We start from the raw sequence: 126,975 nt of genomic DNA, 5'->3' as shown, positions 1-126,975 counted from the left end.
CCTTTTCTCAGAATTTTTGCATCATTTTGTTTTCCTGCATATAAATAAACACCAACCATTTGCAGGTGAATATAAAACCATAGACACAACAGTTTTGGGTAGCGTTACATCTCTTCTATCACTCACAGAATTGGACTATCCATCAAGGATCATGCTAGATTGTTTCACACTCAGATAATCTCATTTAGTTCAAAAGAGTCCTCACAGCAAAATATGACTTTGAAAAATCAGTCAGCAGACTGTTGTCAGGAAGTTTATCCTAGCTACCTTCTACTTCCAAGCTGATTCCAAAGTGTCCCTTGTCTCTGACAGCTGGCTGTGCATAAGAGGAAAGCAGCACGCAGAGAACGTGGCTAAAATCAGAGAGCAAGGTTAAGAGGAAAATCAGCAGGGAAAAAAAAATTAGTCTAACATCCTAGTCTTCAAAAACTCTGCTGAGTTACAGGAGGTCTATAAATGCTCTTAGAAGCTCTCTGAGAGAATAGGTCACTGAGAGGTTAGGGAGAGGAAGAAAACCTGATGAAAGATCAGCAAAATGAAGGAGGGCTGTAATTTCACCTAAAAGGACAGCTCTGAATTTGATGGAGCTGCTGGAGCAGGCACTACCACCCATCAGAACTTCTCTTCTTCCCTGTGGAGAATGAGCAGATTTGTAAAAGCTCCCCAATCTTCAAAGATTGTCTCATAATAAAGCACCACGATATCTGCAGCACAGCAAGAAAGCCAGAGGTAAGGTTGCCACAGTATCCTCCTTCTGAAATGTATGGCAGGCTTTTCACAGGAGCTTGAAACAGAAAAGGGACCAAATCACACAGATAAAAAGCAGCAGGAACTGAGTATCTCCCAGCTTTCTTTGAGGGAGGAATGCGATTAGCCATCCCTAACAAGATCATCTGGTCTGGGACTATGAAGAGTCTCAACAAAATATGTCTTGGCCTAAATCCTGCAGGGACTCTGCTGGTGGTGGGTGCTCTGAAAATCCACAGGCATTTTTCTGCTGCCCCAGAGTTCACAAGTCATAAGTGAAAAGTCATAGTGAAAGGCAAAATCACAGTCCCTACAAAATGGACACAGCCAAAACTCTCAAGTGAGGTATGCCAAAGGGCTACAACAGAAGGAGTCCTGTAATTCTTCAATACTTTAGGTTTCTAGAAAGACCATGATTATTTTATGACAGGACATAAGACTCACCAAATGCTCAGTTTACTCCTCTTTCCTGACTGCAATATGGTGGACCCTTTAGGCAGGATCCTAATGAACTACAGAAACTAATTCCATCCCTCTTTCTCTAGAAATTCACTGTACAATAAAATAAGTGGAAATTGATTTTAATTAACTCTTCTTCCCTCTCCACTATTTCTTCTTTCTCACTCTTTTCTCTCTCACTTTTTTAGAAGGCAAAAATGCAATGCAGACCCCTACGTGCTCCACACGTTCCCAGGCTGAGACCTTCAGAGCACAAACCCTCTCCCCACTGAATTTCTGTAGATGATGTGCCACACATGAGTTCTCCTTACCAGAGGAGATTTCTGACTGGACAAATTAAGCCTAATGCCTGATGTCTGTAGAAGTGCAAACAGCCAAAGACTTAACCTAGCACATAATTTTTCATATTTATCCCTTACTCTGGGTATCAATCTGCATGCAGAAACTCAGACAAGAAGTAAAGGGTTTATTTCAGGTGGATTCAGTGGTCTGTGAAAACCTTGTTCCTTACTGCCCCATGGGCCCCCAGGAGCTCCCACCATCACACAACACCTTATAACAGGCAAGAGGAAGGTAAACCTCCAGGAAGTGTGGAAACAACATGCAAGCTCAAGACAGAAGCAGTGACAATAGAAGCTAAATGAGATGAATATGGCAGTGCAAAGAGCATTTGCTTTAATCCAGGGCCACAGTTCAGAACCGCAGCACTGCCTTACGTTATTGTAGCCAGCATTAAAGAGAATCCAAATATAATTTCTTTCTGGTGAAATACTATTACTATTACACTACTAAAAAAGTTCCAACAGTACATCCCCCAGCCTCTCCATGACTCAAGGGGTCATGATACAGATGAGGGTTTATGATGAAGTCCCACACATCTACATAGGCACCATAGTTTGAAGAGGCAATTGTCTGTTCTAATAGTCCAACAAATGTTCTTCCTCTAAAGTGCAGGAAAGACACATGGTGAGAAACTTGTGTAGAACATATGGTGCTGAAATAGCAAGCTGATAGTTCTTTAACAGCTTTTGACAGTGGTAAGAGATCAATTATTGCACTATAAATATTAAAAAGTTCCTCCAGCCATTTGCTGGAATGAATGTATATTTAAAAATCAGTGTTTCCCTTTAATGGTAGCCAAGTTGCCTCTGAATCACAAAGTTATGCAGCCCCACAAAGTTAAATTAAATGATCGATTGCTGTATATTTACATCTCCAGCTGCTGAAGAACCACCCTGGTGACTGAAGCACAAACTCCTGAAGGCACTGAAGGTGCAGGCACTCTGAAAATGGCCCTTGACCTTTTGTTGAAACTGAAGTGTAAAATGGAATTGCCATTCCCTTCCTTACCCTTCCCTGCAATTGCATGAGTTTGCAACAGGAATAACCAAACAGGGTTCTGAAAAGTATTGGGGAAGACAGGTTGATTTCCCAGCTTGACTGCTGAGCCAGCTGACATGAGTATGATTTTATTCTCTGAATTTCTTGACCCATGAGATTTCTGCCTTGGACTAATATCCATGTGTATATAAATATGTGTGTGTGCATATAGAGACCCACACTACTCCAAGCATTTGTTTGAATCATGAAGAAAGCTAACAGCTCTGTTTCAACAGTTCTCTGTGCAAAGTCGCCAAGGTACCACAATGATGATATAGGTTTCCTACTCAAATCAATACTATATGTGGCATTCTTTGTGGAGATTTTATGACAGAACCACATATAATGACCCTGGGCTCAAGTTCAAAGCACAGATACAAAGCTAAAATGTCTTATTATGGTTCTGAAATAATTCATATGGATCCACTTCTATTCCTTAAGGGTGGCCTACTCCAGAAGCACACCAGCTCCTTGCTCTGAAAAGCTTCCCATCCAAGGGAAGCTATCTTCTCATGTTTTGGGTTTTAAAAAGTGCCTGCCTCTGCTGACTGCTGTAGGTAGGGCTGTTATAAACCATATCCATTATTCATACCAGTGGGATCACACAGTGATAGCAGGGAAGGTCATGGCTTTGCTGTGCATCAATGAACACTCCCATGCCATGTGAAGAGAGAAAACAGGGAGAGAAGCAGAATAACACAAAGGGTAATGAACTCTTGAGTTCCAGCACAGCACTGATGAATAGCAGAGGGGAGTTTCTGTGCTCCCAGGCCAGTGCATCACCTGCCAGGCCAAATCACTGCCCTACTTCTCACTCATTTCAACACTGCCCACATTTGACCCTCTGTGATCCAGATGCCCTGAGGGCATGGCTAGCCTTACACACAGCAAGCTATCCTATGAATAGATATTGTTTCAGGATGTTTTCTGGCTCTTTCTGTTGGTTTGGTATTTGATTTTGGTTTGGATTTTTTTAAGTAGCTGGGCAAGCATGTTCAGGAAAGTAAGGAAGTAATCTCTCTGCCTTGAACCAGTGAAAGTAAGGAAGTAATCTCTCTGCCTTGAACCAGTGGAAGTGCAGCACCTGCCTGTCAGATATTTTAGTCTCAATTGCAGGGCTACAGTTCCCAACCTTCCCTTTTGCTCCAGCTGCAATGGGCCAGACTGCACAATACAAATGGGCATAAATGGAGATTATAATGCCATGGAAACCTCTGCAGGTCATGACTCTGCAGGTCACCAGCATGGTCAAGACAATCATGAACCCACATAAATGAAAACTACTAAGTGTTCCACAACCCTTCACTCTTGAGAGAACCTAAAACGTCAGTGGAAACATGTGAATGAACAATACAAACCACGGAAGATGAACCCGAGGCTTAGATGAGATGGAATTTCAAGGAACTTTATTTCAACACAGGAAATAAAGTTTCCCAAAAGTAGAGTAGGTTTGAAAGCAATACTAATCTAATACAACTCCGAGAAATGGCACACCATGTAGACAGAAACATTCTGTAGAAAAAAAATCACCTAAAATATTCCCCATCAATGAAAATATACCTTTTTCAAATCATGTTTGATTGACTCCAAACAACCCCAAGAAAAGGTCCAGTGGTGAAACCTAGGCTGCAATGAAGTGCAAAGGTGCTTGCTCAGTGTAGACTGGCCAGAGGCACCAAGGACCATTGCAAGTCAAGGTGACACTGAGTGTGTGTGCAGAGGATGGGCCTACAGTCAGCAACCCAGGAGCCCTTATCTCAGAAAAGGGCCCTGAATGACAAACAGGCAAAGACCAGAGCCAGCAAAAGCAGCAAAGTGAGGAAACAAGGGAGGGAGGGAGGCTCAGGAGGAAATGGAGCAGGCTCAGCCAGCAGTGGCACTGCCTTGACACCTGCCTGGCTGACAGCCAGGAGCTTGCCATGGCTCACAGCACCTTGTGTGGAACAAGCACTGCATCATCAGCCCCCCAGCTACTCCTGCCTGTTTCACAGCTTGTGTCAGCAGTGCCAGTGCCGAGAAAGAGAAACACATTTTGCCCAAAAGGAGTGTGGGCCAAGGGGAGTAAATTTACAGTGACATATTTCAGCATTTACAGAATGATATCCAGTTCATAGGAAGTGTCAAAATATTTATTAGCAGTCTGATTCAAACTGACACAAAATACAATTAAAAAAAAGTTGTAAAACAACAAAACCTGCCTTTTGGCCAGCTCCAACTGATATCCCCATGTCAACACAAAAATCTAGGCACATGTTTCTTCCTTCTGTATTTCCTTGCTGCACTGCACAACTGTAAGAACAAGGAGGTAACACACCCATTACATTTCATAGGCTGATGTGGATCTGATCCCATTTTCAATCAGCAGAATTTGCAGTCAATTAGTCAAGTTATTTTCTAACATCATTGCAGGACATTCAAATGGTTGGCCTTTTTTTTTTTTTTTTTACAGCAGCTAGGCTACTTTTAGAGATTTATGTCTTGCTTTCATGCCTTACAGCACTCCTTGAAACATTAGTAATATCATTTAGGCAGGAGCAATAAAATGCCAGAACCCCTAACCACATGCAACACTGCCTGACACCAAATCAAGTTTCTCAAGTGAAATATAGATTGAAGAAAGAAGTGGTGTAAGGAGCAGAATTAAATTCATCTCAGTTATGCTCATGCCACTGATGTCAATATATTACCATCCCTACCATGCTAAACCAAGGGTATCTTCTAAAAGATACAGGGGTAGAGCCTTGAACTGGAAACAAAACTGACACAGGGGTTTGTGTCTATTTTTAACATTACATAGTGTTGTACTTTCTAACTCTGAATTACTCTTTTTTATTACAAAAAAATCCTATTCTTTCTGCTCAAAGCCATCTAAAAGATTTAATAAGACTGTAGGAAATAGAGAGAGGAGGAGTAACAGACTGATTTTAATCCTGCCATTAGTCAATGAAAAGATTGTAGATGAAAGGCTGCAGATTAGTCTTTTCAGTCTCTGTCTCCAATTCCCCGGATCTGGTGGGAGAATTAAATGTGAATTACAGCCACAGTCAAATGATCACACTAGATATTTATTTTCCAGACACTGTTGAAAAGAAACATTTATTTCAGCAGACTTTATTTCCGTGGAATCCTGAGCACCAAATTGCCCTCAAGAAAAGACCTTCTCCTCACTCAACCCAAGACATTTCATGTCATTCTGACAGGACTAAGAGCACTTAATATGATCATGCCTTGTAGCCTCTGACATGCTGTCAAAGAAGGGGAAAATACTTTAGTTCAATTGAGAATTGAATTCAGAGTATATTAAAACAAACAAGAATGAAATCAAAATGCCATCAAAAGAATGACTTGTGTGGAATCCACCCATGGGTACTGAGGGAGCTGCAGCTGAGCTGTCCTTGCCACTTTCCTTCAATTGATGCCTAAAGAGGCTACCTGGAACAGAGGCTACACAGTGTTAGAGGAATGAAGTAGGTATTTATTAAAAGGCCTTTAAAGGGTACACCTTGGGCAATGCAAGAGCCTGGCCATAGCTTTACCCAAGATGGACCTGAGCTGGGCCCAAGATGGACAGCCAGTCACAAGTTTTCCCACTTTTATAGGTTTTGGCCCATTTCCATATTGGGGATAATTGTCCAATTACAGCTCCAGGTAATGAAGTCCCACACTCCCAGATTGCTCTCCTCAATTCTCTATTTACACTTCTTGGGCCTGAAGCTGTAATGGTGTCCTTGGTTCTCCAGCTGGAAAAGGATTGTTTTGTCTAACTAAACTGTGAAGAGAACTTGCTAACACTTTATATAAGAGTCACACACTAAGGCAGTACAGAATCTGAAAAATGTAAAAGCTAAAACTCAAGGCATCACAATTACCACAATCCTGGCTAACCAAGGAGATCCCAGCTGAGTAGAGGTTGGCAAATGTTATATCCATTTCCAGGAAGGGCTGGAAAGAGGATCTGGTGAACAAAGGACCAGGGTGGTGACCATCCCAAGTGCTGGGCACTGGGGACACCCCACCTCGGATCCTGTGCTCAGCATTGGGCCCTTCACTACAAGAAAGACATTGAGGAGCTGGAGCTATCCAGAGAAGGCCAACAGAGCTGGGAAAGGGGCTGGAGCACAGATTTTTTTGAGGAGAGGCTGAAAGATCTGGCAGTATTCTGCCTGGCAAAAAGGAGACTCAGGGGGACTTGATTTCTCTGTAAAACTCCCTGACAAAAGGACACAGCCAGGCAGGGGTTGGTCTCTCTTCCCAGGTAACAAGAAATAAGACAAGAGGAAACAGCCTCAAGTTGCAAAAAGAGGAGGTTTAGATTGGATATTAGGAAAAAATCCAGCACTGAAACAGGCTGCCCAAAGCAGTGATTGAGTCACCATCCCTGGAAGTATTGAAGGGATGTGTAGATGTGGCACCTGCAGACATGGTTTAGTGGTGGGCTTGGCAGTGCTGTGCTAATGGCTGGACTTTATCATCTTAGAGATCTGTTCCTACTTAAAAAATTCAATGGTTTTCTGATTTTATAAAATGTCTAAGGGACAGAACTCAAACATTACTCAGGGTGTTTGAATGCCATTACATAAATGCCAATTTCCATCCTTCAGGACAGGCCAGCAGCAAGATATTCATATATTGTCCCTCTTGAAGATTTCTGCTTGTTCCCAAGCAGAATTTTAAGGCTTTTCCCTGTTATGCTGCCCTTGACAGCTGTCAAATAGGATCCAACTCATGCCAATAAGGCTGTCAAAAAAGACACACTGGTCAAAGCATTTTGTCCTTAGCTCACACTGCCACTTACTGCTTAGTGCTGCCCAGTTACTTGCTCTTGTAAACTCTTTTCATACTCAAATTTAAATTGCTTCATCCTCATAACATGCGCAAGTCCAGGGAGACCAGAGCTCAGTATGCCTCCAAAGAAAAACACTTATTTAGACATATATTACTTTATTGACATACAGGTTGAAAACTGCTGGTTGTTTATAGCCACAAACCTCGTGGAAATGAGGCCCTGGCCTTCCAGGAACAGTGCTTTCCAATAATGAAATGGTGACTTTATAATGCAGACTGAGGGGCTCTCTGCAGGGCTGATGAACAGACACACAGTGCACGTGAGGCCAGCCCTGGGTCCCTGACTCCAGGGGTGCATTTCAGTTTCTAGCAGGGCTCACAACTGCACCTTCTCCCCAGGCCATAACACAGGACCAAGAGCCACCTTTCTCGTGTGTCCCTGCCAATGCCCACTGCCCCACTGACCAAGTGACAATGGCCACCAGTGTTTGGTCACTGCTGGGGGCACACTGCAGGTGGGCTGTGCTGTGCCCACCCCTGCAAGGGCAGCATCTCCACACTGCAGCACATACAGGGAGCTGTGCAGGAGCAGCAACCCCTCTGTGTGATTCCCAGCACAGTTCCCACCTGATCCCACGGGCTGCCTTAGGGCCCAGCCTTCCTGCAGGCTGAGGAGCTCCCCACAGTGAGCACATTGGTGCCTGGGTCAGGGGCTGCCTATGCAGATTGCTCCCAGGCAGCTTCACTTTGAACCCACACATAGCCAGAAATTATGTTTTTCCTGCTCTGTCTGCAGAGAACATTGAAAGAGCACAGTGAGCATGCATTGCTTTTTAGAGATCATGATTGACAATGATTTATGCTTAATTAGCAAATTCCCTATGATTACTTGATAGTGCAGATTAAACCCTAATAAATGTGTTTCCTGCAGGATTAAGTGACTAACTCTATGATCTATTAGACTTGTCTCATCATTTTTCTTGGTAACCATAAAAATTTCAAAATAATTGGCAGCATCTGTGCCTGGAGTATAAAAGAAATCTATTTTTATTTGCAGAATTTTGCACAAATTAATTCCAGTCTTGTATATAAAATGCTACGCTTTGTATTATTTCTGCATTTTATTAGAAATTTTCTGAATTTTATTAGAAAAATTCAGAACAAACCCCTATAATCAGTAAAAAAATTAAACTGTTATATATTCCTCAAACATTATAACAAATCCTCTCAAACTGCAGTTTCATATTTTATTTCCTAGTTGTTTTATCTTTCTCAGTTACACATTTACGGCACATAATATATTCTATGTTATTCCTCCCCATTCCTAATACTTTTATGTGTTCATCACTACAGGGAAGTTTTAACATGCATCTTCTTTTGGTTAACATCCGTCAGAAACCCAAAAAATTAATGTCTGGTGCTGAGCAGCAGGTCCAAACTTCACAAGCCTCCATTAATATTTTGATCACTCTGGAGGAAAGGGGTATTTCAGAATCTCTCTGAATGCAAGAGGGAGGGAAATAATCACTTTGAATGAAAAATCCAAATTCACTCAACTGGTAATGAAATTGCATGGAATATTGATTCAGGGTTCTAATGAGCTCAGAATTTCAAAGCAAGCACTGAAAGGCAAACATTCCTTCCTTTTCCTTCAGAGAAATCTTCAGTAGTACCACAAAGTAAGATTTCACTTTGTTCTAAATATACAAGATTATAAGAGTTCTGAAAGCAGTCCTGCAATAACACTCTTTGCCCTCCCCTTTCTCTCTCCCTCTCCCCCTCATTTGTACACCAAAAATTTTAACATCAACTAAATTCCAAGCCAGAGAAAGCAATTTAAAGTGATTTACAGCTAAATTAATAGTTTTCTGTCTCCCTTTGGTTTTCAGAAATTATAGAATTGCCTTTTTTTTTACTAAACCAGACTACTCTGAAATTAATGTTCAGCTAAAGCTCATCCTTCATTCCTCCCAGCTATGCCAGAGACACTAATGACAATGTTAGGAGTTAGTTTTGCAGAGGATTCCAGTCACCACAGCACAGAAGGAGAGTTACAAACAGTAGAAAGGGAATTCTTCAATTTTTTTTTTTAAATCAGTTACCAGCTTTTCTTCTCCCAGCAGATGGTGGGACAGGCTGCACAAAGAAAGGAAAGGGAGAAAGGCTTTTTTGAGAGTTTTGTCTGATTAAGGATTTGCACATATGACACTGATCAGAGGAGGGTTTCCAGGTTGTAACTCACCAAAGATGAGAGGCCAAAGGCTCTCAGTGTTAATGCTGGAGAGTTCCTGGCAGCAGCAGGAGCCTGCCCTCACCTGCTCAGGAAACTGAGGATTGCTGTGGGCAGCCTGACATTCCAGAGCATCCCAGGGAGGATTGGCTGCCCTCAGAACTGAGCTGCCACTGCTGAGCAATGCTGCCAGTGGGGCAGGCAGCAATTTTGACTGTGCTGATAACCAAGCAAAGCACTTGGCTGTTCAATGCTTCCATTCTCTACCTGCAAAGCAGGGATGAAATCCACCACAAAGCATTATGGAAGCACTGGGCACACTGTCGTGCTCTTTGGGGCTCTGTATCAATCATCCATTCTCAGAAAGGATCAGCTACTGATGGGAGTGAGTGAGACCTTCCCTGATCACACACTCTGAGGTCTCAGAATGAGACCTCAGAAATGCCTTCTCAGAATATGCTAGGTCATTTAGAGCAAAGTTTAAGCTTTTGCCCCCACACCATCCTCACTCTGATGTAACAGTTCTATGTGCTACCATTTTCCCATTATTCTCTGGATAAAAAGGGCTGTCTCTTCCTTTCCACCAACTTTTTCTATAAGAACTTAACAGATTCCAGCACTCAAAAGTCCATCACTAGCCAAGTCTCTGCTACTTCCTTCTAAGAGCTGGCACTTTTGAAAAACATCTATTTGCACTCTGCCTAGCTGTAGCAGGACTATGAGGTTTCATGGTCACTAAGCAGTGTTGTGTGCCTGGTAGGCACTTTAGCTAATATTCTGTGTGCTTCAACAAAGTATTGAACTTGGAATAAAATCCAACTATTTCTTACTAGACCACTATCAACACAAAGATCATCAAGATATTGCTAAGGATGCTCTGTCCCAAATGGAACTGGGAATTTTGCTTTGGCCAATATTTGTGGCTCTGGGCTGGAGAGAGGAAAGCACTTTCTCTCCATGGCATCCTTACTGTCTGAGAAGCCTTAGAGCTGACATGCACATCTTACTCCTGCTACCTTCTGTCCCCTCCTGGTAAGTCACCATGTTTCACACTGCAGGCTTCAAAGACACTCTGGTGATGCAATGCAGTCACACCTTTACATTCAGGAAGTGTCAGGCTTGGCTCTAGCTGCCAGCATCTCCCTCTCTGCACAGCATGACACGGCTTGCACACCAGCACATGGCTCCATATGTCTATTGTTATAAATCACAGCCCTTTGTGCATCCAGGATGTCATGGGATAGGGCAGGTGAGGAGAATAAACTATTTAATATGACTTATGTCATGCACTGAAAGAGGATATTAATCATAGTAGAAGACACAGCACAGACTGGAATATAGGATTAAAAGGAACAGTTAGATTATGGTGACCCATTCCCTGCTGTTATCAGTACCTTGTCAGATCTCTCTTTGTCTGAACAAGCTCTATTTCAAGATAAACAGACCCTGGGAGGGCTGAGATATTTTTGGGGTTCATTGGCCCAAATACACCAATACAGCACAGCACTGCACAGCAAATTGACAACTATGGATGAGCCTTGTGCCTGGTAAACAGCAAGGCACCCAGCATGCTGCCAACTGCATATGCTGTCCCCATACAGATCAATATAGTCATTGGGAAAAAATACCTGCCAGATCCCTGGATGCAACATGAGTGTCAGGGTGAAAATGAAAGGGAAGCACAACCCACACAAACCATCCACAAACATCCCCCAACATGTCTGCTAATAGAGGAAAAAAGATATCTTACTTCAAGGCCTAGCATAAGTTAAACCTTGGACTACATTTTCAAGAGTTAGATATTATATGGATAAACACAGAGCTGGCTTTGTAATGTCTCTTCACTCTTTCTCACAGTCTAGCTAGCTTCAGGATGCAGCCTCAGGCTTCAACTTCACAACCAGCAACTTCCACTCTGAGTATTCTAGTAAACATTATGGTGCATGGAGCTGAGAGAAGAAAGAGGCATATGTGAGCAGAACACAGAAACCAAACAATCCTGAAAAAGCCTCAGCTTCTGTTACTTTTCAGATTTTCTTTTACTATGTTTATCTGTTATATAAAATGAAGAGTGGAGGAATAAATTTATACAAAGCCCAGGGTATGGGCTAACTGCTATTGATGATCAGCAACATCTGACTTTTGAAGTACAGTAGCTCTACCTATGAGTTCATAAAAGCCTGATGGAAAGAACACTATGTGAAACAAAACCTAAGGCATGGTGTAACAGTTGGGCACAGGAGGCAGAGCTGTGTATCTTTGCCATAGCAGGGGTTTAATTTTAACTTCTTGAACATTTCATTCTTTGTTACTGCCTTGCTTGAGAAAACCACTTTCTTCTGTTTGTCCATCTGCAATTCTGCAGAGAAAGAGAAGCTATAGGCAGCTTTTCTTTCATCACCTACTCGCATGAAACTTACTTCTCTGAATTCTCATAGCACATAAAATGTCCCTGCTGCTGCAAGATAAAATGTGTCACTGCTCCATCTGCTACTCATTTGCCGATGATTCTGTGTGGCAACATGCTGCCGAGCAGAAGATTCCAAAAAAGAAGAAACTGTGCAGCCCAACAGATCTGGTTTTGACAGAGGTACGGTTCGGCCTCATTAATCATTTCCCTGTGCTCCCTAAAGTACCTGGTGGAGTATTAAGACTGCCTCCCCAACTCAATATTTCATGGTACCATCACAGACTCCTTGGAGAACTCTTCTTTTGGGACAGGAATGTCGAAACAGAGGCAGCAGGAGATTCTCAGTGCTAAACGATTCCTTATTTCAGTATGGCTGAAATTCACAGGCACAGGTCCTTTGTTTGGGGGCAAGAAGTGATGGCAATCCAGGTACAGAATGTACTCAGCTTCCTCTGTAATGTGCTAAAGCTGTATCTGAAGGTACCCAGATTTAAGACACAGGGTAGTGAGGCATTGCCAGGTACTATGGTATGGATCCCTGCCCAGTGCCTGCCTACTAAGCAGAAATTTTACCTCTGTTTTGGAGAAACAAATTGCCCCTCAGCATTTGCCAGTGGGCAAAATTCAGGGGAGCACAGCAAGAGATGTGCAACTTCTGGCCACTCTCAGGGAGGCTGCTCACCATAAGCACAGATTGTGCAGGAGACTGGACAGAGCCAAGCACTGAGGAAAACCTTTTTAGAGGGCAGGTTGGAGAAGAAATATAAATAATGTTTCCATTCAAGTCACTCAATGGTTCCACTGTATAGAGTTGCTGCCAGACAAACAAAGGAATCTCAATTTTATCCAGAATCAGGATCACAAGCCTGTTATGCAGGGCCATAGATGGGAGTTTAGTTCTACCCTCCAGTGCATACTAATGCCATAAAGTCAGCCTCGCTGTCCTAGATCTTGTGACAGCCTCACTACACTGCTTCCAGCTCTTCTGCAGTAAAACTGTGATTTTAACAGGCTTCTCCAAACACTCCAAGGCAGCAAAACTCTTGAAGCAACTACCTGAACACTTCAAGACTCCATAAGAAGGCAAAAGATGAGGTTAACTCTGATACAGTGCACAAATCAGCACAAACAAAAAAAGCTGCAATGAAAGTCTTTATTTCTCATTACCAAGATGCAAAGGAGAGGAAATTTGGATGGCTGTAAGCAGCAATCTCCTGTTAATATTCTTTCAAGCCATCACACTCAGTCTTCCACATGGTCAGCAATTACCACACCAGCCTCACTCTCCTGTGACACTCCCCTAGGCACTCATATACCAACCACACTCCTTAAAAACTGTAAATGCTGAAAATTTTGTTGCCACTTGGTGGTTTTTTACAACAAAGGTGTATTTTGTAAAAATGAAGTCTTTCAAAAGTATGAGAAATGAAGGGTATTTATAAAAATAACCAGAATCCTTCCCCGAGGCATTCTGAATAAGACATTCCCAACTGCCTAAAGGTCCAATGTCAGCAATGTGAGGCTTGATGAAGCATTGAAAAGGCACATCTCTTTCCATAATTAAAGGGTAACTTCATTTCTGATGACTTCAGTGGAGTGACAGTGAGTACGTGATTAACTCAATATCCAGAGAGCTAAACACACTTGCATCCCCCCAGAAGAACCCAGCATTGACAAGGTGGAATAAATGCCCTGCTTTAGTTTAACAGACCTTTTAAAAACCATATGCAAAATACAGTAACATCAGCACAAATCTGAGGCCAACTGCATAGGTTACTTTTTGTACCAGGACTACTCCATTGATTTTATCAGGAGCCAGGCAAAAATTTGGGGGACATCTCGAAAGGGTTACCAGTGAACTGTTGTTTTCACTCTGAAATTTGTCACAGGCTTTTTTTGTACTCAACTGATGAACAGTCCCACCCAAGAACTTCCCCTAGAAAAGATAACTTCCATAGTAAAAGTTTCATTCTCTCTGATCTTAAAAGCCCAAAACAGTGAGAATTCATGTCCATGAAGCCTAAGAATACACATTGCCTGAGAATGCTTAGGATCATATTTACTTGCCTGCAAAAAGGGCACATTGATATCCCAACCAGATTTGGGCTCAGGAAAATTGTTTCATGGAAAATAGACCCAACCAGCTCTATGACCATGTCCTTTGAGGCCCTCCTACTTTAGAGGTTAAAAATCTGTCTCCTACTGGCAGTAATACACTCACAAACACATTGTCTTTCCCCTAAGCCTTTCAAAAAGTTCAAATTCTCACCTAGTCATCAATCAGTGCTGTAAAGGCTTTGACAATCCAAGAGAGATACTTTTGCTGCTATACTTCATAAGTTGGCTTCCATGCCTCAACCTCACTCACAAGCCTCCTTGTTCCTCATCCTCCCAAGCTGGGATACATTGATCTGCAATTCTTTCACCTTGCAGCAGCCAAGGCACCAAACTGTACATTTATCATGCTTTCTTTGCCTTGGCTACTGCTTAAACCTGCTTTCTTTTTTCCTTCCTCCCCTGTCCCTTGAGTCCTTGACCCATCCTACAGGGATTAGCTTAATAAATTTAGAGCAAGAGAATTCTCTTCTGGCATGTTTTGCTGGAGTTTCTCTTGTTCCACAAAGACCTTCCTGAAAACCTGTACTCAGTGGAAATTCCAGTCATGAGATTAAGCTTCAGCTTAAATCAACAACAGCCACTTGATTTATAACACACTCTCATCCAGAACATCACACACATTTTCAATAGGAATAGTTATAGTTTATATCTGGATTTCAGCTCCTCAAAGACCTCCACCCCACCCCTCACACATCCACATCTTCCTCCAAAAGATACTGGGCCATGTGCTAAGCTGTGCATAACACACTGAAGTCCTGGCTTTAGGGAAGCCTCAACTCACCCTCAAGGTGACCAAATCTCTGAATATCCACTCACAGCTCAGACACCTGTGTGCCTGCCCCACATGAAATGTCTAATTACTCTGTTCTCACATGTCACTAAGTCTGTCAGGCCTCACATTTTGCCCTCCGTGCCTGCAGAGGATCTCTGTTAGAGGGAAGCCCTTTCTCCTGGTGCTAGGTGAAAAGGCCACACGTGTGCTGTGACACGGACCACGGGCTCTGGGATCTGCTCAGGATGGGCTGGTACCCCTCAGGAGCCCGAGCAGCAGAGCAGGAGCAGGCAGGGGGGTCACTGGCTGCTCCCCTCGCTCCCTGCCCAGCAACCACCCATGAGCCCCTGCCAGGGGCAGGCATCAGCAGGCCCCTTCCAGGCCTGGTCTTCTTCCTCCTTCCTCACAGGCTTGTGAAGAAGTAAAATCTCAGCTGTCAGGGGCTGGCGAGAGGAGCAGGGTTTCTAGGTGAGAAGAACAGGCCAAATGCTCTCTTTCTATCACTCTCCAATGTGCCAGCTTCAAAAACCTGCTGACAGTCCTTGAGAGCTGATGACATTTTTCAAAACACTGACAAAAATAGCGAAGCACTTTCCCCCACCATTGAAAAAACTACTTCCACAAAGTCTTTCTGCTCTCCACTCTCTTTCTTTGACCACCTTCACAGATGGCTCTTATCTATCAAAGCATTTACAAAGACTCACCCTGCTCCAGAGGAAAATGTCCTGTCTTCTAGGGAGAGCTGACACCCCAGGCCCTTAAGAGATTCTAAAATTTTAAACAGCAGCTACCATACATTGTAAACTCTGTTTCTCTCCCCTTAAACAGAAAACTCTAGCAACTCACAAAACCATATTTGCTTGAGGGAGATTTTAATGTAATGATTTCCCAAAATGTAAATGAACTCTAACTAACCTCTAACTAAAACTGGGAAAACAGTTAATGCTCATTGATCTCATAATTTCAAATTAAAAATTTATTTCTGTAACCTGAGTACATACCTTGTTACATAACAAACAGTGTCCTTTGATTATGCACTAAACTGACCTAAGTGTTTTAAAGACATTTATATCTGTACCTTTTGTACTGATCTTTTAAAATTTGTAATTAAGCCTCTGTTGGAAAGGAAATGTACTAAGATATATATCCTAGAGGGGCAATACAAATACTTTACAAAACAGGGATTAATATGCCCATTATGAGTAATTAAATCACATAGGAATAACAGTAAAATGGGAAGCATTTCAGCTCTTATTGTACTTAATACTTCTGTTTTGAATATGCCTGCATCCCTGTAGAAAAAGGAAGTTGTTTTTCACCAGATTAGGGGCATGAAGAATCAAACTCTCACAAGAAAACGATGCTGTTATGACAAGTACTGTGATATGTGTGAATAATCAAGTATCACATGCAGAGTAAAACCACACAGTTCTACTAGAGATAAAAAGCCAAAGCAATTGAGATTGAAATCTTACAGAGACTAGGTCTATTTATGAAATACAGACCTTTTCTCTGAGCTCATTAGAAGTTAGTTTTGCTGTGTGTTGCTCTGATTTAGAAGAATTTCTCCTGTTTCTTATGTCATTCCATATCAAAGGAACTCTTAGACATTGCCCAGCCTGCTCCAACAAGTCTAAGAATATGCCTAAATTATTGGCAGCTCTGTTTGTCTTTAAAATAAAAGGTCACAAATAAAAGCTGTTCGTGTTGCAAGCTCACAAATCTGAATGCAACATTTCACAAATCTGAAGACAACATCATCTTCATTACAGCATGAAAACTAGTAATCTCCAACCTTTCTTTTTTCATTTCCTATGTTTTAACCATAACTTTCCATAAGAGAGTCAGCAAAAATCCTCCTAAAGCCACAGCAGGTATTACTCTTTACATACTTAGCAGTTTTTAATTATCAAAATTCTATATTCAAAAACATCTCCAGCCTTATAACTTAACCACAGTACAGATGTTATTGGACTCCTCAAAGGCAGCTTAATGTTTATATACAAATTCTGACTTTTCAATAAAATAGCCTTCTTCCTCAGAACAAACTCACAAAACACTAGTTCTCTTTTATATAAATCAAACATATTTTCAAGTTTTGTGTTAAGTAACATCAAATTAATGACTTATATGCTAGCATAACACTTAGCTGTATCCTGATCCTACACACTCGAGACTCCAATATTTCTATCCTTATGCTTGCTAGAAAATTCTCTCTCTGGTTGAACAATTTAACAAATTCCTATTATGTACATAACATAGGTAATAAAGAGGTGATAAACTCCATATGCACATTGAGGTAGTCACATATCTCATAAGCTTTTTTTGGCAATGATCAATGGAGCATTATTGTCAAGCAGAAAAAGATGTTGTAGCAAGTAATTTAGCCCAAATCCCATCATTGCTTATATCCATTGAGGAAAGATGAAGATCCATGGAGCACAAATTGTCCATAATTAAGTTGCTTACATGAGATTAGAAAACCCACATTAACACAAAGCAAGCCATGTAATCAGAAGAAAAACTACCAGCATGTCTGTTCTTGCACTGCAATGCTTTCAAAAGCAATGAAATTTATTGTTGAAATCTCAACTCATCCAAAAAAAGCTCTAACTCACCACCATCAGGGAATATTTTTTACAACTGTTCCAGCAAGATGTTACAATAGGGCCAGTCAATAAAAGCTGCTGGGAAAACAAATGTCTGAGCCTGTTCAGAAAGTTTCAGTAGCTCATTAGACATTTTCATCAATTTTGTTTGATTACTAAATATGCCACTTTTCCCCTACTGACAAACATGGCCTGTTCATGCTACCAATCTGCACTGGGCAATGTTGTCATTATATTGCAAAGATTCCATATTGTTGTTTGCTCATTGTGAGAGTTTCATACCTCCTTGATGTTTCTCATAAGCAGCTCCTCTAAGCACTGACTCTCCCCTGACTCCAGTTCCCCCTCACCCAGCCACCCCACTCTTCTATAGCACTCTTCTTCTCTTTGGTTACAGCTGTGGCCTGGTAAAGTCAGGCTTGCTCTTAGTCTTTAATAATTAGCCCAGCTGCAACTCCTTAGGGGTAAGATTACTTTCTATGCTACCTGTATTTTCTTATATTCTATCCCCCTACAGGGCAAGACACTCCTACCTCCACACAAATGTACAGCAAAGGAAGCTGGAGAAAATACTCACAGCCCCAGTAGTAATTTAGAGGGGTTAGCCTGGCACAGAGGCACGGTGGTTGTGCACCCAGTTTTCTCATAGCCCCTGTTTTTCTACTTTACTTTGCCTCACATCACTAAGCATTAAACACCGTCCTTGAATAAACACTTCTCATGCAGGATCAAAGCCAAATGGTCTGACTTTGTATGCTAGGGTTTTATATTATTTTCCTCATTACTCCTCATTTCAGTATGACTTTTGTCTTTTTCTTACTGCTCTTGGATCTGTATGGTCCCTGTGTGATGCTACAGCAGCCAGGAATGATCTGTTTGCTCACACTCCAGCTCTTAACTTTGGGAAAGTCAGATCCATTTGCTGCATGGGCCAAACACTGTGTTTATGAAGTCTACATTTAAAAAATTTATGGAAATCCCATTACATGGGATAGATCAGAGTAGTGCAACATATTCTGTGCCAAATGTTCACAGACCAAAGAACAAGCTCATATTGGCCTAAATCTTGTCTCACTGAAAGCCAAGATATCCACATCCATCCTGAGCATATGACAGTCTGGATCTGCCTAGTGAGGAACAGCTCAGAAATGAGTCTATGAATTCAAGTCTTTTGTCCTGTCATAGTCAGGCATATTCAGGCATTGTATTTCTCTCTGTACAAACAAGCCCTTCCTTTTTCACACAGAAGGTTGAAAGGGACCTTTTCTATGCTGGGTATCTCAGTCTATCTGACTAAAGCAGAATCTCAGGGTTCAGATAAGCAAGAATCTTCTGCACTGGCTCTTTCTTTCCAGTCATTTCTTAATTTATGATGTGAACAACACAGAGTTTTCATTGTTCACACTATTTTTTCCTTCAAAATTGCAAGTATCAATGAAAGCTGCAACAAAAGAAAGGAAGTTTCCACTAAATTCTGAATCCAATTTTTAGCCCATTCTATATCCTACCAAAACATAGTGTAAGAAAATAACTGGAAAATGTTACATGCTCTCTGCTGAGAAAATCTCAGAAAATTCTTCCTAACAGCACATTTTTATGTAGCAGATAGATTTATCTTGCCTTGCCTGTGAGTGTGCAAGCACCATAACTTCTCCCAGCCCATTAAGACACAAGGTAGGAAATCAGAGAAAGGCAGGAGAGAGCTCTGAGTGGCTACCTTCTTCATACCTCTTGTCAAAGTCTTTAAACCCTGTGTTACACCACAGATAAACTGTTCAAGGCTGCTAATACAGGCTCTAATGCATGGGCTTGGGCAGTTGGGTTAAGGCTGTGGCAGAGCTAAGGGTGTATCCAGACCACTAGTGCACATTAAAACTGCAACACCTGAATTCTCACTAGAATTTACCTTGGGCTAACAGTGTCAACCTTGAGTTTTCCTCAAAACAGCAAAGCTGTGAGGACTAGTACCCTCATCAAGGCAGGTCACAACGATGTTTCAGGGAAGGAAGTACTTAGAAAGGGAAAATTAGAGAGCAGCTGCTCCTTTAAATGTAAGACATGGAATCAAGACTACTGCAACCATGGCTGAGGAAGCAATACTAGAGGGGGCAGTGATCCCACCTCCTGTGTGTACCTCCAGCCAAGAACCCTATTGCTATGCTAGGATGGTGGGCCAGAGCACCCTGTGCTCCTCACAGCTCTTTGATCCTCACTGCCTAGGGACAGAGCAGCCTCTGCTCCTCCTGGGAACAGAGCCTAAAATCCTCTGTGCATAACTGGGACAGGGAGAGCTCACTTGTTTTCTGCAGGCAAAGAGGAGAACCAGGCTGGTGCTGGCCCTACTCTCACCAGCTACCTTACATGTATAAATAGTCACATCCCAGAAAGATGCCCATAATTGCTGAGTCTGGATAGCAGCTAATTTAAGTCCATAGCAGAGCTTTTAAAACAGAAATTCTTTGTCAGCACAGCCCTTCCTTGCTGGAAGGTAACATCTCTTTCACCTGAAACAAAGACTTACATAATTCTGTCTCTCTGGTGACACTAATGAGTAGCTGCTCTGGGGAAAGCTCACTCAGATCCCTCTAAATGATTTCCTTTAAGCTGTCATAGCTGCTGGCTGCACCACAGCTCCATACTATGGAAATAAGGCCTCCAGGGTAGCACATTCGCTGTTTGCTTTGTTTCTTTTATCTGTTTCCCCTCTCCTAAGTCCTTACCTTTATTCTCTAAACTTAGACCTACCACAGGTCAGGGCATGAAGCGTCAGATGAGCCTTAAATGTGAATTCATTCTCTTCCTCCCACATAACCCTCACCTGCCATCACCTCCCCCAATACCTTTCACTCTGCCTTCTCAATCCTTTACTCACACTTTGGTCTTTTACAGGTTTAGGGTTCTACTTTGAAATGTGACATGAAACCTTGCATAGGATTCTATGCTCATTGTCTTTGAGTGACTCCAGATCAGAGTTCAGTTCAGAAGAGGAGTGGGGGCAAGAGAACCAGATGCAGCAAAGTTTCTGGCAGCTCAGGAGTTTGGCTGCCATTCTCCCTTCCTCAAAGTGTTCTGCAGATTGAAGCGAGCATTTTGAACAGGAAGGTACCACTGTTCTCAGCCTTGTTCACAGGAACAGCAGGGCCAAAATCCAATCCAAAATGAGGGCATTGCTAAAGCCCTCAGACCTGATTCCATAGGCACAGGGAACAGATGCAAATAGCAGTATTCATCAAAGTCATCATGCTGTAAATTCACTGGACCTAAACCTTCTGTTTCACCCAGTGATTCTCTAATCCTAAAACTCATCCTAACCACATCTGTCTTCTTCCCTTTCAGAGATGTTACCAAACCCAGTGGTGCTGTTAGAAGCTCTATAGACAAACTGCTCTCTGGTTTCCATATCTGATACCTACCACTACCTCAGCCTCCTTTCTCTCCTCTTCCTTTATCTCTTGCATGTCATCTTCCATCAGTGGAAGCCACTGTTTTCACAGTACTGCCCACCCCACTGTCTTCCAAGTCATTAAACAAAGCTGTGGGAAAGCAGCAAATGTACAAAGTTTTCATGGATCTTCATGGGAAAATTTTGCTCTTTTTCTTTTTGAGTAATGTCAAAACTTGAACCAGGCATTTTTGCAATGCTAAGGGGTCAGTGGGACATTCTGAACATGAGATCATGACTCCATATCTTCATAATGCTAAGATATGAAGATATGTTCCAAGCCACAGAGAACTGAACAAATTGCATGAAAATAAGACTGTCAGGGCAGACAGAGAAAAGTGGCTTACAGGCTCTGTGGTGTGCAAGGACTGTTTTGGGCTCAGTGTTAAGTACAGGATTCACTGTGAGCTTTCCTTGGGCATATTGGGAAAGACAATATAGACTGATACAAAGCTATAAAAAAGTTCTAGAGGCATATGGACACTAAAACATCAGATGCTGATGACTGGCAAGTTTAAAGCCTATCAGCTGTGAACAAATGAGAGGAAAAGCAAAGGGGTAAAATAAATAAAAGAAAATGTAAGATAGTCAGACAAATGAAGAAAAAAAAATCAAGTCCAGAAGGCACATGGGGTGCTAGTAGTGAAGCAGCCAGAATGGCTCAGAGGGACACAGCAGCCAGGGAAATTCATCGAGATGGCAAAATGACGTTTTCTAAAACAAGATAAATTAATTATTTGCCTCAGCGCCCCAGAAGGAGAAAAGAAGCTGACAGAAAATGACATGTCATATAATTCTCAGGGTGACAAGGAGGGGAACTAGCAGAGATGCAAGGGTTGAGGCACTTATATCCCTGCGGTGCTTCTTGGCTGCCCAGGGCAAAGCCTTCAGTGGATGAATACAGAGAACATACCAATGGCAGGCCAGCTGTGCTCTGTGATGGGGAAAGGCTCTGTCTGATCATTTTCATAAAGCTGAAGAAGATTTCTAGGTCTGACTCTCCTTTGCCACAGCCCTTATATCTTCATTTCTGCCTGCATAAAATGACTGTGAAATTCTTCCAAAGAAGAATTCTCCTTTTTCCTCAGTGGTAGTTCAACATTCCCAGTTCACAGGTATAAATGTTTAGACAGGGTGCCAAGAAAAACATCAGATATTAACATATACTGCTATTTACAAAAAAAAAAAAAAAAAACAGGTCAGAAGCCTCGTCCAAAGTCATGTGAAATTAACAGTGGAGAGTTTTGACCTTTCACAAGCAAGATGCAGCCCCCTGTGCTCTTGTTGTTTTTCTGCACAGTGAAGGTATTGCTGACTTCCTGACCCTGAATGGACCTCAGTATAAGACAGAGGACTTACATAAGTATAACCAGTTTACAAGAGCTAGAACTGGGGTGAAAACTCATTTGGATTAATAGATGGACATGTCAACTCATGAATGCAAAATTCTTTGTCGCACTTTTCCAGATTTTAAGAACTACAATAGTGATCAAAACTTGAGATAAAGACCATTAAAACAAGACCAGATACACATTTGGCATTATTGTTGATTAACTTTCCATAAGCATAGAAAGTCTTTTAGCTACTATGACACGTATGCATGAAAAGATTACATGGTGTAATATTGTTTAGGATCATTAAAAGTGGCCTTACAGGCAAGCCTTATCAACAGTTGTTTAACCACACAAGGAGATAAATTTTGAAGAAGAGATAACACACTTGCAGTAAACTAGGAAAATTGCAGTAAACTTGGAAACTAATCCCAAAATTGTCTGTTCCTCAGCACGAGTCTGACCAATTCATTTTTCAGCTGTACATTCTCTGCCTCCAGCATTCAAAACAACATTTCACAATATTATCATCACACACAATGCAGGCAAGCAGCTACACAAAGATAGATGAACTTAAGGTCAGGAAAAACAGATAAGGTGGGAAATACCATTAATATATTTAAGTAAAAGAGCCTTAAATGAGGCTGCTTGAATTGCCTCTTTTCAGATGTCAGTGAGCTGGATGATCGTGGCAATTGTTTACTTCAGATGCTCTAAAAAAGGTAATCAAAAAAGAAGAGAGATAATTCAATTTCATTTGTTTTTATGATGTTTTTCCACTGCCTCAGCCACAAGATGGAGCTGGAAGGGAATACTGGGACTAGGATTTGTCAGTGTGTGTTTTTAGAGAGTTATTTCACCGCAAAGCAACTGTTAGTGCAGTTAGAACACCAACTGGAGTGGATAGAATAATTGACAAAATAACAGGTTACACATGGATCCTGTTTCTTTTTGCCTTTTTACTGGGAAGTTGTGGCAAAAAGCACCTCACTTAATGCCTGCATTTAGGAGCATCCTGCAGTATTCTACATCAAGGGCCAGAGAACAAAGAGGCATTGATCAACTCCTCTCCGAAGCACAACCTGTCCTTTACATATTGCCATTCTAAAATTATTGATTGGCCCAGGTTCTGACTGAATTTCTATTCTTTGTCCAAAATTCAGTCTTCTTACTCTTTGTGAACAAGAGACACCTCCCTTCCCTGGACAGTGACATCTTGGTACCATCTGCAGTAGACAGGAGCGTACAAAGCTTTGTTGATCTCGTAGGATGTTCTGCACCCTAACATCTCTTTGCAGTAGAATTTAAATTTCTTATTTCCCAACATCTTGTAAAACAACAATAACTTCTGTAAGATTCCAGTATTATGGCCCATCTCATTCTTGTACATTCTTCATCCTTGAATGATCCTTTTGTATTGGAATGATTTACAGTATCTATTAAGCAGTTTAAGTGTTGTTTATTTTTCCTAACCTTACCCTGGAGTAATCTTTTTTTAGAGATTTCTATACCTTCCTCTACATGCAAACTTTTGATACACACTGGAGTCAGTACATTCGCCTCTGGTGTAAATGCAGACCTGAAATGTGAATGATCCAGATAAGCACTTTCTGTTACCTCTGAGTCTGAGATTTTGGAGCCTGTGCCTGCACTTTGCAGGTTTTTTCCTATCCTCCAAGCCATAGGGGCCAATTTTTCTTCATTGTACTAAAATGATTCTCCCTTTGTTTATTGCTGACCAGAACTGTTCAAAACTTACACTGTTCTTATCCCACTTCATGTTTCACCTTTTCCCCATTCTCGTCCCCATCCCAGCTGTGTGTTAGTGTCTGGGGTTAAACCACTGCAACCTGTATAAGAGCTATATATAACCTGTTAAGTTTTATGTAGAATTCACCTCTAGATTCTACTAAACCATTTATTTTTGCCTTTTTCCTCTTTGGACTTTCCATAGAAACTAAGTACAGCATAGTTTTCATAAAGACTGAACAACAAGAAATTTAGATAAGGAAGGACACAGCAGCTCCCTTCTTGCCCTGTGTCATTTGCTTTTAGGTTTTTTCTTAGTTATTACACTATTTGATGCCCAAAACAAGATAATTTCAGCTGCTTTCCTGGAACGCTGCAGCAAAGTTTTCAGACACGATTAAAACAAAGATTTTGTGATCCTGTGATCACAAAAAGCAGGCGGGCAGCAGCAGCGATGGCGTTTTTAAAGCTGCCAGAACATAAACCCACAGGGGGAGCACCGAGAGCTGGGGAGCCCCGGGGGCTCGATGGGAGCCGGGCTGGGCAGCAGCGACCGCGCGGCTCCGGCGCTCGCAGCGGCCGGCGGCGACACCGCGCGGTGCCCAGCGCAAGCGACAGCGCCGGGACAGCACCGGGACAGGGACACCGGGACGGGGACACCGGGACGGGGACACCGGGACAGGGACACCGGGACGGGGACACTGCGGACACCGGCCGGGACACCGAGACGGGGACACCGGGACAGGGACACCGGGACGGGGACACCGAGACGGGGACACCGAGACGGGGACACCGGGACGGGGACACCGAGACGGGGACACCGAGACAGGGACACAGAGACAGGGACACAGAGACAGGGACACCGCAGCCACCGGCCCCTCAAAGGCAGCGGGCAGGGCTCGGGCTGTCCTTGCTCCCCATCGCCAGCGAACAGCGCAGGGACAGGTCGCACAATGGGACTCAGTCACAGAATGATTGGGGTTGAAGGGATCTCAGAGATGGGCAGGGACTCCTGGCACAAGGGGAGAAGAGAGAAGGCAAAAGAAGCTGGAGTGCAGGCTCTGGATTAATGAGCTAGCTGCTCAAATCCTGTGTAGCTGTGTTAAGGAAAATATGCACTGAAAAGTCAAGGCCATCCTGAAAATAAAAGAGGAGAACTGCTGGAGTCTAAATCCAATTGCTGAACTTCAAAGCAAGGGAATTTTCATCCTGTTTTAAGTGAAAAGTTCAATAGACCCAATCCATTCACTTCCATAAACCAACCATGGATTAAACCACCTCAGTGCTGGATAAAGCTGGCTTCTAATGGACTGTTGATCACACATCAACTGTCCCCTACCTTTGAACCCACTCTAAACACCTAATGCTGCACTGAAGCCCACACCAATGAATCTCAGAGAGTAAATCAAAATGAGACCATTTAAACACATCGATTTTTATCAGCCAGAAGCTCACCAAAATTTCTTCAGTGACACTTAGAAATCTTCATTATCCCATCAGGGGCTGCAAAAAAGTGCAATAGCATATAATTCCCCGGACACTGAGGCATGTGCCAGCACTCAAACAGGGAGCACTTAGTTCTTTTTAGGGTCCCTACACTATTTTCTGCAAGGCAAGGACCAGCCCTATCCTGGCCTGGCTGCTGCCCTGTGCATATCTACTGAGGAAGCATCAGCGAACAAGGATAATACACCTCATTTTCAGTGACCTCTCCCTGGAGGAAGGAGCTCTCAGTCTCCTCTACTATATATCCTGGGCAGGGCTGGCTGTCAGGAAGTATTTTTACTTTGAGGTGGTTAAGTTTATGCCACATAAATCTCCATGGTCTCTCAGCTGGCAAAGGATGGCAGGCAGCTACGAGTCTCTGCCAAGCATCTGGAGTGGAGGAAAAGGCTCAGTAGAGGCAGCCAGGCTGCAGATCCACTGCACCCACCTGGGCTGCAAGATGAGCACGCAGAGGTTTGTGTCAGCCAGAACAAGTCATGTCTTTCAAGATGTTCCCTGTAGATAGACAAGAGTAGAGGTTGTTCCAGCCCTCTGCCACCTCATCCATCCACCTCCTGCACACAAGCACAGCCAATTTTCCCCCTGTCCCGGTGAGTTGATAGGACAGGGCAGCTGAGCCACCATCTCAAGCCACTGTGGCAATCTGTCAGCATCAGTACAACCAGGTCTGAACAATCACTGGTTTTGTGCTGGTTTGCTTCCCTCCCAGACATCATTCCAAGTCAGAGGAATGAGTATATTAAATTCCCTTTTAAAACAGCTTTCCGTGCATGTATTCATTCATCTTACAGAATAAAGTTGCCTCTATGACTCTTGCACCCATCTTATAAGTTGGCCCAAATATTGCAAGCTTCAAGAACATAAGCCCTTGATCATGGAAAACCCAAATGGCTTTTCAGAAAAATTAATTTTCTTGTGTATTCCAGCAGAAAGTTTTCACATAACTAAACTTATTTGATGGATGTTGCCAAAACCATCAGCCTTTTCACAATGAAGGTTGCTTCTAGAAATAGGTAAATGTCCTTCACCCAAGAGCTGGGACCACAGCTTCAACAGAATACACAGACCTTTCCTGCACCTACTAACTGCTGAAGCATTTCCTGGGCACAACAGACTCCAGCAGTGCCAAAGAAATAAGGTCACTGAAGAAAGAGAATCTCAGAACAGTAATGGGTACTACCAGCAGCCAGCTTTACTACAGGGGTAAAATGACACCTTCTTGAGAGAATCTCTCTAATTCCACCAAGTCTGGGATGAGTTTTAATTCAGAATAAGGGAACAATGCTTGCTAAACCATCACAGCATTGAAATTAACATAGTTACTCCTGCATTCAGATTTTCAGAACCAGAACAATAAGCAGTGTCTTATTTGGAGAGAATTTCGAAAGGGGCAGGTAATTTTATTTTGTGCCTGTCCCTCTGTTGTTATCTGGCCCTCATGTCTCAGCACTACTTTTGCATTCATCAGCAAGGCCAGTTAAAAATTGCCTGAACTGCTGTTTGACCAAGTGCTTATCTGCACAACTGCACAGCCCATACCATCAGTTAGGAAAAACAATTTTCCCTGGCTACTCGAGACAGCCTAATTACCTAATCTGACAGGTTATTAATGGTCCAAGTCAACAAAAAGTATAATGGATGCTGATAAGCACGAGCTGCCTGAACATTTGGCACGTACAACCCAGCCAGAAATCTTTGCTGTGAAAGGCTGCCATTGGCCACAGGACTGAACTGTCTGATTTCTCAGGGTTTCATTTAACAGGTCTATCAACATGATAAAGAGACAAACTAGCAAGTTTAATCCATTAATGAGGACTGTGAATCAGCCGAACAGTATAAAAGATATTTATGTAGAAGGTTAATGTAAAAATAAATCTCTGCTTCATTTCTCAATAATTGTAACACCCTCACCTCCATCCTAGGAAGGAGAGCAGCACATGTCCGTGTTCACCAGGAAATGGGCAGCAAGAATTATAACAGAGCCCTTGTTTAAAGCACTGTCAGCACTCCCATAACTCACCACAAGTGCTGCACTATTTCATGGGTCTGTTTTAAAGACCCAATTACTAGACTCACATGATCCCATCAGAAGCTCAGGTTTTCATTTTAAAGAGGAAAAAAAAGATATATTACTTGCAGGTACTGGGAGCACTGGACAAAGGTGTTTCCTGAACAGCTCAAAGACAGAAAGTGTTGAAACAGGAGCTCATGACACCAGTCATTTATTTTAACCTAAGGGTTCTACAGGCCACTCTTTTAATCATTTGGCTCCTTCCCCCTGAGGTGTAAATGCCTGGGGATAGCATCAGTGAGGCATTTAGGGATGAAAAGAAAGAAACTGATTTGTCCCTTAGACTTCAAATTGTAGTTAGCACATTCCAAATCTGATAGGAGCTGGAACAACTGCACCACAATGGCAAACAGCAGCTCACACCTCGAACACCCAAGAGATAGATTTTTCATAGAAACTATTTAAATTCAGTCTGGCTCACTTACTTTTTTTTAATTAAGTAGAACATCTTTTATTGTGTTTTGTTGTCCAATTCCCTGTGAGAGCTTTCATCCACTTCTTTACATAAGTGTCCATCTTCTACTGTTCATACAATGAAAGGGCTTAAGGGGGCAATGAATACCCCAGAAGATCTCATGTATGTTTTGAAATGTGTCCCATCGTTAAACAAAACTCCATACCACTGAAATATTTATTTCTGTATCTCTGCAAATCCCCAGGTTCATGACAGCTGCACCTTGGAAAAGTATGAGACACCTACACATTTTAACGTGCTCTGGATGATGCTCCTAAGTGACTTTTAAAATCAAGATACTTCAGGTGTTCCCCATTTACAACAGCTTGTACTCCCTGAAATTAAGTCTCAGTGGCTCACTCAATACTTGCATTGCTTAGAGTACTTTAGGGCTTCTAATCCAGATAAGGTAAATATTGATTTCTTTGCATGGTTTTTCCTCAACCCAGCAGTAAAACTACAAATATCTGTACAAATATACATAAGAATTCTGAGGCAAACTCAGATTCTTTAAATCACAGCAAAGAGAAATGGAAAGCAATTTTGCTCAGAACTGTTGAGTGAGTCACGCCAAAAACAGAATCTTTCATTAATGTTAAAATTTTTCACCATTATTGCAGTTTAACACCAGACAGCAACTAAGCACCACACAGCCACCCAGTGGAATGTGTAAAAGAGAAAGTAAATGTGAGAATAGAATACCCTGTTGAGAAAAAGACAGTTTCATAGGAAAGCAAAAGTTGTACACACAAGCAAATCAAAACAAGGATCTCATTTCCCACTTTGCCAAGGCATGCAGATTCTCAGCATCCCCAGGACAGCAGGGCTGCATTACATGTACAGTGACTGGGGAAGGCAAACACCATCACTCCAAATGCCCCCCTTCCTCCTTCTCTCCCAGATTTCCATGCTGAGGATGAGGCCCCATGGTCTGGGACATCCCTGGGGTCAGTTGGGATCAGCTGTCCTGGCTGTGTCCCCTCCCAGCTCCTTGTGCAGCCCCAGCCTCTCGCTGCTGGGGTGGGCTGAGGGGCAGAGAAGGCTCAGCTCAGGGTAAACCCTGCTCAGCAGTAACAAAAACACCTCTGAGTTATCAGCACTGCATCCAGCACAAATCCAAACCACAGCCCCACACCAGCTACTGTAGAGAAAATTAACTCCACCCCACCTTCTCAAAATCCCACTATATCTAACCAACAGCAATGGCTCATACTGTCCACAAGACTATTGGTGATACTGGATGATATTGGAGGCTGAAGACATTTAATGGATACAGTTATGGTTAACAGAGAAGGGAAGTCATTATATAACCTGCAGAATATTATTAGCCTGTTTAGCAGTGATACCATTGTTCCTTGAAACTATTATTGGGCCAAACCCACGGTCATTCTGTGGTGTTGGTTCTGTATCATTGAGCCAGACCTGTTTCTCTTTTCCTGTAACTGTGTAAGACCACTAACATCTTTAACAACTACATAACCACTTACCTCTCTGATATTCCTCACTTGTCTCTCAGTAACTTGAAGACCAGACTTTGCACCCGTTCACAGCTGCAGGGTACCTGGGGGTGCTGGAGCTCTGGGCACTCCCACATGTGTGTGTGCAGTAACACTGCAGCCCATGGCAAAGACATAAAGCTAAATAGTGAAGTCCCCTTCAAACCAGGCTCCTCACCCTGCAGATGACTTTGCATAATGCTTCACTACAAAGTTTAAAAAAATTCTTCCCTGAGGAAGAATATTTCCAGAAATATTTCCAGAAAAACACATTGTCACAAGTGGCATTATGGAGTCCAAGAAAACACAGCATCTTTACAGAGTCAGAGCAAACTGCAGTAATCTGGGGTGTAGTAATCTCTGTTGCTATTCCTCTTCTCATCTCTAGAGTGCACATAATTTCCACCTATGAGATCAGTATCTTTGCACACCTAATGTAAATGTTGCATAAAATCTAGGGCCAAGCAGGCTAATGGATCACAAAATGAATGCATTTTCTGCTATTGGATCACAAACCTGAAGAAAAAGTAAGGGAAAGGGGAAAATACACCAAATACACCAAAGTAGTAGAAAGGGGAAGATACACCAAATGGCACAAAGGCCTGCAGGAAGTGACATAAAACTTAACTAATGTGAGGTAAATATTCCTAAGCTGTTCTTTCATGTGTATATGTAAAAATCAATCAACAGAGCATATACCTAACTGTATTTCACAATTCTGAATTCCCTCACTATTGGAAAGCTATGATAAAATCCAGCATTTAGCCTTGCTTTAGAAAGTTATTTGCTTCAGGTCTGTCTTTTGACCTAAGAAAACCTTTTACTTTCACACCACTTCGGGTCACATCAGAAATCTGACTTTATTCTGTCACAAGATGCTAAGTAAAACGAACACATTCCACTTCCCTCGCTGTCACAGGCAGTTTTTCCCCAAACTTTCTTCCCATTTCTACATGTGCCACAAGAGGGAGCGCAGAGCTCACCTTCCTGAAGCTCTGCCAAAGAAAAGGTAAACTGCTCGATGTAGTCACAAAGTGTGACCCGAGTCAGGCTACAAGTTGAGTGGTTTTGTACAGCACATTTTACAATTGTAAATGGGTAAACATCAGCTGTGTTTATTCTAAACATTATTCTAAACATTATTCTAAACAGACCCAGCTTTCCCAGAGATAATTTAGTAGCAAAGAGACCATTCCAATTTGATACATGAATAAATGATGCATAGAGAAGTGGTGATTTGTTGTCAAGGGCCAGAAAAGGAAGAAGGAATGTGGTCCTCCAAGTCTAGTGCAACATTCATAGTCAACCCCTAAAAAAAGCAATTTGAAAAAAAAGTAATTTTCACTCTAGGAATATGCAAACATGATAGAGGACTGACACCCCTCAGAAACAGTAAAATATGAACCCTTAAACAGAGATAAAAAATGGGGTTTTAGCCTATTATCTATCACTTTCTAAGAAAAAACAAATTAATACTTCATCCTTTTTACTTATTCTTGGTCTTCTGGGACCCTAGGTGCTACCTGTTTTTTGCTCCATAAATGTGGAGTCTAGAAACTTTGAGATGTTAAAACATACTTTTTTTTTTACCTTTTAGAAGAGAGGAGAGCCTCATTTAATTGTGACTCCAAAGGGATGGCTTTAGCAGATCCAGTAAATATTAATTTATCATAACTGCTAGAGGTACCTGTGCACCAAGGAGCTCTTCACTTTTTACCTGAAGGGTTTGAGAAATAGTGCACTACAGCAGTTGCTGGGAGAACACTCAGTGCAGTATGTTTGGGTCATTCCAGGTATCTTGCAACACTTTGATGTCACTTCAACAGGAACCTCTTACATGCCAGCCTTTCAAGAACTATCTATATCTATCTATCTATCTATCTATCTATCTATCTATCTATCTATCTATCTATCTATCACCTATCTGTCTATCTGTTATCTATCTATCTATCTATCACCTATCTATCTGTTATCTATCTATCTATCTATCTGTCTATCTCTCATCTATCTCTCTCCTTCAAAAATCAACTATATAAAGGGAAGACTGAGGCTCTCCATTTATTTGTCTGCATAAAATCAAAGGTCTGCAGAGAGTGAAGGAAGAGATCTGCAAGTGAGATTTCCAAGAGATTTGGATGGAGACACAAGAGAGGGACATCTGCTCCAGGCAGGTTGGTCAGAATGAGCACAGTGACAGCAGTGTCTGCCATCTCAACACAATGCCTTCTCCATAGTCAGCAACATTCCAATTCTTATCTTATTCTTCTTTCAACTAATATTTTATTGGTGCTTTTGAATATGCAGCACAGAAAGGGAAGCTGAATTGCCATGTACTGCACACACATCCTTTTCCAAGCAGTCACGTATGCCTAATCAGCAAAAAGCACTTACATTATTTTCACAAGTTATTAACTGAAATGGGAAACCAGCTTACTGTGATTCCATTACAAAAGAGTTACTGCACTCTGGTGCAGCTGGTATAATAAGTATCAATTGGCTTGAGAGAAACCAACTAAGGCTGTACCACAACATTCAGTCTTGCATTTCCCCAGTATTTACAGGATTGCCACACACAACCTAGATCTAATCCCATAAAATGAAAGAGAGGTGCTGATCTTCAAGTTTATGCAGATCTTCAGGCCTCTGTGTAAAACAGAAACAGAATGAGAAAACAGTTGTGTTAATAAGAATATGAACAATCCAAAGAGGTATACTGGCATTAAAGGTTTTCAGCACTTTTCATCTGCTTCCTTGGACATCAACCACAGTCAATGCAGAGCTCTCATCAGAATCACTTCTGCTTTATGCAAGTCTTGCACTTAATTCTCAAGTTGGCAGTTATTTTCCTTCTACAAGCCAATAAAGATCCATGCTGAGCTATCAAACCAACTCCTTGGACACACTCAATGTTGTTCATGGATTTGGTTTGTATGGAAGACAGAAGTAACAAAAGTTAGTCACTCCTGGCTCCTGGGAGATCCCATTGGAATTCCTGGGCATGCTTTCCAAGATGCAGGGGCTTCTCTTTGACTGTAGACACATGTGCAACTGTAACACATTTGTAAGTATAAAACAAACTTATCACTGGCTGTTTCACATCCAGGACATTCCTTATGAAGTTCTGACAGTTTCTTTAGTCAGAGGAAATTAGATCGCTCAAATCTCGTTTCCTGGAGTTCACAGCATTTGGTCCATAGGATGCATAGAATCATTGTTTTTCCCAACACAAATGAGTCCCTAGGCCTTTGAACACAATTAAGGTTGAATGTGGCAGCCTGAGCTTTAGAACTTAGGATCAGGATATGAATAGGGCAATAAACTAGGAAATGTCAAGAAAACACCATGTTAAAAAAAAAACCCACCTTCTGTAAATGTTACCAGAGTAATCTTTCACACAAGCACCTTACTTTTTCAAGAGTTAGCATCACAAAGTGCTGTCCCAAACGTTCTCATAGAGAATGCCACAGGAATAGTTTCACAAAGGTATTGCTCCAGGCCAAACCAAATGGTAGTGAAAGGAGTGAAGTCAAGGTCTGAGTCAAAGATGAGCCCTGCAGCAGAACAGAGAGACAGCAAGGTGTTCTGTCAGTACAAAGATAGAAGCACTAAAGCAGTCACACAGCCCCAGTGAGGTGAAAGGAGAGAAGGAAAAAACTGAAAAAAAAATGCCTGTGGGCTGTAATGCCAGGAGTAACCAAAAGATTTTTGAAAGGTCACAGAGTTAGGAAGCTTTTCTGCACTGACAGCCTCTATGTCTTCAGCTAGAATGTAAACTAATCCAGACTTGATATGAAGACAAACAACACAGAACTCCATCACTCTTTTTTCAAAACTTAGATATAAACATACAGATTTTTAAATCTTGGCCTTATTTCTAATCTAAATTTTTTTGGCTTCAGCTTTCAGCCTCTAGTTTTAGGTTTGGGGTTAGGTTAAATTCTTAACCCTTTCATGCTGCACTCTCTGTAAGACTCTAGAAAGTAGTATTTCATTCTCATCCCCCAAAATCAAGATCTCATTTTGTCATTTTGTCATCTCATTTATGACTGTCTCTATCAGTACACTACAGTAAGATCACTAAACTGCTGGAAGTCTCCCTGTGCAGGAAATCGTTTCCAGGCCTCCTGTTGAGGAACCATTGCTGTAACAGCACCGACAGCATCATTACAGCAGGAGTGGAATTAGAGATCTCCAGGAGAAAAGACTCAGTCTTGCATGGGTTTGTGCACTTTCCCTTCACCTGCTGGCACACGGTACTTTGCAAGGTCAGCCTTAAAAAGCTGAATTCAACAAGTGTAAGGTCATGAGGAGCAATAAAGGTGAACACTAGTGACTCCCTCACTCCTGGGTCTCAGCCGGCTCCCTCAGCCCTCACTGCAGACCCATCCTCACCTCTCGAGGAGCAATAAAGGTGAACACTTGTGACTCTTCTCCCTCACTCCTGGGTCTCAGCCGGCTCCCTCAGCCCTCACTGCGGACCCATCCTCACCTCTCGAGGAGCCGGGCTCGGCTCTCCCGCACCGCGGCGGGCACCGGCACAACTTCCCTGCAGCCGCTCCGAGCCCCCGAACGAGGCTTCCAAAAGTTACCGCCGGCCTGCGGGAGCGGAGGGAGCGGGAGGTACGGCCCCAGGGCAGTGAACGTCTCAGTGCCCGCCCGGGGGAGGTGGCCCGGCTCCTGCGCGGCGAGCGGGGCACGGCGCGTCCCACCCCCGGCCTTGACGCCACGCGTTAATGAAATGCTAATGCCGGGGCGCGGAGCCGGGCGCTGCCCGCGCCCATAAAACGCGGCGCGGCGCGGGGGCCCTGCCCGCAGCCATGCAGAGCGCGGCCCCCGCCGCCCCGCCGGCCCTGCACCTCCTCACCTCCTACTTCATCGACAGCATCCTGGGCCGGGGCCCCGCCGCGGGCCGGCACGGTGAGGGGCGGCGGGGAGGGTGGCACGGTGAGAGGTGGCCCGGCGAGGGGCGGCGGGGTCGCTGCACGCCCGCCCGCCCCGGTAACTCCGCGGTTGTCTCTCTCAGGCGCGGAACGCGCGGAGACGCCGCGGCCCGGCCGAGCGCGCAGCCCCGCGGAGGAGCCGCAGGCGGAGGAGCGCGAGGAGCGCCCGCCCGGCTCCGAGGCACCGGGCCCGGTGAAGAGGAAGCAGCGGCGGTACCGCACCACATTCAGCACGTTCCAGCTGGAGGAGCTGGAGCGCGCCTTCTGCAAGTCCCACTACCCCGACGTGTTCACCAGGTAGCGGCGGGAGGGGCGGGCCTGGCCGCGCCGGGGCGGCGGGCGAGCTCCGGCTCTAACTGAGTGCTCTTCCCGCAGAGAGGAGCTGGCCCTGCGCCTTGACTTGACGGAAGCCCGGGTGCAGGTGAGTGCCGGAGGGGACGAGGGGCAGGAGAGGGTTGAACACAGCGCGTTTTCCTTCTGGTTCCGCCGGGCGAGAGCGGAACAGCGGCGGCGCCGGGCGCGCGTCCTGTCCGCGGCCGGTGGTGCTGAAGGGAGGGAGGACGAGCCCTGGCGGGGAAGCGGCGGCTCAGGGACATTCCCCGGTTGTGCTTCTCTCCCGCTTGTGCTGACGCCCTCATGGGTCGAAAGGCAGGAATAAAAAAGCATAAATTAAGTTGTTTACAGAAAATGAGGGGTTCTGTGGGGCATTCAAAGTTATTTACTGAGGCTGCAGAGTTAACACCCTTCTCTTGATCTAACTTAGCTCAATAAAATTAAAAACGCTTCTAAATGACTGGTTAAAACAAATGAAAGATGAATTTGACATTCATAAATGACAGTAAGGTCCAGGAGAATTTTCTGCCCAGCTGGGCTGTGATTGCAGCAATGCCTGTAGAACTTCAGCATGCTTAGACAGACACTAATCCCTTGTAGGCTGCAGTTTGCTTAAACTACAAACTACTCTGAGTAACTTTTCCTGACTCTATGCACTCCTGCTTAACAATATCTCTTAAAAACGCTTTCCTTTATATTCATCTCTTGATAAACTAGAAATCTCCTTTTTATACAGAAATTATAGCCTAAAAAAATATTTCAAAAGGTGTGAAGGCTTTCAAGTATTTATAAGCTGCAAATGACAATTGTACTAAATTTGGCTTGTGCTGTAGATCAGATATTGACTGTTCCAGCACAACTCTGGGTATGTGCCTACTTGTGAAAGACTGAGAATTGGTGCAGCTGCTCAGTGTGACAGTCCTGCTTACTGCTGCATAGCTTTGATACTGTTAATGCCAGATCCTTGTTTGTATACTTTGTCATTACTCCAGTCACTGGATCTGCGATGGTTCACACCACAGTTACAGTTTGTAAAACTGTAACTTTTTTAGCTTTTTAATATGCACCATCTTCAAAAAAGGCATTAGAAGTATGAATGATACTTTATTATTGACTCAAAGAATACCTAGATGAGCTTTTCAGCTCCCTTTTGTGGACTTGGGGGAAATTATGTACCCTCCACTCTTCCTAACACCAACAATAACTAAAACCTCCAGTCACTGACATGCCCCTGTCTCTGACAATTGCATGTGGCATCTAACAGAGAAAAAGACATGGGTGAAAAGTTGTTACTTTAACTGTTACTGTCAAATTCCCTTTATGGGGTACATACTCTTTAGACCTTGTGAAGGAATGGTGCAATGGGATATGGCAAAGAGGAACTCATCTCCTCTTAACTCATCTAGGAAAAAAAAAAGATAAAACAAAACAAAACAAAAACATTTGTGTTTGATGTAGCCAAAAAAGAATTAACAAGAAAATTAACAAGAGTTGATGCATCCCCAGGGGATGGAAGGAGCAGCAAAGAGTTGTTCCTGGTATGTCTTTACCTCCTGAGTCTGTTAGGTCATAACACAAGTGTCCTGAGCATGTAGCATGGAGTCAGCACAGTTGTTTAGTGTGAGCTTGCAGTGCACAGAGCCAAGCCCCAGTTCCTGTCCTGTGGGAAACTGGGCTCAGCCTGGAGGGAAGGGGATGGGTAGGAATAACAGTGATGTACTGTACTTAAACTACCATAATTACCAAATACTTGACCATGCTCACAGTTGCCCTGCAATGCATCCCGTGTGAAATGAAGACTTGCAACCCTCTCCCATGGTACCTGGCTAAATCGGCTGACATGGAAAGTGGCATCTCTTTACTTAGTCAAGTGTAAACTCAAGAAATTAATCTTACCCAATGTAGTCAGAACATTTCTTCACCTCAGTGTGTTTTACAAATGGAGCTTTGCTTCTCTAGGGAGAAATCAGCTGAAATGGGTACCAGCCACTGCATTGCTCCTCCTTTTGAGTCTTACATGAAAATGAACAAATAAGAAAAATAATTGCATGAATATATGCTCATTCCATCATCATTTCAAAGAGATCTCCCTCATCCAACACCCCCCTTATTTACTTTTATAGAATAAGGGAGAATTCCTTCCCAAATTCCTTCCCAATAAGACTCCTCACTTTGGGAAAGATGCAGTCAGAGAGTCTGCAAAGCCTTTTCATAACCTGGAGCCACGTTGGGATTGCTCTTCAATAGCATTTGCATCTGTCGTTGCTACTCATGTTTCTCATTATTCATATTGTTAGGATGGGAAGAAAATAAGAAAAAGTTAAAGGAATCTTTTATCTTGTTTAACATGAGGGGTAAAAGGTTTCATGGGTATTTCATTGCCATAAACTGCATCAGTTTTAAAACATTGGCTTATAGATATAATTGATCAAGAAATCCTTGTCATATTTTCTCATTACAATCCTCTTATTCATTTACAGCAGAAACATGATACAGTTATGCACATCTATGTATCTTTCTAGCATCATTAGGTATTACATCAATTAAATAGGATACATTTTTACAGAAAATTGCAGCAAGAAAGCAATCAAATTTTACCTGCTCACATTTTCCTTTGTAAAAGACATGAATCTCTTGTCAGATATGCATGATGCTACTAATTGCAAATATAATCCGGGTAATATTTAGCATGCAATCCAAAACTTAATGATTTAAAACTCATTCTTGTGTATTAAGTAATACTTTTTTCTAGAGTATTTTGCCATTGATATTACAGTCATAAAAATCTTAAGACTGGTATAGCAATTTCTGTTATGGTTTGTCACTTCAGCAGTGTCTGAAAATAGAATAAAGGCAAGGCTTTTATTGGAAGTAAAGGAAAACTGCTTAACAAATGGTTCAAGATGACTAATCTGAATGTTAAGGACTATAATGTGTGCAGTAAATTTTGAAAGCTGTTTGTCATGTCAGTCTAAGGTATGAGGTATTGGTCTACTCCTCTTACCACTTGAACTGATGGGTTTGTACCAATAAGGAGTGGAAAGTCAGCTTTTTTTCTAACCATAATTATTAGATATCTATGCTGGTATTTCCTCCCAGTTTGAGAAATACGAAATCTGAGAGACAATTAAATTTTGGAGTTAAGCCCAAATTACCTGTAACATTAAAAAAAAAATTTTGTAGTCAAAGTGCATGTCTGAACAATCAAATGGATTTGCTTTAGGATGGAGAAAGCAGAAAAGCAGACATTTAATTTTGTGTTAGGCTTCTTTATGAAGAACAGATTGAAGAACAGTGCTACCATTTAGTAAGGACATGAACACCCTTGCAGCCTTTATCCTTTTTAGGAAAGGCTGAATCTGCAAATCTCAGTGTGAGACAGTTATTGCCTTTTCAACTGGATATTTTTCATAGAAAACACTAAAGCCTTTGAGTTGGTAGTCTTCTCCTGTGAGATCTTAGGTAAGCTCCACTTACAAATATTTGGGATTACTGGTTAACAGGGATTTAAATTAATCTGATCCCAGTAATTTAGTTTTCCTTACCAGACCCCTATGTTGGACTAATACTGATGGAGTATCTAGTCATGCCATGCAGGCATAGCTGCCTGGTATTTCTTAGGTTCAGATATCCCTTTGTAAGACATCTGACTATTGAAAGCTGATGGTTGCTGGAGGAAAAACCAAAGAATGAGTCTTGCCACTCAAGAATTTCAAGTATCAACTTCAAAATTTTGATGTTCTGATTTTCTGTTGAGTGCACCTCCCTCTGCCAACTGCCTGTGAGCGAGACAGTTCTGTGTTACACACTCAACCTGAGGGGTGTAAATGCCTCTGCCAGAACAGCAGCTTTCCAGTGTAAATATACTGCCTGCAATGGAAGGACTGGCACAGTATTTCTTCAGATGGATCCTGAGAACGCAGAGCAAGTGCTTTGAAAGAGTCAATTGTGTCTCTGTCAATTGACAGAGAGAAACAACATCAGGCTCAGGACAGCAAGGCTGGGGTGTGCTGCAGCCTTGTTTGGGGATCAGCACCCCAGTGTGTGCAGGGCTTTTCTCCCAAACACAATTCATGACATTCAAGCATCTGAAGGTAAGTTACACTGCTGGAAATGGTCATAGGGCATGGCTGAGGTAAAGCAAGCTGGTTTTTAACCTCAAAAACCTGGTTTTTTAAATAATGTAGATGCTATTTAAAACTTTTGCAAAACAACTTTTGTACTGTATTATAATTGCCACCTCTTGAATGGCTTTGTTGAAATTTAACTTTCAATAAATAGGTTATGAAAGGAAGAATGATCATTTTTAATAATTGCTCTTGCATTTCAGTTTAACATATGACAATGGCTTTAAAACCTTCGTGACTCTTCAGTCAAAGAGTAGTCAAATTTACAGTATTGAAAAGTGATTTATTTTGTAATAAACCCACTAAGGCCTTTATGAAAAGATCTTTTCTATTAAAGAAGTGGGGTTTGCTTAAACAGTAATTATTTTGCCATATCAATATGTGCTGTAGTATCTGGTAAGACAAACTGCAGAGTAAGTTCAGCTAATGCCTTTATAATTTCTTGTTCAAGGTCTGGTTCCAAAACAGAAGGGCAAAGTGGAGGAAACGTGAAAAAAATGAAATTCTGGGGACTGTTCCAGGAATCTCCTTAACGCACCCTCTTGGTCTGTTTTTGGATGTTCCACTGAGCCATTCTCCCCTCCTAGATCACACATGGAGGTCAATGCCTCTTTCAACACTGGCTGTGCCGTCCATGTCCCCAGCTTTTAGTCCTTCAGCCTTAGGGCCATTTGGCCTCAGCAGTCTTACCTGGACTTCTCTCTTCAGAAATCCTATATTAAATCCACATTTTGGAAGGTATAGAATAATTTTCTTTTTTTCCTAAATCTCAAAACTGTTAAAAATGCTGCTTTTATATTATTTTGCTACTCACACGTTCTCAATAAACTTACTAAAATGGGTTAGTTCCTGTGTAGGATCACTTGATTAGGAACAGCTAGATTTGGGTTTAGGTCATGCTAATAAAATCTTAATAGGTAATTGCTTTTTGAAGACAAATTGTGCATACTTACTGCAATTTTGGTCTCACTGAACTCTAGCCTTCATACAGACTGCTGAGACCTGTGTGGCCACAGCTCCATCCTTCTCTCTCACTCTCTCTCAAGTATAAATATATTATATATAAAATACATAAATACATTATATATTATATGTAAGTATATATATATATATATATATAAATAAAAGACAGCATCCTTGCTGAAATTAGAGCTTGTATCTTAGTACTACATTAACAGACAAACAAATGCTTTTCACATGAAATCAATTGATCTGAACAAATTGTCTGCATAAACAGCTATATAAATTGGCCTTTTTATGAGATGGTTTATTGCTTTCACAGAACAGGCTGATCTACAGCATCCAACGTTTGTTTAGAAAGGATTTAGTATGAGGGGTTCAGCAAATGGTTGCTGGTTTAGATATCTGCATGCCATGTATAAACATGTCTTGCCTATTTTATTTAAAAGTGCTTTGGTTTTTTATTTAGGGTGGGATTTTCTGCTTGGGTTTTTTTTGGGTTTTTTGTGGGTTTTTTTAAGGGCAAGACACTATACTGCAAAATGAAGCTAAAAATGTACATTTGGAAAAAATTGGAAATTTTGGAACTTTTTTCTCTAATACTTTGTTGGGGGGAAAATGCAATTCAGTATTTGTTCTCCAAAACAATTCTTAATTTGGGTAATATTGACTTCTTTCAAATACAGGTTTCTCAATGCTTTAAATCCTCTCGTGACAACAGCTTCAGTACTAATGAAAGCTCCTGGACCCCCGTCAGACCCTGTTCTCACTGCCTTCACTGATCCAGCAGCAGTTGAAAGGAAAACGTCAAACATTGCAGCACTAAGACTCAAAGCGAAAGAACATTCAGCACAAATCCCTCAATTAAACCTCATCTCCAGTCTTACAAACACTAACAAAGAACTTTGTTAGGAGCTCTCCCACAGACTACAGCCACGGAGGGGAAAGTGAATGCCTTCTCCAATAAGTAGCTCTCATTAGAGAGACACATTTAAAAAAAGAAAACACACACACACACAGAGCTGTATTTCCTGCAGCTTCAGTAACAGACTGAAAGGAAATAAACCTGCTAAATATTGTTTTCCTTCATTACAACATGAAATCAGCTAGTAAATTAGTTTGTATAATTTCTTGCACTGCAGAAACAGAAGCAGGAACTATCTCATCTGTGTAAATCAGGCTAGCATGTATCTGAAGCTTTGAAATCACCGAACTCACCAGAAGCTAGTCCAAAGGCTCAAAATTCTTTGTAGGAATAACCACTTTTCTAAGCGATTCTTAACTTCTCAGGAGGAACTCTTATATGCAGTACTTGAGAATCAGTACACAGTTATTAACTTGGAGACCATGCTTCATGTTGAAGTGCAAATGCCAGTGAAATATTGCATTCTAGACAGACTTAGCAGGAACAAGATGGGGACTATTTTCAGTATGGGCTTTTGATTCAGAATTAGGTTTGTGTAAAGAGTACCTTGTTTCAAATTTTAAAAAAGTTTGCTTTATCAGGGTGTCAATGTCTTAACTAAGAAAGTTTAACCTCTGTACATGAACTGTATTCTGTGAAAGTAGGTTAGCAGTGTGCAGTAAATTGTCTGTAGGTCTCTGTGTATGTATATATATGTCAATCAGTAACTTATAGCTGTAAATATGAGGTTGCTGAATACTTTTAGCAAGATTTCTGGCACACCTTACCAGACCAGTAAGTTAACAGATTACTTGTATATTTTGAGACATTTCATGCCTTGAGTAGTTTCAGAATGTAAATGAGTACTCAATGTGTTCAATTCTTCCTTGGACCAATGCTGAAATGAGTGAAAACAGAGGCCTTACTGAGCAGGAGTCTGCACTCCATCACAATCCTGGACTCCATTACAGGTCATTTTAAAATCTTTGCTGAACTTCCCCATCCAGGACATGGGACTGAGAACAACTTTCCACAGGTCTGATGCTTTAGTGTAAAGTGAGGATATGTAGCATCCTCCTGGTGCTGTAGTGAAAAGCAAGGACAGGTCATCATATGCTCCTTTGGCAGCTCACTCGCCTACCTCACAGGGCTGTTGTGAGGACTCATTAAACAAACACACTGTGCAAATGGGAGAGTGATACAAGTGCTAATATTTGCTTCACAGCAACAAAAGAAAGGCCAACAATTGGCTGCACATGGAGATCACCTTTTCCACACCAGAAGCAGAGGTCCAAGCAAAATCTGTTCCTGCGGTTGATGGGACAGCATGGAACTCCTGCACTGATGCTGCCTGTTTTCTCAAAACTGTCCTCAAACACATTTACACTGAAAATATTTTGTGTATTTCAGAACTTCTTTCTCAAGGCAGCTCTAGGCCTACTCTTAAGACTACACAGTTGAGTTTTCAGCTAGAGTTTGAGGTGCAGAGCTCCAGCTACATCGCTGCTGCTTCTGGCGACTGCACCAAGCTTGTACTTAGCTCCAGGACAGAGAAGGAAGTTTGCTGGGTCAAAGACAAATACTCATCACTTTCCACTAGAGGGGAAGTATTTCTGTTGGGTTCATAGACCTCACTGGGAGCACAGGCAGGAGGAGATGGTGGTATCTCAGCTGTTGGGAAAAGCCAGCTCCCTGATGGAGTTACAGCAGGGCTGTACTGTGTGTCAAGCAGCAGGAGACTGCGGAAGTGAAGCAAGCAGGACCTCTCACACAAAGTTTAAGTGTGTTTCTCCCACAAGAGCTATTTGCTTCCACCAGTCCACTCTCATGGCCCAGGCTGCCAACTGGCAGCACAACACTCAAGTGTTGAGTTTGTTCCAAATAAACCTTTTAAGTAGGTTAAAGCCTTGAAAACTGTCATTACACAACTCCTGTTCTGTACAAGCTTCTGTGGTATCGTTCCTTGCCACAAGTGTCTCTCTCTTGCAATGCAGAGGTTCTGCAGAAAAGGAGACTCACTGTTTCATTTAAAGTATCAGAAACTGTCCTGCCTTTGCCATAAGTCATTAAGAAAAGAACTCTGCAATAATAATAAAACCTGGGTATTTTTGCCCAACTTATATTAATGGACAAGTTACCAGAAGCAGCATGTGAAAAATAAGAGCTGAAGGCTGATGTAATACATTGCATGAAATACTAGGTCCTGTGTTATCAACAAAATCTTCATCACTGACCACGGGGCTTATCTCACTCAGATATGGGGGAATCAAAATCACAAGCTAAATTTCAGCAGTTACATCAGAGATAACATTTATCTATCAACAAAGCTTTTCCAATAGTTATGGTTAGAAATAATTTCATGGACAGCAATTAAACACACAGAGGCAAGTAACTTCACTCATGTGCCAGAGCTGGGAGCTGCTACCTCCACCCAGCACACTGAGCCACTTCGGCACCAGCATGGGAACTGCAGGCTTGGACAGCAGGGCTGGCTCCCAAGCCTTGCCAGTCTGGGTGCTGCTCTGTCCTCATTCTCCTTACAAGAGGGCACGCTTCTCCAAGACATCCTCCTCTGCTGCTGAGAGCACAGCCTGCTGGGTGCCACTCCCTGCCAGCTCTGAACTCTTCCCAGTGCCACACTGGGGCCAGGACTGTCTCCTTTGGTGTACACTCCTGCGTGGCTCTGCAGCTCCAAGCTACTGTGCCCAATTTGACAGATGGCAGAACAGCAAAGGTAAGTGCATTGCCTGTTCTGTTCCTGGTTAAGGAAGAGCTGTCAGCCCTGTGCCATCTGGGCAGAAACCACTGTCGGCAATCATCAGCAGTTCCCAATGGGTACAGCTAGAGAACACAGCTTCCTGATGTTTCATCTGGGTTTACATTGAAATGAAGAGTTTTTCTTTAAGGTGATTTCATTTTTTCTGCTTTAACGAGTCCTTCCAAGAAACGTCCATCCTTCCATGTGACTTGAAATCCAGCTGTGAGAGCTAATGGTATTATGAAAATAAATATGCAGGGAAACACTTGAAATCAGCTTAGGAACCACAGAGTGCTCATAACCAAAACTCAGAAAGTTTTATGTGTTAATTATTACTACCTTAAAATGAAATATCACACCAAGGGAAGAAGGCTTATTTATTCAATTTGTTTAAATTTTAAATAAAGAGGCTTAATTACCAGTTTCTATGGATATAGTACTAAAATTACATTTCAAAAAATTTTGAGAGCTATTAATTGAAAAACCTTCCGCCTAGTGTCATAGTTGCACACAGGGTCAACTATTTGCTATTAATCCAGCAGGGACATTTGCTCTCCTAGTCTTTCTCAGGGCAATGGGGTCTGCAGCCTCCCATATCCTGAAAAGTCAGCCATTTTACAGAGTGTGTCTCACACTAAACATAGCAATTATTTCCTGACATTTTATCTTGACTTGTGCAATAAATTATTTAGTCCTAATTTAGGCAAAGCGTGCACCGACCTGGACTGAGACTGCAGGATATGTGCCTATGCCTCTCTTCTGAATAAAGAAAGGTTGCAGCCTAAATCTTCTCTGGGTGACATCAAGATTGTTTCCTGGCATAGATTTCAACTCAAGCAGACCTGAAGCCCTGGTTGTTTTATTGGGTTTATCTGATTTTCCTGAAAGCAAAAACATATGGGAGGATTTCCAAAGCCACAGATAAATTTGAATACAATCCTACCCCAGCCATCTTCTACAACTACTGAGGAAAAAACTTTTCAAATTAAACCTCTTGACTTTCCCCTCCACATCACATTTTGAGGTGATTTGCTGGAAGATCCTGCAAACATATTAGTATCTCTTCAGAAAACATTGATAAATATTTCTATTGGAGGACTCACATTTGGCTAAATTGTCAATTTTTTTCAGTTTGTTTTCTGGTTCAAGTTCAGTTCTGGTGCCATAGGATGTTGGATAAATTTCCGTATTTCCAGTGACATTATATCATCAGAACCTTGCCTACAAAGAGTGAATGATTTTGTTGGGGCAAAAAAAAAAAGGAGAATAATAGGCCAGGTGTTTGAAGAAAAGACAAAGAAACAAGCACAGTAGGGTGTTCTGACTCACAAATCTGTATTGAGAAAGAAGTATTCATGAAGAAAATTAATTTAAGAAGTATGTAGTTCAGGTTTTGAGCCCATAAGTTCCTTTCAAAAACAGATTAGTGATTAAAAACTTTTTTAGTCTAGCAATCTCTTAAACAATTAGCACAGTAATTGGAAAGGGACTACAAATTCAAATCTAGATGGACATAAAAGACTTTCCCCATAGAGCTTTGCCTTGGTTTTGTGGGTAACTGGCATGCACCTGCCTTTACCATCAGTGGGACTGAAATACTGAAAAAGTGCTCTGAATAGGGATACAAATGCCCCAAACAGTAATGCCATACAAATTACTTAATTAATGTAAAGTAGAAGTAATTGTATTGATTATGAATGTGTGAGTGACTCCTTTATTTCAGGTTATATGAGATGTAAGCCACCAGCTTTCAATGGGGTCCTTGCTGCAAATTTGCCATCCATAGAGTGGGATGTTACTTTTTTCCTTAGCTTGAGCAATAAGTACAATGCACTGCCATTTGGAAACAGAGATCTGCTGAATTTAAGCTAAACCAGGTAAATAAGGATTTCTCTCCTCCAGCCAGGTAGTAGTTTTGCTCTGCTTGTTCATCCTGTGAAAGATGAAAGATGCCTGAAATCAAAGGAAAGGGGACATAAGGGAGAAACATCCCCAAACTTCAGGTGTTTTTCCTCAAAGTAGAACCTTTTTTTTCCCCTTTTTGATATTATTGTCATAAAACACCATGGATCACCAGATAAAACCTACACTGCCAAAAGAAGAGAAAAAGCAAGGAGGGAGGAAGAGATTGTGCACAGTGTCCCTAGCAATATAATTACCTAACAGCAAAAGTCTGACCTATGGCTTCCCAGGAAGCCGTATGAGTGCACATGTGGGGAGTGCCTGTGATAATACACACACACCTGTACTTCACTTACTGCAGCTGCACTGCCAGCCCAAAAGACACAAAAGGCAGCTAAGGACAGGGCATTTCCATAGACCTTATAGTCCAGCAGTTCTACACATGGATTCTTCAGAAATGGAGCTAGTGGGTTGTGTCACAGCCTGCCCTGATTTTGGATATCCCTCCTGCCCCATCCAGGCCTGAGAACAGGGCTGTCCTTGCTGCAGGTGGAGGAGCCACAGCACAAGGCAGCTCAGGCATGACTTCACAGCAGCTGCTTCTCTTCTCAACCTCTGGTCAAACTGTCCTTACCAATTAACTACTGAGTTTACCAAAAAATGGGAGGAAAACCTGGAAAGAACATCATATTCTCTATTAACTTCCTTTGTTGGCTGCAGCAATGTTTCCTATACTTCACCTGGAGAATTGCTCTGTCCTGGCTGGTGGGAAGCCACTGGAAGATTGGGATGATCTTGCAAAGTCACACTGGTTGAGTAACAAAACTTTTACATTAAAAATATAACTGAATGGAGGATTGCTGGTTTGGTTTGATTGGGTTGTTGGTGGGTTTCTTTATTTTATAAAAACTACCTTATCAGAAATGACCTGCAGAAAAACTAGGACAAAATATCTGATGTTACAGATAAAAACTTCAGCCTTTGGTCTGAGCAGCATAGTGACATTATTGTGAACTAAAGCAGAAGCAAACAAGACAGCTTGAATTACAGTTTCATCTGGTTCAAAAGGGTTGCTAGTGAAATGTATTTAAGGGATCTGCTAAAGAAAAGAATACATTGCATTTTGTAAGTACCCAGTCACAGCTAGAGATTTTGACAAAAGTTGACTTTCACACGCAATTAAACACAATAATTTCAGTTTTCTAGTTTCATAGAAGCTGATCCACAGACTGCCCTATCTCCAGGGTTATTTTGTACTGATAAAAAATCACGGGATTAATGTTTGTGAAAGAAGACAAGAAAGGACAGCATTATTATAGCCTTATTTTCTATATATCCCAAAGTGAATATAGGAAAAGAAGTGAAGCAGGCTAAAATGTTAATGTATGAGAAGAGCCTGGAGCCACTCTCATCAGTAAGTTATCAGAACACCTCAGTCTTACCTCTGTTTGTGCTCTCTCAAACTGAACTAGTAGAGAAGTTGCTGACAGCAGCAATAAAGTTTGCAGGTGATGTTTGGCACTGTGTACATTCAGCTTCTTTGTACAGAGCTGAGCAAAGAGAAAGCAAAGCAGTGAGGGGGCTATGTTTGGAGAACACAGGAGCAAATGGGAGAGATTCTTACTTGCTTCCCAGCTCAACAGCAGGGTTTCTGCTTTGGGACTGTGGTGAGCTCTAAGCTCAGCCCTGGCTGTAAAACAAATAACCTTCCCCAAGCAGGGTGGATGGCAAGTACTAAGGACTGCCAAGACACAGCCTTGAAGACAAAAAAAAAGCAGCACCAAGCATTACTGGAGCATTCACAAAATTGTCAGTTTAAAAAGAACCCAATCTGCATTTCAATTTCTCATCCTGAGTCTAAGAGAAGGCAGCAGAGAACCTCATTTATTATTTCTAGCACAGGCATGGCCATTACTATTGACTCTTAGAGAATATGAAGGTGCCATTTCAAATCTTTTCAAAACTAACTGTTAAGACAAAAATGCATGGCTATGCTTGTGTCAAATATTTGAAATTATCCACAGCCTTAACACTGAAGTGTTCAGCAATTTTGATTGTGGGATACCACTTGGGTAAGAGAAATAAAATGCAGGGAAGGCCATTCAAAAACCCCAGTCTGTTTCTTAGACATGCATATCTAGGGAAAACATACCTGACGGTGAAAGAAATTTTGATGATTGTAGCAAATCAAAAAGTACCCTCAAAATCCCCACTGTTACTACTTAAAAACCAGTTATTCACACCCTGCTTTTGATTAGGTGGTCTCTGTTCACTGTTCTATCTTCCTGGCATCCACTCCAGTGCTTCTTACAGAATCTTCCTCTACATTAGGAATGACTTAAAAGAAAGATCTACTTCTAGACTGAAAAGCAAAAAAAATGAACACGGAAACACCTAGCTCCATGCATACAGGGCAACAAAGGCCTCAGCAGCCTGTGGAATGAGAGCCATACATCACCTGAATTAGAGCTAAACCAGCTCAATGAGAAGATCTAACCAGGCTGAACTGAGATTTTCTGGTCCCACTGATGTATACTGTGAACAGCACAGGGTTTAGAGATGTTAAAAATTTCTGCCATACTTTTAGTAGCCAGAAAGTTGGGGGTTTAAGTGGTATTTTCCCCAAAATTTAGAAATTACTTTTTGCTTTAAATAGCTTTTTCCCCCAGAATTGGCCTTGTGCCAGGAAGCTAAGCCATGTTAAACACCCCAGAATATTACCCTTCACTTCCAGAGCTTGCCAGTGTTATTTTGAGGGTCTGCTCTTTTGTGTAAGACCATTATTAATCAGTTAATATGCCTTGCAAAACTCATTTTTAAACGTTATTTTCATAAACACAACTCAATTGAAATCATGGCTGCACGATAACAATAAAACAAACCTACAAAATTACAGTCTTAGATAATTCCTGCATTATCTACAGGGGAGAACGATGAGGATTGTAATGTCAGGATATTGTTGTTTGTCTCCCTTTAAAATTTAGAAGGTGTTACATACAGACTTTGCAGTTTGGCAGCTATACAGCAAAACAGACAGAAAATATTCTGTTCTCTGCTACTATTTCAATATGGAAAGGTCTCATACACAATGCAACGGATTCACAGCAGGTCTTTAGAAAATATTGTACCTTTAGTACCTTTGAGTAAACAGGCAACTTTGGAAGGAGAGAAATGAATACAACAAGCAATCCAAACAAATTTTGAAATAATTTCACGAATGGTTTCCCTTTCAGAAGGATAAAAACTCTGTCTACTCTCTAAAACACTCAACTGATGGCTTACTTATTAGACAAAAATTAGTGTCCATTCAACCATGAAAAAGACAAGCCATTATATGCTATAAGGGAGATCAAACTGACATCAGCTACTGTACATCTTGACACTTACTACATAATCAAAGTAAACTTTGCTGTATGTGTCTGATCTAATGTACCTGTCAGTTATCACTGTCTCTGCTCAGATGAGTTCGTGTGTCACCTATATATGTGGGACAAAACAAATAAATAAATTGCAGTGTTATCTCTTCAAGCTGCTCACACAGTAAGGGGAAAGTACTTAGTATTCCGTAATGGAGTTAGGAGTAATTTACTGAGAGATAATTTCTTTTGGACCTAAAATCTCCTACCTCCTGTCGAGCAGACAAATAGAACTATCTTACAGGAAATGGGGCATGATAATACTGCTCTTTAAATAGAACTAACAAAATGGAAATACAATAGGCATTACAAAATATATAGCTAACAGTTACCAAAACCTTTGATGTTTTTATAGCTATTTACTACAAGAGATTCTATTAGCTGCTCCAGCCCATTTTAATATGAGGAAAGTTTACCATGTGTTTTTTAAAACACTTTAAAAAAAAAGTTAAGCCTATAAAGTAGTACTCTCAGGTATTTGGAGAAACTGAGCAGAAGGAGGGAAAGCCACTTGGTTGATGAAACAACAAAGATTTGGCAATCAGCTCCTGTAGTGGATAAGAAAAATCTTATGGAATAAGGGCCTTATAGGCCTCTGATCACTTCTGTTCCTTTCTGTCACTTTTGGTCATCAAGAACAACTCTGGGAAAGGTTTGTCCTATCGTTAACAGGGCAGTAGAAAACAAGTTACATACCCTAGAAAACAAGTTGTTGTGTTGGTTTAACAGAGGCAGCCTCTGAGAGAAGCTGCTCAAAGCTTTTGCCATGTCCTGCAGAGCCAATCCCTGATGGCTCTGAAGATGGACATGCTGCTGGCCCAACTAGAGAAGTTGGTCACACCTCTGTGAGGACAAATTTAAGAGAGGAAAAAATCACACCCAGCTCTTTTGAGGGGTGGGGAGGGACCAGGGCCATTCCACAGCATGGTGAGCAGTTCCCCGGTACGGAGCACAAACAAAATCAACCTTTCAGTGCTGCAAAACCCTATAAGAACTTTCCAATTGATAGAACTTGAGAACAAAAGAACCTATAGACAACAATTTTCTCCTGAGTCAGAGAAAAGGAAAAGGTGAGGACACATGAGGAGAACAAAATGGCAACACTAAGGTTGGTGAAAGGAAGGAGGGGAGGAGGTGCTCCAAACGTTGGAGCTGAGATTGTTCTGCAAGCTGTGGTGAGGATATAACACAACAAACTGTCCCTGTGATCCATGAAGTCCATGGGGGGATGCAGAGACCCACTCTCAGCCCATGAGTAAAGCTGCTCACATTGGAGTGGGTGCATGCTGAAAAGCTGTAATCTAGGGGGAAACTCTTAACAGAGAAAGAAGACCCCTGCTTCCAGAGCTAGAGAAAGAGAGCTCTTGATTCCAAACTAGAGCAGCTTACCCTTGAAAGACTACACCCATGAACTAAAATGACCCACACCATGGCAGTTTTGGGAGGACTGTTTGCCCATGGGAGAGACTCATGGTTCTCACCTCTCTTGGCTTTTCTCTTTTGCCTTGGGCCTGGTGATACCTCTCTAAAATTAAAATATAAATTATCCAGGAATAAAATTGTTCCTGTAACAGAACGTGAAATGACTGCAGCTACCCAAACCCAGCTTTGCTCTGCATCCTAGGGTCAAGTTGAATCTCCAGCCACCAAGAATGCTGCTTTATAACAAATTTTTCAGGGCATTCTGTGCTGAGCTTTTTTCCAGAGCATCTCTTTTGATCCTTTGGCTGGTGTCACTTCCCTCTCAGGGAACTTTTTCAGTACAACAAAATATTTATCAATGCTGAATGCTCTGTGAAGTAGAAGTGGGAAGATTCTCTTCAGTGGAAGATATTTAAAATATTTCACTTTCCAAGTAGCTCTGTGAATACAGGGAAGAAATGCATAACTTAAACACAAGGAGTTACTGACCCAGAAGTGATTAGCATTAGTGTAAAGCTTTCAGACCCTTTTTCATCTTATTGATTCTAAGCAGAATAAATCCGTAAATGATAATAGGGCTCAATTTAAATTACCTACAGCAAGTGCTGCTTTTCAGCTCTCATCAGACAATCATGCTGTTCAATCAGCTCCATTCTGTATGTACAAAGCAAATTAATGTGTATAAAACAGTCGTAACTCAGGCCAGTTTTCAACAAAAGAATCTTTTATGTAGCACACAACTGCCTTTTATTGACATGCTTTTAATTGAACTTCTAATGCTATATCCATATTCCACCTAATTATAGCAGAAAATTCATATATATTTTAAAATACTGACCATACCTTTTCCTTTGTGAAGTTCCCAGATACTTTACCAGGGTAGGGGATGATATTCTCAGTTAAGCTCAGATTTGTTCAGAAACCCTGAAAGGGTGCACAAAGGCAATTCTGAGCCTATGGCAGCCAAGCAATGTCTCAAGGACAATTACACTGGTGCACTGAATCAGCAAGGCCAGCTCCTCACTCCTTGAATCCAGCCTGTAAATGTGCCTCCAAAAACCAGGGAGAGAGCATTGCACAAGAGGCATTGATAGAGAAGCCTCCAGTCTGCAAGAATTCTTTCTTAAGCAATTTGTTTCTGTTTCAAAAGGCATCTTTTGTGTGTCTCACTTTCTTGTGTTGCTGAGTTTACCAGGGAACAGGCAGAGAGGACACCACTTCTTTAAAGGAAGAAATCCTGTGACAACAGAAGCAGCAATGGAAGGAAAAAGAGAATTAAAGGTGGACTCTGGAAAATACTTCTGGGTCAATCCAAGACATTTGGCCTGTGGAATTATCTTTGAGAGGGCAGCAGTGCCAGTGGTGGGGGAGATAACTTGAATTTGTCTCTGCCATTTCAAGCAGATGGCTTAGAGAGAGTTAGTGAGGGATTCTATAGAGATGAAGGAGGACAGAGGACAGGCCTTTTATTTCCATTTCAACATCACCAAGTCCAGACCTTGCTGTGGGTAGGAAAAATCCTGTTGTCAACTTCCACAGCCTTTGCAATAAGGCGTCAAGCTAAGACAACAGCACATATTCTTCTTTAAGAACCATGCATGCCATACCATGGTTACCAGCAGCAAAGAGCAAATAAACCCAAGGCTAAAATCAACTAAACTGTTGACATTGATTTTAACATGGGTAGAACTCCACCTCAAGGATGTACATTGCAATTACTCAATTTTATTGCCAAGCTCTTCTGACAGGTCTGATCTGCGTTGACACTACACACAGGACTCCCATTTAATATTTTGCTTTAAACATTTTTCTATTAACCAGTCATCTCAAATAGAGATTAAGGTGGAGGACATGAGTGCAGCCACCCTTAGGTGCACACAGATGCAGCAAGCAGCTAGGAACACCACACAGAAGTCCACAGAAGAACACAAATACTCCTCCTGATCAATAGGTACAAAAGAAACCTGTAGTGTAAATTATTCAGCTACACTTCCCACCACATAAACACACTTGCCTGGCATTCAGATGAGCAGGTGGAGCATGGCAGCCAGTGCTCCCACTCAGGGCAGCAGCTCCACAGGAGTGACCTTCTCTTCCTCTTTCTTCACTTCTCCTTTCTTGAGGAGTTTGTCAAGCGCTGCAATTAAAAGTCTGTGAGCACTTGTGGAGTCAAAGTAAATAGATGTTTAATCTCTCTGGGGAAATATTTAAGAAGTGTACCCAGATGTATTTACTGAAGATTTCACTAATTCAAATAAATCAAGTTAAAATTACAGACTAGACTGGCTATTGTCAGTTTTCTGAAAACCTTTCAATTCAAAAAAGCAAATGGAAATGGTAAGTTCATTTGTCCTTAGCTTTTTGACTGGGAGCAGAGCTGACATTGATGTGGTGAAAGACATTAGTATTTAACTACTTGAAGAAATTCACATTACCACAGTGTCCTTTTAAATTGCTGTACTTATGTTCGCCACATAAGTTGCTATTAGCAACTCTAAAAAAACAAAAAAAACCAACGCTTATATTACAGTCCTGAACATATCAAAGGTTTATTGTTCTATGTTCTTTGGAGCTTTCTTCACTCAATATTTGAAATAGAATTAAAATGCTATCCCTGGAAAAGAACTATTTCTCCTAAAGTGTATAATTCACTGTAAAAACAGACATTATAAACTAATGTAGCTGACAAGTAATCTCCAAGTTTTATATCATAAAGTAAAACAAGTCCTTGTGAGAACATTGACTTGCCCCTTAAGCTTGACTTTCCAGATTTTAAGCTAAATAAAAGCATGTTGGTAAAATCCTTATATTGAAGGGATTTTGATTTCTCTAAAGCATGTGATAATTCTTGTTTGCCTTCCAACACTTTTTTTATTTACATATCACTTTTCCAAATTTATAGTACCATGAAGTTCATGAGGAGTAGAGTTTAGATGTTATATATTTAAAGTTGAAGCAAACATTTTATCTAGGACATATCAAACCCTTTGAGAGAATCTGCCTTAAATATTTAAGTAATGATTTTCTAGGAATAAGGCAGGCCACTCAATGTTAAAACAAAATAATTATTTTAATGTCTGCTTTACTAAATAAAAAATGTGTCTAACATTCAGATTTGGAGGACTGAGCTTTCCACTCAGGTAAAAATCATTCTATTGAAATAGCAAACAAAATCCTTGTTTCTGAAAACACACAGCATTAACAAAAAAGAGTAACAACATGGCTCAAATTAAAAAAAAAACCAACATGCCAGTAGATTCTCATTTACCATACTTTTACACAAAAAGGAGGATCAAGAGGATCAAATTAACACTCAAATGAAGAAAACAGGTCCAATCTGGTAGCAGTGTAGTACTAAAGAAGAAGCAAAATCATTAAAGGAGCAAAATTATTAAGTCAGGAAGAATGTTGGAAGGTCCTGCTTCCCTTTTGACATGTGTCAGAATCCAGATTAGCTCTAAACATTGTGTTTTCCTCTCTGAGAACTGGGCAGTAACACGTCTAGGACCTGTAGGAATGAACACAGGTTCATTCACAGAATCAACTTCCTTTGGTACAGAAGCAGCTTTGCTGCTCTATGCATACTTAGATACAAGCATCTAACCTGTTTAAATAATACAAGATAAACAAAGGCTTCAGAGAATGGAATTCTTTCACTGTTACTATGAAATGTCTCTCACTGGCAATTTATATCTAAAAATATAATTAGTCTCAAAATTTCCCTCTATGAAGTTTGGAGCTTAGTGCCTTGCAGCAGTAGAGTCCCATGTTCCATTATGCTCCATTATCAATAATATTCTTTATGGTAATTTAGTCAGGGGGACACAGCTCATTAACTAACCAGGGGAAGGAACAAGACAAGAGTGACAAGAAGAGGAACCTCAATGGCAGAAAATTGTTCACATCATGTGCATTCAGCATGAGAGTTTATCAGTTTGGAAGATACACTTTCCCCGTCAGTGCCAAACCACTTCACCAAAGAAATGTAGTTAAATATGTCTTCAGGAATGGGCTAAAATACTGCTGAAGTGGGGCTTTCAGGTCTCACTTTAAAGTAAGACTTTAAAATCTATTCTGTGGAGTTAAAGAGGGACCAAAACTCCTTTTTCTCTTACACAAATACTCTTACCAAGACCACCTCTAAAAATACTTTTTTAAAAAATTATAGCTGGGCTCAGATTCTTCTCAATTCTTACTTTTTTTTGGCAGGACTGCTCAAGTTAATTTTTGTTGTCTCAGCAGAACAGATCCTAGATTTCCATGCTTTTCTAGTTGCAAAAAATGCTGTTTTCCTCTGGAACAGAAGATCTAGATTTAGTTCAGTCACTAAATTAATTTTTCTAATGCATTCCAGGTCTCTGGAGACAGGTGGTTCGGGATGGAGAAATAAATATAGCTGTTTCTCCATGGAGCATTCTGTTGCCTCAGGTTTCCAAATCCAAATTAAGTAGTTAATGATTTATGTATACACTGAGCATTAGCATCTTTGTGCCACGTTAGTCATCAGATCACAAGTGGCTCTAAAGAGGCTTCAGTCAAACAAATGAATATTGGGTTGAATGATTCAGATCACTCCATGCAAACAGTTCCAGCATGTTCACATCGATCACCACGAAACAGCACAGAGGCAGCAGGCTCACTTGTAAAGGTGAGGGAAAAAACCAACGCTCTCATGGGAGCATCAACAAGCCCCTGGTTCCACTTTAAATTCAGATCTTATCACACAGATATGCCCTTCTCCAGATGTATTTTCCAAGCTTGCAAGCATTCACTGTAGGTAGTGGTTTTATTAAAGCTTCACCGATGCCACTATGAAATTGCAGGACCGTGTCTCTTCCTTTAAAGATAACTTTCAGCTTCCATGGTCACAAGAAACCCTGAAGCTGCAAATGCATAACCAGAGACCAGCTATATTTATGCATACATGCAAGTATAAATGACTTTTTTTTAACCTAATTCCTAGTGCAGAGATTTAACTTGGACTTTTTAGACACTGAGTAGGCAATACAGGGCAGGTGTGAATTCTTCATTCTCACCAAAGCTTCTGGTTGTACATTTTCCTCTTTAAACCAAAGTTTCCTCTGAGGGTGTTGGGTTTTGATACTCACAGTGAATCATTTTATCACCTTTGCATTGTCCTCACTGACAAGACCAACCCTCAGGAATCTCTGACTCAGGAAACCAGGGTGGAGGAATGTTGGAAGGAAGACTTTCCCTTGGTCAAGAAAGACTGGGTTGGAGAACACCTATGCAAACCTGACATCCACAAATCCACGGGCCCTGAGCATTCTAGTAATGAGCAGGGTTTACTCTGCAACAAGGAAAGCAAAATTGTCTCAAAACCAGAGTTAACTTGTAGGGGTGGCCTTAAAAAGAAAAATTCAGAGACAACTTCAATAATACCAGTTTTCAAGGTTAAATTAGTTTTGTGTTACAGATTCAAGATAATTACTGCAAATGGTTTGGCCTGACCAAGTAGAATAATTACATTTCAAGGAAAGGAGCAGTTGTAAAATTTTTGTTTGTTTGTTTATACTCTGCTTTAGATAAAGTGACATCAGAAGTCCTTTAACAAAAGTACTCCTCAGCTGTATTCCCAGTCCCACATTGACAACAAGGCAATTCTCTGAATGTAGAGAAGATAAATTGTGCTAATGCCACTAAGCAAACATGACATTTTTGTTGTACTGTGATCATAGATGAGTCACCAAGTAAAATGATTAATCACAAATCCATGTTACTAGGCTCATTTAGAGATGATTCTCCCTTCACAAAGCAGGTAGAAGCTCTAAATTTATAGGCTAATGCGTTTATTCTAGCTGTAGCAGTCTCATTATTGGTCTTAAGCATCAGAGTCTGCAGGAAATTTGTGTGCAATTAAGCTAAAGTGATGACCTCCTTATACACATTTTGGCACTTTTTTATCTGACAGTCTGTTGTGCAAATATATAAATGAATTGAAGCATTACATAGAAATTACAGCTAATGCAATACTAAGAAAAATAGACATATCCCCAAACTTTAATACATATGCCAGTAAGGTATCTCGACCATAAATTACACTCATTTTATCAGTCTACAAATGGGTTTATCAGTCCACAAATGGGTTTGTGCTAAGATTTCAGACTGCTTCATTTTTGCTTGGCTAACATTTGTAACTTCTACAAACAGTTTTATGACCGAAATTGTTTCAGGAGGAAGTGCATGCATTTGTGGAACAGCATGTTTATAAGTCAAACACACATTGTGAATTCTTTCTATTTGGTAAATAAACTCACCTTATTTAAAAATTAAGCAGAAAAAAAATTCTTTCCAACTTCATAAAGGCTTGCTAGCACCATGGTGCTTTTTCCCTCACCTTGAGTTTAATAAAATTAAATACTCACATAAACTCATGTATTTTTTTATCTGCCTACCAAATTAGCCAATACAAATTGTCACTGAAGTGATCATTTCCATGTACCAAGAGCAAAAGGTTGTACCAGTCCTAGACATGATAGGCCCTGGTCCTCTGAACTACCCTAGAGAGGGACTATTCCAAAGCAGAGCTGGCTGAATATCAAATGTGCTTTAAAGAACATGAAATAAATACGTGACAATCTGATGAACTTTAATGTTCAATTATACTTGCAGCAGGGAGTAATTAGTTGAATATAATAAAAATACTCCTGAGTGTGTGGTGAAAGTCACTTAATACCATAATCTCAAGATTTTAGACCCTCCTAACACACAATGGTTTTGCTTTGTTCAGTAACAAAGAGATGGGATACAGAGGTGGTCTGTGTTCTAGAAGAGCAGAGAGGAGCTGCCAAGTGGAATCACCCAGAAGTTGTGAGATCCTAAGCAAAAAGAATTTGCAGTAACTGCTAAGCAGCTGACACTGCTCTTGCCAGAAAGTACCAGCCAGGTAGTGAACACACCACTGTGCTTGGCTTTGGAACAAGAGGAAGAACAAAATCTCTGGACATGCACAAACCTGCCCTGCATGAGGAGCATTTATTGCTCAAAGCATAAGCCCATCATCACAGTTCTTACAGTCCTCCAGTGCTCCTCAAGATCATAACTGCTGCACTGCCTCTTTAAATACATCTGCAACACAGGAGCCATGAAACCTACAAAATTATCTAAACTATGTTTAGATGTTGTCCACACCTGAAAATTGACCAGCTATTAAAGTGAACTAATTTCTTCCTTTGCTCCTACTAGGCACAATGGAAAGTAAAACAAAATCCTGTGACTAACTATTTATTTCTACACTGAACAAAGAAAGCAAGGACTAAATCAACTTTTAAATGACTAAGAAAGGAAACAAATACCATGAAATGAGAATTACCTAAATAACAAGGATGGTCTGTAATTAATTAAAACTATTTCAGCAATTCCTGCAATAAACTGCCATGTTGTACTCACAGCTTACTGTTCTCAGGAGGTGTAGACAGGAACTAGGTGTCAAGAAAAACAAGCTATGTAGATATAAACAGCTATCTGCCACATTTTAAATCTCTTTACTCTGTGATTATGATTTATAACTTTATTCCCTCCTTTCAAGATTATTTGAGAACACATCTTCCCTAAGGGAAATATCCTACAGTTGAAGACTTTGAATCTGCTACTGTTTTATGACAGCTAAAGACACAATAGAGGATGGCTGTGCAATCACACAGAAGTGCTCAAAGCCCTCCTAGTTCTGCACAGAACTGTTAAAAGCTTGACTTCCAAGAATGAACCCAAGATACCAGGGAGAACTCCTCACATGTTCTCTGCAGTTATAAGTGTTAGTAAGCTTTTTGAAAGGTAGCAATAACTGTCAGATGAGCAAAGAGAGGAAAAGAAACACTACAGAAAAGCTCCCTTTGAAGCAGTACTTTACTTTGCTCCAAAGGAAGCCCAATTCAGAGGTTATTTTAAAAAAATAAAGTTAGTCAAGGTACATCTTTTCTGCAGTGCCTCCCAGGGACTGACAGCTATGTACTTTATGAGACTCAGCACATCACAAGCTGGCTGCTTGTTTTCTATCATCACCTAATATTTTCAACTGCAAAATGCTCAGCCCCCAGTGAGGAAGTCTGAACTCAAAACAGAAATCAGGGAATTTAAACAGCAAAGCAGTGCATACATAACACTAAACAGGAGTGTATTTCCACCTTTCACTTGCAATAAGCAAGATCAGACAAGAATTAGCAATCATCCTGAATAGAAAAAGCTAACTTTTCCCTTAGTCACTGGAAATGTTGCTGTAAAACTGACCCTTTACAGACAGCTCCCTACTCCAAAAACAGCATAAGAGGAGAAGCAAACATCTTTCACCAGGATGTAACAGAAAATAAAGGAAAGCATTTGTAGCAAAGCAACGCTGGCAGCTGTAGTTTAAAATCCAGTAAATGACCATGGTGCTCCCCCTGGTGACAACAGACGGGCCGAGGTACCTGCGGTGAGAATCAGCCACTGCAATAAATCCTCCTGCTTCGAAAAACTTAGCAGCAATTCTACTCCCACTGAAGTAGGATCAGAAAGACTCTCATGAATTATCATGCTTTAGCTTCAGGAATGTGTTCTACATTATCAGAAATAGGTTCTAACACCAGTGATGCTGCCAGGTGTAAGTCACTGCAGCATGAAGGAAAGAGCATGAAATGAGATTTCAGAACAGAAATGTGGATTTGGATTTATATTTATATTTGATTTCAACACTAGAGAAACGATTTGCAATGGATGAATGTTCCAGAAGGAGGTGAAAAAAGGAAGTTTTCTACCCAGTAGGTCACAGGATCTTTAGGAACACATACAAAGGATCTCAGGAAACCAAAGTGTAACTAGTTTTGCACAGGAAAATGTTTGGGTGAAGTCTACAGTTCAGGCCAGTATAGTAGAATGGGTTGAGGATGGCAAGCCCATAGCCAATACTCCTGGCAATTAGGTAAAGCAAACTTTTCAATTGGTTTTGCCAGTGTGGAAATCACTCAGCTTGTGCCTTGTTTGGCCATCAAATGAAACCTTCGCAATGCAGTGAAACTGGTTACACTTGAGAGAGAAATGAAGAAATGCTTAAGGATGGCTGATAAGAGATTCATAACACCATTGGCTGTGCCCATGTAACCCTGGTGACAGGCAGGGTTTGCCAGGAGATCAGACCCAGCTGGTACCTGATAATGAACTGCTGCAACAGGACAGACTGGGAAGGTTCTGGCAGTCAGAGTGTGAGCATCAGCTTCCCTGCAGCCCCTGGGTGCTGTCCAAGGAAACATCAGCCCTCACTATGAGCCAACATCCCAGTGGGTCAAGGTCCTTGGAAACATTTCAATTTGGTTTTTGTTGCAAAACATTCCACACTGTCACTCACCTTTGGGTGAAAACAGAAAAAGCACACAAGCAGACTGCTCAGGTGGAGGCACAGCACCACCAGAGCAAGAGCTTCCACAGTCCTGTTCACAACAAGTAAAGATCTCTCACAGTTTGACAAGACTTGCTGTGATATGCAGCACTTTCACCCTGTCCTTCCATCCCCTGACATCTACAGAAACTGGGATATCAACACTTGGTCAGTTTTAACTTCTGTCAGTGTTTAATGAGAATCAACTCCCAGAAGTGTTTGATGAGCCATAGCCAAGACAAAGAAGGCAGTTTTAGATCCCTGAGCTGCTGCAGGAAACTTTCTGCACGCTGAGGAATACATCCCTATGCCAGCTATCCTCTTCTCAGGTTTTCAGGATTTTTTTACTGGACACCAAAGGGAAAAAGGAGGTTTTGCAATACTTCACTTCAAACTTCAGTATTGCAGAAGGCAAATTTTGTTCAGGGACACGACTTCTACAAGCTGGCAAGTGTCCTCACTCTTGCCTGCTCAAAGACTGCCATGCTCTTGCTGGTGCTGAGCATAGACATAAAAAATACCTCAGGAACAGGAATCAAAACAAAAGACAGACAGCTTTAAGTACATGACCTTGGGTTATACAATTCACAACAATTAATTGCTTGCATATGAAACCATTCTTGTCAGATTTTGCAGTTAACAAACCCCTTTAGCTAAGGGGGGACCAGTTTGCTTTCTGCCATCAAGAACAATTAAGATATGCCACTTTATTGTTATTTTATGCCTGTGCAGTGACAGAAAATTTGTATTTTCTGCCTGTGAAGAGTGACTTCACAGGCCCTGTACATGAATCCCCCTCCTCTGAAGAAGACACCACATCATTTCATACGAATATCTTTGCTATATCATTAATTTTAATTCCAACCTGTACTTCAATATGCACATAACTATTTTCAAATACAATGAAAACTTAAATTCAACAGCATCAGAGCTTTCAGTAAATCCTTCACAACTTCAGAAAAATCTCTATAAACATTGTGTAAAGTAGATACAGAATGTACAGAGAATGGTTTTCTATACAAAAGTGCATTTTAGCAATACAATTAGAAGAGAACCTGGGAAAAAAAACCCTCAATTTAAGCAATACCATATACTCTAATCTATACCCTCCTCTCTCCCCCCCACAAAAAGAAAGAAAAAAAAATCAACCCTCCCACCTTCCCCTTGCTTTGGTTATTAACTATATTCAAGGCTTCCACATTACAATTTTATTTTTTTTACACTGGACTATTTATTTGTAATTTGGAAATGTTTTAAAGTTAGCCAGATGAGAGAGAATGCAAATATGATTCATCAGAGTTAACAGTCAAAATAGACAAACTTTGAATATTACATAGATTTGCTCTTGATTGATTAATAAACTAATCTTTGCAATCCTTAAATGGACAACTGCTGACTTTTCTGTGCCCTAGAATTGCAAGATCAGTAAGCTTAAGAAAATTAAACCAATAAATCTAACATTTGCCATGAAAATCTGGCTTATATGAATGAACTTTAAAAGCTCCCAAAACAGTCAGGTTTATTAATATTTATAAACCAATGCATCAACTGATTTCAAAGTTGAAGGAGTGTTAGGAGAAAAGAAATGGCTTCAGGCCATTCAGCATAGATAAACAGTAAATATTACCATTTTTATTTTTCTGTGTTGTATATGCACTCTGATGTAAATGCATGTAAGTAAGTTCAAGCAGGTTGGTTGGTTTGTTTTCTTACCAGAGAATGATCTTCACAGGTTTCAAACCACAATATAAGAACTAAAATTTGAGCCCAGGAAAGTCTTGTAAAGAATTTTCCTGCTCTTCTGAGTAAGCACCTCATACTGAGCACATTGTAACCATCTTTTTATCAGCTTCCCAGATTAAAAAAAAAATAGGTATTTTAACAAAAGATGACATTAGATACACAGAAATCAGCCAAGTTTGTCAGGCAGCTTTCTTCCTCATATTTAAAATCATATTAGAAAATAATGTTCTCTCTTGTTTACAGTCCTATTGCAATCAGACTTTCAGTGCTCCTTCTAAGCCTTTTTAGAGAAAAAGTTACCATGGAAGCAAACTGTTATCATTACAGAGTGTAAATTGTTTACATCCACACTGCAGTGGGTACAAAATTCCTACAGACACAGTTTTAGTACCATGAAGCCATGTAACTATGAGCTTTTTCCTGTGTGTCTCTGTATTGCTTTTAAGCTTGACATTTTTTCTCTATTAATAAAAAACAGGGTTTTGATTTATTTTTTAAGGAAAAAAAACTCAGTAAGGATGCATTATTTTAACAGTCTGTTACTATTCTTCATCAGAACCCAGTAGTTACACCTATAGCCACAAAGGCCATAACCTGTATCAGCAAGATCAGATTTCACTGACATTGCAACTGTTTGACTACTACCACAGGTATTTCACAGAAATTAATAGATTTAGATTGGAAAAGTCCTTTTAGGATCATCAACCCTAAATCTAACACTGCCAAGCCCACCACTAAACCATGGTCTAAGTGCCACATTTACATGTCTTTTAAAACCACCATGGACAGAGTCTTCCTGAGTAAATGTTGAGCATGCTGCAGGGAAAAACATGAATCTGACAAAAAACCTTCCCCCACCACAAAATGAGTGTGCCACTGCAACTACAGAGGATGAGAAAGCAAAAGGAAAAAAACCTCAGATGTGTAGAAGTATATGAGAACTGAATGCCACAGTCACTTCAGGCCTGATTCTCTGAGATCAGGGAGAGACAACATTGTATCTCTGAGTACTTGGCAAAGAACATTCAGGGTAAGCAAGATGTTATTCTGCATTCTTACCAGAACATTCAGAGTTTTGTATTCTTTGTATTCTTATGAGCATCCTGGATCTATGAGATCACAGAGCTATAAATTATTGGCATGGAATTCCTGGAAATCCACTCTCTTCTATCATTTTAACTGTCAAACACATGACTGAAGTACCTGCTGGAGACAACACAGCACAATCAGCTATTCTGGCACCCAGGACCTTTTTGTCCAATGTAACAGATGAGCAACTGGACCCATCTAATCACTTAGAATAATTTATACTTACATGCTCACACTATGATGGAAATACTATCCTCCCTCATTTCAGGATCTCTGGAAGCTAGGAGACAGGTGGCCAGAATGAACTGTACCCCATCAAAATGATGGGGTCTTCTCTCAATAAAACCCTGAGGCATTTTAAACTCTGAATAACTGCTGAAACAGAATAAAGTGAACACACTTTCATGCTCCACCACACTGAGATATTGCACCTTCCTTACAATTCACTTCAGAGTTTTAATTCTCTACAGTACAAAGTGTGCATTTTTCTTCAGAAAAAAAAATTCAATCACATTTCAAAGTCACTGCAGAAAATAAAGGTTGTACTGAAATGTGAGTGTACATATGGTGAAGTATTTCATGATGAATTCATCCATTACCATGGAAGAGTTTAACAACCACACCTTGAAATTAGCCAAATTGATAGCAATTGAATTTTATCTTCTGTACAAGATATTTGAAAGAAGCTCCAGATTTAAGTCAATCGAAATTCTCAGTAAAGTGTATACTGTTAAGAAGTTTTCAGTATTGATTATACAGGAGGGAGGCATCAATCAGCAACAGCACAGTACAAGCAAATACTGACAGGTGACAGACACTTGTGGATATTGGACAGAGAACTGGCCATATGGGACAGCTAACTTGAGCTTAAAATGACATTACCTGGCTTTTAGTCAGTCAGTGGCCAAGCCTGGGGACCTGCTGTAGAGCAGCACTAAGTTCAAACATATTAGTTTGACTATTTATTACCCCATTATTTACCCCATTTATTTCTGAGCAGAACTCTTTCAGAGGCCATTGTTCAGATAATTTACTGGTCAGTTTATTTTGAGGCTAAAAGGAATGCCACTTCTGAAAGAAAAATATTTCAGCTGTCAGGGCTAGCAAGTCTGTGCAGGGCATGGAACATTAATGTCAGTAGTCCTAAAGCTGACCATGCATTCTGCAGGGTTGGGCTACATCCTGCAATTACAGACACCTGTGGCCACACTAAACTGTCAAACTCCTTAATTCAAGAGCAAAATTAAAGTAATGAAACATCAACATTATAAAAAATTATTTCCTAAACTCAGAACTCAAAATACTTTTATACACTTTTCAATTTCACATTAAAATTTAGAACTATCATTTTTATGTCTGCCATGGGGGAAGGAGTTCTATAAAAGTAGTTCCAAGATAAAAACTAAAATCAGCTTAAAGATTGTCAGAATTGAGAAAAAGGTTGAAACTACTACTGTTTCCCTACCTGAAAGCCACAATTTTACCTAATTTTCTTATCATGAGAAATTTCAAAAGCTGATAGACAACAAAAGGAGAATTCTGATACATGTCATGGTGTAACGACCCACACAGAAGACAACCTCAGCTAAACATACAATTTAAAAAGTACAGCTGCATTAATTAAGTTCTCCTGTCAACAATATGAATCAAATATATTTAGATATGCTTCTAGGGAAGAAAACCTCTGAAGTTGTGTGTCATTTGTTTGCACCTCTGTTTCCAGTAGTGTTTTTAGCTATTTTATGTAGTGTCCTAGACAACTTAATTGCAGGTTAGTGTATTTTCAATGTATAAATGTGTTTTTATTGGAATCTTTTCAAAGAAATACTAGAGATGTTCTGGTGAACCATTAGTAATAATCGTAAGATACTGAGCAACAAAATAACCTTCTGAAGACTAAGTCTGCAATTATTTTGAGGGGTTTTTTAATTTTTAGTTGGTTGCTAAGAACTACATTATTAGGCAGTATTTGTATTACAGATTCTCTGGATTAGAAGTCCTGTTTTCTGTTTTCTGTGTAGTTTAATTTAAATCACAACTTTTAGAAAAGTATCAACAGTACTTTGCTTTTGTACAAACCAAGAGCAAGGCTGAAGAAAGCCCCACAGAGCAAAAGATTTTTCCTCATGCTAAACAATCTTCCTAATAATGGAAAAGGAGGACAGAAAAAGTCAAGTGTAATACTAACTCAAAGCTGGAAAAAAACTAAAAAAGCTGAAGCATAGTAATGCATGCTTTGTGTCATCCAAAATACCCCTAGACTTACGTGCAAGTAAGTTAGCATGTTAGCCAAGTTCAAATTTCCTTAAAATCACATCTATTCAGCAGCTTTTCAGAAGACAGGTAAGTTTCTGAATTCTTGGTTGCAAAATTAGTCTCAAAAAGCTGAAGTTACTCAATACTTAGACCTTCTTAGCAGAATTACACTTGAGAAAAGATCTGGTTTGTATTGTTAATACTAATCAAAATTTGGTCAAGAAATATATGTAAACAATAAGGATAATACATTTAAGGCTTAGAAAGAACACTGATAAATTCACCCCTGTCACATTAAAACATCCACATCTCCTTCATGGTCCTCCTCAGTCACTTTTAAAGACAGCACTTCTTCATTAAGAAATAATCCACTCAGTCTTTCCTTACGAGCCTGTCTTTGCTCTTTCAGCTGTCTCTTCCGTAAGGCCTTTTGCTGGAGTTTCCGTTGCTTGGAACGTTTCTGTCAAAATACAGACGAGACAAAACATAAGATTTTGTTCTGTAAATTATAAAAAACACCTCTAAAGCTGGAAAATATAAATTAACCTCTAAAACAACATCTGCTCTGAAAAATAACAAATACGAATTCTCAGCGGTGGTGTAAACATTCATCCAAAATCATACCTAATATTAAAATATTAAGACCATTTATCACAACTGAATTCTGAGGCACAACATTAACCTGTGATGTTGCATAGTCAAGTCTTCAATTGAAAGAATCTTTATTGCTGGAGAAATTTTACAGTCTTACATTAACAAACCCAAGATGCCGAAGAGCAAGAAAGAACTGCTCCTCTCCTTCACACTTGAAATTTAAATTATGGGAACAGAAGGAGTGCCACAGTTCTGCTTTAAATGAGACATGCTTCAGAGGGTCCCTTCTCACCAAGGAATCTCATGAGACATGCTCAAAAGATAAAGAACATTAAAAAAGCCTGATGAAACTTCTAGTTGAGAAAAAAACCATCACGGGTGTCTCTACTGTCCAGAAATCATGCCTAGATTACAGTGATCATTCTTAAACAGTTTTTTCCTTAAGTTAGATACATAAGCCCTTATTCAAGCCCATTCAACTTATCCTAAACAAAAGGAATTAGAATATCTACCACATACAAACACCAGGCTTTTGGTTAGAAGTGATGGGAAGAGCACAAGTTTAAACTCCTTATGATCATTGGCTTAGACAGACAACTCAGTTACTCTGCTCCTTCAGGACAAACATCCCAGGTAAGATCCCATGAGCAAGCTTCAGGAGTTAAGACAGCTTAATTAACACAGCCACACATAACTAGAAACTTTACTTTGGAATCCCGGATTCTCTCTGCAGCACTTGTGGACAAATTGCTGTCACTGTGCGCCCGACTCATGTTGGCACTGGAGTTGGAGGCGGAGTTGGCAACGCTGGAGCCGCTGCTGCTGGCTGAGCTGACCATGCTGGCACTGCTGCTGCTGCCACTGGCACCACTCACACCACTGGTACTTGCACAGCTGTAGCTGCTCCTTTTCCAGCTCTCCCTTGCAGACCGCTGGCGAGGTCCGTGCTCCTTGATATAGTTTCTCACCTTTAGAACAGAGGCAGCAAAATTACTGTAGTTTGATTAATGCTGCACTGAGATACTGCTTTTCATGGAAAAAAACACAGTCTAATAATGATGAAGTTATTGGGTCAGTTCAGTTAGGCTTTTAAAACATTTTCTTGTGGCTGCTTAAATCACAAGCAGTCTGGAGTCACCCAGAGAACTTAACTATGTGAACATTTGTGACATTTCACTATGGAAGGAAGAAAAATATGTAGCAAGGGCTGGGGGATTCTTTTCTCTCCTGCCTGTCAGGTTTGTGACTATGTAACAATAAATTATTATTTTAACAACAAAAAGGAATATCAGTCAAGTTCAACTGAATTAAGGTATTTACTTAATGTATCAAACCCCTTTATTTTGCCAGGTATACTCAAACCAAAGAGTGTAAATAAAGAAGCACTTTTCTGCTTTAAGATGACACAAAATGTTTGAAATATGAAACCAACCAAGCCCATAAAAGCAGTGAATATTTTCTATTTTCAACTTTATCTTCATCATTATCAGTGCAACACAGAGGAGTTCAGCTTGTATGGACATTGCATCTCTTCCCAACACCACATCTCAATAACTCAATGACTGAGAAAAGAGTAGAATGTATCTACTCTATCAGCCAGTCACCCTTCTTGGTTATAATTTGCATCTTCTAGCATTTTTAAAATGCATTATTCTCTATCCCTTTCTACATGAAACTTATGGTCTTCCCTAATGAATTCCAGTCTTTTGGGGTCTTAAATGCTAATTTACATACAGTGAGCAAATGAAGACTCTCAGCTGGCTGATGGTCATGAAGTGGAGTACAGTGCCATAACCAACACCAGGTCCACAACATGACCCATTACACACTCACCAGCTCTGGCTTAACACACAATGAGAATATACAACCAGTCTTATGTCAAGGTTTAATACATACAAATATGCTTTTGAACTCTATTTTCTGTCACTGACAGTATTGTACTCTAGTGTCTCTCTCTACATCTAATGATTATGCATAAAAATTGATCACAAGTCCTTAAGATTTTGCAATATATAACCAGATGCTGAAACCTTGAAGTCAAATGTACAAACCTTAACTCACCTGTTTCAGTTTTTCATCTGTGAGACAATTCAATTCAATAATGAATTCACTATCTGTAGGTGAGATCTGAGCAGTAGGATCAATAATTTTAATAATATCAAGTTGCTCTCGAAGGCCCATCTCTGTACTGACTTTGCGACTCAAATATTCAATATATTCAACCTAGGACCCAAAGAAAGGCAGGTCATTTTGAGGTATTACTAATTCTAAATGAGAAACAGAAAACAGAACTGACAGAATAAAACATGCTCAAATATCATGGTTCTAGCCTTAAAAACTTAGGGTGAAAACTTGGGTATCCTTAAAAACTTGGGGTGAAAACTTGAGTAGGCATTAAACTGCTATACTATACATCAGTTTTATTGAAATAAGTTATAATTGTGTAAATTGAAGTATTCTATTTTAAAGTATTTTTGGATCTAGAGGAGGCATTAAACTGCCTCCTCTAGATCCAAAGGATGAGGTTTAGTTTTAAGAATCAAATAGTACTGCACAGGTCTGCATTTACACCTACAGCAAACAGGATGGGCTTTAAGTTGTGTCTTTTAATTGGAAGTTCTTCTGTACATTGCAGTTCTCACATAGGAAAAAAGTCACCTGTTCATCATTTGTCATTGCACTCCATGGAAGCTCATCAAGATTCCTGTGCTTGTTTTTCTTTTTGGGAAGCAGACAGGGAGAGCTTGGAATACTTGGTATAACATCAGAGAGCACATCACTCCCACTTGCAATGTCGCTGCCAGGCAACTTGTAACATGCAAAAGGAAGAACAAAGCTTTAGAATAGAGTAGGCAGATTGTAAATTATTCTAACACTATTAACAATTCAAAACATACCATCAAATTAGCAAAGCATTGATTATCTCTGTACTTTAACAAACTCTTTCTAATTACTCATAAACCTGCAATACTCCCTTGAATCTTCCCGTAAACAGCAAGTGCAGCAAACTCAATTCACACTATTCTGTACTCATCAATCCTCTTTAAAAATTTTTGTTTAAGAAAACACAGACTGAAGTTGCATTTCAACTATTTCCCTTTTCCATCAGTGGAAACTGTCCATTACAATCTAAACCTAAATCTAAACTTCCCATTTTGGAGCATAAGTCTGGTTTAAGGAATAATTTTAACGTAGGTCTGTAATTCCTACCAAACTCCATAATTACACAAGAAAATGCAATTTAAATCACTGTCATTTGCCTGGAAGCAACTGAGAACTTCAGCTAGCTTCATTTATACAACTGATATGTGATTTCTGAATGCACTTCCAATTAAAGTGGGACAGCTGGATTACTTGGGCTCAGATTCTGTCAGATAACACCATAAAGAGCTATAAAAAAGCCTTCCCAAAATCCTACAAATCTAATCAAGTAAGTCTCTTAAGAAAAGTTTGTTTTAAAAAACAAAGAGGAATAAAAAAGCTGGTTACCAATCAAACATACTGTCAGCTAGCTAAGACATAGGAAATGGCTTCTTATCAAAACAATTGCCAAGTGTATCAGGCAATCAAAATCTCACAATTCAATAAAGCTCTGAATCTTTGGGATCCAACCTGAGCTGTTCCTACAGACTGCATTATACACACACACTTGTAACTTCAGTGCTATAAAATACATTGTTGAGACCAGCAGCTGGACTAAGACAGTCGGAAATTCAAAGCTGATCTCAGTACACGTCTCAAGTTCACTTGCATCTTCTGGAACAGGATTTGAACTTTCCTGAAATCAGTTTTCAGTTCCTGTACTGTCCTTACAAGACTCTCTACATGCTCTGACTAAGCTTTATGACAAAATTTTCAAGTATTCCCCAAAAAACTCTGAAGGCCTATGCTGCCTATTTCAAAGTCATGTATACTGATGATATATCAGTATATATTCACAGCTGATTTAGGTCTTTAATACAAAAGGTCAGTTTAGGTCTATAATACATTAAAAATGCATATCACATTTGAAAATCTGCTGACAGGGAAGACTATCACAAATTAGAAATACCCAGCAAGGACTGTATCCAGCACAGACTTGGGAAAAGGATGTGATTCACCTTCCCATTCTGGTGAGACAAAATGAGCTCTGTACTCTTACTGGGGTAGAAAAAATACTATAGAAATAAGCTATGGCAAGAGTTTGTACACTTTACCTAGAAAGTATCAGTAGGACCAGACATCTATAACCAGATTTCATTAGCAGGGCAGATCTTCAGTACAAAGGGTCTAAGCTCATGGCTACAAGAAACACACACTGGTCTCTAAAACCAAACGACCATAATATGTAAGCAACTTTCTTTGGAGAGCTGACCTTCAGTCTCCCCTCCTGATTAAGGAGGTTGGAATAAAATGAAACAAAATATTTTTTCTATCATTCAAGATTCAGATATGCACTCCTATGTTCAGTAGTTACAAGGAAACAAGTGCTGAGGTCACTTGGTTTGTTCAGAAGAGGAGACTGAGGGGAGACTTCATAGCTGCCTACAGCTTCTCAAGAGGGGAAGAGGAGAGGGAGGCAGCAATCTCTCCTCTCTGGTGACCAGTGACAGAACACAAGGGAACATCAGGATGCCAGGTCAGGGGAAGTTAAAGTTAGGTATCAGGAAAAGATTCTTCCCCCAGAGGCTGCTGGGGAAGTGGAACAGTGGAACAGGCTCCCCAGCCTGACTGAGTTCAAGGAATGTTTAGGCAACACTCTCAGACACAGGGTGTAACTTCTGGGCTTGTCCTGTGCAGGACCAGGAGCTGGACTTCAGTGATCCCTGTGGGTCCCTTTCAACTCAGGATATTCTATTCCATCACTTTTCAACTACAGCTAAATCCAGTATGCAATAGTCTACACAAAATTTTACATTTCCAGTGGAACCAGTTTACCTGCCACTCAAACTCACTGTCTGACCAATCCCAGTAAGTGCTGATAGAAGAGGAGACATCACTGCAGACACTGCCCTCAGGGAACAGATCAAAAGAGGTGAACTCCTGGTCATCCAGCAGAGAGTAGCAATCATCCTGATCCCCCACGGACACGGATGAGAACAGCTCCTCGCTGCACTCCGAGCTGGCCACGCTCGTCCCACAAGATGTCAAGTTCCACCTGCAAAACAGGACAACACAATTAGAGAGCAGCAAACCTTGGCATCATGTGTCCTCAGAAATTCCTTTAAGCCTAAAACTATCTCCAATTTGCTAGTCAGTGATACTATACATCAGTACACGATACATTTTATTGAAATAAGTTATAACTGCATAAATTGAAGTATTCTATTTTTAAGTATTTTTAAAAGTACATCAACAACACCAAAGGGAACACAGTGTTACAAATATCAAGGCAAAAGTCCATATACAGTTAGTATAATTACACCTTTATTTTCATATATTGTCAATTTCTACCCCAGAACTATGACTCCTGTAGGATGGAAATTGACCCTTTTTTGCTGCTAGTCGGGTTTTTAAAACACACTGGTCTAAAAAAAAATTTCCATGTATTGGGATATTTAAACTTCCATATAAACTGGAAAAAACAGAAGTAAGTAATTAATCAATTTGACTTCAGGACAAATTGAAGTCAAGAAGAAATTCCAGGTTGATAGTCCCCCACAAAATTAAGGCTTACTAAGGAAACACATTATGGACCTATTGTTCACAACTCTGAATGGCAAAACCATCAGATCAGACATGGCACAGTGCAGGATGGGGAAGTGACCTGTGTGAAAATGATACCATGCCAAAATAAACACTTTTTTGCCTCATTACAAAGCTAGTTGAAGTTGTTGCTAAAGGAAAGCTGTTGAGAACTCAATTTTCACAGAACAGATTTTTTACTCTAATGTGAGTAAGCCAGAATGTACCAAGCTCATGAAATCAGTCTCCATATCTGGAACTTATTTTACATATTGGAGAAAAGTAGGTCGAGACAAATATGAGTCAGCACAGCACTGCAATATGGCCAAAACAATTTGAAAAGGGGTTCTAAAATGCACCACACAAACCCACACAATCAACTCCTGTTCCATCAGCCTGTCCACTTCAGCCTGGCTAACTAGAAAACACTCTTCTATCCAACTGAGAAATCATATCACCAGAAAGGCTGGTCCTCAATCTCATTAAACTGCATACCAGGCTGGCTAAATATGTTTGTGATGGATTCACTCCCACACCTACTTGGCAGATGTGAATTTATCCAATGTTAAAGACATTTCCAAAACTTTCCTCGTAGCAGATTCAGGAGTTCTTGCCCTGCCTCCCTTTCTGCATCCCCCATAGATGTGCAAAGCCTTGCTGGTACAGACTCTTGTGGGCAAGGCAATCCATGGGCAATGAGCAGAACAAGACTGTGGTGACACAGCACAGTACTCAACATGAATACGGTTTCAGAATCCATGAAATAATAATGAAATGAGAGATAGAGTGGACAAAGTTCCCAGACATATCAAAAGTATGAGGTACAGGGGCTCTAGCACCAACAAACTACACAGATACTCCAGGTGCAGGCAGCCAGCCTCACCTTCTCATGGCTGGGGGGCTGCTGTGCTCCCTGGGGTGAACTGCATTAATGACAAAGGGGAACTGCATTAAATTACTCCTAACTTCAAAGAACAGAAAGCCTTATGTGAACACCACGGACTGAGCTGCACATCTGCAATGGCTTAATCAGTGCAAGACAGGGCATGTCCTTTTCCAGAGAAGTCAAACAACCCCTCAAGATGCCTGGGTTACAAACCTGGGCTTGGAGAAAGAGCAAACCTGAGCAACACACTTGGGAAGGCAACACAGAGAAATGTACAAAATTAATTAAATGCAAATTTGGTGACTATCACACATTTATTTACAGATATTATAAGAATATATCTTACTGCTCATGTCTTATGACTCAAGAACTATACTATGAGAGTGCATCATGTTTGATCAAGACTCTTCATGCTGAATCATTTAAGAATGTATAATTAAAAGTTTGCCCTTGTGAATGACACTTTTAAAGTGCAATTTTCATGACTTGATACAAATTCAGTCTTCATAATTGTGTCACAGAAATACTAATAACCCATAAAAGAATCTTGCAAGACTGGAACAGAAATGTTGGAGATACATATGTTGGAGACTAAAATCTCATAGAGTATTCTCAAAGAAAGCTATTGCTATATTCAAGCTTAATACTACATATTAGTAGAATTGGGTTCTTAGGAAAGCAGGACTGTGATTTTGATTTTATGAACACAACTGGAATTTCTTTGCAGAGCTGTACTAGCACTTCTACAAATTACAGGCAGAATAATTTGCCCTTAATTATTTGCATGGGGTGGAAATGTTTCTGCAGGAGTCAGTGGAGTCACCACGCCGCCTAACTCATTCTGAATCTTTAAAGGTCTGGCTGGTCTGACCATGCAAGTCTTATAAACACACCATTCTGTAGCTGCCTACAGCCTTCAAAAATTCAAAATCTCGAAAATTAAGAAACTCAGACTGAGGGTAGGAGCATCCTGATTCAAGTGGATGGTGTCCCTGCCAGGGCAGGGGAGTTGGAGCTACATGACCTTTAGGGTCCCTTCCAACCATTCTGTGATTCTATGAAAAAGCACATCTTACAAAACCCACCCAGCTCACACTGTCAACCGTAACGTGATGAGCCGAAGCCAGGGAAGGGTAACCCGGCAGGGCGTGGGGAGGACACGGGGGGCACCTGCAGCCCGGCCGTGCCCGGCCCGCCCCGGGCAGGAGCAGGGGAAGGATGCGCGGCCCTGTCAGGGGCGGCCCCGACCCCGCCGCGACCCCCGCACCCGTCCCCGGCCCTCAGCATCACCCGGCCCGGCCGCCCCGAGGCGCCGAGCGGACCTGTTGGAGTGGAAGCGGTGCAGAGGGTCGGTGCGGTGGCAGGAGGAGAGCTGGCAGCCGAAATCGCTGACGTCCAGGCAGCCCTCCTCGCTCAGGCTCAAGCTGCCGCCCCGCGGCGGGTGCTGGTGCGAGAGCAGCGGGCACGGCTCCTCGGGGGTCAGGAACTTCTCGTACGGCTCCTCGGTCATGGCGGCGGGCGCGGGGGCGGCGGGAGCGCCTCAGGCGGCGGCGGGAGCGCCTCGGGCACACGGCGTCGGCGGCGCCGCCATCAGCGGCCGGTCCCGGGACGCGCCGCGCTGTCGCGGCCGCTGCTTCCGGCGCCGCGCCCCCACAGCGCCCCCTGCCGCGGGGAGGGCGCGCGGCGGACGGGAGGTGCGGCCATGGCGGCCGGCGCGGCGCAGGGGCTCGGCGAGGGCGGCGGCGGCGGCCGCGGGTTCCTGGGCCCGCGAGTGCCGGCCGAGGTGGAGGCCATGGCCAGGGGCGTGCAGGACGTGGGCAAGGAGACCTTCCGGCGGCTCCTCAAAGGTAGGGCCCGTGCGGGGCCCGCTGGGCGCCGCCCCGGCGCGGAGGGGCCGCGCTGCCCCCGCTCAGGGACGCGCGGGGTTCCAGGCGGAGCCCGTGGGCAGCAGCCGCGTTCCCCGAGGAAGCCGTGGATCCTCTCGGGAAGGCAAGGACAGCTCTTAGAGAGCTTCCAAAGGATACCCAAAAGTGTGGTGAAAGGCCATAGCGGGGAAACCGTGCGGACTGAGGTCAATTGGTCTGCTCGGTCTGGAGGGGGCTGAAGGGAGACCTCAAAGCCGGCTACAGCCTCCTCTCGAGAGGCTGCGGACAGACGGACACTGATGCCCGCTCTGGTGACCAGTGACAGGACACGAGGGAACAACATAATGCTGTGTCAGGGCACTTCAGGTTACTATAAGGAAAAGATTCTTTCCCTGGCAGGTGTTGGGCACAGGAACGGGCTCCCCAGGAAAGTGGTCACAGCCTGACAGACTTCAGGGGGTGTTGGGACAATTCTCTCAGGCACATGGTGGGATTCTTGGGGTATCCTGTGCACGGCTGAGCTGGACTCAATGATCCTTCTGGGTCCATTACAACTCAGAACATTCTGTGATTTTGTGACAACTGGAGGGCTGCAGCTGCAAGGCTGCAGCTTCCTGGAGCACTTCCCTTTGCTTTTCCCAACAGGAAGCTAGAGCTGAGCTTTAAATAAAATGAGGGGCTTGATTCATTGTATTCCACAATTCTGTGAAATAATGAGGAACGGAGTTCTGCAGCTGTGGATGTCAAAGTCAGCTGAGTCCTGTTAAAGTCATTCTTCTCCCATCCCTGTGTCCCAGAGCCAGCAGCCCAGTCACTGTCAGGTTGTGTGTGGCAGTCAGAGACCCCTGGGCATCTACAGAATGTCCAGGAGACAGTACAGCAACCCCAAGGTGCAGGTGTCCTGTTGAGGTTGAGGCTGTAAGATTTGCAATGACTGATTTCATTTTTGTCTGTGAGGTTTCTCCCTCTAGTGAGAATTTTCTCAAGACACCTTTGACCATCAAAATCAAGAGTTACACACTTGAGTAAATTATGGTATGTAAAACAATCATGGAATAATGGGAAGAGTTGATTAGTGGAGTGAAAGCACAGCTTGCTGGAGGGTAGCTGCTGCCCAGCATGGTGTGACCCTGACATGTTCTCTCAGCTAACATCTTGTCCAGGATTTCCTTTTTTATTTTTAGGACTCAAAACATCTGGTAGCTGGTTTGTCTCTGAAAGTGTTGCTGCACAGTAGCAGAAACAAGCAATGTATTCAGGGGCTCCTTGTAATACTTGAAATTATAAAGCTGTGTACAGGCAGAGGCATTTGGGACAGAAGTACGTACACATGTTAAACTACATTTGCTGTCTAGTGCAGGAACATAGAGACTGAAAAGCCTTTTCAGTGCCAGGAAGCCTGACTGTATGGGTTTTATTTTGGTGTAAGCTATCACCTGCTTTCAGGTGTGCAATAAATGCTTCCTACCATAGCAGGGGCAGACAGTCCTTCCAAACCAAGTGCCTGGAGCCAGGGCAGTGACCCCAGTGCAGGTCCCCCTGCAGTGGGTGGGCACAGCTTCCCTCTGCTTATGCAGAGCTGGCACAAATCTCCCATTGCTGTCTGCTCTTGCTGGCCTGTGACTCACAGTTTGCAGGGCTGCAGTTTTTCCTGTGAAGGTTTTGTAATCTTTGAAGATGTGATGGATTTCAACACCGTTTATTTACATCGTTCTTGCACTTGCACCAGGTTTGTTTTTTGAGGCTGTTGCTGTTACTCTATTGCTAAACAAAGACTAATGTAAAAAATGAGATGCAGTTTCATGTAGCTGGTCAGTTCACTATGTAAAAACTGCATGTAACAGTATCTGAAGATTATCCAGCCAGTGGTGTTGCAGGCTCTGCTACACTGTCTCAATGATTGATTTAATTTTTGTCTGTGAGGCTTCTCCCTGTGATGAGTTTTCTTTGACCATCAAAGTCAAGAGCTACACAGTTGAGTAAATCAAGAATCTTGCTTTGCTTTCTTATTCACAGTCACTGTTAATGCATTGGAAGGAAAAGACTGCAGGGAATCTGTCAGGCTGATTGCAGAAAGTGCTAACCTCTCAGAAGAGCAACTTGCTTTCCTCATTTCTGGCATGTACACCCTCCTCCGAGAAGCATTGAGACTCCCCTTATCAACTTTCAAACAAGAAGTAAGTTCTGGGAGTACTTGGAACCTTGATAAGGTAAAAGCTGCATCAGACACAAGTCACCATCTAAATCTCATTTGCCTAGGTGGGAAAATGCACATAAAAATTGTTCTCCAAGTTTAGGTTGTTGGAAGAAACTGTTAAAAATCTGGAACTTATTATTTCACTTGTTGAGTAGATTTAGAGTGAGCTTTTTGAAAAATATTTAAGCTTTAGGAAAAAGATTCCTGTATCTATTTCTTCTTCAGCATCTTGTTCACTGTGCATGTTTGTTTTCACTCATAAATTAAAACCGCCAAAGAAATCATAGCAAAATGTTATTTCACAGGCATCAACACTCTCTCTTACTGGGTGTTCACACATACCACTCATTTTTGCCCATGTTTTCAATTTCTCATATTTGTTTGCCTCCTTTGTTCACATTTCTTCCATAGAGGAAGGAAGGTATTAAGGCCAGAACAATATAGTGGAATTTGGAAGAAAGTGCAGTTTCCATTTATGCTGTGGATGTTTGGTGTGAATATGCACACACCCACCATGTTCCCAATTCCTATCCCTTCTTCATGGCTATTTTCTTAATTTTTCATGTTCCCTTACCTTACAATTTTCTTTTCTCATTTTTATGTGAGTGAGCCACTTCAGGGTTCCCAGTACCTGTTGTTTAAGATACAGCTTCATATTTACCCAGGCATACTGGGAAAGCTTCCATATTGCAGGAAATGTAGTGGAAGTCTGCTTTTAATATTCAAACCTTATCTTCTGCCATTTCCCTTTTCTTGTCATAGTTTAAACAAGTTACTGCAAAATGTATTTGAGAATAAGGGCATATAGTCACTCTAAAAGAAAAATGTTTCTGAATAGTTACATAAAAAAAGTGGCAGAGGTGTTGTTTTGAGAAATAAAGGCTTCCAAGATATTTAGGTCTTTAAATCACAACTTGATTGAACACTTCTGAAAATTCTCTTCAAAATATTACCAGTCATTTAAAAACTACTGGCACTGAAGTCTAAAATTTTTGGGGAGAGATACCAAATAAGTAACCACTATTGTGTCAGTAGGTAAGAAATTATCATTTAAGGCTATATCATGTAAAATTTCATCTTCCTTGTCTTTTCAGGTTTTTAAAGAAGACCTGAAGGAGCTCAGGTATGCCTGTATACACCAGTTCATTTAATGTTTGTTTTTTCATGGCTTTTATGTAACTGCTTCCCCAAATTAACTTTTTTACACAAAAAAAGTTAGTATAAAAATTACCTGTATATAACTCTTAATGCATCTGTTGCCAAACGTCTTGTAGAGCCAGAGGAAAAAAACAGGTGTTGTGTAAGACTTGATTTAGCACTGAGCATGAGCAGTTTTATTTCACCTGCTGGGGAGAATGGTCTGATTTATTCTGTAATGTAGGTTATGCAAATATGAGTGACCTTCTCTCTGCCATCCCCATCTTGCCCTGCTATATTTTTTTAAGTGTTTGGTAAGACAGTGGTAGCATTTCAGAAGCTAAGAACTGCCCTACTTCTTTCCTTCTTTGAAAGGTCAATGATATAACGTTCATGAAACCCGACCACCATGTTCAGCTTTGATTTCTCGTGCCCATTACCCAAGAAATCATGACCTTTGTTACAGCCTTTGACAAAATCTATATCAGTCTTCCATAAGTATATCTGAAGGGATCATATCCTAAAAGCTAGAGGTCAGATGCTAGTAATATTTATAGGTTTTCCCTTATTTCTATATTCAGTAGCAATGAGAGAATAACAGCAGTTGATGTTTTCTTCTGTAGTGAAACCACTGCACCAAGGCTTAATTATTTTAAAACACGATTTTTGCACTTTTCTTTAACATTCTGATTGCTACCTGGGAGAAAGATGTTTCTAATTCTGTCTTTTTTCATCCTTATTTGTCCATTAGCCTGTAAAATAATGGCTTCTCCTCATAAGCAGTTAAATCATAAGCACAATTTACTTTATGAGCAACTTCAGGCAAGCTAAAACTGCAGCTATAATTGGGGTGTAATCAATGAAAGGTGGCATTTGGGCCATAGTGAAAGGTGCCTTGCAAGTTGATACAGTTTTGTCTGTGGCTCAGTGCTGGAGTTTGGCCTGCCTTTTGTCTTGAGTGCTCACATGCCAGCTGCTGCCTCTGCCACATCATGGAGTTCACACCCAGGTTAAAGTAGGTCAGTAAGAAACTGATGAATTGCTTTTGGCCCGGTGGGAGCTGGTGTCTTTTGAGATGCACACAGAATGTGCCAAGCTTGATTATGGAATAATGAAGAATACGAAAGCTCCGTGCCAAATTCTCTGGGGCTGGGTGAATATTCCTCTTCTGAGCAGTGGAGAAAGTTGGTATAAGAGTGTCAGAAGGCACTGTCTGGGCTGGCTGTGTCACAAGTGCAGACTCCCAGGTCCTTGTCATTTGACCACGCTTCAATGACTTATGCTTTTGTAGTTGTGTTCGGGAGTTTTTTTCTCACTTAATGGTTTATTCATACATTTTACTCAGATACTTTCCAGTCTTGATGACCTTTTTTATATCTTTTATATCTTGGTACATCTTTTTATCTTATTGTTCTGGTTAATAGGGCTGATCTAGCAGCAATAGTTAGGTAACTGCATTTGTGCTGCTTGCAGACTTGAGTGTTTTATGTGCTGCTAGTTGCTGCTATGCTCCATTATTCTCACAGTATTGGGACTCTTCTTAACTTCTACCTCTGACATATAACTCTGCCCATATAATATCCTGTAATTCTCAATTTTCTGGTGATGTACCTGATCTTGGCTTCTAGTTTTAATGAAGAGAGAGACTGGAGTACATGCCCAATTCTGATTAACTACATCAATATTACTAGTTTAAAAGAGTTGCAATTCCCTATTTCTCAGCCTGAGTGGTTGAGCCAGTGGGAATAAATTCACACTAAATTGTGGGTGCGTTTTTTTTCCTCTCCTCACAGATTATTTAATAACTTTATGACTCAGGCGAATAACATGGGATTGAGACATCTTCACGCATTTCTTGCCCTTTGAGTCCCTTCCTCAGAATGTTCCAATGACAAGTGATTGCTATCTGTAGTTCAGGCTGAACTGTGCCATGTTCTATCTTATCTGTGTCATGTCTGACTGGCCTCAAGTGTGCTGAGGAGCCAGGAACAGAATTTTCAGTGAGATCATTGACTGCACAGCAAAAATAATTTAAACTCAAAGGTGGTGTTAATGTTTCTGTTTTAGTAATGCTCTTGAGTCAATCAAGTGTTGTGGTAGGTGTCATCATAATCATATTACAGCCCTGTCTCCAGCTATTCCACTACATAGTCAGGGTATCCAGTCAGTGTCAGGATGGGCTAAATGATACACTTGCACAAAAGTGTGAGTAATGTTTGCAGAAATAGTCTTGTCTCTTCTGAAAGTCAGACTCTTGCAGCCAAAAACCACTGTTCTAGTGCTTGCTAAAATGAATTTCTTTTTATCCAAGCACTATTTTAAAATGTGGTTTAACCCCACTTCTCCCCTTCTGAATTCGAGCTGTAGGAACTGCTGTTTCATCACCCCACTGTGTGAGTTGATGAGTTGTTTTTTCTCTGGTCATTAGACACTGTAAGCTCTTTAGGACATATAACTTCCTTGTTTGCTTTGATTTTTCTTTGATGCACTGCTGTGTGCCTCAAGCCACAGGTGAGTAATGTCTCTGGGCACTGATTCATGGTGAGTGCTGGATTTAACTGTGGCAGCAGCTGTAGTGACTTCTCCCACTTGTCCAACCTGCCTCTCTGTAGGAGGTTACTGTCCCTGTGGCAAAGGCAGCTAGTGGATAGTGTTTGCTCTGTGGTCTTTGCAATTCACAGCCTGATCTATTGAACTGAAAATCAACAGAAGCTTGTTTGTAAGGCAACAAGGAGTGGAGAGATGTAGGGTAGATGGAGTGTGTTAGTCTCTTCAACCAGTCCCCAAGTATGCTCCTTTTGTAAGTAGGGCCTCTGAAAGTTGAGAGGCAATTCCTTCTGTGTTCATTACACTTGAGGTGAAAGGGAAATGAAACATATAAGTTTGGGATTTTTGAAAGCATGCATTGCTCGCCTGCCTTCTGCACTTGTCAGAGCCATCAGTAAAATTTTTCTTGACTTTACTGAGAGAAGTTAAGCCAATACTGGGTTCTTTTGAAATACACCATTGCCATACAAGGTAGGATGGGCAGATGTAGCAGTTTTTAGGGTTCTTGATATATAAACATAGGTTTTGGGAGTCATTTCTTTTGAGAGTCCTGACTGAATCGATACTGAAGTGCTTACATAAGAGCTGGCAATTTGAAGCGATGGAAGATGGAAAATGTTGACACATCTTTTGTGTTCTGTAATAGATTGAGGGTTTTTTCAGGTAAGGCCGTATAACTATGGTTACAAAAAATCCCTAACTGTTTTGTCTTGCTCTTCTGTTTCAGAATACCAGAAGATTTCATTGTGGACTTTTCCAGTGTAGTCTTTGGTAACAGGTTAGTGTCTTCATTGTGCAGACAGCAGGACTGCACAGAGCTCTGCTGACACAAATCCTTGGTGTATTGAAGGAACAGCAATATTTTCCAAATTAATGAGAACAAGACTTGTCCCATTAGTTTGATTCAGCACAGTATGATGTCCATCATGCATGGCAATACATGCTTTAAGTAGCTTTCTTGCCACTTCTCAGTTTTTCTGTGTTCATCAGTTTTTATAATGTTCTATAGACTGTGAGGTTGATCAATACCCACAGATGAAAAATGCAGCACAGAATTACTCATTTTTGCCATCATTATCATTGCAAGTTATAGCAGAGGAGGCAGGCTACATAAGCCCTCTACCTGCTCTGGTTCATGGCAGCTTTCTCAGATAGCATTTCTCAAGTCTTAATGTACAGTTCAGTTGGGAATTCACTCTGAGTGACTTGATGACAACACATGAGATATCAAGTGCTCTGCCTGCTGTAATTCACTTTTTAAGCAACATTCCTCAGTAACTCTAGAGTAAGTAATAAATTGAGAGCTTTTTGAACAGCCTGTCTCTTTTGTCACTTCTTGGGATTCCCTTTTTCTAGAAGTTTCTCTGCTCAACCACGTTTAGCCAATTCTACATCTAGAAATTAAAAATCTTGAACATTTTGAATATGCAAACTTGTACAGGGCGAGGAGTTGGACTCAGATGATCATTGTGGGCCAACTTTCCTTCTTGAAATCTGAGGTCACTCAGCATGTGACATCACTAACCCAATGCTGCTCCAGATGCTCTGCATGGAATCCCAATAATCATAGTTGTGGTTTTGCAGTTACCCTCAAGGGTCTGAGTGCTGCTACCAAAGCTAAAAATATTTTCCATTTCTTTGATTAAGATCTTGGCTTACAGATAAAGGTTCTTGGAGTAAAAATAAATTCAGTCATCTCATCTTTTCTTTGCTCTTCTGTTTGAATTATAGGTGTTAAGAATGCAAAATTCATGGTTGCAAAGTGGAAATACTGCTTGCAGTAGGGAAGGAAGATAAATTTAGATGTAATTTGAAGCATGCATGATTGTCTGTTTTCTACTGTGAAATCACGATGCTGGAAAATTTAGCTTTTTCTCATTTTGAAAGCTGTGATTATCCAGTGTAATCTTGCTCTGTGTTTTGAGACCAGAGAAGAACACCTCAGGTTTGATTTTTAGACAGATCTGCTTCTACAATCTTAAATGTAACACTGAATCATACATATGCTTATTGAGTTGTAAATATACATGTTTGTGATGGTAAGAGGTGCATTAGCATGTGATCAAAAATTCAGTAATTCAGTATGAGCAAGATAACCCAGAAAAATCCATTTTTAATACTTTTCCGGGCATCTTATCTTATTTTGGGAGTTCTTTTCACTAAACAACAGCTCTGAAGTATTTGGCATTTGTATTTGTGTCCCCACAGTTCCACCAAGCTATGTAGACTGAAATAAAAACTTGCCACATCAAATAACTACATGAAATTAAAACTGTCTTTTCAGGGAAAGAATAACACTAACTTCACCCTCTCTGAATGTTTATAATAAATGCACTGGGTTTTTTTCTAATGGTGTACCTTTAGTTTCTACCAGGAGGGTGCATTCTGTGTTGTCAGCATTTCACACATACAAGTTTGTTCAGCCTTCCAGCTCAGTGGCCTGCTAGGCATGTCTTGTTATGTGCATAGGGAACCATCCAGAACTTGTCTCTAGTTTTGGTACTGGTAGATCAGCTGCTGCTCCAAGTTCTCTAATCTTTCATTTTCGAGTTGCATCCTTTAGCAGGTGATGTTCTTGTCACCAGGTGTATCATCCTTTCCACCACAGCTTGTATGGTCTCTAGGATGGTCTCTACTTGATCCATGGTCTTTTGCTTGTTCTGACTTCTGTCTTCTGCACAATGTGCTGACAGTATATTGCAGCTGCTGGCACAGAGTGTTTACAAAATGTAATTATAGACTATAGGTTTTAGATACAAGATTCATTGAGTATTTTCTGCTCTATTTTGCTATTCCTCTCAGAAATCAATGGCTTGATTAGCAGCCTGTAATTTCTGAATGTATGTTGGCCACTATGCACATTCTGTCATCTTTACAGGATTCTTGCAGTTCCCATTGTGGTCTTGTCCAAGCTGGGAAGGTCCTGACAGAAGCTTAAACTAACCTATAGAAGCTGTGACTCTTCCTAGGAGAATGGTACAGAAGTGCAGTCCTGACCAGAAATAAGACTTTGTGTTTGACCACAGAAATGCCATCTCTCCACAGTATTCAAAGCTTCCCTTCTGTTTGGGAGGTCACCATTTCTGATCTTTCCCACCACTGCTAAGTAGAATATCTTTCTGTTTTTAAAACTCCTTTCTTCCCCCAGGGTGCTGGTGCTGCACTGAATGGACTGACTTCCATTGATGGGAGTTCACATGTCTTAAGGAAACGGTAGCAGTGTGGCTATTTTTAGGGAGTCTCCAACTTAAGCAATACTCTGGCAGCAGCTCTCCACTGAGGGAAAGGCCTCTTCTTACTGTTTAATCCTGCTAATGACTGTTCTGGACTCCAGCTCCTCATGGCTGCCCCCAGCTGTGGTGACCTACTTCCTATCCAGGAGTTGACAATGAGTAAGAGCCAGCTGATCTACTTTTTTTGCTCATTTCTTTACCATGCTATTAGGAATGTGTCTCAGTTCTGACACCACCCAACCTCCCCTCACCAAAGAGATAAATTCTTTCTTATATCACCTTTGCAAAATGCAGGACACTTGGAGGATCTCAGCCTGTGAGTCCCTGTACTCATTAATCTTTCTGGCCAATTTCTAAAGGCCCAGCTAACTTGCACACAAGAATCTCAGTAGTGATGTGAAACTGCCATTCCTACAGTGCTTGATTTGTTCAGAGAGGATTGCTTTCTGATGCAAAGTCTGTAATTAGATTATGTCTAGCACCATGGATAAAGGATGTAATGTTTCTTATCCTGCCCTTAGTGGAAGTACTGGAGTAGTCTTGAAATGCACAGTAAATAAATTCCAGGGGCATGGGATGCTTAGAGAGAAAAAAAAAGAGTAACACAAAGTCCAGAATCCACCTCCTGAATGGACCAGCACAGTGACCTCATTCTGAAGTTATTTCTGCACGTATATCTAAGAGTGAATGGTTATTATGTATTTGTATCAGTTTTGCCATTTAGTTATCCAGAACTTAGCATGTCATTAAAATTCTGAAAGTTGTCAACCATCTGAAGTTTAATTGCTGTTAACTGTATTCCCACACAGAAATAAACTAGGACTTGATCAACCTGATTCTTCCTGCAATATGAGCAACAAATGAAATGCTTGGCTTCTTACACATTAGGCTAGGCAAAAATCTTGAAGGCTGAGATGGGGTTGGCACTGAACATTATGTAAGGAACTTAAAGTTTGTAAATTATGTTGGATCAACAAGAACCACTGTGGGGTTTTTTAAGTATGCTTCAAAATACACTCAATACACTAATATAATATTTTAAAATATTGCTGCTTGCCAATAGTAGATGGTTTTTGCTGAGGAAGAACAGTGACCTTATGCAACTGTTTTGCCTAAGTCATCTGTCTTGTCTCTGCTTGCTTGTTCCTGTTGGATTTGCATGAAGGTAAGGATATGTTTGCAGGTCCCTTTCTATGCCTCACAGTTGCATATAATTGAAGTAATAGGTATGCCAGCCACCACAATGATTCTTAGTAATCTTTATAGTGACATCAGTTTACTAAAATTATACAGTCACTTGGTCTCTTTTTTCAACACGGACCATAGTTAAGCATCAAAAAAGGGGATAATCTGAGCACAACTGTCTTAAATCCACAAAAACTCTGCTTATTCAGACCTCCTTAAGTGAGGACAGATGTAGGAGAGAAACAAATTCTGGACAGGTTTGTACAGAGGAATTCTATTTTCTCTTTGGATTGTTGCTTCTTTTATGGATTTACATTGCAATCTCTTATTTCTGATTGACTCTTCAGGCGTCCCCCTTCCGAAGGCACAGCTCTGGTACAAAGAAGTCGGCTGCCAAGTATCCAGGACTTCAAGTGGAGAGTGGATGTAGCTATATCCACAAGGTACAAAAGACAATCACGCACATCCCTGGAATTACCTAAGATTAAACTGATTTCTTGTGCTGCTTAAACATTTTAATGGGGGTCAAAACGTGCCTTGCTATTAGGAGTTGGTAGGTAGCCTTAAATAGTAAGATACAGGTGGAATTTTCTGAACAGTGTAGAAGTCAGTGTATGTAGACTTTACTGCTGGTAACATTTCACTCAAAGTTTGAGTATCTTATTTTAAAATTTAACAGAGCTGATACAAATCCACAGGTCCTGGTGATGATGGCATAAATTAGTCAGACTGAGCCTCAAGCAGCTAAGCAAGCTCTTAGTTTTACTGGAACAGGGGAGAGTATTCATCTATTCAACTTCTCAAGCAGACCATCATTTTTTGCACATGTTAAATGAATTTCCACTTCTCGTACTCTGCTTCTACAAAGAGCAGTTTCAGGCCAGCACCTTTACACTGCCATAGTTATGTAACTGGTCACTGAACTACCTCCCAGTTTCTTTCACAGCAGGAGTAAAAGCCTTTGAGATCATCCTGCCTGTGCCTGCAGTGAACATCTTCTTACCATCTGCCACAACAGAGGCATGTGGGGGATGGATCTTTGGCTAGACCCAGAAGGAAACAGAAACCTGTTATCTGTGCTGTTTGCTCTCTGTCTAGTCCTAACCAGGACAGACCAAGCTGAAAGAAATTAGATGATCCGGTCTTTGTTAGTAGTGTAATTTGTTAGTGTGAGTAACTTCATGTTGTGTGTCTGAATACCTGCATCTGGGAGAGAGTGCTGTCTCTTTGCTGCCAGGGAGGCCCATGGTTGATCAGGATTGTCTTCCTGAAATCAAGAAAAAAGGCTCCTAAGAGAAAATTGGGATGGCCACAAGCTACTAGTTCAGGTGACTTTCTGATGAGCAGTGCTGTAAGCACCACACACGTATCACTCTGTAGAAAAAGAATCTATACTGACATGAGAGCAAAATGTCCAGGTAAACATTCTCAGGCACAGTGCTTGCAAGCTGAAAGCAAATCCTCTGATTTGTTTTCCAAATTACACAGGAGGAGCAATACATTACCGGTTTTTGTTTTCCTTCCTTTTAATTTTGTTTTCAGTTAATCTTCCCCCCGGGATTTCTTGTTTATCATCCAGCAACAGCCTCTGCAGGGAGGTATGGCAGCTTTGGGCTGTAGTGCCTGTCTGTACCTGAGCAGGCTTTGGCAGTGTCAGTTGATGGAAGCTGCACAAGAATGACTCACTTCCCTTCTTTGGGTCATCAAATAAAATAACACACAAATTTAGGATGAAGCCTGGAAGAGGCTGATTCCCCAAATGAGGTGGAAGTTGAACGTATGAAAGGATGGAAATGATTAATGCAGCATGGTAAACTGCATAAGAAAACTGTGCATTATTATTAGCAGTACTTGGTCAGCTCTTATCCCTATCATAGTTCCACTAAACCAATTATGTAAAAATGAAAATGCTCCTAAACTTGCAGTTACTAAACTATTAACTAAATGTTAAGTCCCAATACTGAGGTAAATTCGACAGAGCTGTTGTGTTCATGAGTTTCCAGCCAGACTCTGTGACTGAAATTACTCATGTTCTGTGTAAAGCCTACATGAACATCTAAAATTGTTAAAGTGGAATGCTGTACTCATCACAGTGCTGATCTGTACTGCTGTAATCCTAATGATGTAAATAATTTCAGTTCACTGGCCCGTGCACTCCAGCCATCCATTCTGATGATGATGAAGCTTTCAGATGGGACAGCTCATCGCTTTGAAGTAAGTCTGATTGCCATAATAAATAGTAAGGAAACCACTTCTAGTTTTATTTAGAAAGTTGAATTATTACTTAAAATACTAAAGCTTTTGTAAATGGTGTGTTACCATTGGTTGGTTTGCTTTGGAATCCTTCATGTTCAGTGTAGCCACCTAAAGTATTTAATGAAATACCAATCAAAATCATTTCATACCTTGTTCCTGCACATGTTCTACTGAACTGCAATTTATTAGAAGAATATTAATTACTGGAAAGCACTATTACATAATGTCTGGTTTGATTAAAAGTTATGGGGTTGTTATGAACTGTAACCTTCAGACCTGATGTTGTCTCTTGAGGGCAGAAAAATTACTGGGATAGTTTATATAAGGTATGATACACTTGTAAACCTTCTGCATTTGGCAGAGAATGATAACATTCTTTTCTGTGGCAGAGGTAGTTTTATTCTTTTTCTTCAGAACTGTTCTGGCTGCCAGAAAGTAAAAAAAATACCCTCTTTGCTTGTTACAGGATTAGTCAGTGGCAGTATTTATGACAGTGTACCTAAAGGCTTGCCAGAAGATGGCATAAACTCTTCCATAATTTTAACCTTTGAGAAGGAATGCTATTTGTTCTATAAATAGCATGGTGGTGCGTACAGGAATTCAATGCACAGCAGGCATTGTTACATTTGAACTCTGTACAGATTTTGGCTTCAGTTCTCTCATTAGTAGCAGTCTGGAAGAAGCACCAAAGCCCTGTGGGTTGAAAGAGGTGGACTGATTTTACTGTTGGATTGTTTTGCAATAAAGCATCTGTAGAGAAGGGCATAAATTCTGTGCTACATTGCAAACTGTTGAGGGTGTCACTTCACAGAAGATCAAATTTACCCCTCTGGACTGTCCAGCTCAGAGCATCCTATACACTCTTTTGAGGACTTCCATGGAACTTAAATGATGCCATGGACTTCAGGTTAACCCTTTACAAAAGGGTAAGTTTCACTTGTGAGGATAAAATCTAGTTTATTCCCACTTTAGTTCCTGGCATATCATGTCCAGTGTTGGTCTTGGTGCCATTTTTTCTGACTGTTTTGGTTTGATTTTAGGGTTTGTTTTTTGTGGGTTTTTTCCTCAATGTGGAAGACCTTTAGTTATTCTGCAGTGGAGATGTGTTTGTCCAGCACATGCAGGAGTGCAGATATCTGATAACAAACAGTGTGCTTCTCTTAGAATCAGCTCTTTACTGTTGCTGCCTCTTGGATGTGAATGCCAAGGGTGTGACTTCAGACAGGATTTCTAGATCTGATGAGAGGTCTTCCCACAGTTAGCTCTTTGGAATAAACTTGTGTTTTGGTTAGAGTAAGTAAGTTTATGCAAGTAAACATAGTCCTCAGATGTTCAGTTTTCCTTTATTTGAACACATTCAGAATGTCATGCTACCTAACAGGGCTTATGTAAGATGGTAAGTCCAGAAAATAATTCTGTTGTGAACAGTTTTAAAATGTGTAGAGCACAGGGAGAAGTTACACTCTTTGGTCTCCATTTGGTATTTTAATCACAGTGTGGCTTCTGACTGAAGTTGTTTTTTTTAAGCAGTGGGAATTGCAGCATTTTGAGTCTTGTTGCATATATGTCAAAAGTGAAAAGGACATGGTGCCTTTTTATGCATTTCTGATATATGTGGAAAATGCAAATCAGGTGTTGGATTCCTCTCATATAATTGGCATCTGTGCCAGAGTGGGCAGGAGGATGACAAGGTGCTCTGCCAAAAGAACTGCTGTCTTCAGTGCAGTCAGGGGAGTAAATTCAGCAGTGCTGTGCAGACTGTGTGGGACCAGCCAGACTGCACTGGGCACTCGTGTGAGCATGTGTTTGTGCACTGCACCTGTGTCACCAGGCTGTGTCACCAGGCTGTGTCACCAGGCTGTGTCACCAGGCTGTGCCTGCACTTGGCTGGGGGTCTCTTTCTTCATAGATAAATTTCCATCCACTGGGCTTCTCAGGCCTGAAATGGGAAAGGAGATCCCGTGAGTCTCCTGCACAGTTGAAAATGCTTTGTGTGTTTAACCCTAAATCTTTTGCCTTCCACACATTGTGGAAGTGCCATTTGCTCTTGAGGTTGTTGCCAAGTGTCTGGCCTCGAGTCTCAATTCCTTTGTCTTGCAAGTTTGGACAAGCAGAATATCTTGAATTTGTTGCTTGAGAATTCTGTAGTCTCCACGACCTTCCAGATGTCTTTCCTTCCAGTCCATGACTTTTATATCACCCAAGCAGCTCTCAATTTACATCCTTGAGTATTTCTTTTCTCTCATCAGGCGTACAGAAAATGTACAATCTAGGTGTTATTTCTGGTTTTTTCCCACTCTCCTTTTCCATGTGGATTTAGTTGAATTACCTGAATTTTATTAACCTTAAATCCTTTGTCTTAAGTCTGGAAAAAATTAAGTATTTTAAGAGAAATTTGCCTTACACTGCAGAATGTCCCATATCCATAGGCATGCCGTAGTCAAGTTCCAGAGATGTCTTGTGTTTTCTAACCTGAGCATTCTGTTTCAGGTGCCAGTTGCAAAGTTTCAAGAACTGAGATACAATGTTGCCCTTATACTGAAGGAAATGAATGATTTGGAGAAGAGGAGCATACTGAAGATCCAAGACTGAGCACTTTTAAATTGGGAGGTTTTGGAAGAGATCTGAAACCCTCAGCATGTTTGGTGAATGCAAAACAGGGGACCATCACCACTTTGCCTCTATGAACTTCAATGTGGCATTTATGATGTCTGCTGTAAATATTTTTTTTCAACTCAAGAGTTTAAAGCACAAGCTCTTTTTGTAAGACTTAGGAAAAACAAAACATTTATCTATTAAAAAGTATAACGCTCTCTGTGAACATTTTTGCATGATTCATCGAAACATTTTTTAAATAACCATCTTAATAGATGTTAGAGTCATTTATTTCTGATTATGATTCGTAATTCTGGGTTTTTTTGAAAGTTTGCTACCGGAAGCCCTATCAATGTGTATGTATCATAAGAAAGCTCTGCAATATTTCAAATAAAAAATAAAATAACAAACCCACTCCTGCCTTCCAGTATGACAAATGTGATCTTGAGTTTTTGATTAAAATTGTTGCCTCATTTCTTACTAAGTGACTATGGTTTTGCTATGGATAATTTGGAAGATATTAGCCTTTGCTAAAGGCTAATTTGGAAGAAAATTGGAAGACTGGATCAAGAAAGAAGTATCATCTGGGCTTCCAGGACTAATTCCATGGAATTACAGCAGTGGAAAGGTGAAATCTGTTACTTTATCTGGTAGATCAGAATGGGCTAAATAGCTGTAATCTCCTAGTTTTGTGACTGGAGATGCCTGCCTCTTGTTTCATGTGATGCCTGTATGTTTGATTCCATGGAATCGGCTGCCATGATTAGGCAGAAACCCCTGGCCTTGCAGTGGTGGTGAGCAGCAGGAGGCAGTGATCTTGTAACCCACCCCAGCTCATCAGTCCTGCAGGCCAGACCCCAGGATGAAGAGGCTGCCTACAGCTGGGATGGAAGTCACAGGAATGAGGATATCCAAGCCCCCAGGCTGAGCAAGCAGTTCAGCACAGGCTGAAGTTTCCTGAGCTGCTCAGGCAGTTGGACTGGATGGTCATTGTAGGTCCCTCCATTTGTACTGGAATAGTCTGCTCTGAGTTACTCCTTTGGTGAATTTACCTTGGAAGGATTCCCTTAATGTGAAACATGTTTCGAGTCTCATTTAAATGCTGTGGGACCACATGTATGTCCCTAAGAGCTTTGCCAAAAAATTTTGCTGATTAATTCCTCACTCCTTGCCTGAATGAATTTTCCCCAGCAGCAAAGACAGGGAGGCTGTGGCTCTGGAACTCAGTTTGTCAGAAGTCAGATGTACTTTAGAAAGCACATGCCACTGCTGCTGTTAAGCACTGGCTTATTCCAGCTAATTGCAGGGTTTCTATCACAGTAATACCACCCATATTTGTCTCTTTCATGTTTTGTGGTTGTAGAACTTGCCTTTATCTTCCTCACTCCCTGCAGAAAATTACTGAAATTAAAATTGTGGGTTAAGGAGGCCTTTTACACTCCCACAGATGTTTGTGTAGGAAAGGATGACTTGCCTTTTGGATTTAAAAAATCACAACAAGCATAGTAAGACTTATTTGTCATACTTCTAAAGAGACTTCTTTGACAGCAGTCCATACCAATCTAAAGATAGCTGAATAGCTGTGGTCCAGAAAGCTTTTAAAACCTGTGCAAGAATGTGTCCTGTAGTTTCAAATAAACCATCAGCAGGATTTCAAATTGTTCAGAAGCTTCCTGTTCCATTTGCTTTGTAGTGGAGCATCAATAACTTCCAGCTTTGATCCATACTGCATCTTAGTCTGTTAACTTCCAAGTGGACTGCAGACTGCATTAATTCATCTGTGAATCTTGTTCATCTTCCTTGTATCTTAGCACAGGCTGTGAAACAAAACATACATCTTTGTGTTCCTTCTTACAACGTTTCCCTTCTGGCTGCTTAGACTTGCATTGTTTCAAACTGAAAATGTTTCTCAGCTGAGCCTAAGTGAAGTCATTTCAGACAAAGGGAGTTCTGCTGCATGGAGGTAAAATGACCTGTTGCTAAAGGCATTTGCACAGTCATTTCTTACTGCTCAGAGCAGAGGAATCCATGAACACCTTCTAGAATATATTCATTTGGTGGTTCTGCAACAGCAATTGCTCATGTTCTCCAGAACTGGAAAGACTTCTTGGCCGGATTTGTCATGTTCTCTGGACCACTTAATCTTGAATTTGTCTTGCTACACATTAAGAAGCAGTTTACTGTAATTGGAGGGTTACCATGCTGATGGGTGCTTGAAAACTTGGGGTGTTCAGTCCTCTGAACTTAAGAATTAATTTGGCCTTTCCTCCTGAGAGATTAGTAAAGCAGGAGTTGTCACCAAAATGGCTAGTGGGAGTGCATAGCAGATAGTTCCTCAGTTTTGCTAAAATAAGAGTCTTCAAAACATTGTTAGGTTTTTCAGAATTCAATAATGAATTACTTGTTAAATATTTGTTCAATGCTGAAATATTTTCTTTCTTCACAACTGAAATACCCTGGAATTTGAATTTCATTGAATTTCTGGCTGTAGCCCTTTCATTCCAATGCAGAACAAAAGTAACCTTCTAAGAATCTGGGTATGTCTGAACAGAAATTATTTTATCTCAGTCACTCCAGGTTTGGTTATGCTTCAAGGGCACTGAATCCCCCTTTCAGTGTCAAGCAGTGAGAGACACAGCCTGAGTGGGATGCTTGCTTTGTCAGTCCTGAGGTCTTGTCAAGCTGATCACCAGCCAGTCATCAATTAGGCAGGCAGGGGTTTGTGTGGGAAGGGCACTGGGGTTTTTTCTTATTCCACAGTTCATGGACCAGTAAGTAACAAGAACCTTTTGCAGGCTCTGTTGGTATTTTTCCTTGAGAAACAACACCCTGTGATAGCATTGCTCTCTCTATTGGTGCCTTGCATTTATTTAAACTGGATCATGTATTTGTGTCTTAATTGTAGTGATTCTCTAACCATGACATCTGAACATTAACTTCTCTATTAAGCCTTTTCTTTAATTTTCTTTATAGAGGACAGAAAATTTTTTCTTTTAAGATTAATTAATTTTAAACAGATTTAAAGTAAAACTTGGACTTGATAGTTTCTCAATGTAAATCATATGTGTATGATAGCAAGGATGTCCAGTACATGAAGGAGCAGTCACAATAGGCAGAATACAAAATAAGAGGTAAAGATAGTTAAAGATAGTTGCCAAAAGTCATTCAGAGGTTCAGTGGCAAAATAACACAGAAGAACACACACATCTTCTCCTCTTGTTCCCTATGCATATGTTAGTGCAGCTTCCTGACATAATGGTCAGGCTTCCTGCCTGGTATTTTTTTTGAAATTGCCTCAACTGCATGGGCCATTAGTCAAAATCTGTTCTTGCTATGGATTATTACAGCACGTGCAGAGCATATGGAAATAAAAACTCATCTGTATTTGTGATGTGACTTTTCACATCCCTTCTTCCTCTAGAGAAGGAGCTCAGTCAGTGTGACTGGTGGTTTGGAATTTCACACTTGAGTTAGTTGTGTTTGAGAGGGGGGCAATGCAGGTTTATTGGTGGCTTTTGTGGACTCAAAGCTTGATGCAGTTTATGGATTCAGAAGAAGGCTGAAGAATGTAGTCATGCTCTCATGCTGCTTGTTATGCCAGCCATTAACTGCTGGAAGAAGATCAGTATTGTGCTCATTGTCATTAAAAGGAAGAAATTAAACCTCCCTTTGCAGAGAAATCATACAAGGGAGATGTGCTTTTGCAGAGTGAGTCACCTCCTCACTTTAACTTTTTCTGTTTAAGTAAAGGATAAATCCATTCTTGATCTCATGAACAATGCAGGTAGGCAGGAGGGTGCTTTTTTGCCTCTTTCTTTTTTTTCTTTTGCCTTCTAATCAAGTACACCTCATGACCTACTGCTGCTCCAAGTCCATGAATATATGTATGAATGTATGAAAACTCTATGCTTTCAGGATGTGTTATATAAAAACACCCCAGCATATCTAGATTATGTATGATCAATTCACACAGCTGTTTTTGCTAAAAAAGTCTCTGCAGAGCCAGGCCTGATATCAGAGTCAAATATTTAGTAGTTGTTTGACTTCTAGTGAACAGCAAATTAGTATCTTGGCTTTAAAGTATTTTGCTGTTAGTGACTGTACGGCTCACTCCGTACCTGTCACACCCCACCAAGTACTAACATTTACCAAACACCACACATACCAGGAACTAGGAGAGGCACAGCCAGCTGCTTTCTCCCCTGAAAAAGAGGGTCACAGAGTTGTTGCCCATGGGCCATCTGTCATAAGGTCATAACTATTTGCAGGCTTGGGATAAAGCTCTGTGTTCTGAACCCTCCTTAGCACACAGCTCCCACCACGGGGAGTAGCTCATAAGCACAGCTGCTCTTTTCCCTTGAAATGTTTCAGCCATGTCCTGCTGGTAGAAGAGAATTCCCAGAAGTGCATTTCCCAGTGCCTTTCTGAGACTCCTTTCAGTCCAGAGTGCTCAGACTGCCAGCCAGCCCTGCAGCTGCTTTCATACATTGAGAATAGGAACTGTGGAAGCTCCTTGCAGAGCACAAATGCTGATTGCATTTCCTATGATGAATCTATTCCCCTTCCCTAGCTTGAATTCATGTTTCTGCTAGAAACCCTCCCTTTCTACCATGACTTATCTCTTTAAGTGTCTGCTATGTAACTATGTAAATACTGGTGGCATTTCTCTGATAGAGATTGTCACTGCATTGCTACTGGTAACCAGTGGTTATGTCACTTTCCCTCGCTTGAATAGGCTTTGACTCATAGTGGTTTTCAGGACAATGGTTATAAAATAACACACTGAGGGGTTGCCGAGACTATAGTTTTGCAATAGAGACAACTGCTGACCTCAAGGCTCCAAGAAAGCATTTTTCTTCTTTTTCTTAAGGGTTTTGTTCTTTAATAGCATGAGATTTTCTTGCATGGAAGTTTGGAAAACAAGAAGTCTATGTTAGCAAGCTGGAGCCTGGAGGGAAAACCCCACACTCCTGAGCACAAATGCTCATTCTTTCTAACTCTTCTGAAGCACTGCTTAACTGAAATTTTCAGTGCTTCAGTTGTCCCACTTTTCTTTGGTTTGCTTACTGGCAGCCTGTGCCATACTTTGGATTATTGTCTGATTTAAATGATGGCAGAAAGAAGTACTGAAACCAGTGCTTATTCAATTCTGTTTCTAATTAAAGGACTTGCTTGAGAGCAGCAGTTAGATGTTAAACTTTTTCCTTTTTTTAAGATTCAAGAACCCTAGAGAAAAGGACTAAAATTTTGGCAGATGCAAAATATCCTTACATCACAAGAATCAAAAGACAATTGAAGGGTCTGATGGCTGGCTTCTCTTCTCAGGTACAGATCTGATTTTCTGTATAAGCATAATGTTGCCCACACATGGACACAAACATCACAGAATTAGTGTGTATCATTAAAAGTTAAATCCAGATTTTTAGCAGCTTTAAACTAATTTTTCTTTTTAAATCTAAGGTAATCTGAATTTTGTCAAGTATCCTCCCTAAACAAGGTCTTGCAAAACTCAGGTTGCCTCTCCTTTCTTTCATCTTTTCTCTGGTCCATCCAAGCTCCACAGGCAGGGCTTGTCCCTTAATACCTGCTTAGCTCACGTAGTCTAAACTGGGGAGTCCAGACACTTCTGCAAGTAAGAAAATGGAAATTAATTCCTTCAGCCCCTCTCTTGAGCTTCGTGAGGAGGCTGATTATATCAGTAATAGGATATCATCAGAAATTTCAAATTCTGCAGTGGATTTTAAGACAGTGTGAAAAGCGCTCTATATTTTTAGAGCGTATGTATACATAACACGGGCATTTCTGGTAACTGTAAATATGCATAAAGCTGCAAACAAAAAGCATTACACAACTTCTTTTAGAACAGCTTCTTTTCTGTAGTAGCACAGGTGATTTTCTCCCTAGACTACATTTAGCACAGACAGTTACACAACTAGTGCAACTGTCTCATCCAACAAGAATTGGTGGGAACATGCAGATTGAAACGGTCAACAGAGCTGCTCTTAAATAAAACAAAGATACATCACAAGGCATGTGCTTCCTCTTCGAGAATCTGGCACGGACAGGTAGAGCTGTGCAACATGCCACACTGCAAAACTAAATAAACACAACAATGCTTTCCTTAGTTGTTCTAAAACCAGAAGTACCTGACATTAAAATAGCTTCACTACTCCGTAGATTCCCTTAAAGAGAATGATTAACTGTGTAGCTACAAAGCTTCGCGATTCCAACTCCAGCAGGAAACGGCATTCTCGCTTTTCAAAATCACTGCGAGCCGATGCTTCTTTCGCATTACCGGAGGTACCAAAACACCGGACCCTGGAGCGTGTCTCACCGGGGCGCCGGTGCAGACCGGCGGGTCAAGCCCAACTCCGCGCCCGGTGTGCCGGGTGGGCAGCGCTCCCCAGCCGGGCGCCCCTGCTCTCCGCACGGCCCAGACCCCGCCGGGACGGGCTGTCCGAGGGGGCGGAGGAGCCTTCCCGGGGGGGCTGCGAACCCCGGGCCCGGCGCGGGGCGGCCCCTCCCGGTGCGGGCCGGGCCCGGCGCGTTACAAAACCGCCTGGTTTTGTAACAACCTGCGGGCGCGGCCCAATGAGCGCCGCCGCCGCCGTCACGTGCCCGGGTTTATATAAGCGGCGGCGGCGGCGCGGGGCGCTCCCGGCGCGGGGCGGCAGCAGCAGCACCATGGCCCGGCGGGGCCGCGCCGCGCCCGCGCCTCACGGCGTCCCGCGCCGCCCGCCGCGCTAGAGGAGCCGCCGCCATGGGCTCGCACCTGCCGCCGCGTCCCGAGCCCCAGCTGGTGCTGCAGCTGGCGGCCGGCGCTCTGCAGGCGCAGAACTTGGAGGCGGCCGGCGGCGGCCTGGGGCCCGAGTGGCAGGTGCTGCTCGGGCGGGCGGACGCGCTGGCCTTCGGCGGGCGGCTGCACGAGGCGCTGCCGCTGTACCAGCTGGCGTCCCGCCACCAGCAGCTGCGCGCCGAGCAACTGGAGAAGCTGGTGGAGTGCCTGGCGCAGAGCGTCCGGATCAAAGAGGGACTGCCCGCCGCCGGGCAGCCCGCGGCACCCCGCGAGTGGGACGTCTTCAGGTGCCGCAAATGCCAGGGCTTCCTCTTCGAGCCCGTTTCCTTGCCTTGCGGACACACGTTCTGCAAAAAGTGCCTGGAGAGGGACCGGGCGCCCGAGTCCCGCTGCGTCCTGTGCAAGGAGGCGGGCGGCGCGGCGGCCGGGCAGCTCCTGCGGGTCAATGTCATCCTCAGCAACCTGCTGACCAAGTGGTTCCCCTGCCAAGTGAAGGCTTCGCAGCTCCGGCACGAAGGGAACCTCCTCTACAAGGAGAAGAAGCTCCAAGCCGCCCTGCAGAAGTACAATGAAGCGGTTAGCCTAGGTAAGGGCTCCCTCTCCTATCCCTCGCTGGTCCCCGCACCGGGGTAGGGATAACTTTCCACCGGCCGGGGCTCGCTGGCGGCCTCTCCGGCGCCTCTCGCTCCACCAAGCCCAGGGCTCGGCCGGGGATACCCCGGTGTGCGGGAGCGTGCCGGGGACGCACTCCCGCTCCCCGGGCCGGGTCCTGGGGCGGGTGTCCGGAGGGGAGCCCCAGGGAGGGGTCTCGGCTCTTCGGCCCGCGGTGAAACTGGGTCAGGAGAGCAGCGGTTGCGTAAGCCCGAGCTGCGGTCCGGCGGGGCTCCCCCCGGCCGGCGCCGTTGTGTAACCGGCGGAGCCGGGCGGGAGCGGAGCGCCGCGCCCTGGGCATCCCGCCGCGCCCCGGGAAGGGCTCCGGGCGCGGGATCCCCGCCGAGCACCCCCGGGCGCGGAGCAGCCGCTCGCAGCCCAGGCAGCGCCGGGGATGCGCGTCCGGGCCGCGGGCGTGTCCCGCACCCCCGGCCCGCCCGGCCCCGCGCTCCCGCCCCAGCGCCGGGAAGCGCCTGCGGGGCTGCGCAGGGAGAACTTTGGATGCGGTCCTTTTCATGCAGGCTTTCCTGAGAAAAAGTGACTCACGCTGCAAGTACTAAGTAGAAGTTAAAGGCAAGGTACTATAGGGAAGCGTTTCACTGAAATGAAAATGTTCCCAGCAAAAGTGCCCAGCCTTCCCCCAGCACAGGCTGTGTCCCGATGCTGCAGTGGGTGTAACTCGGTGATCGTTGTAACCCTACCTGATTCTTCATGCTGTACCTTCTTTTTCTGTGTTTTGAGCTCTGGCATGAAAAGAATTTATCACTTAAAAACTTTGATGCTACCAATTTTGAAACTCCTCCCTACAGTATGACAGCATCCCTCCTGCTGTTTTAAGTGTCTCCTGTGTGTCTCTACCAACCATCTGATCCTCAGTCAGTGCTGGTAATTTATTGTGTGAGTGTCTCAGCATTTATTTATGCAATGTTCTCTGTAGTTATATAAGACATAGCTGGCATTTTGTCTGGAGTTACCCAAAGAGGTTTCCAGATTTAATTTAGTACATGGATGTTTTGTGTGTTTGTGCAACTTGGAAGCACCAATATGTGTTTTTAAAAAAAAAATTAAAATTAAGGAATAAAGCTTATGTAACTAATTTCTTTTTACCTAATCAACCACTTTTTCTATTTCCTACAGCTCCAAATGACCACTTATTATATAGCAACCGGTCCCAGATTAACTCCACTTTGAAAGCTTGTGAAGATGCATTGCACGATGCAGAAACAGCGTGCAGGCTCCAGCCATACTGGTTGAAAGTAAGTTCTGACTCCAGTTGTACTTTTTTAAAACCTTGATAGTGCCCTGATAGAAAACAGTTGGAATGGTTAGACAGTGGAATCTGAGGGAGGCTTTAAGTCCCTGTAACTTTTGGACTCCTGCAATTTGCAGACATTTAACCAAAATATTCTTGAGCTTCCTGGGGTGAAGAAAGAGAGTGCTAGTCCTGGAGAATGAGCCATGGCTCTTAACCTTGACTTGGATGAATATCAATTTTGTGTACTCTCTAAAAATTGAATGCTAAGAACAAAATGACTATTTTAGAAGAGGGATGTAGGGAGGTAGATGTTTCCAGTATCAGTTGGGCTCAGGTGCTGTGAGAATCATACTTGCATGAGTGGGAGAATATCCTGTTTATGCTTGTAGTTTTCAGGACTCTTGTGTTTAGGCTCCCAGGCAATAGTGGTGTCTAGGTGTAAGGCATGGTTATAGTGACTTTTCCTGTCTAACTTTTCCTTCTTCAGAAAGATCTTTTGTACTTTCACTGTGGTTTTATTGCATATCCTCTTGACAAAAGCTGCAGCTGTGGATGTGTTTCCTTGCAGGGTCACCTAAGGAAAGGACAAGCATTAGCTAATCTGGGGAAAACAGAAGAAGCTTTAAGGGAGTTTCTATTCTGCCTTGCTCTAGATAGTGGGAACAAGACAGCCAAGTCTGAGGCACAAAAGGTGAGTTCCCTAAATCATCTAGATCTGCACAATTGTTTTCAGGAGCCTCTTATAAAGGAGGATACAATTTTTTTTCTTTTTCCCTCTCTCATTACTCTAGAGAGCTGGATGGAGATACAAATCCAGACTGTTGTTCACATTTGAGTCATGTATTGCTGATCTGAAGATAGGAAGGTAGCAAGAAAATATAATCAGCAGCCATTCAGTGGATACAGTTACAGTGCTAGCATCAAAAAATTTGAAGGAAAACTGAATTGTTAATAATTGCCACCCACAGACTATTGTGATTCTCAAATTTCTAATTGATTCCTAGCTTGGCAATCTATTCCCAATGCTGGAGTGCAGAAGAGGGGGAGTTGCTATTGAATGATGAATCAGGCCAGTGACTGGCAGAGCACAACACGCAGCACTCATCAAACTCCACTTGGGAGCAGCAGCTTTCTTCCTACTGCCAGTCATGCTGCCCCAGTGTCAGTGTGTGCAGGAGGTGTGGAAGAGGAAGCAGTCAACAAAGGAAGAGCGGTTTTAAAAATAGTTTTTTAGGGTTGCTAATAATTAATGCTAAATAAGCAAAAAAAATGGATCTGCAGTGAGGCTTTTTTCAGATGCAATTTACAATGTGTGGGAAGTCCTAGATGGCTTTTTTGAATACTGCTGTTTTGCCCACCCCTCAAATCTCTGGTATCCTGTAAATCAGTATTTTGACATCTGAAATTTTTTGTTGTTGTTGTCATAGTTAAAAGGCTCAGTGTTGCAATGATTATTTAGGGCAATAAAAATATAATAGTTTTATTTTCCTTTATGGTGGTGTATTTATGCCATTCTCAATCACTGGTGGGACGGGAACATTAAGGTTTCTATGTTCTGTAGCACATAAGGCTTTCTAAGCACAGTAGAATTCTTACAGTAAAACTTTACTCACAAAGGTAACAGACCTCAATGGTTGTAGTGAAATTAAATTTCTCTCATTTTATATATGGTTGAGATTTCAGCCTCTGAGGGTTTTTTTGTCACTGATGTTTGAGGGTTTTGTTTGCTTTTTTCCCCAGGGCTTCCATGCAGTCTTTCATTGTCATTATGTCATGATTTGTGCTCACAGTCATGCTGGAAGACTTTCTGTGCACTAGAGCAAAAAGACCAGAAACAAACAGATATGTTTCTAAATTCTGACTCCAAATAGCCATTTCCAAGACATTTAATTTCTGAGCAGTGGGGCTCTGAGAAAAACTAGGCTTCTTATGACTGAAAGAATTACTTGCACTCATCAGACACAGAGTTCATCCATGATGCAATATTTTACTGGGTCATTTCCAAGGCTGGTCACATAACAGTGACATACTGCATGTTACCAAATTCTTTGGGTGCAGTTGTGATGTTCTGCCTGTATTAACTGTCTGCCTGTGTTAGTTTGGACACAGTGTGATCCTGTGAAATCCTTTTTGGCTTTAAATAGAAATCTCAGCTGTCATGTGGCTTCCTCAGGCATCAGCAGGATCACCTCAGTAGTATGTTGAAATTAGTTTTTGAAGTGTGAATCTTATATTCATGTCTGTTTCTTTGCTTAAATATTCATCTGATAATCTATGCCATACAAGAGGCTTCAAGCTGCTACTTGAAACAGATTCACTTATTTTCTTATAGAAAATTAAAAAATGGTATTTTTCTACTGCCTACCTTTTTTGTATTCTGACATAAGTGAATTAAAAATAGCCACAGTTTACAATATCAGACACATTTACCCAACTGATCTTGGATTAAGCCTGTGAGATGAGTGCTTTCTGTACTAGTAAACTCCACTGAAAGATGATGTGCAGCAAAAAAAAAAAACAAACAAAAGCAATGACCCAAAAGCATTTAAGAAAGATATTAACAATTTCTGGTGAGCCCTGAACTGCAGGACAAAGAGGACAGAGGCATGTGTGTGTCACATCACAGAGAATGATTAGTGACTCTGTGGGCTTGTTTAACTCTGAAAATGTTCCTTGCTGTCTGTTTGGCCTGTATTGCATTAACATTAACAAAAGCTCTTGCACTCTTTGTTCCTACCCTCGTTTAAAGGACTCTTTAAATGGTTTTAACAAAATCCTGGGTGCTTCTTTCAGCTGTTCCCTTACTTGCTTTTTCATTTAGAGGTTGCAGGGAAGGAACTAAGCAGTGAAGTGTTCTGTTTTATATCACAGCTTCTACTTAGTTTGTTTTCACTGATCCCGGGAAATGCTCAGGAACACTTACCCGATATCCTGCAGCTGTTGTCACATCACTCTAGATTAAAGGGGAATCTCCTAAATTCAGTGGGATCTGGAGGCACCAGCCATAACCTACAAAGGTTGCTCAAGGTAAAGATCAAGTCTGATGTGTGGTTCTTAATTTGTTGTGTGTTTTGTGTTCACATTGGGAAGCCTTCTCTCCTTTTTGCCTCTGGGAGATAGGAGGATACATTTTCTCAAATTTTTACTGAGCTTCAGAACATACAAAACAGTGTTAACTTACTGAAGTCTCCTTATTTGACTTTTTTTTTAATAGAAGTCCTCTGTTCTGATACATTTTATGTCAGAATTAAGTGGGTTCTACTCCTGTAATTGTCTTTAGGTCTTCCAAGTAGTTGGTAGTGGAAAGGAGCCTCTGTAGATTGGATTTAGATATTCTCAAATGCTGTGAAATGCTAAAATCTAGAGCTTCAACTTGAGCTATAGCTGGTGATGCCAGTAATCAATTCATTCTATACTCTGTACAATGCTTACAGGTTATTGTAGGGCTACATAAGATATGTTAGCTACTTCATAACTTCGGTTTTGCAGCTGCAGTTTTGTAAATGGCTGCAGAAGTTTACATTCATAGGTTTGTAAGGATCACTTCTGCTTCACTGAGACCTGAACTTTGGGATGGGGTTTGCATATATTGTATATTCAGGAGAAAACTTGGCTAGTCCTTACAGACCGAGGTGGAGGTTTTGAGCTGCCTTGTTGAGACTGATACGAAACAATCAGTGGCCCCATGGAAAGGCTGTTGGGATATTCTGACAAGAAACCCTTTTGCATGACTTTGACAAAACCATTCAAGGGACAGTTCACTCATCTTCCTGCATGTTACACATCACAATCCAGTGTCTGGTTTTGGGTCCATCCAGGGAGGTGATGTTACAAAGCTGACAGGTGATGTCAGTGCAGGGGCTGCTCACAGGATGTCCTGTGACCATAGCAGATAAACCCTGAATGCTTTATCCTCTGAGAAAGGAATCTGGCTTACAAGAGGAAGCTCTGGACATTTTCTCTTTTATAAGTTTTGTGTGTTTTTACTGCTTCCTTAAAATGAACTGAATTATTTTGGTTTTTCTGTTGGTTGATACCATCACTGTGCTGTAAACAATATGCATTTTCCCATAGGTTCAGTGATAACAATATATTTAACATGAGATCTAGCCACATTTCTGCCTGAATCCAGTTTCACAACCTTTGAGCTTTAAAGCCACACAAAAGGGCTGAAAACCCTTAATGGTGGGGAGGGGAAATCAAGTTTATTGGTTTCTTGCTTTTTGGGGTTTTATTTTTTTAAATTAGGATTAGCAATTCTCAAACTCTTGCTTCTTGACCTACAAAGTCCTTCCTGGTGATCTATAATATTAAAGATTTTTGACAGGTTGAGTTTTTTCCTTACCAGGTTGTTGGAAGATTGGTCTAATGTTAGTCCTCTCTTCACACAGGTCAATGTGGAACAGAAAAAGGGTTTTTCCATTCAAGAGGAACCAAATGTAACTACTTCTGGTTGTTTGAGGAAACCTATACAAATTACAGAGAGCAAAAAGGACTGCTCAGAGGAGGAGAATAAATTCACCTCCATGCCAGAGTCTACTTTTCTCCTCTCTGAGAAATGCAGCCTCCTAAAAAGGAAGTGCTGCTCAGAGGAGGTGAGAAATGCTGAGGTGCCCTGCAAGCTGATGAAGAAAGGTATGCTTAATTACAGGACAGGTTCCATGGCAGGCCACCCATGGAATCTTTTCTTCTGTAAGATTCAGACAAAGAGGGACCAAATTCCACTTTGCCTTTTATCTTTTTTTTTTTGTCTAATCAAGGGATGCATGTTGTGAAAGCTTTACTGTGTGCAGAGAGAAAAAAAGTCTAAATAGGGGCAAAGAAGGTTGGGTCATGTGCTTTCCTCAGCAGAGCCCAGAGTCTTTTAAAGAACATCAGTGTTGCACATGGTCTGAGCACTTTCTATAATAATTCTAAAAGTTTTAAAGTACAAACTCTATTTGTTCTTGGTATCTGGCCTTGTTTTCATGCTGTGGGATGGATTTACAATGGTATGAGAGAAGAGTTTGTCTCACTTTAGACTTTCAGCACTAACAGAATGTTTTGACTTTGATTGCCAATGCAAGGCCAGATTGATCCCTCTGTAAGTGGCTATAATGTGACCAAAATTAAGGGGAGATGTGCTGATTTGTGCCAAGGCTTTTGAATTTGAAGCTTTGATTAGAAATTACTGTAATGATGCTTCATGGTTCAGTAAGTTGCAAGTATATACAACACACATTTAAATATCAGGTGCTGGTGTAAATACATGAGATGGCATTGTGCTTGCATGGTTCTGTTCAACTGCTTTTTTTTTTTCTTATTGATAGACATAGTTGATATTAGGGAAAATAGTACTGGACAACATATTCCATTTGAAGTTGTGGATCCATCAGATTTGGACTGCTCCTTGTGTATGAGGTGTGTTCTTTTCTCACAGATATCTATAGCTTTCCAGCTGTATCTTCCTCTCTTTTATGACCTAGAGATTTTTCTAGCTTGCTTACTTATTTTTGCCTGTGACATGAAATTAGCTTTGACTGTGATTGTTACTCCAGTGATGCATTTCTAGACCTTTGGTTCTGAGCACTGTTGATGAGTGGGCACTCTTTGATCTTCTGTGGGCTGGTGATTGCTTTGGAAAGGGCACACAGTCACGTGGGGCTTAAGCATGTTAGAGAAGGTGTCTGAAAGATTTGCTCTCACCTCTGACAGAGTGCACAAACCCACAGTTGTCACCTGGGAATTTGTGGAGCTGTTTGTCAGAAAAGCATAAAATACCTAAAGAGACCACATCCAGTGAATATTCTGAGTTTGCATGTGAAATGCTGTGTTGCTGCTATTGCAATAGGAGGATCCTGTGAGTTAGCAAGAGTGTGCTTTAACTCTTGCTTTAGAGATGTGTTCCTCACTTTACTGAGGCAGGCACTCCATTTGCTTGAAGATTTCTTCTTCCAGTAGAGAAAATTGTTGTTAATAAAGCAGCAGTTATTCCTGGGAACAGCAGTGGCTTAGTAAATCAAGTAGGAGTTGTCAACTGCACCTATTTTACTACTTGTTTTGTACAAAACATTTTCACTTTGGCAAATACATTGGGGGGGGGGGGTTTAGTGACTTAGAAATATTGGGAAGGTATTTCACTTGCTGCAGTGGGCGTTGCTTAGGTTGTTTGTTTTTTTTAATTATCCAGATTTATCTATAATTGGGGTTGGTTTTGCACAATATTTCAAAATTCTTAAATAGCAGATAGCCTCTTTAGGGATGTACTTCTGAAGGCTTGTGTTTTGAGAAATTTGGATTTTGTTGTTTGTATGCAGAGGAGGAGGCTTCAATTTGTTTTAGACAAACTGAAAGCTTTGAGGACCAACTGCTGTATTGTCTGATTTGCTTCTGCTTGGAATAAATCAGATCTGCCCCCTCTCCCTCTGCCTGTCTACAGCTGAAATATGTTCCAAAAGTTTGTGCAGCTGTCAAAACACTCAATAGTGCAAAGAGCAAAACTTTCCTCTAACAGAAAGCCACACAATTGGTCTTAGATGGTTTGGTGATTCTGCTTGTTTATCATTGTGTCCACAAAACATTTTTCAGATGTTATAAATAAAATTAATTAATCCTACTTTCTCATCCCCTATGTTAAATCAGAAACAGCCAGACTACAATACATTTGTGAAGGAATTAGCCCAAGGATTACTGTTTCCCTTATAGAATAGAGGATGGATAGGTGCTGTGCCTGGAATTGTAGTCCCAAATGCAGACTTTGCCTTCAGAAGGGTGTGGGCTTGGTAACATCACTGCACAAGGAGGGCTTGTGCTCAGGAAAGCTCTCCTAAGATCTTTCTGGTTATTTATGCAGACCCATTGTAATTACTTCCTGCCATGTTCTTCAGAAGCCTTTTGGGGTTTTGGTTCCTGAGTGCTTTGGTCTAATTACCCAGTAACCTACTGACCTGCTCACAATTAACTGCAGGAGCTGTTATTAACCTGTTTGTCTGATGGAGTGGCAAAAATGTTATTGATCTACCTTTGCTCCAGCAGCAAGCAGAAAATACAGAGTAGTCAAAGCAAGGTACTAGTGAGAAAAGGAGTGTTATTCCACAGCATCTTAGTTTCTGTGTTCCAGTAGCTCAAAATAATGTCATGACAAGTCGTGGTGTGTAGTATTTCTTTCTGCAAGTCGTGGAGCTTGTCCAGGTCCTCTTAGAGTTGTTAGGAAAAGCTGCTGCTGGCTTTTGTGAGAGCTAGGGCAGGCTCAGGAATCTTAAGAGGAGCATTTTCTCTTTATGCTGTGTTTCAGATGAAGTCAGTCCCAAATAATTACATATGCAATGCAGTGCTTACTGGAACACTGGGGTAGAATTCAGTGTTTCACATGGTTTAAGAGGTTTCTGTTCATGAAACAGTTAACAAGTGTTTTCAATTATACCATCAAGTTGCAATAAGATAGGTGTGGCATTTTAGATACTATTTCATATGTTCCATTGCTTAAATGTCAATGTTTTTAGTAACTAATGACATTTAATGAGCTCTCTATAGCAGTCTTGTTAAAAGCCAGTTGCATTCTTAAATACACTCATCTTGTCAAAGATGCTGATAAATGTGAGTTTATGTATTTTAATCTCCACATGTTTAACAGAACATAGTGTACTGTTTTGATAAACTAATACTTTTAAGAAAAATTATTAATTCACTTAAATTATAATGAGGCTAGTATTTAAGACCTTAAAATGTTCAGAGAGTATGTTATAAAATATAGTATATTCCAGACAATTTAGTATCTAGATTTGAATTGTTTCTATTTAAAAAAAAAACTTATGTGTTATTTACATCTCCTTAAGGTCTTTATTGACAAGGAAACATGACTTTGCAGCATTGCATAATCATAATAAGGAAAAAGTCTTTATATGAAAATAAGTGTCATAGAGGTCCTTGAAATGGGTAAAGAATAGGTACCATGATACTTTGAATACCTGCCCTTATATATTTAAATATTCTTCCAGATAAAATATGAACCTCCTGTCACTCATTTCCAGAAAAGCAGTCCCTTGAAGGTTAAAAACTCTATTAAAAAAAAATACCCATTAGAGCTGGCAATAATAGAATCATGCCAAGTCCTAGTTTATTGTAATTACTCATGTGGGCTATTACTGCAAATAGGTATTTTGTGCTTAGCTCCACACATATACAAGTAATCACAAAATTTCAGTAATAGTTGTGGAAGTATTGCTCAATTTCATTAGTGAAGTCAGATAGTCCAACTTCTGGGTCTGTTTATTGCTCACACAGAGGAAAATTAAAAGCTGCCTTGTTGGAAGTTCATGACAATATTGTCCCTCACATTTACTGAAGTCAGAGTTCATGGGCTGCCTTTCATGTTGGGTGGCAATAACAAAGTCTGTAGGCTGAATAAATACAAAAGTTGGTTGAAGAAATTAAAAGCAAGAAGAGACTTTGTCCCTGTAGTAGTCAGTAGTTAAGTTAGTAAATAAATTCAGCTATTTTTAGTAGCAACTTTTTTCTTTTGCTTTAGTACACGATATTGTTGTCTTTTTGTTCTTGGATTTTCCAATCTAGGCTCTTCTATGAACCTGTCACTACACCTTGTGGACACACCTTCTGTCTCAAATGTCTGGAGAGATGCCTGGATCACAACCCAAAATGTCCCCTGTGCAAGGAAGGGCTCTCAGAGGTAATACTTGGATTTTTTCAGCATAAGTTCAAGTGCTACTGGTAGGAACCACTTCACCTTCAGACAGCCTTGATATTTCCCAACACAAAAGAAATATTACATAACTCAGGAAGAATGTGAATTTTAAAATGCTCCTGTGAGTTGCCAAGCATGGGTAGTCTCTGTTCAAACCTTAGGACCAGGCCTGTACTTAGAAAATCTGTAGGTGATTTTTGCTTTCCAGATTTCCTAAGTGAATGTCTGTAACACAGGAAATAGTTAAAAAAACAACTCTTCAGTGGCAAGTTTGACAGATGATAGAATCACAGACATCAGAAAATGGGGTGATGTCCTTTGCACAGGCACCAAACACTGTGAAGTGCTGGATGTTCTAACTGCTTGTGTGTGTTCTTACTGCAGTGTTTGGCTATGAGGAAATATTGTAAAACAGTGCTAATGGAGGAGCTAATAGCCAGATATCTTCCAGAAGAACTCACTGAAAGGAGAAAGATTTATGAAGAGGAAATAGCAGAGCTTTCCAAGTACGTAATCCATTTATGTAAAATCCCATCTCTAATTCTGCTGCTGTTGGCTGGGAGTGGCTCTGGCTGCTGTGGAACATGAGCTGAGATGCTGATAGAGCTTCTTTCTCTGTACCATGTGATTTCAGAGAACAGGGTCCAGGGGAAACTGTGCTTGAGTGAGCATAATAACTAGAACTGTGCTAAAGAATAAAGAGAAGTAGAAGAAAGAGAATAAAGAGAAGTAGTAGAAGTCACTTTATAAACAAAGTACAAAGCAATGTGTCTCTTTCAGTGGACCTCTGTGAAAGGCACAGAGTGAGAAGCAGTCTGACAAGATGGGGTTTGGAATGTACTGGATAGGGAAGAAATGGGATTAAGGAAAATAAAGAAAATGAAAGCAATAATAGAGATCCAATAATACTTTCACAAACAAATCCAGAAAGCTTAATGAACAAACTGTCTGCTATTAAGTGGTATATAATTTTCTAGAGTATTTAGTCAGTTAAAGGGAAAATAGTTTTAGCTTTTACTATTCCATTAAGAATGAAATTAAGCTTTTACCAATAATTTTAGCTTTCGTTATTCCATTAAGAATTTTATGCTAAAGATGCTATAATTTCTATTTAAAGATGTCACAATTTTAAAGCATATGAGCCTTATGAGTCAGTAGTTTGGTAAAACGTCATACCTGATTTGTCCTTTCTTTCTCACAGCCTAAATAAGAATGTTCCCATATTTGTGTGCACCATGGCCTATCCCACAGTGCCCTGTCCTTTGCATATCTTCGAGCCCTGCTACCGGCTGATGATCCGCAGGTGCATGGAGACAGGCACCAGACAGTTTGGGATGTGCATCAGCGACCCTGTCAAGGGGTGAGTGAACAGCTTGGACCATCTGAGGCACCTTCTTAGTCTGGAGCCAGTGGAGAGGAGCAGAAAGGTCCATGGCTGTAATATCTGTGGCAGCTTTCCAGTAAAGTTTCTTCCTGATCATGCAGGTTAAAGACATTGAGGAGGCAGAAGTTTCTCTTGAGCACTTGGATTCTGACTAATATGATGGTCTGTTCTCTCAAAACACTCAGAACTGAATGTGTGTCACATGTGACTGAGCTGCAGACCTTCTGTAATACATAAAAAGCAAGTGTATTTTTCTCCTGCTTTTAAATCTGTTTTGGCACAAGAAATCAAAATGGCAGCAAGGTGTGTCCTTGGGCTAAATTTCCTTAAATTATAGGATATGTTTGTATCCTTTATATATTTATAGTGGTGGCTGCAGAGCTATAACATGACCTTCATAAGGACTGGCTGAGCATTTACATTGAGCCATTTATGGTCAGTCTTAGGTAATTTGACTTCAATGTTTGACTCTATTTAGCTTTTCTTCCTTCTTTTTATGCTGTAAACTTAGTGGGTATGTATAGTCTGTGAAAAATATGATTTGCAGAAAATACTCACCTGCAAAGTAAAATATGCTGAAATAGTGCAAACACTTTTTTCTTCATAGATTTCCTTGTCCTTTCATAATGCTAATATTCTGAATTGCACTTGTCCTTCTGTACAAACTGACTGAACATATTAGGATTATGAAGAAAGTTTGCTTCTGATCTGTGTATCTTTCTGTTTCATAAGATGTTTCCTGTATTCCAAAACATCCAGTTAGCATTAATCAGATTAGACAGTCTGAATCTTCCTGATAGTTTTGCAAACAATTGTGGAATAATTTGAACTAGAGCAGGTCAGTGCTATGAACAATAGAAATGAGCTGACATTGGTAAATACCTTTGTGGCAGGGACTGGCTGCATGGCAGCTCTGTGGAACTCAGGGTGGAGAGAATAAGATTTGTTTACTTGCTTTTGTTCTGATTTCAATAGGTTTGCAGATTATGGCTGCATTCTGGAGATAAGAAATGTTGAATTCTTTGCTGATGGTCGCTCTGTTGTAGACAGCATTGGCAAGAGGAGATTTAAGGTGATCCAGCACAGCCAGCGTGATGGATATAATACAGCAGATATTGAGTACATTGAGGATCAAAAGGTAAGTTCAGAAATATTTCATTTAAACTGTATTATGTGTGAATTATGTGAAATTCTAAGCAAGTATGTTTTTAGGGAGTTCTTTTTTTTTTTTTGTAGACGTTTCTAATAAAACAAACTTGTGGTATTTAATAACTGCTCATGGTTAAGGTGGGACACATATTAGTCAGCACAAGCATGCACACACACTGCCCAAGTACTGAAGAGTGTTTCCTGGAGGTATTTATCAGAGGACCAGACTAAGGGAATCCAGTCTGAGCTCGTACTGCTCTTCTGGACAGAATAACTGCAGTTTATAAGAGGGTGGAGGGGGAGCCCTGCACCGTTTGTATGGAAGCCAATTTTAAAATCCCTATTCAGGTAGGAAACAGCAGGATTGGGTGCACCATAACCTTCAAAATCGCTTGCATTAATTCTTTAGAGATTTTGGTATGTAATGGGAAGATAAACTGTCTACTCTGAGGTTCGACTGTTTTTTTGTTTTTTTTTAAAGCTTTGCACAATCTTTTTTTCCTGTTTTTGTGCACTATTTGTGTAAAGGTTTCTTCATATGAAAATCCAGAAACTGCAAATTCTACAAATAGATATTTTTGGTTTAGAATACAGGCAAAGTGAAGAATTTGGTTAGTGGAGGGTCATCAGAAGGGGAAACACCAAATGAACTCTCACTATTTATTCCAGAACTCTTTTGGCATGTTTTTTTTTCTTTTTCTTTCCTTTACCCAACCCTGAAAATCCTATGCCTTCCCCAGCATGCAGCCTGAACTAACAGTAACCTTCCCCCTCTCATTTCTTATTCCAGGTGCAAGGACAGGAGTATGCTGCATTACTTGTTCTCCATGACTCTGTCTATGATCAGGCCTATACGTGGTTTAACTCCCTCAAGCAAGCACTCAAAAGTCGAATTCTCAGTCATTTTGGTCCAATGCCAGCTAAGGATCCTGACCCACAGGTATCCACAATCAGTGGCTTATGTAACTTTTAGGGACAGAAATAGCAGGGATATCCGATAAGCTGGCAGGCATTGTGTTTTAAGATGAAAATATGAATACTCTGCATTTACCCCACGTAAGCTGAGCCTCTAAATTCTGTTGCCACACACCAGTGGTAGCACAGTTGCAAAGAAAAAGTTTGTATTTAATGTTGATAACTGAGGCTATTTATCTCACTGCATTAATCCCAGGAGACTGAGCTGCCTTTTTGCCTGCTCTACTTCCCCAGTTAAATGACTGAGAGTAAATAGGCGACTGGAAACTTCTACTTTTGATAAAAGACTGCAAATGGTGGGGTCCTAAAATAACAGAATATAACAACAAGAGCTAAATATCATAAAGTGTCATAAAGTATGGAGAAGGAATCCCAAGGATCTGGGTCAGTAATAACATGGGAAGAAAACAGATTTTTAAAAATCCAGAAGGCCTATAAATTGTTCCTAGCAATAGAAATGCATCCAATCTTAACATTCTATTTTTAGGAAAGGTGCCACTTGTTTGTAACCTGTTTCAGGCCAGCCAGTAATGACCAGCCATTAGGCTGGCAATGAAATAATCCACTTGCTGCGTTGCTATCGACAACCGCGTTTCAGAGTTAAATCCTCAAAACCAGCCCCTGACTTCTAATTTATATTTTTCCCCCTGACTGCAGGCAAACCCCAATGGGCCAGCCTGGTGCTGGTGGGTCCTGGCTGTGCTGCCCCTGGAGAACAGAGCCCAGCTGCCCTTCCTGGCCATGCAGTCGCTGCGGGAGCGCCTGAGCGGCATCCGCCGCGTGCTGACCTTCATGGCGCGCGCCCGGGCGCGGTGACGCCGGCGCTGGAGCTGGGCAGCTCCCACTGCCCCTGTCACTCCAGTAACTGCAATAATGTCTTACAGATCTGAGTGTGTCAGGATGCTTCAAGCCCTGAGCTTCAAAGAGAATGACTTATAAAGAGCAGGGGATGTTTATGGATACTTCAATAGTTTCCGTTCGGAGCTGAGACAAGTATTCAATCGCTGCACTGCTAAATTCATAACAAATGTGATAGAACAAAAAGTGATCTTGTTTGCCATAAACCTTTTAAAAATCTTAAGGGTTTTTTTAATTTATTTTATTTTTATTTTTTAGTGGATAAAGGATAAACTGTGCAGTTTAATGTGAAGCAGAAATAATAAGGTTAATGCGTTATTTCAGTGAACTGCAAAGTCTTTTATTCAAATGGTTCAGGTTTTATATAGCATTGTGTAAAATAATGTTCACAACTTCTGTTTGATAATTTATTTTTGCACTATGATTTTTTTGTTTCAAAATGTATATTATTTATGTGTTCATTCACTAAAGGAAAGTGAGCTGCTCTATTTATAGTGTTTTTACCCTGTATTTATGACTGGGGACAAAAATGATGATTCTTGCAGTGCACAAGCAACTGCTTTGATAATTTTTCAGTTATTTGTGTTCAAATACTTTGAATGTTTTTCTACTCATCCCCAGTTCTGCTGTAGCTTAAGAATGCCCCCAAAACATCCTGCCTTGAAGTCTTCAAATACACAGATTGTCCAAGTTAATTCAAGCACAGCTGTTGAAGGTTCATCCTATGCTTGTGGAGAGGTTCCTGATGCAACCAAACAGTCAAGCACCTGCTTAAGCATGTGTTTATGTGCTTGGTAAATTCAAGTACTGATGGTTGATGTCAGTGGGAATTGACCATAGTGTTGACAGAAGGATCTAACCCCTAATATTTCACAGAACAGAATAACTTGAAGTTGAATTTATATCTGAACTCTTTCTTGCAAAAATGGACAATGGCTACAAACAACTGCGAAGAAAGAGCTGCAATATATGGAAAGTGTCTTATCCTAGAGAAAACTGGAAGTACTGGTGTCATTTCATTGTAGGCTAATACCTAGATTTTTTTTTTTCCATCAACTCTTATTGCTGTTAAAAGATGAGTTTTATTTCTTTTAAATGTTTGGTGGGGTTTGGCTTTGGAGTGTGTGTATGGGAGGGGGAGGGGGGAGTTATTTTGAACTGTAGGACTCAGAGGGTAGTTTGTGTCACATAAGAAGGAATATGTTGTAATAAATGCTATTTATTTCACCCCAATCTTCAGGTTTCTGTTAGCTTCAAATCTCTACCCAGCCATTGCTTTTCTCTTAAGAGATTGGGTAGTGTTGCTAATAATAGTTATCTCCCAAGGAAGGCAAGTGAATTTTAGCATGATTACTTCTAGCTATAAAGCAGGTAAAAATAGGGCAGAAATGAGAACAGGAAGTATCTTGGTTTTGATTTTTTTTTTTTTTAATCAACAGTTCATGTACTTGTTTTGCTGCTTGTATTGCTTACAGTGTACCACTTTCTGGGACTGCTCTTACTTCCATCTGATTTTTACTTTCACTGATTTCAATGTGAGCAAAACTGGGCCTTTATTCTAAGCTACTGTTTTCCTTTTCAGTGGCAAAAACTAGAATGAAGTGAGAATGTTATGGAATGCTATAAATTTCTTTGGGGTTTTTTTATGCAGGATAGCACTCTGCCATTTCATGCCTTTATGAAAAAAATGCAGTAGGATTTAATGGAACTTTTCTGCACGTTTTTCCATTATCTCATCAGAAATATTTGTTAGTTAAAATTAGTTTCCATAAAGCTACCTTTGTTCCCCTTTTGTTAAATTCTGTAGAACTTTTTTATAAGGGTACCAAAGAAACTAATGGAAGACAAACATGTTTCACCCTTGTGGTGCACATGGAATCTGTGTCCTGTTTGCATTGAGCTACTTTGGAAATGCTGTAACTTCCTTCCATACTGCTGGGTTGCTGCACTTCCTCCATGAGTGGTATTTGGCATACTCTAAACAATGTAGAAAAACACCTACATCTTCTGAACAGTACCAAGTGATGGTGGCTGACACCTGCTATGGCAATTTGTGTTCATAAGTCAACAAAGTGATTTCTATTTGTTTGGAAGTGAAGCTGCATTAAATGCAATTCTTCCACAAATCCTTATGTACTATTGCACAGCATAAGTGTCTCATATTGCTCCCACAGGAAAAAAAGCTTCCACTTTTCTTACTTTTATCTGTGAGAAAAGGAGCTTAAATACCTAATTTAAACTGTTTTCTCACTGATGTAATTATTTTTTTTATCCTGCATGCTGTGTCTTCTACATACTCATTCTGCCTATTTTGTTGTTTTAGAAAAGATGTCATGGAAAGAATCCTTGATTTTAAAGATGAATATTGTCTTTTCTGTTACCCTTGAGTAAAGCTGCCAGAATTTCCAAGCAGAGACTTGTGTCCATGCCCTGCATCGTGAGCACCCAGTGCATTTGTTGCAGCCTGGAAACACTGGACCTACTGCATGTAATGCAAACAGGTGATCTGCATGCACAACAAATCAAAATTCCATCTGTACAGGTACAGTAGCATTCTTGCTGGGGCTGCTCTATGGCCACACATCCTGGATTAATGGCTAAAGTCTGAAAATTCCATCAGAAATGAAAACCAATACTGAGAAAGATATATGCTAATGAACACAAACCTGTCCAGGAAAAACTAGTCAAGGAGTACCCTTAGCCTTCATTGTGTTGAGATGGTAAAGTTTCAGTAATGATGCTTAAAACAAAAAAAAATCTAGGTTTGCCACACTACCACTGATTTTTTCAGTTGCATAAATAAGTACAAGGATGTAAATGCAACATTTATCACAGGCATGAATAAACAGCTGAACAGATTTAAAAATACCTTCAGTTTAATTATAGAAAGAGCATTGATCAGATAAAATACTAATTGGGGGAATATTTTATTTAAGCTGCTCACATTTTTCTAGACACCAAACCCAGTTTTATAACCAGTCCTGCTCATCTGCTAAAAACAAAAAACCCAACAAACCAAATCATGATTCCAATTTGTATTTCCTGTGTGGTCAGAAGTATTGATTAATTGTTGTGGGAGCATAGGCTGCTTAGACAGTAGTTCAGTAGTTTTAATAATGAAATGATAAAATGGTGTGATAGGCCTTTATGCTAAGTCTTGAGTGACATTCTGGTGTTAGCTGTAAAAGTTCCTCTTGCTGTTTTTCTGTAATTAATTTGAGTGCTGCTATCTTCCATGACAATGTAGCAATAAGAGATACCAGCTGTCAGACCTGTGGCTCGCCGTCCTTCTGTCCTGCACCACTGCTCACTGACAGAACACCTCAACCATGGATTTATTAATCCAAAGATTGTTTTAATCTTAAAAAAAAAAATAGTGGATCTGGATGTAGCAGGTTAATCTGTGCTGTAGAGAAAGAGCTTCATAGAGTTGAGTTCTGGTTTAGATGGTCTTTCACAGAATCAGAATCCCAGGTTGAAAGGGACCTCAAGGATCAGCTGGTCCAACTTTTCTTGGCAAAAGCATGGTCTAGACAAGGTGGCCCAGCAGGCAATCCAGCCAAATCTTACAGGTGCCCAATGTTGGGAAATCCAACTCTTGCCTGGGAAGATTACTTCAGTGGCTGATTGTTCTCATTGTGAAAATTTTTCTTTTTAATGATTTCTACTTGGTGCTGAAGTTTTACTGGTGTTTAAATCAATGACAGGGGTTGTATTTAAATGTAATGTTTAGGAATGGAGAACATGTTCACAAACACTTATTTAAAAAAGAAAGTGAAAATTATCTATAGGGGTTTTGTGCATAAAAACCCTATGGACCTATATGCACTTAGGGTAGTGCTCCCCATTTCCCCCAAGTCCTACATCAGATGAACACAATCCCTCTTTTCAACCCCTGCTTAGTTCTCATTTAATTCACAACTGAAACTGTAACTAGTGCAGCATGTAGTTTAGGAGCTGGGGTTTATTTCCAAAGCCCAGCAAATCACTGGAAGTCTTATGGCAATAGCAAAATGGTAGTTTGAGCAAAGTCACTCTCTTGAAACACTTTGCTAAATAAATATTGTCTGAAAGAAGAAAGAAACTAATCTGCTTAGACAGGATTAAAATGGTGGATAATAAAAACCTGAACTATTACATTGACTTACTCATCCAGGTATCATGTGAAGTGCTTACTGATGTTTGATTTTCATAAGGTCTAAAGTAACCCTCACATAGAAGTGCCTGTATTCTGTTATTGCCATTCTTGAGCTTTTTAATAGTCATAGCCATATATTTTATAAATATAAAACATATGCAGCTTTTAATCTTTACATTCAGTTTGCAGAACAAAGGTTTACAGAGCAGAAGTGTAGCAAAACCAATGTAATAGCTTCTATAATTCCCTGATAAGGAACAGGAGAAGTACAAAAATGAGGAGCAAAAGACTATCTGTGTAAGATGTCTTAATTTGGAACCATATACTTGTCCAATTTAATTCCATCAAGCTATGTGGTTACAAGAGTGCCAGAAATATATCTATCAAGCCATTTTAAATAAAATGTTTTGTGGACTTGTATATTCCATTTGTTTGTAAAACATCCTTTTGTGCACTGTAATGAACTTGAAATGAAACTTAAGTTATACTCTCATATCACTGGACAGAATACTGTTCAGCTACCTCTACATAAGTTTGAAGTAATTTGTTTTTTTCCAGATTTGTTTGCATTGTCATAAAAAATATATTTTAAAAAATCATAGTCCAAAGAACCTGTATGTGTTTGTAGATGTACTTATAACTATGTTGTACCAACAGTCTGTGTGGAGAGTTGTTTCCTAATTAAAATTTTTGTCTTCTTTACTCTTTGGCTTGCATAACAACTACAGAGGCAAACAAATATTACAGGGGAGCTGCTTTTTGCAGGTCTTTTAGATAAAGGAACAAAGAACAACTCCTCTATCCTGCAGTCACACTACAACACTTGAAGTCAAGAAGCCAAACCATAGAAATTAAGTTGTTCAAACCTCAAATGTTGTAAAACATGACAGCATGTGCTGCTGGTTTTTGGGGGGGTTTTGGGCTTGGTTTATTCCCCCTCCTCTCTTCCTTTGTTGCTGTGGTAAAGTGAAAAGGCCTGGCTTACTGCACCACCCTGCACTTCTGTGGGCTTTTATTCCTCTGCTGCTTTACTATTTGCTTTACAGGTTGCTGTGATTTAAACCTATGACCAGGATCCCTTTTCATGTCTCAGGCAGGAGTGCATCCCAGCCACATTTAAGCTGTGTCTATGTGGTGATGAAAGGGCTATTTTCAATGATGACCACTTCAGAAGTTCCATCAAACTCCACAGAGAAAGCTAAAGAACACCTTCATTCATAAATTCAATACTAAGAGTTTATTCTACAAAAAATATGAAGATTGGAAAATTTTTTGCAAGTTACATATGTATAGACTGCTTCCTTTGCCTTGTCATTTGAGCAGGTTGGAGCATGCTTGTGACTTGCTGCCTAAGCCCCAGCCACTGCTGGGGTCAGAGGTTGCCTTGCTGGCCTCTTATGTAAGCTTGTTCAGGCTCTGCATCTACTTTAGAATCCAGGGCACAGGCTAAGCCTACAACTCAGTATGTCAAGGTCTCTATTATCTATAACAAAATATATTTGTGTCTGATCAGAGGAAGTTTTGGTTGAAGTGCATTTTCATCAGGAAATAGTAAATAATCCAAACTGGACCTTTTCTTGGGAACATGTTGATTTAAACTATTCAGTCATAACTTTAGTTTTAAAAGCTTTAAGAGTGGTTATGAAAAAGAGGGGTTTAGATGCAATATGAAACAGAATTTAACCCAAATATAGGATAGCAAAATATTTCCCAACTACTTTCTCACTATGTCCTCGTTTTATAACTGTACCTACACAGATTGATTCAAATGGTATTTGAAATATGCTAAAGTCATCCACACTTACATAATGCTTCATATTAAAATGATCATTAGCAATTTTGGATGATTTCTATCCTGTGAAGCAGTTAAAGGAAAGCCACTGCCTCCAGTCAGCCTTTGCTCCCCAGTTCCCTGACACAGGACTCTGTGCTGACTTTGCTGTGCATGGGATCAGGACCCTGTGCCATGCTGGCCAAAGGGACATGGGACTGGCTGTGACCTGCCCCAGCTTCAAAATGTTGTCAGTAACATGTTTTTATTCTGTAAATGAGATGCCACAAAATCCTGGAGCATCTCTTAATGCGCCGTTGTTCTCTGTGTGACTGGGTGAAAGGTACAATGGCAACAGTTTTATCTTCAAAAGAGGTGCTGATTTCTTAATTTCAACAATTCTTTAGCCTCTACTGTAGGATCCATAGATTGCCTGGTCTTTGCTCCATACTACTCACAACCAAGGATGAGGTAAGGAATGCCATCTCTCAGCCTCTTGGCCACATGTACAGATGAAAGACTAGAAACTGCTTTACTAAACTATTTAGGGCTAGGATGGGTTTTTAAAGGTCTTCCTGATTTTCAAACAGGCTTTTATCATCAGTCACTAATATCAAGCTCTCTAAAACCTACACAACAAAAGAACTCGTTACATCATGCTTACTAGACAAGAGTAATTTTATATTTTAACTACACAGATAACTTGTATATTGATACCAAGAATTGATATACAGAGGCTACTAGAAAACTGATGGAAAGAACAAGCTTTGCTATGAAGACCAGCCTTCAGCTGACTCATACTAAATACTTTACTTCTCAGGACAGGATGATTTTCAAGTTGCTAAAGCCCAAAAATCACTGGCTGGAAGAATCTATATAATGGAAGTATGCACATGCTGTCAATACCTGTTTTATGCTGGTGTAACATCTTTTGTTTCAGTAGATCTGCTCTTGATTTATAATTCCATATAAATGAAAGTAGAATTAAGCTATTTATGTAAGGGACTTTATATAACTGACTTATGCTGTATTATGTGATGGCAAAAAAACCAAGCACATGTCTCTTTTGTGTTTTCTATGAGCTACAGAAAGATTTTGTGAAAGTAATGCTAGCAATAAACAGTTTTCTCTTTGAGACATTAGAAATTCATTCTCATCCACAGGGAGGTTTTATCATGAGTAGAATACAGGGTAATAGATGATACGATAATGTGGAAGGATTTTAGCAAGTCTGCAGACAGTCTAGAAAATGTGAAAGCTGCACATCACAATTTAGACTGCAAATCAGTTCAACAAAGCAATTGTTATTCAGGCTCTTCCTTGGATGAGTCAATGATTTGTACTGTGACTATTAGTACTGAATGTACCATCTAAAATTCATTTTGAAAGATTACTGAAGCATTAATGATTTTAAAATTGGTTCTACAAGTATTTTTTTTATCAATGAGAAGTCCAAACACTATCAAGGCTAAAGAGCATAACACAGGGATTTTCAACATAGCAGAATTAGGGTTTTTTTCACGTGCTTTTACATTGTTTTTACTCCTTAGTGAACAATGACTATATAATATTTAGGAAATCAGGGTCAGTAGAGTAAATGCTTCTGTAGCAATGTGGCAGACACACCTTTCATAACTCATAAAGTCACTACTGGAAAGGCACAACTGGGTCACAGAAGTGCATGGTGGGATGCTGCTTTCCAGTTATGCAACCAGGGTAACTAAAGGTTAGAGCAAGTACTTGAATAACGAGCTTTTTGCCAGAAAGAGTGGAACAGAAAAACAGTGTTTTTAAATGCTGGCTTCTGAGCAGCAGCCGCCTAACGTGTCTCGTTAGGAGTCATCACACCGAAATAGAACCGGATGCGTCAGAACTTTGAAGAATGGCAGCTCAACATCCCAAAAGAAAAATACATCTGCTTGTGTTCCAAAAGCAGATTCTACCGGTTCTCTCTTTCCCACAGATGATACTAGAGACATTTGCAGCATGCTGCTCCACTTTTTCTCCTGGCTCACTGTAACTGGCTTTATCACTCATCTTTTTACTTTCTCCATCATCCAGCAACATTTCCTACTTTAAGGAATTCCACAGTTTGCCCCGTTCTCTTTCCTCCTTCTATGCATATGTTGCTGGATTACTTCTAATAAACATAATTAGCACAGAATTCTTACCCAACTTCTGACAGAGGAAAGAAGAGAGGAAGGAAATTGTATTTCCACACTACGATTTTCCAAGGTTTGGAAAGCTAGGACCATAGCCCAAGGGCACAAATTATAACATAACCAGCAGCTAACTCCCATCAGGTTCAGGGATATTAGTTACAAAAACCAAAGGCCATTGCAAAGAGACTAAAGAAAACGGTGGTCTTTTAATCACAATTACATGTCCTGTTCCAGCTGCACACCAGATAAATATATTAATCAAAATGACCTCATTTTAGGCATGCGTAGCAGTGTGTTATGTAACCATGTTAAGTATGCTATTTTATTTTCCTCCCGCCAAGGAGAAATGGTATTTGTCTCACAAGAGTTCCAAATAAGTCTGGTTATAAAGTGATGGAGAAAAGAACAGGAAGGAGAGACAAAAGTGAGAGCATTAATAAGCAAAATGACTCATTTCCCAAGTGCAGAGGTGATGTTACACTCCACTTCTATCTCACGACTCTGTAGGAAACTAATGTTGTCATCAGCAGTCTCAGCATTCCTAGCATGCCCAGTATTTCTCAGGATGGGAAAAACAGATGTGTGACAAGGATGGACACTACACCTTTTGGGACCTCATTGGTTCACAGCATTCCTGATTTGTTTTCAAAGCTGCTTTTGAAGGCTGCCTCCACAAACAAGGATTTTGCAGAATCCCCATCAGTCCTTATGTTGCTCGCTTCTTTAGTGAAAAGTGACATTCAATTAATTCTTTTCTAGTGCTACTAATAATGCTTAAACAAGCTCAGAAGCACCCTTAAAAGTAGAATACATCCCCCCACACACAACAAGGCTGAGGCTTGTCTAGATTCATACTGCACTACAGAAAAAAGGACCAAGAGGCGTACATTTTTGCAATATAAGATCACTCAGCCAGAGAACTCTGATAAGTGCTGAAAATGTGAAAAACAAATGGCAGGGTATGCATTTCCCATTTGCTCAATACACACACATAAAAGAAACACTGTGTAGGCTTCACTGCAGCATACCAGTGCGTCCAAAACTCAAAGGTTAGTTACATAAATGATAAGGCGTGGGCTTAAATGCTTCATTCAGCTTGTTAATTACTTGCTTTGTGGCCTGAGCCAATGTTCTGAAGCAGGTTCATCCAATATTGTGCTGCTTCCTCTGAATTTTCATTTACTGTGTTAAGCTGAAGTGCTGGGAACAATTTGTTGCAATACCTAGGAAGAGTCTGTTTTCTTTTCAAGCAATTCACAGAACAAACTTACTCAGACTAATCCACAGATGCTCTTTAAATGTCCTTGCTATTTCAGAAAATTATGAAATTTAATTCTTTGAGTATTCTTCTTAAACAAGGGAACTGCTGGCTGCATAAATATGCATGTGTTATTGGCGTATGTTCGAGGGCTCCTTTTTTGTGTTCTTTTCAATCTACAGATCCAATGTGGGGAAATGAATGGCAATGTGTTAGAAAACTCTCAAAATGCTTATTATGTCTCTGGCAGAATATGAGAAGTTACATTTTAATAGCAGAGGGTAATATTTCCACCTTCATTTCAGCTAACTGGGACACCTTGTTGGTAGGGCTCTTTAATGCCATGGTTATGAGCAAGACCTCATTACTGAGCAGAACATCCCCAGCTGGACAAACCAACAATCTATTTCCTGAGATGTGCAGGCAGAAATTGGAGTTTAGAATTCCTTACCTCTGTGGAAATAAATCATACTGTGTTGGGAGAAAACTGTAGTTTTACCTCAAGATCTCTCCTGAAGATTGCACCTGGGAAACCTGAGATTTACATCTAACAGAATTCGTTTTAAAATTAAAACTTCCTAACCTGCTTTGTTTTCAGCAGTGTATACTTGCAGACAGCTTGATTTGCAACTCAGACATGGGCTAAGAAGCCTATGGAGACCTTGAATTTAACAGCTACAATAATGTGGAAGCAAATTGAACACAAACATCTCAGAAGTTCTTGACTACCTGCATTTTAAAAATTAAAAAACATCCTTCAAACATCACCTTTCTATTTCTACATGAAGCCTCCATCTTTTCTTTCTTTGGTAGGGATGTCACTTAGAGATTTCTGAGTCACAAATGCAGATTAGCATTTGGATTTGAATTACATGTCAAAAAAGGAGGCTGAGTGATACAGAAACCTCATCCAGTCCATTATATGGACCAACTGCAAAACACAGATCACAGCTGCAAATCTGGGCTGAAGCTCTCTGGCTGTATGGACTGCTGAGGGAAAGGTGATGACATTATCATGTTGCCACCCTATGTAAAACCTTCTTTCTGTATCACTCTCCAGACTCTTCAGGAGAATTACTTCTGAAGTTGCTCATTCCTTTTGTTTCTTCATTTCATATTATTTTCCCTTCTTCTACTGGCTTGCTGTACTTTGCACATTTCCTTATTTCCTGCCCATGGGTCATATCACATAATTTCATCAATATTTTACCAGAATTACTTCCTACTGGAATCAGTACAGATTTCTGCTTAAAAATTGATGGTGCAATATGGCCCCAAGTTTCTGCACTTGTTCCTCTTGAGGTACAATCCCTCCATGCCTTAATGCCTTCATTCTTCACATTGTTCAGAATAGCAGAATAGTCTTAACTGTAATTAAGCTATCAAACAAATAACATTTCTAAGTTAGAACATGTATAAAAATGCCTTTTCCATTAGCAAGTGAGACTCAGCCACACTATTTAGCTGATTTCACTACACTGATCACTTTTGTCTTCAGGCTAAACATTGTTTCTTCAAACTGAAGATGAAAACTACAATTAAATATAGGCCACAGATGTTCAGAATGCAGAGGACAAAAATATAGGTTTCATAACTCAGCAGTTATGCAACCAGTTGCTTTTCACATATCAAAATGAACATTTAATTTTATGATCTTATTTACCCTTAATCTAAACACAAATAAACCTGTAAGGAGTCCTTGAAATGGTGAGACTTAAAGGAAGATATTTCTGATCTATTTTAACCTTTGATAATAATTTCCTCAAGATGTTCATTATTTTCTGATTTAACTTCAGGTCCCTAAATATTCAGACATACAGTTCTCCATTGCATTAATGAGACACCTAAATAACTTTGAGGATTTCAGCCTTAATTTTGTCACTTCTCTGCCAAAGGCTAGACTGTTTTAAAATGATGTCTATTATATATAGATGCTATTTAACTTACCTTCTGCATTTTACTTAAAGTATCTACCCTGATATTCAAAGTCCTCTCTGGGACTGGCTGCGTGACACCCTGCAGCAGTGAAACCTTCATCTAGTAGGGCACAGTCACACATGCAAGAGACAAATTTTTTATAGCAGCTGAATCTAGACTATGGAATTTAATCCTTTAGCAGATAAAAAATGATCAGGGGAATAAGCACTTTCTGTACTTACATAAAAATCCCTTTTTCCAACTTAGCTTCCCTCTAGTAAATCACACATATTAATTCCCTCACAGAGAAATAAAGCAGCAAACAAAACATGCTTGGTAAGTGGAGACAATGTAAAAATGAGAGAATGTTCTTCTTACAAATATTTGTACTTTTAGCCTGGCTTTCTACAGAACTTCACTTACAATATGGTCCTGCATGTTCATCATCTCTGAGAAGTTTTGAACAAGACTTTTAACCAATTTTTTTTGTATTTCTACCACCTCTTTTCAAATTTCAGCCTGCCAGCCAATCCCCCAACATGCAGGTGCACACAGAGAGAACTTGGTGAACTTCCAGGTGGCTCTGGACTATCTGCAAGGAGGGGTGGAGAATACAAGGGACAGGGAAAAATGTGGTGGGAAATACAGAAGAGAAGATACACAACTCTGTATGAGAGAAAACTTCTGCAGTGTCAGTATTCACAGAATTAACTTCTTAATTATTCAGAAGACACTTGAATATTTTAGCAGTATGAGCATAGTTCCCAGAATGAGAAATGCAAACCTAGCCTTGCCAGGTATTTCACAAGTTTTTAAACTAAGGCCATAAAGCATTATCTTAATGATAATAACAACCGAAAGCAGAATAGGGAGACAGAAGGTTGGCCCAGAGTCAATTAAGGCACTCATTCCCACAACAAGTCATGTTTTGTAATCAACAAGATAGGCTTTGTAGATATGTCAATCTGTATTTTTCACTAGTGTGCATATACAGAGCTAGTAAGCTTTTATTTTTAAGCCAAAGAAGTTCAGTTCAGACACAACCCAGAGCCTCACAATGCCATTTTTGCAGCATAATTGCACTCTGAAGAATGCAAATCAGACAAACTAAGAGTCTAAGATTTCTTAGAATAAAATCCATGTAAACATCTAGAAGAGCTCTTGACCCTTTTGCAATGTCTGAAGAACTGGAAAGCTACACAAACAAAACACTTAATAAATCTGAATTACAGCTGCTGGTAAAAAACCCTAATATGTTTGTCTGTTCATTCTGGGTCCCCAGAGCCTTGCAGAGGCAGAATCAGCTGTTCCCAACCCCTGAAGAAAACCTCCATGAATCTTTTCTAGGAATCTGACACGGGTCGGTTGGGTCTGTCAGGTTCAGCCAAGCTGCCTGAGTTGAGTCAAGAATAGAGTTTTCCTGGTAATTTGGAGAGAGACAGACAGAGAGATGGTTGTTTTAAAGACCCTATAATAGCCAGTCTGAATCTGGCAGGCCAGTTCCTCTCCACAGCACAAAGCAAGCTTCTCACAGTTTCTAAATGAAGCACAAAGTCCTTAATGCAGTTACTAAATGAGAAGTGGCATCTCAGTGGGCTGCCTCAGTGGATTAATTTTAAATGCATAATTCAATATAGACCCACATAAACCTTTATGAATAGAAATAGAGGTTATATAAGCATGTTCTTACAGCATATATTGCAAATTTAAAGGCCAGTTTGAGTATAAATCAACTCTATCTTTTATTAATATTTTCACCTTCCCATTGGTTCATTTCTCTAGCAAATGTGCTAATCAGATTACTTCCTCACTCATACATTGAGATGCCTAAAATAAAAACAGCATTTCATTGCCAGAGAGCAACTTTTTCCCTCAATCCTTTAAGAAAAGTTTACACTGGGTTTATTCTGTGGAGGCAGTTTGCATCAGTGGTAGTTCAGCAAAGGCACTGAAGGTGAAACCACCATTTCCCATTGGTCAAAGCCAACCATCCACAAGTCCTGCAGGTCTCTCAAAGCCTTGTCTCACCAGAACATAAAAGATGCTGGACAAGCTTCCACAGCAAACCAGTGCTAGAAGGCAAATTTGCAGAATATATTCCATGAAATGGGTATCAGGCAAGAGTGAAGTGGGATATCCTGTAGAAAACAGGCAAAAGCTCCACGTCTACTCCCTGCCTCCTTTGGAGCCAAAACACACACACTCTTCTGGGAAACCAGAATGGAAACCTGCTTCCTATTTTCAGCCCTTCCTAGCTAGAGAAAATTTGCCTGCATTAGACACAGGCACTTCACTGCTTCTGTGACAATAAATGGTCCCAGGTCATTCAGTTTAGCTCTCATTTCTGTGCTTTAAGCACACAGCTGTTAACTCATCAAAGACTTCAGAAAGCAATAATAAACTAAGACCTACCACAAAACTATTTTTCATGCTGTAGATAGACTGTTTCCCATAAACTGATTTCTTTCAATGCACATCACTGCACTACAAAGAATAAAGGGGAAAAAAAGGTTGGTTTGATGATTCCAGAAATACAAAGACAGTCATCTTTTTAGCCAGGGATTAATACTGCCTTCAAGCAAGGTAAATCCCTAGCCCAAAGAATGTCATTTTAGCAAAACTGATTAGCAGCCTCACCAGTTAAAAAATATGTCCAAAGCATTAATATAATTTATTATTAAGCATAATCAGATTAATTAGAGTCAGAACGTCAGGCTTGGGCTATTAGTAGAAATATTTATGATTATGTGTTGATAGTAGCAGCTATTCTGCTATTAGGCTGTATATTAATAGAGTGACTCCAAAATTAACACTGTTTATAAGAACAAGAAAATTCTATGGGTTTAAAAACAAAGGCAATCCTCCAAATATCTCCACGCTTTGAGAGAGTTCAGATCCAAACTCAGACCAGAGCAGCATCTCTGCATTACAGTTCCACCACACACAGAACCAAAACCTCAACTCAGCTGTGGTCAGGCTGTGAAATCTCCCACCTTGGGCAGTGATAGACAAACAAATGACATTCACCCAATTCCTGTCAACTCCAGTGATTTTGGTGAAGTTGCAAAGGAGGCTGCTGCTGTATGTAAGCTTGAGGAAGTCAAAGAAGCCAACAAAACAGCATTTCCAGAAAGAGACTAGAACTGTTAATTACGAGTCAAGTTCTGAAAGGGCTACGTAGGAAACACAGATATGTATTCAACCATTTTTATACTGTAGGCTATCAGGCAGTCTTAATTTGGGGCAATTTTCCCCAATTTCAACACAGTTCTGGCATAGCTAAGAGGAGGCTTGACCTCAAGTTGTTTACTGGGATTTATTTTTGAGCAATGCAGAAACAGAAAGGCCCAATTATAATCTTATTTAGACCAAACTAATTCCATTGGCTTTAGCAGATTTGTTCCTGTCTGACTGAGCTGTTCCTCAGATCTAAAAGAAAGCCCCAAGTGCCACTTAACACCGAAATCCTTGTTGATATTTTACATTTCTTTGGAAAATTGCATAAAGAATGTTGCTGTTTAGGTCACTCCCTAAAATAAAAAACCTTTACTGCAGTACTGTGGGTACAGGCCCATACTGTTAATAAAAACAAATGCAAAAATCTAAGAAAAGTATGAGTTCTGTCAGGGAAATTGTCGGGTTTTTTGCTGCTCAGTCAATACAGAAGAGTGTGCACACACTTCTGAACCTGCCATTATTGAACAGAGCGACAAGGCTGACGAGCAGCTGGTCCGAGCAGAGGAATCGGCTGCTCCGGCAGCTCCGGCTGCGCTGCCCTCGCACGGCAAAAGCCAAGAGAAAGTAACTTTGAGGGCTGGGTCATTATGCAACGGGCTCGGTTACATCAGCACGGCCGGGGAAACTCTGCGGGAGAGGCAATAAAATAAACGGGGCCGGGCGGGGCGTCTGAGGAGCGCCCGCGGGGAGAGAGCCGCAGGACCGGGGCAGAACGGGGGAGAACGGGGGAGAACGGGGCAGAACGGGACAGAGAGGGGCAGAGAGGGGCTGAGAGGGGCAGAGAGGGGCAGAGCGGCCCCCGAGAGCCCCGGCTGAGGCTGCCAGCCCCAGAGGGAGCGGGCCCGACACCCCCAACCCTGCTCCGCCCCGCTGCTCCCCAGCGTGAGGAACAACTCCTCTCCAGCACCAGCCAGGGCTCAGGCTGATGACCAGGGCACAGAGGGTCGAGCAGGGAAGGGAATCGGCTCTGCCGCACCGTGAGTCTCCAGAGAGGGGTCCAGGCATCCCACCGTGCCATCCCAGCTCCCTCTGCTGTTGTCATCAGCTTTCAGAGACACAAGCTGTCCTTCTAAAGGAGTGGCATGCTCTAAAAATCAATTAGAGCAGTGTGTCTGTATACTCTCACTTTTGAGCTGCTGCCTTCAAAGGTGAAATCCATAAGAAAAGGATGGAATAAGACAAAAACCCAACATAAACAAATTCCCTTCACTCAATTCCTGTCAATTCCAGTGACTTTGGTGAAGTTGCTGTATGTAAACTGAGCACACTGGGCCAAACCAGTGGCTTGCAGCCATAAAGCCACCTGTACTGCAGGAAACCCACAGAGCCTGGCTAATCAAACACGCCATGGAACACACCTGTCTGGGTAAGGACTGGCCACAGCTCTCTCCAGAGAGCCCCCAGACTGAAGCTGCACCAACACTTCTGCTGCTGCTGTGGCAGGAGGGAGCTGCTGTGTGAACGCAAAGCCAAACGCGCAGGGCCCCTCTGGGCACAGGTGCAAAAGCACTGCACAAAGCAGCTGCTGCTGATGGGGATTTAAAGGACTCTTGGGGTGACTGAGAATGTGGCTTTAGCAAAGATGCATGTGCTTGGAACTTCTGAGCACTTCAGATCCCATTTTGGGGTGCATTACCAAGGAATAAGTGAAGACCTTCACATCCAGCAAGTCTAAGACAAGCACATATCCTAGAGGCATTAGACTGAGCACAGCCCAGAGCCCCACCAACCTGGTTACCAGGCTTGGATTCCCAGGAGTAAGTGCTAAATCCCAACTTTTCTCCCATCCAAGTATGCTTGGACTCA

At 41.0% G+C, this 126,975-nt stretch overlaps 4 protein-coding genes and 2 long non-coding RNA genes across 11 annotated transcripts; 3 read left to right on the top strand and 3 right to left on the bottom strand.

Annotated features, from left to right (window-relative positions):
• Window positions 1-28,095: 28,095 nt before the first annotated feature.
• LOC143695214 (uncharacterized) lies at window positions 28,096-47,148 on the bottom strand. Of its 4 annotated transcripts, none has more exons than XR_013184270.1 (5): window positions 47,108-47,148; window positions 46,926-47,033; window positions 34,424-36,844; window positions 32,967-33,110; window positions 28,096-32,202 (listed from the first exon to the last, which is right to left on the bottom strand). It is a non-coding gene; the product is annotated as an uncharacterized LOC143695214 (long non-coding RNA). The 4 variants fall into 4 exon arrangements; XR_013184271.1 differs by lacking the exon at window positions 47,108-47,148 and having other exon boundaries at window positions 34,424-35,132; window positions 36,729-36,844; window positions 46,926-47,091; XR_013184272.1 differs by lacking the exon at window positions 47,108-47,148 and having other exon boundaries at window positions 34,049-36,844; window positions 46,926-47,091.
• On the top strand, window positions 34,343-42,011 carry ESX1 (ESX homeobox 1). Of its 2 annotated transcripts, none has more exons than XM_054641719.2 (5): window positions 34,343-34,476; window positions 34,583-34,796; window positions 34,875-34,920; window positions 39,411-39,697; window positions 40,606-42,011. In XM_054641719.2, exons 1-5 carry the CDS (start codon window positions 34,377-34,379, stop codon window positions 40,829-40,831), a joined length of 873 nt encoding a protein of 290 aa, XP_054497694.2. In that variant the 5' UTR covers window positions 34,343-34,376; the 3' UTR covers window positions 40,832-42,011. The 2 variants fall into 2 exon arrangements, with proteins under 2 accessions (XP_054497694.2, XP_077042119.1); XM_077186004.1 differs by having other exon boundaries at window positions 34,375-34,503.
• Window positions 47,149-60,523: 13,375 nt separating the features above from the next.
• Window positions 60,524-73,569, bottom strand: FAM199X (family with sequence similarity 199, X-linked). Its single transcript, XM_054641486.2, has 6 exons — window positions 73,246-73,569; window positions 70,291-70,510; window positions 68,032-68,181; window positions 67,435-67,596; window positions 66,081-66,341; window positions 60,524-65,239 (listed from the first exon to the last, which is right to left on the bottom strand). Exons 1-6 carry the CDS (start codon window positions 73,431-73,433, stop codon window positions 65,069-65,071), a joined length of 1,152 nt encoding a protein of 383 aa, XP_054497461.1. The 5' UTR covers window positions 73,434-73,569; the 3' UTR covers window positions 60,524-65,068.
• Window positions 73,570-73,575: 6 nt separating this feature from the next.
• COMMD5 (COMM domain containing 5) lies at window positions 73,576-89,352 on the top strand. The gene is made up of 7 exons (XM_054641451.2): window positions 73,576-73,770; window positions 75,805-75,965; window positions 77,080-77,108; window positions 80,397-80,447; window positions 84,435-84,530; window positions 86,226-86,301; window positions 88,834-89,352. Exons 1-7 carry the CDS (start codon window positions 73,626-73,628, stop codon window positions 88,933-88,935), a joined length of 660 nt encoding a protein of 219 aa, XP_054497426.1. The 5' UTR covers window positions 73,576-73,625; the 3' UTR covers window positions 88,936-89,352.
• LOC129125804 (uncharacterized) lies at window positions 87,668-95,533 on the bottom strand. The gene is made up of 2 exons (XR_008535002.2): window positions 95,085-95,533; window positions 87,668-88,282 (listed from the first exon to the last, which is right to left on the bottom strand). It is a non-coding gene; the product is annotated as an uncharacterized LOC129125804 (long non-coding RNA).
• A 52-nt stretch (window positions 95,534-95,585) lies between these two features.
• Window positions 95,586-115,526, top strand: LONRF3 (LON peptidase N-terminal domain and ring finger 3). 2 transcript variants are annotated; one of them, XM_054641507.2, is made up of 12 exons: window positions 95,588-96,320; window positions 97,523-97,641; window positions 98,209-98,331; window positions 100,512-100,667; window positions 102,032-102,275; window positions 102,950-103,040; window positions 106,191-106,305; window positions 106,705-106,826; window positions 107,522-107,680; window positions 108,680-108,842; window positions 109,644-109,793; window positions 110,486-115,526. In XM_054641507.2, the coding sequence occupies exons 1-12, from the start codon at window positions 95,699-95,701 to the stop codon at window positions 110,642-110,644; spliced, it is 2,223 nt and encodes a 740-aa protein (XP_054497482.1). In that variant the 5' UTR covers window positions 95,588-95,698; the 3' UTR covers window positions 110,645-115,526. The 2 variants fall into 2 exon arrangements, with proteins under 2 accessions (XP_077041924.1, XP_054497482.1); XM_077185809.1 differs by lacking the exons at window positions 108,680-108,842; window positions 109,644-109,793; window positions 110,486-115,526 and adding an exon at window positions 107,806-107,956 and having other exon boundaries at window positions 95,586-96,320.
• The last annotated feature ends 11,449 nt before the right edge of the window (window positions 115,527-126,975 follow it).

This window comes from Agelaius phoeniceus, chromosome 14, assembly GCF_051311805.1.
Source record: "Agelaius phoeniceus isolate bAgePho1 chromosome 14, bAgePho1.hap1, whole genome shotgun sequence".
NCBI lineage: Eukaryota > Metazoa > Chordata > Aves > Passeriformes > Icteridae > Agelaius > Agelaius phoeniceus.
Note: the sequence above shows the minus strand (reverse complement) of the source record. Positions and strands in the feature narration are given on the sequence as shown.

What these genes read in the sequence shown, in the direction of transcription:
- ESX1 (XM_077186004.1), top strand. Translation starts at nt 34,377, where the DNA reads ATGCAGAGCGCGGCCCCCGCCGCCCCGCCGGCCCTGCACCTCCTCACC. An exon ending in GCGGCGGGGAGGGTGGCACG is followed by an intron (nt 34,504 to 34,582) that starts GTGAGAGGTGGC and finishes TGTCTCTCTCAG; the next exon opens with GCGCGGAACGCGCGGAGACG. An exon ending in TACCCCGACGTGTTCACCAG is followed by an intron (nt 34,797 to 34,874) that starts GTAGCGGCGGGA and finishes CTCTTCCCGCAG; the next exon opens with AGAGGAGCTGGCCCTGCGCC.
- FAM199X (XM_054641486.2), bottom strand. Translation starts at nt 73,433, where the DNA reads ATGACCGAGGAGCCGTACGAGAAGTTCCTGACCCCCGAGGAGCCGTGC. An exon ending in CAGATGAAAAACTGAAACAG is followed by an intron (nt 66,342 to 67,434) that starts GTGAGTTAAGGT and finishes TCTGTTCTAAAG; the next exon opens with GTGAGAAACTATATCAAGGA. An exon ending in AGAGAATCCGGGATTCCAAA is followed by an intron (nt 65,240 to 66,080) that starts GTAAAGTTTCTA and finishes GTATTTTGACAG; the next exon opens with AAACGTTCCAAGCAACGGAA.
- COMMD5 (XM_054641451.2), top strand. Translation starts at nt 73,626, where the DNA reads ATGGCGGCCGGCGCGGCGCAGGGGCTCGGCGAGGGCGGCGGCGGCGGC. An exon ending in TATCAACTTTCAAACAAGAA is followed by an intron (nt 75,966 to 77,079) that starts GTAAGTTCTGGG and finishes TTGTCTTTTCAG; the next exon opens with GTTTTTAAAGAAGACCTGAA. An exon ending in GATGTAGCTATATCCACAAG is followed by an intron (nt 84,531 to 86,225) that starts GTACAAAAGACA and finishes AAATAATTTCAG; the next exon opens with TTCACTGGCCCGTGCACTCC.
- LONRF3 (XM_054641507.2), top strand. Translation starts at nt 95,699, where the DNA reads ATGGGCTCGCACCTGCCGCCGCGTCCCGAGCCCCAGCTGGTGCTGCAG. An exon ending in CCAAGTCTGAGGCACAAAAG is followed by an intron (nt 98,332 to 100,511) that starts GTGAGTTCCCTA and finishes TTTATATCACAG; the next exon opens with CTTCTACTTAGTTTGTTTTC. An exon ending in GACTGCTCCTTGTGTATGAG is followed by an intron (nt 103,041 to 106,190) that starts GTGTGTTCTTTT and finishes TTTCCAATCTAG; the next exon opens with GCTCTTCTATGAACCTGTCA.